This window comes from Eleutherodactylus coqui, chromosome 6 (assembly GCF_035609145.1).
Source record: "Eleutherodactylus coqui strain aEleCoq1 chromosome 6, aEleCoq1.hap1, whole genome shotgun sequence".
NCBI lineage: Eukaryota > Metazoa > Chordata > Amphibia > Anura > Eleutherodactylidae > Eleutherodactylus > Eleutherodactylus coqui.
Genome location: NC_089842.1, coordinates 230,083,385 through 230,227,563, shown reverse-complemented (window position 1 = coordinate 230,227,563; position 144,179 = coordinate 230,083,385). Strand labels below are relative to the sequence as shown.

At 47.2% G+C, this 144,179-nt stretch overlaps 3 protein-coding genes across 3 annotated transcripts in view; all 3 read right to left on the bottom strand.

The window, feature by feature from the left end:
* The window catches only part of LOC136633382 (cytochrome P450 2H2-like), a 61,510-nt gene extending 45,462 nt beyond the window's left edge, over positions 1-16,048 (bottom strand). Inside the window, exon 1 of the mRNA XM_066609081.1 lies at positions 15,862-16,048. The gene's annotated coding sequence lies outside the window, so the exon portion shown is untranslated. The remainder of the gene's footprint in view (positions 1-15,861) is intronic.
* Positions 16,049-48,375: 32,327 nt separating this feature from the next.
* LOC136633383 (cytochrome P450 2H2-like) lies at positions 48,376-113,385 on the bottom strand. The gene is made up of 9 exons (XM_066609082.1): positions 113,206-113,385; positions 100,671-100,833; positions 90,163-90,312; positions 85,364-85,524; positions 81,391-81,567; positions 81,039-81,180; positions 76,600-76,787; positions 63,592-63,733; positions 48,376-48,686 (listed from the first exon to the last, which is right to left on the bottom strand). Exons 1-9 carry the CDS (start codon positions 113,383-113,385, stop codon positions 48,502-48,504), a joined length of 1,488 nt encoding a protein of 495 aa, XP_066465179.1. The 3' UTR covers positions 48,376-48,501.
* A 21,987-nt stretch (positions 113,386-135,372) lies between these two features.
* Positions 135,373-144,179, bottom strand: part of LOC136571858 (speedy protein 1-B-like) — a 13,712-nt gene continuing 4,905 nt past the window's right edge. The window contains exons 2-7 of the mRNA XM_066572479.1: positions 144,111-144,131; positions 143,652-143,818; positions 136,336-136,394; positions 136,075-136,157; positions 135,678-135,846; positions 135,373-135,594 (exon numbers count right to left, since the gene is read on the bottom strand). Coding sequence (XP_066428576.1) covers positions 135,373-135,594; positions 135,678-135,846; positions 136,075-136,157; positions 136,336-136,394; positions 143,652-143,818; positions 144,111-144,131 — 721 coding nt within the window. The remainder of the gene's footprint in view (positions 135,595-135,677; positions 135,847-136,074; positions 136,158-136,335; positions 136,395-143,651; positions 143,819-144,110; positions 144,132-144,179) is intronic.

Here is a 144,179-nt window from a genome sequence, read left to right as displayed (position 1 = left end):
ATTATGGAATTATTGGCGTACACTTTCGCGCTGACAGCGGTTATGTAACACTAACTCCAGGCAGAAACAAAGAATACAGAAGGCTGCAAACAGGCCTAGCTGTGCAATAGTGATTCACTACAACTCCCAGCAGCCAGGCAGTAAAATGCACACAGTCACAGGTAGCCCAATGAAGGAGCTTTTATTTAAATTTTTTTGAAAAAAGAATACAGGCTATATAGCATCTATATGACTTTCCCTCTATCAGGGGCTGTTGCCGTACACTGTGCGTGAAGTTGACGGCAGACACAGAGCGGTGTGAATAATTATGTAATTATTGGCGTACAGTTGAAGGCTGACAGCGGTTATGTAACGCTAACTCCAGGCAGAAACAAAGAATACAGAAGGCTGCAAACAGGCCTAGCTGCGTAATAGTGATTCACTACAACTCCCAGCATACACCCAGTAAATTTCAGACGGTCAAGGGTAGCCCAATGAAGGAGCTTTTATTTAAATTTTTTTGAAAAGCAATACAGCCTATATAGCGTGTATATGACTTTCCCTCTATCAGTGGCTGTCACCGTACGCTGTGCATGAAGTTGACGGCAGACACAGAGCGGTGTTAAAAATTATGCAATTATTGGCGTACAGTTGGAGGCTGACAGCGGTTATGTAACGCAAACTGCAGCCAGAAAAAAATTATACGCAAGGCTGCAAAAAGGTCTGGCTCTGCAATAGTGATGGACTACAACTCCCAGCAGCCAGGCAGTAAAATGCACACGGTCACAGGTAACCCTAAGAAGGACCGTTGGGATTCTTTTAGACAGGATTCTACACTACACTGTCCCTATCTCAGGAGCACTTTCCCTATACTCTGTATAATAGACTGCTGACTGAGAACGCTATAGCCTGCACAGCCAGAGATGAAAAAAAAAAATTGTGCAAAACTGCTCCCAGCAGCCACAACAGTAATGCACACAGTCAGATATGGCCCTAAGAAGAACCATTGGGGTTCTTGTACACAGGATCCTACACTACCACTTTCCCTATAGCAGGAACAGCACTCTTCCTGATCTCTCCCAGTGCGTGTCTGAGGCGAGCCCGCTTTAAGTACTCGTTGGTCATCAGTACTTGATCTCATCAGCCACTCACTGCAGGGGGTGGGATAGGGCTGGAACGTCACTGGAGGAAGTTGTAATGCCTTCCCTGCCTGTCTATTGGCCAGAAAATGTCGCTAAACATGCAGGGAAGGTACCGAGCATCTCGAACACCCTAATGCTCGAACGAGTGTGCTCTTTTATCAAACTATTTATCAGAATACTATACCACAAGTATGCCAGAGCCAGTGAATAATATAGCTTAGAGTAAGGCCTCATGTCCACAGGCAGCTCAGATTCCACATGGAGGGATTGAACTTGCAACCTTCAGGTCATGAGCAAGAGCTTAGGACTGTATTTCTGCTGCCTTAACACTCTGTGCCACACAAGGAATTTGGCATGTTGTCTGTTTTCCTAGGCAGAGCAAAGCGCCGACACTTAGCTCCGCCCAGTCTCGCCCCCTCCTATTGCAAATAGTGGTGAGGGGCGGAGAGGGGGTGGGAGCTCAATTCCTGCTCCTGGCTCTTCCATCCTCCTCCCCCTGCAGACAAGGACACCGTATATCTGCTCAGCGTGAAAACCGAGCCGATATATGGTCGTCTGAAATAGCCCTAAGAGAAATGATCTCATAATGCAAATGATTACAGCTGCAAAACTACTTATTCCAATTCACTGGAGAGGCTCAGAACTACCTACATTACAGACCTTGTTTGATAAGCTTGATAACATTCATAGGATGGAGGAATTAGCTGTCTACGAAAACAGACAACATGCCAAATTCCTTGTGTGGCACAGAGTGTTAAGGCAGCAGAAATGCAGTCCTAAGCTCTTGCTCATGACCTGAAGGTTGCAAGTTCAATCTTTCCATGTGGAATCTGAGCTGCCCGTGGACATGCCTGAAAACCGAGCCGATATACGGTTGTCTGAAATGGCCCTTAGGATAGAAAGATTTTTGGGAGTCCATAGGAGAATCAGTAATGAAGCTAAAAGAATCTTTCTGCTCATGATTTCATTGATATGGTCAGAGATTTTCCCCCAAAAGCCCAAAGTTTTGGGACATTCCACCAAAAGTGCAATATCGTACCAGGGTAAACATTGTAACACCAACATTTATCACAAGGGGCGAGATTGAGTTTATGAAGATAGACTGGTATGCGGTACCACCTGGTTAGGGTTTTGTAAGAGTTCTCCTGGATTTTAACACATCTGGAGACACCATGAGAGCGAGAGAGAATAGTAGAAGTGGTCTCTTTTGTGAAAGGAGTTACAAGTTCTTTCTCCCAAGCTAAAACAAAGTCTAGTTGAAGGGAGGAAGAGTAGTATAGCAGGCCCTCATATAGTCTGGAAATCAGATCGGAGAGCAGTGCAGGCCGTAAAATGTATGTTTCTAATTAGAGATGAGCGAATATACTCGCTTCGAGTAATTACTCGATCGAGCACCGGGATTTTTGAGTACTTCCGTACTCGGGTGAAAAGATTCGGGGGGCGCCGGGGGGCGGGGGGAGGCGTGGCGGAGCGGGGGGTAGCAGCGGGGAACAGGGGGGGAGCTCTCTCTCTCCCTCCCCCCCCCCCCACTCCCCGCTGCAACCCCCCACTCACCCACAGCGCCTCCCGAATCTTTTCACCCAAGTATGGAAGTAATCGAAAATCGCGGCGCTCGGGCGAAAAAGGGGCGTGTCCAAGTAGGTTCGCTCATCTCTATTTCTAATCAAAAAGGTACGTGTCACGTCTGTCTTCTGAGATCTGTGGTACTACAGGTTCTCTGGAGTTCTCCTGCTCAGGTGTGGGGGATTGTGCTCGCTGATTGGTCCAGTCAGCCAATCACTCTAGGTCAGTTCACATAAAGCTGTCTTCCCAGGTGTGTGTGTGGTCAGCTGTCTCTGTTCTCATTTCTCTCTCTGTGGTTTGTGAGCAGGTTCTGTGTGTGGTGGCTGCAAGAAAGGTTTGTGGTTTTGTCTGGTTATGTCGCTGGACTCATGGTTAGTGTAGGGACTAGTGGTATTGCCGGGAGCCATGATGTGGCTTGCTAGCTTTCATATTTTGGCCAAAATGTCAACAAATGCTTGCCATTTATAGCATTAACATCTTCTACTAGTGTTTGTGTGTTTGCTGCTGTATGATGTGATTATGGCTCTGCGTGTCTCCTTATTCTATCCAGTTGTCACATGTGTCTGCTTGCTAGCCTGGGTGTGTGGGTTCCTAGGGGCAGCAAGGGCCCAGATCCGAAAATTGCTGGGCCGCCCCTTATTGGGGTGATGTCCCCGCTCAGGTAGGTCCTTGCTCATCTTCCTTTGTAGAAGATAGGGAGAGGTGTTAATCAGTGGTAGTTTCTCCTGGTGTTCCCTATCCCCAGTAACGTTTGTGTGGGCCCGGTGCTCACTAGCCCACACGAACGTAACATAATGCCCCTCTTTTAAAACTGGGGGGCATATTAGTGATACGTCTGTTACAAGTGGTCCGGCGTGTCTGTTTGTCTCATGACTGTTGCGTTTGTTTCTGGTGTTTGCTCAGAATGTATTTTTTTTTTGCATGCGTGTGTTGAAGCTTATTCCCCTGTCTTCCCTGAAGATGGTCTGGACACCTGGAGTGCATGCATTAAGTAGTGTGTGGTATGGTGACCACACAGGTGCATACATCTGCAGGTTTCTTCTTATCCCTTTGCAGGTACAGCTTCCAAACATCTGATGTTGTTGTGCATGGTGCAGGCTGGGGATGGTGATGGTGGGGCAGCCACAGTGTTCCTTGAATGCCAGGTAGGTGATGCACGGCACCTGTTCCCCTTGTACGGGTGTGGTGGCTCCATACAGCTTTGGTTGTATTGGTGGCATGCATGACTTCTGAGTGGTTTCATATGTTATGCGCTATGTTGTCTTTATGTTGCTGACTTTCTCCTGAGTATGACACTATCTGTATTAGTATTTCCTTTTCCTGCTGACTGCCTGGCATCCGCACTAGGCCCATATAGATAAGTTCTGTGCACGCTATGTTAGCAGGAAGGATTTTCATATCTTTGGATTTGTGCACTCTTCTTGCAGACTTCTGTGACTGAGGCCGGTTGTGTAAGGTGCAGTGGTCCTGTTCAGAGGTGCACAATTTGTTACTCCTTCCTATTTGTTTCCAATGCATCAGATCAAACCGCATATCGGCCGGCCGATATGCACTCATGGGAAAGAGCCGTTACTGAGAGCAATGACATTTCCTTGTCCAGTAATGACTGGAATTCGGGCCCCATTTTTGTGAGCAGGATTGTTTGACTTTCCAAAAAGAATCAGTGCTTTTGGTCCTAACAGCTCTTAAAGCACTAATACAAGGTAGTCATAGCCTTAATAATTCCCATTTAGAAATATTTAAATTGTGTAAACATTTCTGTGACCATAAATGACAAAGTAAAACAGTTCTTTGTATTTCTTTTTAAGACCTAATTTTCCATCTATGTAATTCATTTTCTTGAACTCCCTTGAATCTGAATTCGCACTCTGGTAGCCTGGAAACAACGTCGTCCAGCGAAAAAGAGAGGTTATGACCCACTAGTTAATCTTCAATATAGTGCTAAACCTTCATAGAATGTTGCAAAGATGGCTGTTCCTAACAGAACTGAGCATGCTCCCTAGGAACTTTCTGGTAAGATGATGTTAGCACTATAAAATAAATTTCTGCTGCCCCACAGAGTGCAGGGATTGTGCTGGTGAGTCTAGGTGCTGCTGTAGAGGATCAACAGCTCATAGAGAAGAAAAGGTAGTGGAAACCTCAGCCAATGGATGTCACAGGGGCTGTTCAAATTGGTCCTGCAAAGTCTGAGTGAACGCCGGGATCAAGGGAGAAGAGCCATCTGGAGAATAGGGACAGTGCTGGATCATGCAGCAGAGCAACACCCAAAGTCCAAAGAGGGTATCAAAGTTTGTTTTCAATGAGTCATAAGTGAGGCCAACCTTAGTAAAACCAATAGATGTGAACACTGTTGGAATTTAGCAACCAACAGGCCTGTTGCATAGTAGCGTGCAACACCCTAAAGGACTTGAACTGTTAAACTTTTATTGCTTGCAGATATGGACTGAGATAGAGATACAAGAGTGCAAGCCTAGTTAGCAACACTGGTTTATGAACCCACGTCAGTAGTAGAATGTTAAACCCTTTTAAAGCTGAACTGAATGAGACGTTCCATAAATTATATTTGATCTATGGGACTCGTCTGCTTACAGCCTTAGTGATACTGTTTTGCCAGCATTATTATTCTGTACAAAGTATTATTATTTCTAATTGTGCATTAAAGGGGTTGTCCCGCGCCAAAACTGTTTTGTTTTTTTTGCATAGGCCCCCCCGTTCAGCGCAAGACAAACCCAAGGGATGTGTTGAAATTTAAAAAAAAAATTTTACTTACCCGAATCCCCTCTCTGCAACTTCTTCCTTCTTGTCCTCCAAGATGGCCACCGGGATCTTCACCCAAGATGCACCGCGGGTCTCCTCCCATGGTGCACTGTGGACTCTGTGCGTTCCATTGCCGATTCCAGCCTCCTGATTGGCTGGAATCGGCACACGTGTCGGGGCGGAGCTACGCGATGACACGTAGAAGGGGCGGAGCCAGAACGCCGCTCGTGCCCGGACCGACCAGAAGGGAAAAGACCCTTCTGCGCAAGCGCGTCTAATCGGGCGATTAGACGCTGAAATTAGACGGCACCATGGAGACGGGCACGCCAGCAACGGAGCAGGTAAGTGAATAACTTCTGTATGGCTCATATTTCATGCACGATGTATATTACAAAGTGCATTAATATGGCCATACAGAAGTGTTTAACCCCACTTGCTGCCGCGGGACAACCCCTTTAAGGGTTTAGTTAGCCAAAGCTAGTGATGGGTGACTCTATAGTAAAAGATAAACTATTTGCTTGTTATAACAGTACTTGTTTTCATTGATTTGTTCATAAATAAGTTCTACATTTTTGTAACACCTTCTGCTTCATCTTATCCTGTATCTGTATTACCACACCACCCACCTGCAACACCTTTGACAGCATATTAGCTCCCCGCTTGAGGTAGCGGACAAGGTACAACCTGATTCTTCATAGACTCTCTGGAGCAAAGCCAGAAGGTCAGACAAGGATCACACTACTGGATCTCCTTGGACTACCATGGACTACCATGGACATTCTCACTGGTTGATTATCAAGGTAATGTTCATCAGCTGCTGATCATCAGCCTGTTTATTGTTTCACAGCTATGTTCAGGATTTGACTGTCATGGGCATATGTTTATTGGTTGATTATCATGGGCATGTTCAGCAATTGACAACATGAACATGTTCATTAAATCTCATCATGTTCATTTTTGACTTTCATTGCCCGTGGCAGTCCACACAGTTGCTATGTGGCCCGTGGGACAGGGAAGCCCAGGACCTAATGTTTTCACCCCCATTTCATCTGATTACTCACTTGTGAGCAAAGCAGCGGTGAAGCAATAGTGGTTACATTGGCTGCAATTTCAACCTAGTCTCTGAGTTTTGTTATGGGGCCCCAGGGGTTCTTTGTAGCCCTGCTCATAATACCACCAGATACCGGCGATCGCGTTAAAGTCAGTGAAAAGTTAAAAACAATTAAAGTTTCAGCTCCCCTTACAGATCGGATCCGTAAGGGGAGCTGAGAATACTCACCCCCCCCCCCCCCATCCTCCGTGCTGCCCGGCATATTGAACACAACAGGGCCTAGTAATGAATGCTGTGGCACCCCACTAGCAATAGTGACCCAACCCAGCTACATATGTATTCGCCCAGACTGAGCTGTCTCATTTTATATATCAAGCTATTATGTGTCAAATGCTTTAGAGAAATACAGATATACAAGATCAATAGACTCTCCCTATCTTTTTCGTTAGTGTCTGCAGCCACCGACATCGCCACTTTTGTGGATGCCTGCGTAGGGGGAGTATATCTTGGTGCAGCTGTTTGTGGGTGTTAGGGAGTCTGCTAACATTGCTTCTTCTGCAGGCGCATGCTTAAGGAAGTTTCTCAGCACGGCTCTATGTAGGAAGAGTATTGGACTGCTCCTCCAGGTGATCGGGCTTGGGGTTTCCAGTTGTGCATAATCGCAGTAGGGCATTGCTGGCACAGGGGTGGGCCGAGGAGATAAGTCCCCTGTTAGTAGATGAGGCAGCCATGTCCCCCTTTGGAGGTGGTATCAAGTGATCTATTTAACCGGATCTCGGTTCAGACATACCCTTGGTTCCTATCCATGCTAGCAGTCTCCCAACAAGGCAGGCCATTATTTTGTTTATTACTATTTTCTTTATCCCATATTTATTTTCCTTTGCTACATTTTCTTTTCAGATAAAATCAGCTAGACAACCATTTCTGCCTTTTTACTCTATCTGTAGGGCAGGTCTAGAGATAGTCTGCGATAGTGATTGTACTAAAGAACCTTTACATAGAACGATTATCATTCAGAATCGTCCAGATTTCCACGCTCCCACGGGAATCTGGGCTATAAGCATCCCGTGTAAATGCATGAATCAGCAGAATAACTGAATGAGAGTTGTTTAGTCATTCAGTTTCTGCAGAAGTGTTCAGTGTAGGCCTTAGTCAGACGGGCGTTTTTAGCCACGATTTGCGCATGCGCATGCGTCCGGCGATTTTATAAAACCATTGCTTTGCAATGGTATCGGACACATGAGCGCTTTTTATGCGCTCGTCCGATAAATTATAGAACAAAAAATCGCAGATCGCACCTATCTGCGATACTTGTTCTCTTCTGTATATGCGCTCAATGGGGCCGGCGGCAGCAGCGCCGACCCCATTGAGAACATATAGAAGACAAATCATTCTTCTCTGCCACAGCTGTAACAGCTGTGGCAGAGAAGAACGATGTTTGCCCATTGAATTCAATGGAGCGGCAATACAGCCGCTCCATTGAAAGCAATGGGCTGCCGGCGTGCGCGGGGTGAATTGTCGGGAAGGGGTTAAATATATAAGCCCTTCCCTGCAATTCATCCTAAAATGTGTTAAAATAAAAAAAAAATTGTATACTCACCTTTCCGCTGCAGCCGGAGTCCAGCCGCGGCCGCTGTCAGTTCTCCTGAACTGCTTCTCGGCACTATTCAGCTGGCGGGGCTTTAAAATCCCCGCCTGCTGAATGATCTGCCTCTGATTGGTCACAGCCCTGACCAATCAGCGGCCGGTTTCACTCACACACCCATTCATGAATTCATGAATGGGTGAGCGACTGCTGCCTCTCAGCGCTGAGCCAATCAGGGGCAGGTCTGACTCACATCCATTCATGAATTCATGAATGGGTGTGAGTGAGGCATGCCTCTGATTGGCTCAGTGCTGAGCCAATCTGGCAGGTCTGACTCACACCCCCTTCACACCCACTGCAGGACGGCCGCGCGGAGCTCCGGCTGCCGGGAGAAGGTGAGTATACAATTTTTTTTTATTTTAACACATTTTAGGATGAATTGCAGGGAAGGGCTTATATATTTAAGCCCTTCCCGACAATTCATCCCGGGCTCGCCCGCAGCGCATTGCTTTAAATGGAGGCGGCTCTATTGCCGTCTTAATTGAATGCAATGTGCTGGACAGCTCCGGCCCGTTTCTAATGAAACGCGGCTAGGAGCAGATTTTCGGGCGATTTGCGGGCGACTTGCGCGCAGTGGTCACGCGATTTGCGGATGCGCATCCGTCATGCGATCCGCAAATCGCGCGAAAAAACGCCCGTCTGACTAAGGCCTAAACAACAGTCCTTCACTTTTGAATGACTGTCTACTTACTGTGAATGGAGGCGGGTGGGTGGAGAAGTCTTTCCAGTTTACTCCACCTCCATTCTAATAGTGCTGTGAGCGATGCCAGTAATACTCGCTCCTGTAAAACAGCACAAGTGCGATCATCACTGGGATGAGCTGTCACGCATTGTTTGCCCGACAGCTCATCCCGTGTAAAAGGACCATTATCTTGGAAGGTGATGATACCTATCTTGGAGGTGCTCCTGATGATCCAGCTGGTCTTGCTGGAGAAACACGTTGAGTAAATTTAAGCTTATATTATGAACAGGGACCAGGCTTTTGAGAATATAGCTAGCCTTTGTGTATTATGATTAGCTATTATATGAACGTGAAACAGAGTATATAGTGAACTATGAAAATAAGACCTACCCCAAAGATAAGCCCTAGCATGATTTTTTCAGAATTGTTGGGGACGCTAGAAATATAAATTCTACTCCCAAAATAAGTCAATTTAAATAGTATCCAGGCAGCTATACATGTAAAATCTTTTGGAGCAAAAATTAATATAAGACCCTGCCTTTTTTTTCAGGAAAACAGGGTATTAATGAGGGCATATAGAGCATTTGTTTATAGTAAACATTCTAATGAGTGCATTTACTAAGGGATAGAATTTATGTTAATGGCCATGTGTATCCACTGTGAATAACCAGCATGCTAATGAGCTTATTGTTCAGAGGCTTCCCTTTTGCATTCCTCTCCTGTTAATGGCTCTTATGCTAATTCATGCCCTCTCTTTTTTTTAACCATTAAACTATTTAGTAGTTTTTTGGTATAGAAGGTGGGTAGTGATGAATATTGCTCTATGTACTAAGATTTATTGTGGCATTAATATAATTGCCATTGCCTCCATAATATTGATACCACGTATCTATTGTGGATCCAGATATTATGTTCATTGTCACTAATGCTTTCATGATAATATTTATATGGGTAAGGATTTGGGTTTTTCAACCTTTAGCAGTTGGCCTTTATTATTCTTTCTCCAATATTTGACTCCTACGTGTTGCATGTGTCTGGTTTCTTTAAGTTGCTTTTCATCTTCAGCTATTTTACCCGGACTGTTGCTGCTGCTTTTGAGTTCTCTTTTTCTCCACAAGGGTTCTGGGATTGAAAGTATTGGCAACTTAGTTCCCTTTGTAAAGATCCATATATTATTGTCATTTGTTGTCCTTTGTATTACTGGTCCAGTTTTTATATGTATTTTCCTTCAATAAAAGTTATATTTTAGGGGTTTCCCTAGTGATTTGTTTTGGATTTGGGTATTCCCCCTTTTCGGCCATACAGGTCCCAGGACTGGAAACACAAAGCTTCCTTGTAAGTAAATGTCCAAAATATGTAGCTCTTGTAAACCAGAAGAGTTAAAATCTGTACTATTTATTAGTTGATAGGAAGAATCAAATGAACAGATTGGGAAAATCAGCAGACCTTCCTCAGCACTGAATGTACTGTCTCTGTGGGATCTTACTAAAGTCCCATTTATATGTAACAATTGTTTATCAAAATGCGCTCAGATTAACGAAAGTGCGCAATAATCGTTACATCTAAATGCGAACCATCGTGCATTTTTCCTTTTTTTGTTTGTCGCTCAGTTTCAGATTGCATAAAAATCATCTCCGTCTTGCTCACTTCCCGTTATGTCTAAACACTAGAGATGAGCGAACGTACTCGTCCGAGCTTGATACTCGTTCGGGAATTAGCGTGTTCGAGATGCTCGTTACTCGTGACGAGTACCACGCGATGTTCGAGTTACTTTCACTTTCATCTCTGAGACGTTAGCGCACTTTTCTGGCCAATAGAAAGACAGGGAAGGCATTACAACTTCCCCCTGTGACGTTCAAGCCCTATACCACCCCCTGCAGTAAGTGGCTGGCGAGATCAGGTGTCACCCGAGTATATAAATCGGCCCCTCCCGCGGCTCGCCACAGATGCATTCTGACAGAGATCAGGGAAAGTGCTGTCTTGCTGGAGTTGCTATAGGGAGAGTGTTAGGAGTGATTTTAGGCTTCAAGAACCCCAACGGTCCTTCTTAGGGCCACATCTAACCGTGTGCAGTACTGTGGAGGCTGCTTTTTGCAGTGTTGCACTTTTTTTTTTTTTTTGTATATCGGTCGTACAGAGCATTGCGCCCTGCAGTAATTATACATAGTCCAGGGCCAGTAGTGGTGAGGCAGGGACAGAAGACATATATTGTGAGGCAGGGACAGAAGACATATATTTATTGAATATAGGCAGTGGGCCTTTGCAAAAACATTTGGGGAAAAAAATCTATTTGGGCTGCCTGTCACTGTCCTCAGTGTTCTGGGTCTCTGCTGGGTGTAGTTGTCCTCCTAATTCATACGCAGCCAGCTAAGTGTTACAGCAGGCTTGTGCAAAATTATTTCCTGGCGTTCTGTAAGCGAAGTCAGCCTCCAACCACAGGCCAATAAGCGGCACATTTAATGACAGCGTTCTGTTTCTGCACTACTGGTAATACACCATGCTGAGGGGTAGGGGTAGGCCTAGAGGACGTGGGCGCGGCCGAGGACGCGGAGGCCCAAGTCAGGGTGTGGGCACAGGCCGAGCCAGTGCGGTGGCCAGGGGTAGAGGCAGGGCCAGACCGAATAATCCACCAACTGTTTCCCAAAGCGCCCCCTTGCGCCATGCCACCCTGCAGAGGTCAAGGTGCTCTACGGTGTGGCAGTTTTTCACAGAGACGCCTGACGACCGACGAACAGTGGTGTGCAACCTTTGTCGCACCAAGATCAGCTGGGGAGCCACCACCACCAGCATGCGCAGGCATATGATGGCCAAGCACCCCACAAGGTGGGACGAAGGCCGTTCACCGCCTCCGGTTTGCACCACTGCCTCTCCCCCTGTGCCCCAACCTGCCACTGAGATCCAACCCCCCTCTGAGGACACAGGCACTACCGTCTCCTGGCCTGCACCCACACCCTCACCTCCGCTGTCCTCGACCCCATCCACCAATGTCTCTCAGCGCAGCGTCAAGACGTCGCTAGCGCCACTGTTTGAGCGCAAGTACGCCGCCACGCACACGTACGCTCAAGCGTTAAACGTGCACATAGCCAAATTGATCAGCCTGGAGATGCTGCTGTATAGGCTTGTGGAAACGGAGGCTTTCAAAAGCATGATGGCGGCGGCGGCCCCGCGCTACTCGGCTCCCAGTTGCCACTACTTTTCCCGATGTGCCGTCCCAGCCCTGCACGACCACATCTCCCGCAACATTGTACGCGCCCTCACCAACGCGGTTACTGGCAAGGTCCACTTAACAACAGACACGTGGACAAGCACAGGCAGGCAGGGCCACTATATCTCCCTGACGGCACATTGGGTGAATTTAGTGGAGGCTGGGACAGAGTCAGAGCCTGGGACCGCTCACGTCCTACCCACCCCCAGAATTGCGGGCCCCAGCTCGGTGGTGGTATCTGCGGCGGTGTATGCTTCCTCCACTAAACCACCCTCCTCCTCCTCCTACGCAACCTCTGTCTCGCAATCAAGATGTTTCAGCAGCAGCACGTCACCAGCAGTCGGTGTCGCGCGGCGTGGCAGCACAGTGGTGGGCAAGCGTCAGCAGGCCATGCTGAAACTACTCAGCTTAGGAGAGAAGAGGCACACGGCCCACGAACTGCTGCAGGGTCTGACAGAGCAGACCGACCGCTGGCTTGCGCCGCTGAGCCTCCAACCGGGCATGTTCGTGTGTGACAACGGCCGTAACCTGGTGGCGGCTCTGCAGCTCGGCAGCCTCACGCACGTGCCATGCCTGGCCCATGTCTTTAATTTGGTGGTTCAGCGCTTTCTGAAAAGCTACCCACACTTGTCAGACCTGCTCGGAAAGGTGCGCCGGCTCAGCGCACATTTCCGCAAGTCCAAGACGGATGCTGCCACCCTGCGGACCCTGCAACATCGGTTTAATCTGCCAGTGCACCGACTGCTGTGCGACGTGCCCACACAGTGGAACTCTACGCTCTACATGTTGGGCAGGCTCTATGAGCAGCGTAGAGCTATAGTGGAATACCAACTCCAACATGGGCGGCGCAGTGGGAGTCAGCCTCCTCAATTCTTTACAGAAGAGTGGGCCTGGTTGGCAGACATCTGCCAGGTCCTTAGAAACTTTGAGGAGTCTACCCAGATGGTGAGCGGCGATGCTGCAATCATTAGCGTCACCATTCCTCTGCTATGCCTCTTGAGAAGTTCCCTGCAATGCATAAAGGCAGACGCTTTGCGCTCGGAAACAGAGCCGGAAGACAGTATGTCGCTGGGTAGTCAGAGCACCCTCCTGTCTATATCTCAGCGCGTTGAGGAGGAGGAGGAGGAGGAGCATGAGGAGGATGAGGAGGAGGGGGAAGAGACAGCTTGGCCCACTGCTGAGGGTACACATGCTGCTTGCCTGTCATCCTTTCAGCGTGTATGGCCTGAGGAGGATCCTGAAAGTGATCTTCCCAGTGAGGACAGCCATGTGTTGTGTACAGGTACCCTGGCACACATGGCTGACTTCATGTTAGGATGCCTTTCTCGTGACCCTCGCGTTACACGCATTCTGGCCACTACGGATTACTGGGTGTACACACTGCTTGACCCACGGTATAAGGAGAACCTTTCCACTCTCATACCCGAAGAGGAAAGGGGTTCGAGAGTGATGCTATAACACAGGACCATGGCGGACAAACTGATGGTAAAATTCCCATCCGACAGCGCTAGTGGCCAAAGGCGCAGTTCCGAGGGCCAGGTGGCAGGGGAGGCACAGAGATCAGGCAGCATGTACAGCACAGGCAGGGGAACACTCTCCAAGGCCCTTGATAGCTTTATGGCTCCCCAGCAAGACTGTGTCACCGCTCCCCAGTCAAGGCTGAGTCGGCGGGAGCACTGTAAAAGGATGGTGAGGGAGTACGTAGCCGATCGCACAACCGTCCTCCGTGATGCCTCTGCCCCCTACAACTACTGGGTGTCGAAGCTGGACACGTGGCCTGAACTCGCACTGTATGCCCTGGAGGTGCTTGCTTGTCCTGCAGCTAGCGTCTTGTCAGAGAGGGTGTTTAGTGCGGCTGGGGGAATCATCACAGATAAGCGTACCCGCCTGTCAACCGACAGTGCCGACAGGCTAACACTCATCAAGATGAACAAAGCCTGGATTTCCCCAGACTTCTCTTCTCCACCAGCAGACAGCAGCAATACCTAAACAATACGTAGGCTGCACCCGCGGATGGAAGCATCGTTCTGTATCCCCATCAAAAACGGGGACCTTTTTGCTTCATCAATCTGTGTATAATATTCCTCCTCCTCCTCCTGCTCCTCCTCCTGAAACCTCACATAATCACGCCGAACGGGCAATTTTTCTTAGGCCCACAAGGCTCAGTCATATAATTTTTGTAAACAATTTTTATACGTTTCAATGCTCATTAAAGCGTTGAAACTTTCACCTGAACCAATTATTATTCTTACTGGGCTGCCTCCAGGCCTAGTTACCAATTAAGCCACATTAACCAAAGCGATTAATGGGTTTCACCTGCCCTCTTGGTTGGGCATGGGCAATTTTTCTCAGGAACATTAGTACTGTTGGTACACCAATTTTTGGGGGCCCTCGCCTACAGTGTAATCCAATTAATTTTTAGCCCACCTGCATTACAGCTGACGTTACATCAGCTGTGTTGGGCACTGCAATGGGATATATTTATGTACCGCCGGTGGCTTCCTGGCACCCACCCATGCTGTTGGTCCACACGGAGTTGTAACTGCAAGTGTCCACTTCTAAAGAACCCCAGTCTGACTGGGGCATGCAGTGTGGGCCAAAGCCCACTTGCATTAAACATGACATTACCTCAGCTGTGATGGGCACTGCAATGGGATACATTAATGTACAGCCGGTGGGTTCCAGGGAGCCACCCATGCTGTGGGTGCACACGGAATTCCCATTGCGGAGTTGTACCTGCCTGTGACTATTTATAAAAAACCGCAGTCTGACTGGGGCATGCAGACACCTTGACAGAATGAATAGTGTGTGGCACATAGGTTCCCCATTGCTATGCCCACGTGTGCAGCTCCTGATGGCGGTGGCACAGGATTATATTTCTCATTGCTTCTGTACAGCATTGTGGGCTATCGCCCCGCCCCTTTTAAAGAGGGTCGCTGCCTAGCCGTGCCAACCCTCTGCAGTGTGTGCCTGCGGTTCCTCGTCATGGCAGACGCACTTATAAATAGACATGAGGGTGGTGTGGCATGAGGGCAGCTGAAGGCTGCGCAGGGACACTTTGGTGTGCGCTGTGGGGGGGGGGGGTTGGTCAGCATGTAACCCAGGAGAAGTGGCAGCGGAGTGTCATGCAGGCAGTGATTGTGCTTTGTTGGAGGTAGTGTGGTGCTTAGCTAAGGTATGCATTGCTAATGAGGGCTTTTCAGAAGTAAAAATTGTTGGGAGGGGGGGGGCACTCTTGCCGCTATTGTGGCTTAATAGTGGGACCTGTGAACTTGAGATGCAGCCCAACATGTAGCCCCTCGCCTGCCCTATCCGTTGCTGTGTCGTTCCCATCACTTTCTTGAATTGCCCCGATTTTCACAAATGGAAACCTTAGTGAGCATCGGCGATATACAAAAATGCTCGAGTCGCCCATTGACTTCAATGGGGTTCGTTACTCGAAACGAACCCTCAAGCATCGCGAAAATTTCGTCCCGAGTAACGAGCACCCGAGCATTTTGGTGCTCGCTCATCTCTAATTTCTATACATTAGGACTGCAGATGTATAGTCTAATTTGAACTGAAAGCTCACTATAGCTGGTTGTACATAGATAAACGTTAATTTTGCCTGTTGATTTTAGGGGATTAGCCATTGGTCTAATGTGTATGGGGGCAAACTGCAGATATGGAGGAAAAGAAGGGATCGGACATATTGGATTTGAACATGTTCTTTCATTTGTTTCCATAGGTTAAACAAGCATGTTCATGGGGGAGTCCAGATAGATGTTTAGAAATAAATATCTATTATGTACAGCTCGTCTGATAGTATGAGACAAATATTTTTGAAACTCCACCCACCTTTGTCTTTCATAAATTGCTCAGCCAGACATCGGGCTTCCTCTTGGATTCTTTCTTCAATGCTCCTCTTTCCCATTCCAAAATTCCTCAAAGTTGTCAGAGAAAATCAACGAAGGATTTTCCACCTTTCTCCATTGCTTGACACAATCCCTGTGGGTTCAAGTACGCAAGTTGAGGGCTAGAAAAATAGGAGTACTACACCAATCCATAGATTATGCATGTCCTGCCCCCTTCAATTCGATTGAGTCAAACTGCCATACTAGACACAACCTATACACAGGTATTGTGTTTTTTTCTGAAAGAAATCAGACCTGTTTTTCTAGTCCTGGACAACCCCAATTGAGTGGCTTCTAATTTAAGAATTTTCCATTTTACCTACATATTTATATCTTTGTTGTTCATCGTGGGCACTATTACATTAGCTAGTGCTACTTGGATTAAATGGGTTTGTTTGGTTGGGTTTGCCATTTTCAAATACACTTTGTGTTTTCAATGATTTGCAAGATCTTTGCTTGTTGTGCTCAAATAATATAGATGAAAAGCAAACACTAAAAAAAAAACATAAAAGGGTTGTTCAAGTTATGTAAAGGGCATCTCAAAGGGTTCACCATGCTGTAAGATAACGAAGCAGCTCATTCTCATCTCTCCCTGCTCATGCTCTACTCATATCTTTGGGTCCCCACTGTGCCGTTTGTTTACAGGCTGCAAGGCGCCTGTGACGTTCATAAAACTGCCGCTGCAGCCGATGACAGTGCTCAGTGATTATTGCTTCACGTTGTCACTGGCTGCAGCAGCTTGTTTGGGGACAGCTCAGGCTGACTGCAACCTGTTAAGAGGATGTCAGCAGGGAAACCCAGAGCCACCAGCAGGGAACAAGCAGGGATCAGGATGAGGTGAGTATGAGAGTTGCTTTGCTATTTTACACCTTGGGGGATCCATTGAGATGCTCTTTACATAACTCAGACAACCACTTTGAAAGGCCTAAACACTAGAGATGAGCGAGCACACTCGTCCGAGCTTGGTGCTCGTTCAAGTATTAGGCTACTCTAGATTCTCATTACTCGCGTCAATTTCATTTTTCCTCCCTGCATGTTTAGCGCCATTTTTTAGCCAATAAACATGCAGGGAAGGCATTACCACTTTCTGCGGTCACGTGCCAGCCGTCTGCATGTCTATAGCAGTGAGTGGTTGGCGGGATCAGGTGACCGCCGAGTACTTAAACTGGGGCCGCCCGCGGCTCGCCTCAGACGCATGCTGGCAGAGGTTAGGGAAAGTGTTGCTGCTGATATAGGGAAAGTGTTAGAGTAGGTCCTCTCTTCAAGAACCCCAATGGTCTTTCTCAGGGCTACTCCTCATTGTGTGCATTACTGTTTAGGCTGGCTGGGAAACGTAGTGCACCAATTTTTTTTAAAGCATCTTGGCCTGTGCAGAGCATTTTAGCTATAATGTTCTCTGTGTGCGGTGCATTAGGCAGAATTTTCATTGCTAAACAGTGTGCTAATATTTCCTGGGCCACTGCAGAGCATTTCAGCTATACCGTTCTCTGTGTGCAGTGCATTTGGCAGAGTTCTCATTGCTAAACAGTATGTTAATTTTTCCTGGGCCACTGCAGAGCATTTCAGCTATATAGTTATCTGCAGAGTTCTCATCAATAAATAGAACACTAATTTTTCCCGGGGCACTGCAGAGCATTTTAGCGGTGCCGCTCTCTGTGTGCAGTGCATTAGGCAAAGTTCTCATTGCTAAACAGTACGTTGACATTTCCTGGGCCACTGCAGAGCATTTCTGCTATACCGTTCTCTGTGTGCAGTGCATTAGGCAGAGTTCTCATAGCTAAACAGTACTCTGGCCCATACACTGGCTTTATAGTTTTTTGCCCCTGTGCAGAGCATCTCACAATACCCTTTCCTTGGGTGCGGTGAAGTAGCCTCAGTTATTGGCACTATCCACTGGGTTTATAGCTTTCTACCCCTGTGCAGAGCGTCTCACAATACCCTTTCCTTGGGTGCGGTGAAGTAGCTGCACTTATTAGCACTATCCACTGGCTTTATAGCTGTCTGCCCCTGTGCAGAGCGTCTCCCAATACCCTTTCCTTGGGTGCGGTGAGGTAGCCGCAATTATTAGCACTATCTACTGGCTTCATAGTTTTCTGCCCCTGTGCAGAGTGTCTAACAATACCCTTTCCTTGTGTGCGGTGAAATAGCCGCAGTTATCAACACTATCCACTGGCTTTATAGCTTTTTGCCCCTGTGTATCTGTCAGGTAAACACCTGTCAAGATTCATATTCAGCCTCAAGATGTACAAAAGAAAGTTTCCATCAGTTAACTATATGCACAACATTTGAAAATGGTGAGAACTGGAAACATACTGTATGTCAGAAAGTTGTAGAACTTTTATTATTAATAATAATAATAATAATAATAAAAAACTTTATTTGTATAGCGCCAACATATTCCGCAGCGCTTACATAGACAGGGGGGAATACAGAAAGACAAAATACAAACATTACAGAACCACGGTTACATATAGTAATCAGTTGATGGAAACAATAGGGGTGCGGGTCCTGCTCCAACGAGCTTACATACTACGAATAGTGGGGTGATACAGAAGGTAAAGGGGCTGGAGATGTGCGCAGTATGGCGAAGAGGAAGAGTGAGGGATGTTATACACAGACAATGGTCAGACATTTAGCCGTGTGACGGCAGAAACTGTATGACTGCAGGAGCGGTTTATGATGGCTAGCAGGGATTGCAGTCAGTAGGTCAGGGAGCATGTTATCAGGGGGAGTACAGAGGGGTTTATTTAGGGAATTCAGTATGCCTCCCTGAAGAGGTGCGTTTTTAGAGCACGCCTGAAGTTCTGCGAGTCCTGGATTACTCGGGTAGCCTTTGGTAGTGCGTTCCAGAGGACCGGTGCTGCTCTGGAGAAGTCTTGGAGGTGGGAATGATAAGTTCGAATTAAAGGGGCGCTCAATCTGGTTTCATTAGCAGAGCGCAAAGCCCGGGCTGGGTGATGGATTGAGATGAGGGAAGCAATATAGGGGGCGCTGCACTGTGGAGGGCTTTGTGGATGAAGGTAACGAGTTTAAACTGAATTCTGAATTTAACGGGCAGCCAGTGCAGTGACCGGCACAGGGTAGAGGCGTCCGAGTAGCGGCTGGACAGAAAGATGAGCCTGGCTGCCGCATTCAGGATGGATTGGAGTGGGTAGAGTCTGGTGCAGGGGAGGCCGATCAGCAACGTGTTGCAATAATCGAGCCGGGAGTGGATGAGGGCAACAGTAAGCGTTTTTAGCGTGTTCACAGTGAGAAAAGAGCAGATTCTTGCGATGCTCTTGAGGTCCAGCTGACATGTTCGGGCCAGAGATTGGATGTAGGGGGTAAAAGAGAGATCAGAGTCAAATATGACCCCAAGGCAGCGGGCATGTGGTCTAGGAGTTATGGTGGCGCCACACACTGAGATGGAGATGTCAGGATGAGGTCGGTTAGTGGAGTGTGGAAATACCAGTAAGTAATTTTTAGAGAGGTTTAGTTTTAGGTAGAGAGAGGGCATGGTGTTAGAGATGTCACAGGTCGAGGTGTATAGCTGGGTGTCATCAGCATACAGGTGGTATTGGAGGCCAAATCTCCTGATGGTTTGTCCAATAGGGGCTGTGTGGATAGAGAAAAGAAGAGGGCCGAGGACTGAGCCCTGGGGGACCCCAACAGCAAGAGGAAGAGGAGAGGAGGTAGAGCCAGCAAAGGAGACGCTGAAAGAGCAGTCAGATAGGTAGGAGGAGAACCAGGAGAGAGCAATGTCCTTTAGGCCGATGGAGCGAAGCATACTGAGGAGGAGTTCGTGGTCAACAGTATCAAATGCTGCAGAAAGGTCGAGGAGAATCAGTAGGGAGTAATCGCCCCTGGATTTGGCTTGCTGTAGGTCATTGGATACCCTAGTAAGGGCAGTTTCTGTCGAGTGTTGAGGTTGGAAACCAGACTGTAGGGGGTCCAGGAGAGAGTGCTCTGAAAGATGGCTTACAAGGCGGGAGTAAACCAGGCGTTCTAGTAGTTTGGAGATGAAGGGGAGGTTTGAGATGGGTCGGTAGTTGGCAGCATCAGTCACGTCCAGAGTCGGCTTCTTTAGCAGTGGGGATATGATGGCATGTTTGAAAGAGGGAAAGATGTCAGAGGTCAGAGAGAGGTTTAATATAGTGGTGAAATGGGGAATAACCATCGGGGAGAGAGATCGGAGGAGGTGGGAGGAAAGAGGGTCGCTAGCGCAGGTGGTGGGGCGAGCAGAGAAGAGCAATTTGGAGACTTCTTCCTCTCTCGCTGGAGTACAGATAGTGAGCAGGAGCTAGATACAGTGCTGACAAGACTAGGGTCAGGGCTAGTCTGGGATTGGGAAGTAATTTCCTGACAGATGTCATCTATTCTCTTTTTGAAGTAAGCAGTCAACTCTTCAGCACTGAGATCCGTCACTGGGGGCTGCGGTTTAGGGCTGAGAAGGGAGTGAAAAGTATCAAAGAGCCGTTTAGGGTTGTGGGATAGTGAGGAGACTAGAGAGGTGAAATAGACTTGTTTGGCATGATGGAGGGCGAGGTTGTAGGTTCTGAGCATGAATTTGTAGTGGAGGAAGTCTGCGGACGTTTGCAATTTCCTCCACAGCCGTTCAGCACTTCTAGAGCACTGCCGGATGAAGTGCGTTTGAGGCGTGAGCCAGGGTTGCCGCATTCTACATTGAATGGCTCGGGTCCTGGGGGGCGTCGCTTCATCCAGGGCATGTTTGAGAGCGGTGTTGTAGTGAGCGGCAGCCAGGTTGGGGCAGGCGAGGAGAGAGATAGGGGACAGAGAGGACTGTAGGGATTCAGCAAAGTCCTGGGTGTGAATGGCCTTAAGGTTCCTGCAGGTACGGTAGGTAGGTGGGTCTGGAGAGATGTTAGTGAGCGTGACAGAGAAAGAGAGGAGGTTATGATCTGAGAGCGGGAGAGGGGAGTTAGTGAAGTTGGAAACAGAGCAGAGATGGAAGAAGACCAGATCAAGAGTGTTGCCATCCCTGTGAGTGGGAGTGAGTTGAGAGAGACCAAGGGAGAAGGTAGGCGAAAGAAGCTGAGAGGCAGATGGGGAGTTGGGGTCATTAGTGGGGATGTTAAAATCACCTAAGATGAGGGTTGGAATTTCACAGGATAGGAAGTGGGGGAGCCAGGCAGCAAAGTGGTCCAAAAACAGGCGAGGAGCACCTGGGGGGCGGTAGATAACTGCTACTCGCATGGGAGTAATAGCTAGGAGCAATGGAGGGCGGGCCAGGATTGGGAGAGATATCCCCAGCAGCTAGTAACAGCAGAACAGTGAGGGTTAGCAGATGATTAGGAGATTTATGAGGATGACTGTTATCTTTGTTAGTGGCATGAGGGGGTTTGAGGCTTAGCAGGAAGGTAAAGAGTGCATGCGAGCTGTGCATAGGTGAGGACAGGAGAGAGGGGCTAATGTGAATAGCGTGCCCCAGAGGTTGGTACTTGAAAGAAGTTCCGAAACTGAGAGCAAGGATGAGAACAGAAGTGACAGCATTAGCGATAGCTTTGAAGTGTAAAGTATTTAGGCAGAGTTTGTGGCCTACCTGTCTCCTACCATGTCGAACTGCCATGGTCAAACTGTATCATACTTTCTCCAGCATACTTCATACAGCATTATATTCGCGTGGCATTTATTATACAATTGATAAGTTTCTTTAGTATTTGCATGTGGATAAGGAAATGAGCTATACGTCTTCATGCAGCAGGTGGAGAGAGGAAGCATGGCCTACTCCTGTGACTCGGTGTCAGCTGTGAGCCAAACCTCAAAGTGCATTTATTCTGAAACACTGCAACATTTTAAAATAAAGTACTCATGAAAGTCATAGGCATCTGTATCTCAGCTTTATGCTGCCTGTGATTCGTTCAGCATAAATCTTATGACAGAATCCTTTAAAAAAAAACACAGCAGGCGTCAATGTGTCAGGTAGAGGTATCCTAATTTTGGGTCTTTCTAGCTGTTGGGAATCCACAACTCCCAGCCTAAGAGCCTACGGCTACCCAATCATGCAGGGAATTCTAATTGAACTCTAATCTTTTTACCAGGTGCCTGTCAATGGTATGCAATAATAGTATGGTGGGAAGACAACACCGAGTAGCACAGAACAGCATTTGGTACATGGGGAACAATCTTGCTTTCTTGTCAGTGGTATGCAAAATAAAGCAGTAAATAACCAAAACTCAACAGTGTAAAAAGGGCTATATAAGTATATGAAAAAGGAAAGTCTGTTGTCGTTTTTTGCTTTCTAAACACTGTCACTCCTGTCCTTGTGACATATGTACTATTGCAGCTCAGCCCTATTCAGATAATTGAAGACATGCTGCAATTCCAGACCCATGGACAAAAGTGGCATTTTTTTCGGGAAAAAAAAGCTGATTTTGTTTTGAGGCAACCCCTTTAAAAGTAACTAGGTTGAGAGAAACTGAGATGGTACAATCTGAAAAACAGATTACATAAGGATTAGCCTGATTATTCTGCAATAACTATAAATCCTCTAAACTGATATTTTCATTTTATTCATTTATTTAAGCGACTTACCAAAATCTTTATTAAGAATCTCTTCTAATCCTAACTCTCCTCTATCACTAAATGCGTCACTGCAGTCCACCAATGCTTCCTTCACAGCATCATATCCAATCAGTACTATTGTCCGATAGTTTGATAACTAGATGGTATAGACGGGTCCATATGTCTTACCCAGCTACAGAAACAGAGAAAACATGATAAAGACATGAAACACTAAGCATAGTTTTACATGCAGGGTTTTTTAAATTATTATTAAGATGCAGTTTTTTGCTCCAAAGTTTTAATTAACCAAAGAAAAGGACAGTTTCAAAAGGCATCTTTCTGCAGGTCTAAACATGTCTTAACTTCAAAGAACACCATTTAATACTTTACATCCCGTGTATGGTGCTGCAGCACATTGCTCCTGTATTTTCCCATATAGCCGGAAACTCAAATCCGGGACCTTTAAACAATCATGCTCTAGCTATGGGGGAACTGTCCAAATGGTTAGAGCAAGCTGAACAGATGAACGGAATCTTGGAAGAAGATAAACGGACTTTGGAAAGTGACTGCGCTGAGCTGACCCATGAGGTGAAGGTTCTACTGGAAGACAAGCATGAATCAGCATGCAAGAGAAATGCAGTAGAGATGCAGCTTCAAGAACTACAAGTAAAAAGCACTGAAAGTGACAGAGTTCAGGCAGAGCTGTCTGAGAAGATTAACAGAGCACAGGTAGAGTTGGAAGCTCAGAGTGAAGAGTCTCAGAAGCTGGTGCAAGAAGAGATGCACCAGAGACTTGGCCTTAGTGTACACCTAAAGAGAATAGAAGATGAGAGAAATTAGTTCCTCAAGGAGTTAGAGGAAGATGCAGAAACAAAGAGAGACCTGTCTTAGCAGATTTCAACATTTTAGGCTCAGGTGTCAGATATAGAAAAGATAATTGCGAAGAATACTGCATGCTTGGATTCTGTTGAAGAACAAAAGAGAGAAATTCAAAGCTAATTAGAATTGACGATATGAAGAAAAAGCGTCTTCTTATGATAAACTTGAAAAGTTTAAAACAAGTCTTCAGTAGGCTTGGTCACCAATGTCAGATTGTGTCCAAACTGGAGAATAAACAGAAGATCTGTGAATAGGGGCTTGCTGAAGAGAAAATTAGGTCTGCAGATATGCCACTGAATGTAAGTGTGCTGAAGAAAGGGCTCATGAGAAAGAGAGCAATGTGCTATCCTTGACACGCACTCTGATAGGGGTGTCAGAGAAAAAGGCAGTGTTTCAAACTTTGCTAAGTAGTTAAGCACAACGATGAAACTCTGAGAATCAAATAGTCGTTTTGCTGGAAGGAAGGTTCAGAGACAAGAGAGGTCTAGGACCCAGTTCAAATAGCGAGTAAAAGGAAAAAACATCTTGTTGAAAAATTGTGAAAGAGAGATACAAGCAGCGAAGTATGCCAAATTATGCTTAGAAGGTGAAGGGGTGCTACAGGTGAACAGTTTGTAAAAACTGGAAAAGCCTTGAGGGAAGAAATTGCCTCTGTAAACAAGAGCAAAATCATTGAGAAAGTGAGTTAATGAAAGATGAGAGGAAAAAAGTGGGAGTGGAGCATGTGCTTGAGAGTTCCAAAGTCTATAAACCAATGTTTTGGCTTGGGAATTTTATTTTATTTTCTCCTCCCTTAATTCTGTATATGGGAGTGAGATTGATCAATTTTTGACGAGTTTGAGAAGGGTGCAGCCAGTCTACAAAACATCACACCTTCGCAGGAGAATGTGCAATTACATGGAATAAATGTAGGGGAAAAAATGGTTGCAGTGCAATTCCTTATTTTTTTTTTAAAGAGGCACAAGACGTATTTTTAAGCTTGACTCCTATGTTTTTATCCAGCATACAATAGACATGTTTCAGGGCTGTTGTGCCCCTTCCTAAGTATTTTAGCTGGGACACAGCCAGCATTGGTGTGTTGTCTTTACATAGGAGTGGAGTGCTTCAAGAGCAAAAAGTTAAAATCGCAGAAGGCAATTTGTTACAGACAAAGGTGTCTGAGAAAGCAAGTAGACTGCAGGTGGGAATGAAATTGCAGAACCAAGCGTCTCAGAAATAGTTGCAAGAAGAAAAATGTGCTCCTCAAGCAGTTAGAGATAGATGCAGAAACAAAGAAAAACCTGTTAAGGCAGATTTCAATACTTCAGAATATGGCTACAGAAAGGACTAAAAAATAGAGGAGAATACTGTATGCATGGTCTCCGTTGAAGAGCAAGAGAGCAAAATCCTAGAAGAATTTGAAGCCATAAATCAACAGTATAAAGAAAAGGCAGCTGCCTATGTCTTCAGCAGGAATTAGAAGATATTAGTGTGTAGTTTGGCCACCAACGTCAAATAGTATCCAACTGGGAGAAGAAACAGAAGATGTGTGAACAGTGGTTTACTGAGGAGAAAATGAGGTCTGCGAGATATGCCATTGATCATGAGCAGGCTCAAGAAAGGGCTCGGGAGGGAGATGTCAAAGTGCTCTCCTTGGTATGCACCCTGGAAGAGGACCCTGAAATAAAAACTGAGGCAGAATGGTTTAACAAGGTGCGAACAAAAAATATAAGACTGGATTAGCATCAAGATGGATATTGAGAAGAGAACTCTGGTACAAGAAAAGTTCAAGAGCATGTTCCAACAACTTATAAAAGAATGAAGACCCTGTTGGAGAATCTTAAAAATGAGATACAAGCAGTAAAGCATACTAAATTATACTTAGAAGGTGATCTGAGCACTACAGATGAACAGTTTGTGAAAACTGGAAAAGTCTTGAAATCACTTCTGTAAATAATAGTAAAGACATTCAGAAGGTGAGGGCTGAGCAACAGATGGAGGATGAGCAATCCTCTGAAGTACAAGAGACCAAAGAGAAGGCAGAATGTAGGCTACTTAAGCTGAGAAATCTACTAAAGATTCAGAGAGGCCTTAGAAGTTGCAGGTAAAGAAAACCATATGAAAGAAGTTGCGGAGAATAATAAAAGAGAATCAGTAGAGGCAAACTCTATACAAGGGCCTGAAGAGAAGCACTGAAGAACCAATGGCAGTTCAGGAATAAGAAAGATGAGTTGCAGCAAGAAATGCAAGGTTGAGAGTAGAGATGAGCGAACACGTTCGGCCCCGCCCCTTTTTCGCCCGAACACCGAACTTTGCGAACACCTCGGTGTTCGGGCGAAAAAGTTCGGGGGCCGCCGTGGCAGCGCGGGGGGGGGGTGCGGCGGGGAGTGGGGGGGAGAGGGAGAGAGAGAGGGCTCCCCCCTGTTCCCCGCTACTGCCGCCCGCGCCGCCGCGCATCTCCCCGCCCCCCGGCGGCACCCGGACACTTACGCGCGAACACTCCAGTGTTCGCTAAAGCCGGTGTCCGGGTGCGGATGTGTCCGTTACGGACACGTTCGCTCATCTCTAGTTGAGAGGAGTCAGCTAGGAAAGTGCCAGTTAAAAATTAGACTGAAGAAGATGCTGAGAATGTAGTTGAGAATGTGAAAAAAGTGCAAAGGTTCTTAGTTTTATAGAACATGAAGACAATTGTATTGATAGCCTGACACATAGCGATCCCTGAGTCGGGAGTTTTGACCCTGGATGGGCAAAAGCTATGATTAGGCCTATGGACTTTTTCAGGGAACAGATGCGTGGCAAGGCAGTGCAGAGAATGGCTTGCAGGGGTCTGTAAACAGGCCTTTTGTGTTCTCGAAGGTGTACTAATCAGCGGGGACAACTGTACAGGTATGTCTGGAGGAGTTAAATCCTCCAGATACATTCAGTTCCCTGTTGAAAGCCTGAGAGAGAAGCTGCAGAGGCAGCGTCAGGAACTGTAAACCTGAGGTGCGCCACAGACCAGACTGGCCCCATCATGTGTCTGATAAGGGAGGATGACCCCTAGACACACTGGGTGGGGGAATAGTGACAGGGACCAGAGGCGTAACTTGAAGCTCCTGGGCCCCAATGCAAAACCTGTAACAGGGCCCCATAGTTCTGGGCTCCCTATATGAAGAACAGAGGCCTTATGGGCCCCCTAAGGCTCCTGGGCCTGGGTGCAACCGCATCCCCTGCATCCTCTATAGTTACGCCCCTGACAGGGACCCTGTAGATTGTGTACCCTGAAATAGTGTGATGTTTGAGCGTGTTGATTCTGAAAAAAACTGTTGCTGCGTGAAATAAAGTTGGCAGAAGCCACCTGTAATGACTATGAGAGACAACCACACATCAAGGTAATGTCTGTTTTTTTCTGTACTAATCTTCCAAGGATTCTTCATCGTAGTCCGCTACTGTTATTAGTGGCAGTGATGGCACCAAGCAGTGCAGGTATGTTCCCAGCAGTAAATGAGGTGGTGAAACTACCGTCCATAAACATCTCATCTGTAGGCAACTCATTCATTAAACCTGCTGTTTAAATATTGAATGGTCTCCTACCATACAAAATACACCACACTGCCAGCTTTCCAAATCCTGACTGCTTCTGAAGGAAATGGCTAAGTAGCGCAGCATCCTCACTCAACCACATTAATACAGGAATATAAATCATTTTCTTGTACCTTGGCTTTCTCAGTTCGGTACCTGTGGCTCTCTCTGCACAACTTTACCAGGCAAGCATTTGATTGTTTACTAACCAGCTCACATATTCTGAACTACTAAACCTGTGAGTGGCGCATTTGTCTCTTTTTTTTCCTTATCATATTGCTATTTCATAAGCTAAAGAATTATATACACTGTACACATATCTATATATTTATAAAGACAAAAGCCCTCACTGACTCTCTGACTGACTCACTCACTCAATCACTCACTGACTGACTCACCACTAATTCTCCAACTTCCCGATGTCGTAGAAACATAAAATTTGGCACACGCATAGATTATGTCCAAAATAGGAAAAAGAAAGAGGTCCCAACTCGATTATTCAATTCTAAGCGCAAAACAATTATCGTCCAAATTTTACGTACGTAATCTAATTCTCTCACTTCCTGATGTCATAGAAACTTGAAATTTGGCACGAGCATTGATTATGTCATTCATAGGAAAAGTTAATGGATCCCAACTCGATTATTCAATTCTAAGCACAAAAGAGTTAGCGTCCAAATTTTATGTACGGAATCTAATTCTCTTACTTCCCGATGTCATAGAAAGTTGAAATTTGGCACGAGTATTGATTATGTCATAAATAGGAAAAGCTAATGGGTCAAAACTCGATGATTCAATTCAAAGTGCAAAAGAATTAGCGTCCAAATTTTACGTATGTAATGTAATTCTCTCACTTCCCAATGTCATAGAAACTTGAAATTTGGCAAGAGCATTGATTATGTCATAAATAGGAAAAGTTAATGGGTCCCAACTCGATTATTTAATTCTAAGCACAAAAGAATTAGCGTCCAAATTTTACGTACGTAATCTAATTCTCTAACTTCCTGATGTCATTTTATATAAAAGAAACTTCGGATGGTTCCCTCCACGTGGTGTTTCCTGGGTAATGCAAAGAACCATGCAAAATGGTGAACATATTTTTTTCCTCAGTATCTATAAAGTAACCACGACTTCATAAGATTTTCCATGTGAACACCAGATAAACACCAGTACCAAATTAACTAGGGCGAAGCCGAGTATGTCAGCTAGTTTATTATATGCATCAGTTGCCGAACATATATCTATCATCAAGAAGTATTCTTTACTAGGCAGGAACAATCACATAACAGTACTGCAGGGAGGCAACAATTTCCTATCTTTTACCCTGTGGATTTGTCAGCAGAATACAGGCTGCTGTTTGTGGTAGTCTGTTTTTATTCAATTGAGTAACAGACACAGACTATCATAAAATACCGATAATAAAGGATTTGGGGGTATGTCAAAAGCAAAAGAAACAGCAAAGATGCTATTGGATATTTACAAAATTAAAATGGTGAATTGGTTAAGAATGATGTTGAGAAGGCTGAATTTTTTAATTCCTATATTGTATCTGTTTTCTTTCACAAAGTAGATGTAACATCAACTGAACCTCCCTGTGCTATTGGTGGAATAAAAGAATGCAGGCTATCTATAAGCAGAGAGTTGGTGAGGAAACACATAGCTAACTAAAAGGAATTCAAATCCCAAGGTCCAGATGAATTACATCCTAGGATGCCAAAGGAAGCAGCAGAGGTAATTGCTGGACCACTCGCCATAATCTTTGAAAATTCCTGGAGGACAGGAGAAGTCCCAGAAGATTGGAAAAGGGCAGTTGTTGTCCCTATCTTCAAAAAAGGGAAGAAGGTGGATCCAAGTGCAAGTACTTGGATAAAAATTGAGTAATTGACCAGAAGCAGCACGGGTTTGTAACAAGCAAGTCATGCCAGACTAATCAAATTCAATTCTATGACAGAATCACAGACTGTGTACATCAGAAAAATGTGGTGGATATAGCATATATTGACTTTAGTATAGCATTTGTCAAAGTATCACATACCATACTTATTGAAAAAGTGACCAAATATGGGATTAAAAATGGGAAATGTTAGGTGGATTCACAACTGGCTGAGTGATTGTACTCAGAGTGGTCATAAATGGCTGCACATCCAAGTGGAAGAATGTATCAAGTGAGGTACCACAAGGCTCTGTCCTAGGCCCAGTGTTGTTCAACATTTTTATGAATGATCTGGAGGAGGGAATTGATGGGAAACTGATCAAATTTGCGACAACACAAAGCTAGGAGGCATAGCTAACACTAGGGAAGAGAGAGTATTCCAAAAGATCTAGAAAAGCTTGAACAGTGGGTGGCAACTAACAGAATGGTATTTAAGAAGGAGATATGCAAAGTCCTACATCTGGGCAAGAAAGATGAAAAAAGCACATACAGAATGGGAGGAATTGGGTTATGCAGCAGCACATATGCAAAAGGGTATAGCAATATATCATAGACTGAACATGAGTCAACAATGTGATGCAGCAGCCAAAAAGGCAAACACAATTCTGGGATGTATTAAGAGAAGCATAGAGTCTAGATCATGTGAGCTAATTATCCTCCTCTACTCTTCCTTAGTCAGACCTCATCTGGAATACTGTGTTCAGTTCTGCGCTCCTCACTTTAAAAAATACATAGGCAAACTGGAGCAAGTTCAGAGAACAGTTACCAAGATAGTGAGCGGTCTGCAAATCATCTGGGAATGTTTAGCTTGCAAAAAAGAAGGCTGAGAGAAAATTTAATGTTGTTGTTTATTCAATCAGTCACTTCCGACTCTTTGTGAGCTCGTGGGCCAGTCCACACCAGAGCTCCTTGTTGGCTGTAACCACCCCGAACTCCACCAAGGTCCAGTCCATCACCTTAAGGAAAACATCCATCCATCTTGCCCTTGGCCGACCCCTCTTCTTTTTGCCTTCAACTTTCCACAGCATCAGCATCTTCTCCAAGGTATCCTGTCTTCTCATTATGTGTCTAAAGTACTTTAGTTTTGCTTTTAATATCATTCCCTCCAGTGAACAGTCTTTATTTCCTGGAGTATGGACTGGTTTGATCTTCTTGCTGTCCAAGGCACTCTCAGCATTTTCCTCCAACACAACAGTTCAAAAGCGTCTTTTTTCCTTCGCTCAGCCTTCCTTATGGTCCAGCTCTCACATCCATAGGTTACTATAGGAAATACCATTGCTTTAACTGCGCGGACCTTCGTTGTCAGTTTGATGTCTCTGCTCTTAACAATTTTAATGAGATTGGTCATTGCTCTCCTCCCAAGAAGTAAAACGTCTTCTGATTATCTGGCTCCAGTCCACCTCTGCAGTAATCTTTGCGCCTAGAAATATAAAGTCTGTTATTGCCTCCACGTTTTCTCCCTCTACTTGCCAGTTGTCAATCAATCTGGTTACCATAATCTTGTTTTTTTTGCACTTTTTTCTTTCACTTTGGTAATTAGGCTCCTCAGCTCCCCCTCACTTTCAGCCATCAAAAATGTATCCTCTAAATATCTAAGAGTGTTAATGATTCTTCCAGCGATTTTAACTCCAGCCTTGGATTAATCAAGCCCCGCTCATCGCATGATGTGTTCTGCATACAAGTTGAATTGGTTGGGTGAGAGTATACACCCTTGGCAGACTCCTTTCCCAATCTTAAACCAATCTGTTGTTCCATGGTCTGTGCTTACTGTTGCTACTTGGTCATTATGCAGATTCCTCAGGAGGCATACAAGGTGACTTGGTATCCCCATGCCACCAAGAACTTGCCACAATTTATTATGCTCCACACAGTCAATGGCTTTAAAATAATCAATAAAAAAGAAATAGATGATTTTCTGAAATTCCCTGCCTGCCTCCATTATCCAGCGGATATTGGCAATTTGGTCTCTAGTACCTCTGCCTTTTCTGAACCCATCTGGCTTGTACAGCTTGACTCTCGCTCCATGAATTGCTGGAGTCTACCTTGCAGGATCTTGAGCATTACTTTACTAGCATGTGAGATAAGGGCTACTGTGTGATAGTTGGAGCATTCTTTAGTTTTTCCCTTTTTTGGTATGGGGATGTAAGTTGATTTTTTCCAATTTGATGGCCATTCTTGTGTTCTCCATATTTACTGGCATATGGCATGCATTGGCTTGACATCATCTTTCCAGATTTTAAACGGTTCAGCTGGGATACCGTCATCACCTGCTGCCTTGTTATTAGTAATGCTTCTTAAAGGGGTTGTCCCGCGGCAGCAAGTGGGTCTATACACTTCTGTATGGCCATATTAATGCACTTTGTAATGTACATCGTGCATTAATTATGAGCCATACAGAAGTTATAAAAAGTTTTTTACTTACCTGCTCCGTTGCTGGCGTCCTCGTTCCCATGGAGCCGACTAATTTTCGCCCTCCGATGGCCAAATTAGCCACGCTTGCGCAGTCCGGGTCTTCTGCAGTCTTCTATGGGGCCGCTCGTGTAGAATGCCGGCTCCGTGTAGCTCCGCCCCGTCACGTGCCGATTCCAGCCAATCAGGAGGCTGGAATCGGCAATGGACCGCACAGAAGCCCTGCGGTCCACGGAGACAGAGGATCCCGGCGGCCATCTTCAGCAGGTAAGTATGAAGACGCCGGACCGCCGGGATTCAGGTAAGCGCTGTGCGGGTTGTTTTTTTAACCCCTGCATCGGGGTTGTCTCGCGCCGAACGGGGGGGGGGGGGGTTAAAAAAAAACAAAAACCCGTTTCGGCGCGGGACAACCCCTTTAAGGCCCATTCAACCTCACTCCTCAAAATGTCTGGTTCTAATTCACTCACCACACCGTCAAAGCTATCCTCGATATTATTATCCTTCCTGTACAGATCTTCCGTATATTCTCGCCACCTTCCCTTGATCTCTTCCACTTCTGTTAGATCCTTGCCATCTTTATTTTTGATCATGTCCATTTTTACCTGAAATTCACCTCCTATATTTCAAATTTTCTGGAAGAGGTCTTTTGTCCTTCCTATTTTATTGTCTTCTTCCACTTCCATGCGTTGCTTGTTTAGAAATCCTTATCCCTTCTGGCTAATCCCTCTGGAATTATGCATGTAATTGGGCATATCTCCACCTATCACTGTTTCCTTTTGCTTTCCTTCTTTCTTGGGCTACTTCCAGTATCTCAGCAGAGAACCATCTTGCCTTCTTGGTTTTCTTTTTCTTTGGGACGTTCTTTGCTGCTGCCTCCTAAATAATGTTGCAAACTTCTGTCCAAAGTCCTTCTGGGACCCTATCTGTTAAATCTAGTCCCCTAAATCTATTCCTCACCTCTACTGAATATTCATAAGAAATATTAGTGAGATCATATTTAACTGATCTGTGTATCTTCCTTATGCTCTTTAGTCTGATTCTAAATTGTGCAACAAGGAGTTTGTGGTCTGAACTACAGTCAGCTCCATGTCTTGTTTCCACCGAGTGAATGGGTGTCCACCACCTAGGGCTGCAAAATCTCCTGTAATGAAAATAATGCAGATACTCATAGAACTGATCTACTTCTGCATATTCAGCAGCTGTGGTCTGGGCATATATTTGTATTACTGTGATGTTAAATGTTAAATGGAGACTTAAAGGGGTTCTGACACAAATAATTTTTTTATGCTTTAGCAGCCATTGTTCCCTGGTCTGCCTAATGGACCCAGGGAACCCATGGGTTAATGGCTGCTAAAGCATAAAAATCTTATACTTACCTGTTCTCCTGTTGTTGTTGACATCGGGGGGTCATCTCCCGGCAGCATATTAGCACTTTCTGCTTAGGTTAAGCAGCCTGACTAGAGCCACCTGATTGGTGCACGCTGTGCAGTCACGTGGTGCCGAAGAGCCAATCAGGTGGCTCTAATCAGCAGCGCTGCTTAACCCAAGCAGAAAGTGCTAGTATGCCTCCCGGCAGGCAGTCTTCTTCCTCCAGCAGCCGCGCCGCTCCGGGATCGCGCGCATGCGCAGTGGAGAGGTGCCCTCTGACAGGAGTCAGGACGGGCCGCGTCTCCACTGCGCATGCTCAGCACTCCGGAGTTCAGCCAGGACGGACGGGCCGCCCACAGCAAGCACTGCTTGTGACGTGCTTGCTGTGGCGGTCCGTCCGTTGACCTCGGAAGTGCCTGACGGACGGACCAGAGCAGGAAGCGGTCTTTTTGACCGCTCCTGCTCTGCTTTAAAGGCACAGAAGAAGATGCCGGCTGGAGGGGACATGCCTGGCGATCGGGCCAGGCCAGGCAAGGTGAGTACAATTTTTTTTTTTTCATGTCAGAACCCCTTTAATAGCTGTCTACAAATATCTGAAGGGTTGTCACAGTGCAGGGGGATCAGCCCTATTCTCATTTGCACAAGGAAAGACTAGAAACAATAGGATGAAACTGAAAGGGAAGAGACACAAATTAGATATTAGGAAAACCTTTCTGACAGTGAGGGTGATCAATGAGTGGAACAGGTTACCACAGGAGGTGGTGAGTTCTCCTTCAATGGAAGTGTTCAAACAAAGGCTGGACAAATATCTGTCTGGGATGATTACATTAATCCTACACTGAGCAGGGGGTTGGACCAGATGACCCTGGAGGCCTTTTCCAACTCTACCATTCTATGATAAAGTAACCTGTATGTAATGATGAGCTTGTAGAGTGGCAGCTGAATTCCCTGACGCTTCCCTTGTTTATTACCCTGTCACTCACACTTGTGAGCTTTTTTAACAACAGATTTTATCAGGAATTGCTATATACCTAGTGTCCTGATAAGAATGAGTTTACAAGTAAGTGTATATACATACCTTAACTAAAGACTGTGGTATTTCCGAGGGGCTGACCTGAAAGATATTCCCCAAGCCGGGCAGAGGTATAGGTCCTGGGGGTAGATTCTTCTGTTTGACCCTACCCCACCATTTAATGAGATAAATTAGGAGACTGACTCCAGTAGTCAGGAGAAGCATTGATGCAATATTCAGAGCCATTCTGTGTCCCTGTGATTACGGCTTTGTCTGTACTATGTCCCTTTATATTTCTATATGATCTGGTGCTGGGCAGCAATCCAACCTGGGCTCAGTGAAAACAGGATGGGTGTGTTCAGAGTACAGAGTTATCATGTAATACAGTATATTGGAAATGCTTTAATCAGTCATTTAAGATCATGCTGGGAAGACTCTTGGAATGGAAGAGGTTATCCGGGGACAAAAAAGCTTCTCTCAATGCTGTAAAAAAATAAAAGAAGCTTTATTAGAAATGAGGTGAGAACTATTTTAAATTCCAAACACATAATACAACATTATCTTCATCTGATTAGTAGGTAATATTTACCCTGGTTTGGCTTGAAGGTTTTCAAGTGCTCAGGCTGACCGTGAATAACAAGAACAAAAGGAGAAAAGCCGGCTCCTTAAAAACACTTCTTTTATTCTTCTTTAATTACAAAAAATCCATAAAATTATAAATGATAGACACTGTGTGATACCATGTCAACGCACAGACGCATTTCGTTTTTTAATTGTTCTTAACCCCTTAACGACCAGCCCATAGTGTTTTTACGTCCTCCCGAAGTGGGCTTTATTCTCTGAGGACGTAAAAAAAAACACGTCTCCTGCAGAGAGCCTGTAGGTAGCCGGGAGGCAGGAGATGTCAGCGGGGACAGCAGTGAGCGGTCCCCGGTACCGCGATTGCCGTTATCCAATGGATAACGGCGATCGCGGAAAAGTGCAAAAAAGTTTTAAAAAAGTAAAGTTTCACCTCCCCTCATGGATCGGATCCATGAGGGGAGGTGAAAATACTCACCTCAGGTCCGCCGATGTCCCCGGTATTCCGGGACCCGAAGTCCCCCTCTGCGCATGCGCGCCCGATGATTGACATCGGACGCGTGCACAGAGGGGCTCCAGCCCCGGGAAATTCAAAATCCCTGTGCTCCTGGCTGCCATGTGTAGCCAGGAGCAGAGAGATAATACCAGGGACATGATCACTGTCATCCAATGGATAGCAGTGATCATGTAAAGTAAAAAAAAAAAGTAAAAAGTAAAAAAAAAAAGTAAAAAAAAGTTTTTAAAAGTTTTTAAAAAGTTTGAAAAAGCGTACGTTTCATCTCCCCTCACGGATCATATCTGTGAGGGAGGATGAAAGTACGTACATAAGGCCCCCGGAATTATCCGCGGACCTTACCCCAGCTTCTGCGCACGCGCCCGTCGCCAAAATGGCGGACGCATGCGCAAAAGCTGTGGATTGCCAGGATAATTTAAATTCTCCCTGCTCCTGGCTACAAAACGTAGCAAAGAGCCTGGAGATTTCACGGGGGGGCCGCGGTGAGCGGTTCCTGATCACGTGTTTGCTGTTATCCAATGGATAATGGCGATCACGTAAAAGTTTAAAAAAAAAATTGAAGTTTCATCTCCCCTCATCGATGCGATCGGTGAGAGGAGATGAAACTTTTTACCGGAGGCCTGCGTATTTGAACCCCAAAGCGATCTTCTTCCGTGAACTTTCCTGAATTCTGCACATGCGATTGCCGGAAAAATGCTGGACACATGCGCAGGAGTCGGGGAGCCCAGGAAATTTAAAATCTCCTTGATCCCAGCGACCAACGGTCACCGAGAGCCTGGAGCAGTGACAGGTGGCCTCGTTGAGCGGTCCCCGGTCACGTAATAAAAAAGTAGCGCTCTAACATAGGTCGGTCTCACATGACCGGATAGGAATTACGGATTCCGCATGCGTCTGATCCGCGGTAATAGGCAGATCAATCGCATTGGATTACACAATTCCGCTCACATTAGCGGGTTGGAATTGTGTAATCCACTCGCAGGAAAAGAGAACGCAGCAGGTTCTATTTTACCGCGGCTATCCGCAGCATAGAGCCCATTGTGCTCCATGGTCGTGGATATACCCGCTGCCCATACGCAACTACGTTGTATACAGGCTGCGGGTACCCGTGTCATCGCTAAGCGAGGGTTCGGGAAATGCAAACAACAAAAAAGGTGTACTGCGCATGACCGCCTGTGTGAGTACGCAGTTATGCGCAGTACATTACGCGGCCGTACGCAGGGTCACAGCCGGGCTCACAGATGGGATCCGCTGCGGGCCTGCGCAAGCGATTTCCACCTATGGCTGCATGAGCCTGGCGTTATTCAGACTGCTACCTGTGATACGTATTTTACAAGAAGCCCCGGAAACGCTTGCCTTCATGTAGTTCCAGGAGCAGCTTGTTGAGCGCCTTCTGTGTGAGACCGCCGCACCTTCGCAAGCTTACGGAGACTCACAGTGCGCCACTTTTTACACCCCATACCCACCACTGAGGTCAAGAAATGACCCCCAAAAAGCATGAGAGGAGGGGGGGATACCCGGTTTTATTGCCCCATGGGCCCATTTCAACCAGCCTCCGTAATTACCCCTGTTTCGGAAATACTACACAGTTCACATTATTACTTTTATCTAAGATTTGCAAACGCCGAAAAGGGCGCAGAGTGTGTGTGTGTGGGGGGGGGAATTTTTCGGGAGTCAATTTTTATTCCGTACAAATAAGCAATGGGGCCTGGAATTTATTCAGTTGTGCCCTGAAATCCAACGGGTGTTCCCTCCTTTATAGGCCTTGCCATGCGTCTTGTAAGTAGATGAGGGCCACAATGGGTATGTTTCTGAACACGGGACAAACGGGGGTATCCATTTTGGGGTGAACGTCTTCATTCCTACGTACACTGTACAAAAAAACTGTTTTTAAATTTAAAAAATTGTCAAAAAAATTTAAAATCGTAACTTTTTCTTTCTGCTTTGCTTAGATTCATTAGTGAACTGGGCCATTACGGAAGTGACTCTGAAAAGATTACATTTTTCTGACCTTTTCATTCATGTCATCCTCTCAGTTTACTCTCAGCTGCATGCCAAGCTTAAAGGGGTTGTCCCGCGCCGAAACTGTTTTTTTTTTTTATTCAATAGGCCCCCCTTTCGGCGCGAGACAAACCCAATGCATGTGTTAAAAAAAAAAAACGTTTAGCACTTACCCGAATCCCCGCGCTGCGGCGACTTCTTCCTTACCTTACTAAGATGGCCGCCGGGATCTTCACCTGATTGGCTGGAATCGGCACACGTGACGGGGCGGAGCTACGAGGACCAGCTCTCCGGCACGAGCGGCCCCATTCACCAGGGAGAAGACCGGACTGCGCAAGCGCGTCTAATCGGGCTATTAGACGCTGAAATTAGACGGCACCATGGCGACGGGGACGCTAGCAACGGAGCAGGTAAGTGAATAACTTCTGTATGGCTCATAACTAATGCACAATGTACATTACAAAGTGCATTAATATGGCCATACAGAAGTGTATAGACCTACTTGCTTTTGCGGGACAACCCCTTTAAGATCATTAGAAGTAAATAGATGAATAGCACTCCAAATAATAGCAGATTAGTGGATTGGAAAAAGGATTCACCTGGTGCAGATTGCTTGTTGGGTTATAGGCATCCACACCGCTCATGCAAGTCCGCTTTATATGTATTTAAATAGTCAAAGAACAGAATCTCTGAGGATGTCTTTAACACCTAGGGAAAGTGTTGTGGGGGGAATCCCAGGGTATGAGAAACACTTTGGTAGTATGAAACAGAGCAGAAGAAAATACAATCTCTGTGCTCTAGGTGAATGGTTAATCAATGAAAGAATAAGGTTAACTTACTTTGTAGAGGAGTCCACTGTAGGATGGGACTCCTCTAAAATCCAGAATAGCCTGTAGTAAAGCTTCTGTATAATTTTTTTCCTGGCTGCAGTGTGCGTTACATAAGCGCTGTCTCACTGCAACTGCATGGCAATAATAATTAAAAAATGTTTTACACCGCTGTGTGTCTGCCGTCAACTGCACGCACGGTGACAGCCCCCCATAGAGGGAACCTCAGATAGACGCAATATAGCCTGCATTGCATTGCCCAAAAATTAACCAAAAAAAATCCTTACGGCTAGCTGTGACTCTCTGCATTTCACTGCGTGGCTGCTGTGAGGTCAGGTGGATCAGTATTGCATATTGCACAGCTAAGGGTGCTTGCAGGCTTTCCGAATATTTTTTTTCCTGGCTGCAGTTTGCGTTACATAAGCGCTGTCTCACTCCAACTGCACGCTAATAATAATTCAAAAATTTTTTACAGCGCTGTGCGTCTGCTCTATTCGTAATCCACCATGCTGAGGGGTAGGGGTAGGGCTAGAGGACGTGGACATGAACGCGGGCGAGGACTCGGATTTCAAGTGAGAGTGTGGGCATAGGCCCAGTTCCTGGTCTAGGTGAATCGCAGCCGGCTCCTGCGGGATTAGGAGAGAGGAAAGTTTCTGGGGTCCCCAGTTTTATATCACAATTTTTGGGTCCACGTCATAGACCTTTATTACAAAATGATCAGTGTGAGCAGGTCCTGTCGTGGATGGCAGAAAGTGCATCCAGCAATGTCTCCAGCAACCTGTCTTCTACGCCGTCCACTGCTGCAACTCTGAATCCTCTCGCTGCTACTCCTCCTTCCTCCCAGCCTCCTCACTCCATGACAATGACACAATCTGATGAGCAGGCCGACTCCCAGGAACTGTTTTCGGGCGCCTGCGCTGATTGGGAAAAAATGGTTCCTCTCCCACCTGAGGAGTTTGTCGTGACCGATGCCCAACCTTTGGAAAGTTCCTGGGGTCCGAGCGATGAGGCTGGGGACTTCCGGCAACTGTCTCAAGAGCTTTCGGTGGGTGAAGAGGTCGATGATTATGATGAGACACAGTTGTCTATCAGTGAGGCAGTAGTAAGGGCAGTAAGTCCAAGGGAGGAGCGCACAGAGGATTCGGAGGATGACCCGGTAGACGATAAGGTGACTGACCCTACCTGGTTTGCTAAGCCAACTGAGGACAGGTCTTCAGAGGGGGAGGCAAGTGCAGCAGCAGGACAGGTTGAAAGAGGCAGTGGGGTGGCCAGGGGTAGAGGCAGGGCTAGAGCGAATAATCCCCCAATGGATTCCCACAGCACCCCTCGCGCCAAGCCACCGTGCAAAGGCCAAGGTGCTCAAAGGTTTTGCAGTTTTTCACTAAGAGTGCAGACGACCGACGAACAGTAGTGTACAACCTTTGTCGCGCCAAGATCAGCCGGGGAGCCACCACTACCAGCTCCACCACCACCAGCATGCGCAGGCATATGATGGCCAAGCACCCCACAAGGTGGGACGAAGGCCATTCACCACCTCCGGGTCACACCACTGCCTCTCCCCCTGTGCCCCAACCTGTCACTCAGATCCAACCCCCCTCTCAGGACACAGGCACAAGCATCTCCCGGCCTGCACCCACACCCTCACCTCCTCTTTCCTCGTCCCCATTCAGCAATGTCTCTCAGCGCATCGTCCAGCTGTCGCTAGCACAAGCGTTGGAGCAAAAGCGTAAATACGCCGCCACGCACCCGCATGCTCAAGTTTTAAACGTGCACATCGCCAAATTGATCAGACTGGAAATTCTGCCGCACAGGCTTGTGGAAACAGAGGCCTTCAAAAACATGATGGCGGCGGCGGCCCCACTCTACTCGATCCCCAGTCGCCACTATTTTTCCCGGTGTGCCGTCCCAGCCATGCACAACCACGTCTCCCTCAACATTGTAAGCGCCCTCACCAACGCGGTTACTGGGAAGGTCCACTTAACAATAGACACGTGGACAAGCACAGGCGGGCAGGGCCACTATATCTCCCTGACGGCACATTGGGTGAATTTAGTGGAGGCTGGGACCAAGTCAGAGCCTGAGACCGCTCACGTCCTACCCACCCCCAGAATAGCAGGCCCCAGCTCGGTGCTGGTATCTGCGGCGGTGTATGCCACCTCCACTAAACCTTCCCCCTCCTCCTTCTCCTAAGCAACCTCTACCTCGCAATTAAGATGTGTCAGCAGCGCGTCGCCAGCAGTCGGTGTGGCACAGCACGGCAGCACAGCGGTGAGCAAGCGTCAGCAGGCCGTGCTGAAACTAATCAGCTTAGGAGAGAAGAGGCACACGGCCCACGAACTGTTGCATGGTCTGACAGAGCAGACCAACCGCTGGCTTTCACCACTGAGCCTCCAACCGGTGTGTGTTTGTGTGTGACAACGGCCGTAACCTTGTGGCGGCTCTGCAGCTCGGCAGCCTCACGCACGTGCCATGCCTGGCCCATGTCTTTAATTTGGTGGTTCAGCGGTTTCTGAAAAACTACCCACACTTGTCAGACCTCCTCGGCAAGGTGCGCCGGGTCAGCGCACATTTCCGCAAGTCCAACACGGATGCTGCCACCCTGCGGACCCTGCAACATCGGTTTAATCTGCCAGTGCACCGACTGCTGTGTGACGTGCCCACACGGTGGAACTCTACGCCACACATGTTGGCCAGGTTGCATGAGCAGCGTAGAGCTATAGTGGAATACCAACTCCAACATGGGCGGCGTAGTGGGAGTCAGCCTCCTCAATTATTTACAGAAGAGTGGGCCTGGTTGGCAGCCATCTGCCAGGTCCTTGGAAACTTTGAGGAGTCTACCCAGATGGTAAGCGGCGATGCTGCAATCATTAGCATCACCATTCCTCTGCTATGCCTGCTGAGAAATGCCCTGCAAAGCATCAAGGCCGACGCTTTGCGGTCAGAACAGGAGATGGGGGAAGACAATATGTCGCTGGATAGTCAGAGCACCCTCATGTCTATATCTCAGCACGTTTTGGAGGAGGAGGAGGAGGAGGGGGAAGAGACAGCTGGGCCCACTGCAGAGGGTACCCATCCTGCTTGCCTCTCCTCTGTTCAGCGTGTATGGCCTGTGGAGGAGGATCCAGAAAGTGATCTTCCTAGTGAGGACAGTGATGTGTTGCGTACAGGTACCCTGGTACACATGGCTGACTTCATGTTAGGATGCCTTTCTCGTGACCCTCACGTTAGACGCATTCTGGCCACTACGGATTACTGGGTGTACACACTGCTTGACCTACGGTATAAGGAGAACCTTTCCACTCTCATTCTGGAAGAGGAAAGTGGCTCGAGAGTGATGCTATACCACAGGACCCTGGTGGACAAACTGATGGTAAACTTCCCATCTGACAGCGCTAGTGGCAGAAGGCGCAGTTCAGAGGGCCAAGTAGCAGGGGAGGCGCGGATATCAGGCAGCATGTTCAGCGCAGGCAGGGGAACACTCTCCAATGCCTTTGCCAGCTTTATGGCTCCCCAGCAAGACTGCATCACCACTCCCCTGTCAAGGCTGAGTCGGAGGGAGCACTGTAAAAAGATGGTGAGGGAGTGCGTAGCCGATCGTACCACTGTCCTCCATGATGCCTCTGCTCCATACAACTATTGGGTGACAAAGCTGGACACGTGGCACGAACTCGCGCTGTATGCCCTGGAGGTGCTGGCTTGCCCTGCCGCCAGCGTCTTGTCAGAGAGGGTGTTTAGTGCAGCTGGTGGAATCATCACGGATAAGCGTACCCGCCTGTCAACTGCCAGTGCCGACATGCTTACACTCATAAAGATGAACAACGCCTGGATTTCCCCAGACTTCTCTTCTCCACCGGCGGAGAGCAGCAGAACCTAAAGATTCTTTTCGCTGCAACCGCAGATAAAAGCTCTCTTCTCTATCACCGGAAAAACGGGGCACTTAGCTTTGTCAATCTGTCTGTCTCTGATGTTAGTCTTCATCCTGCTACTCCTCCTCCAGAAACAATATGTCATCACGCTGAACTGCCAATTTTTCTGCGGCCCAAAAGGCTCATCTAACAATTGTTTTACAATTTTTTAAAAGTTTCGAAAGTATTGATACCTTAACATGAACCAATTTTTTTCACAGGGCAGCCTACTGGCTCTGTTACATATTAAGCAACAGTGAGCTATATCTTTCAAAAAATATTTATGGGTTTCACCTGCCCTCTCGGTTGACAAAGGTACAGAGGTACACTTGTATTCTTGGTACACAAATTTTTCGGGCCCACGCCTACACTCTTATCCAACTACTTTTTCCGGACTTCGCCTACGCTCATGGTACCCCAATGTTTCAGAGGTTGGCCTATACTATTACTAAAGACATTTTACTGAGGGTCTGCCTGCCTATACTTCTACTACAAGATTGTTACTGGGGTCTGCCTATACTTCTGCCACGTATATTTTACAGGGGTCTGCCTATACTGCTGCTACAAAAAATGTTACAGGGGTCTGCCTATACTTCTGCCACATAAATGTTACAGGGGTCTGCCAATACTGCTGCCACTTAAATGTTACAGGGGTCTGCCTATACGTCTACAAAATAAATGGTACTGGGGTCAGCCTATACTCCTGCTACCGAAATGTTACAGGGGTCTGCCTATACTTCTGCCACGTAAATGTTACAGGGGTCTGCCTATACTGCTGCTACAAAAGTTACAGGGGTCTGCCTATACTTCTGCCACGTAAATGTTACAGGGGTCTGCCTATTCTGCTGCTACATAAATGTTACAGGGGTCTGCCTATACTGCTGCCACGTAAATGTTACCGGGGTCTGCCTTACTGCTACTTCAAAAATGTTACAGGGGTCTGCCGATACTTCTGCCACATAAATGTTACAGGGGTCTACCTATACTTCTGCTACAGAAATGTTACTGGGGTCTGTCTATAACACTACTACAGAAATGTTACATGGGTCTGCCTATACTTCTGCCACATAATTGTTACAGGGGTCTGCCTATACTTCTGCCACGTAAATATTACAGGGGTCTGCCTGTACTGCTGCTACAAAAATGTTACAGGGGTCTGCCTATACTTCTACCACGTAAATGTTACAGGGGTCTGCCTATACTTCTGCTGCAAGAATGTTACTGGGGTCTGCCTATACTTCTGCCACGTAAATATTACAGGGGTCTGCCTATACTGCTGCTCCATAAATGTTACAGAGGTCTGCCTATACTGCTGCCACGTAAATGTTACAGGGGTCTGTGTATACTGCTGCTACAGAAATGTTACAGGGGTCTGCCTATACTTCTGCTACAAGAATGTTACTGGGGTCTGCCTATACTTCTGCCTCGTAAATGTTACAGGGGTCTGCCTATACTGCTGCTACAGAAATGTTACAGGGGTCTGCCTATACTGCTGCTCCATAAGTGTTACAGGGGTCTGCCTATACTTCTGCCTCGTAAATGTTACAGGGGTCTGCCTATACTGCTGCTACAGAAATGTTACAGGGGTCTGCCTATACTGCTGCCATGTAAATGTTACAGGGGTCTGCCTATACTGCTGCCACATAAATGTTACAGGGGTCTGCCTATATTGCTGCCACAGAAATGTAACAGGGGTCTGCCTATACTTCTGCCACGTAAATGTTACAGGGGTCTGCCTATACTTCTGCTACAAAAATGTTACTGCCGTCTGCCTATACTGCTGCCACGTAAATGTTACAAAGGGTCGGCCTATACTTCTACTACAGAAATTATACTGGGGTCTGCCTATACTGCTGCTTCATAAATGTTACTGGGGTCTGCCGATACTGCTGCTACATAAATGTTACAGGGGTCTGCCTATACTGCTGCCACTTATATGTTTTAGGGTTCTGCCTATACTTCTCCAACAGGAATGGTACTAGGGTCTGCTTATACCTTTTCTACTGGAATGTTACAAGGGTCTGTTTATACTATGGGTGCACACAGACTTTCCACTGCAGTATTTTACCTATCTGGCCCAAAAACACTCACTGACTAGGGCATGAATTGTGGGCCGAGGCCAATATATATTTTCTCTCGTGTTACCACAGTTATCTGAGAAACTCGTTTGGGCCACAGAAGAGGAGCGTTACTGCCTTAGGGCGCCCACCCACTGGCGTTTGCGATTTTCGTGCGTGAAAAATCGCCGCGTTTTTGCCGCGTTTTCCGTGCGGTTTTCGCGGCGTTTTTTGCGGCGTTTTCGCGGCTTTTTCGCGCCTTTTCCATTAATTTCCATTGACATTCATGGGTGCATTAGGAGAAAAATAAGGACACATATGCAACTGACAGTTCCTATGTTAAAAATCGCAACGCACCGCAAAAAAAAACGCCAGTGGACAGGAGTACATTCAATTCTAATTGCTCTTGAGAAAAAACGCAAAACGCAAAGAAAAAAAAAACGCCAGTGGGTGGGCGCCCTTAATGAGACGTTCACAGCTGAACTAGCATCAAAGTCTGCTTCATGCCCGCTATTGATGAGGGTTTGTGCAGAGGCCTATGTCCTCGGCGCAGTGAAAGTCTGCCATGTTTGGGCACTCTGATTTCTTCATGGTTCTTGTCTTGGATCGCCTAGGACCCACCTATGCTATGGGTGCACACAAACTTCCCATAGCGGTGTTTTACCTGTCTCGCACAAAGTCACTGACCGACTTGGGTAGGGTGCAGAGTGCAGATGGCTTTCCTCTTGCGGTGTCGATTGAGCTATCCGACACCAACACAGAATGAATAGTGTGAGGGGACCCGGATTGCCCATTGCTATGTAACTCGCGGCACCTTGGGTACCACAGTGTGTTTGCTGGGACCGAGCCGGACCAAGGGCCTGCTCACATACTTCCCATACAGGCTACAGTGGGTCCTGGTCATGGTTTCTTGGCCTTGTAAGGCCACCTCCTCCTCCTGCTTGGGGTCAGGGTATCAGCACTGGGCATCATGTATTTGCTCTCGTGTTACCACAGTTATCTGATATACTGGTTTGGGCCAAAGAAGAGGAGCTTTACTGCATTAATGAGACGTTCACAGCTGTACTAGCATTGAAGTCCGCTTCATGCCCGCAATTGCAGAGGGTGTGGGCTGAGGCCTATGTCCCAGGGGAACTGCAACTGCGCAAGGTTGGGCCTGTGGAACTTTTCCCTGGCTAATCCAGTCATTGGAGCCGTGAAAGAAAACGTAACTGATATACTGAGACCTGTGCAGCTGAACTAGCATCGAAGTCCGCTTCATGCCCGCGATTGCTGAGGGTGTGGACTGAGGCCTCTGTCCCGGGGGAACTGCAACTGCGCTAGGTTGGGCCTGTAGAACTTTTTCCTGGCTAATCCAGTCATTGGAGCGGTGAAAGAAAACGTAACTGATTTACTAAGACCTTTGCAGCTAAACTAGCATCGAAGTCTGCTTCATGCCCACGATTGCTGAGGGTTTGTGCAGAGGCCTATGTCCTTGGCGCAGTGAAAGTCTGCCTTGTTTGGGCACTCTGATTTCTTCATGGTTCATGTCTTGGGTCGCCTAGGACCCACCTATGCTGTGGGTGCACACAGACTTCCCATTGCAGTGATTTACCTGTCTGGCACAAAGACACTGACTGACTTGGGTAGGGGACAGAGTGCAGATGGCTTTCCCCTTGCGGTGTCGATTGAGCTTTCCGACACCAACACAGAATGAATCGTGTGTGGGCACATGAATTCCCCATTGCTATGTAACTCGCAGTGTTACGTGTGCTGCTGGGATCTGTTGTACTATGTACTCCTAGCAGCACAGTCAGGTGGTTGAGGGTTAATTGAGCTGGCTGGGTGTGGTACTTCCTGCTAGCCAATCTCCTGGGTCTGTGCTCACATATAAACCCAGCTCCTGGTCAGTCTCTGGCTGGACCCCAGGGTGAGCACTCATGTTACTTCTGTGTCCTGTAACTTGTTATCAGTCATGTTCAGCTTGTTCCCACTCTGATCTGTGTTTGTAAGTAGGTCTGTTGTCTCTCTGCTTTCCCAAGATTGTTTGGACACCTGTAGTCCTAGTCTGCAGTACATGCAGCGCCCTTTTCCTTCCCCCTGTAAAGGTGCAGCCTCCAAAGGTCTTATGTCTTATTCTGTGTGTCAGTTGGTGTAACTTGACACGGTTCGCTATGTGAGCTTGTGTAGTTCACTGTCTATTCCCCCTGGTATGAGGACACATAGACTTGCTGTGAGTTTCATCTGTGTGCATGTGATCTCTGAGTGGAGTCTGTCTGGCTCTGTGCCCTGTACTCTGTCCTGTTCCTGATGCAGCTGGCTGTGTGTCCAGTGCTCTGCTCTGTCCTGTTGCAAGCTTTGCTGAGTAATCTGTCTTGCTGGTTCATGTCCGCTTGTACGTTTAAATTCTGTCAGTTTTGTGTCAGTTTGCTGCGTGACCTGCTATCTGTGTCCTGTCCTGTTTCAGCTTTCTTTGTGAACGTTGTCCGATTCTGCTGGACTCCTGGTTAGTGTAGGGACTAGCGGTATAACCAGGAGCCGTGAAGTGGCCCGCTAGCTTCCATGTTTTGTACAAAATGTCAACCAATACCTGGTATTTATATTCAGCTTATCATCTGTTCTAGCGGTTGCATTGTGACTTCTGTATGCTGTGTCTCCTGTGGTTCTGTCATGTAGCCTGTGTATGTCTCCCATTCTGTGGCATGCTTCCTAGGATCAGCTAGGGCCCAGATCCGAAGACCGCTGGGCTGCCCTTATTGGGGCAATGTTCCCCGCTTAGGTAGGGCCATGCCATCCTCCCGTGTAGAACAGGGTCAGTTGCCTGAAACCTGTGTGAATCCCGTATGACCCTGGCGCTACCTGTGTGCATCCATCCCATCCACTCTATCCCTTTTTGGGTGCGATCATGTGGGCTCCCATGCTTAGGTGGCCCACACGATCGTAACACGCGGCACCTTGGGTCACACAAGATGGAGGCTGGGACCGAGCTTGACCCTGGGTCCGCTCATGTGAAGATCGAATGTCAATTTCTCAGCCCACAATGCTGTTGAGAATTGATATCGCCCACCCCTTTCGAAGAGGGTCGCTGCCTGGCCCTGCCAACCCTCTGCAGTGTGTGCCTCCACTTCCTCCTCATCGCAGATGCAGTTGGAAATAGACATGAGGGTGGTGCAGCTATGAAGCGAGCGTGTGGCATGAGGGCAGCTGAAGGCTGGGCAGGGAAACTTTTGTGTGCGCTGTGGATGCAGGGTCGTGCAGGAGAAGAGGCAGCGGTGTGACCCCCAGGCAGTGATTGTGCTTGGTTGCAGGTAGCGTGGTGCTTTGCTAAGTTGTGCCTTGCTAATGAGAAATAAATGGAATTTTTTTTTTTCTTTTTTCTCCCTCTGGGTTCAGACCCCTCTATGTGGGCTATACTGCAAGTCAGACTAATACCATGTACATAGAAACAACATATATGCTCATGTTTTACTCTTACTTATCTTTTCATAAAGACAAATAAGGAAAAGTTTCTTTTGTGTGTTTTTTTTTGGTTTTGTTTTGTTTTTCCTGAACATGCAGGCTAACTATAAAGGGGAGCTAAGTATAATGCCATTGCATAGCAAGGGAAATTTTTATGGTCCTCTATATATACATTTTTTATTAACTCAATTGTGAGGTTCAACTGCAACAGATATAAACATAGTGCAACTAGGGGTTAATCTTGCAACAATTGAAATATATGAAGCCTTGGCAGAGTGCCCGTTGGTATCCTTTTTGTGTTATATTGCTATGTGTGGGATATGTGTTTATTACAAGTTTCATTCACAAGCATTATCTTACCAGTAATAGTTTGATGTTTTTTGTACATTTTCCCTTTTGCCCTATAGCCTGTACAGCTGACAGTCATTGTAATTATTTGTTCTGTTCCACCTATTTAAGCCGGTCCCACACTCTATTCAGATCATACCACTGACGAAGGCTCTGTGCAGCCGATACGCGTCTGGTTCAGAGATGTGTACACCTGGCCACTGACGAAGGCTCTGTGCAGCCGATACGCGTCTGGTCCAGAGATGTGTATACCTGGCCACTGACGAAGGCTCTGAGCAGCCGATACGCGTCTGGTCCAGAGATGTGTATACCTGGCCACTGACGAAGGCTCTGTGCAGCCGATACGCGTCTGGTCCAGAGATGTGTATACCTGGCCACTGACGAAGGCTCTGAGCAGCCGATACGCGTCTGGTCCAGAGATGTGTATACCTGGCCACTGACGAAGGCTCTGAGCAGCCGATACGCCTCTGGTTTAGAGATGTGTACACCTGGCAATTTTATATATGACTAAATAAAGGAAGATTACAAATTTTACTCTGCAAGCAAGCGTGGATGACACTTTTTCCTGCATGGAATTCTCTGCTGTTTAAGCCCAGGACTGGGGGCAGGTGAACCCGCTTGGGCAAGCAGTGGATCGTGAGATATATGAAGTGAGCAAGCTGACAGCACAGCACACCATTTTCAAGTGTCTGTTTCTTGCTAATGAGGGTTTGTCCAAAGTAAAAATTGTTAGGGGGGGGGCAGACTCTTGCCCCTATTGTGGCTTAATAGTGGGGACCTGGGAGCCTGAGATGCAGCCCTTCATGCTGCCCCTTCCCTATCCGTTTCTGTGGTGTTTCCATGGATTTCGGATGTTTTCTGGTTTTTCACAAGTGAAGACCTATCCGGAGCATCGGTCATATACAAAAATGCTCGAGTCGCCCATTGACTTCAATGGGGTTCGTTACTCGAAACGAGCTCTCGAGCATCGCGGAAAGTTCGACTCGAGCAACGAACACCCGAGCATTTTGGTGCTCGCTCATCTCTACTCCTAAACTATAAACATCCATGTAGCCCATGCCTGGTAATGAAGAGATGTAAACCTTCTAGTCAGGTTGTGGTTAATTGCACATTGGGTTGCTTGCAGGAGCACTACTAAAAATAAAATATATGAATTTGTATAGAAACAAGTCAGTATATTATTTGCATTATTATCCTTCAGATATTAGAGCATCCTTCTTATTTTATAAGTTCTAGAACTTTTAGGATTCCTTTATGCAAGAAGTTCATCTTCAACTCAGAAACGAGGGATAACTTTCATCTCATATGAATGCGGTCTTGAAGCATTGGTGTTGGGCTCTGGTCTTATGCTCAAGGTCTTTCTATCTACGGTGGGCTCCAAGGCAAACGTTTGCAGTGTAGTGGTTAGAAAGAGGAAGAGCTCCATGCGAGCCAGGCCTTCTCCCATACACACACGTTTACCTGAGAAGACAGAATAAGCATACACAATAAGAATAAGTCAGACTTAAACTAACCCCTAAACGCTACAGGATATCCAGTTAGCCCTGTAGATTTGTGTCATGTATGGTGGGGGATCGCGAGTTAATCCGGCTCCATACAATGTGGATGCCGGCTGTTTCTTACAGCTGGCATCCACCCACAACAGCTCCAATAAAACCGCGCTGCTCATTGGAGCTGTTAAGCTTTTAAATACTACCGTCAATTCTGACAGCGGCAAATCTTATGCCCTGACAGATAGGGACTGCCTTCTGCGATAAGATTGTGGGTTGCCATGTGGTTGATATGGTAACTGGGGGCCTTCATGGCAGCCCGTGTGATGACTTGATAGATTGCCAATCAGATTGCGGGATAATGTAATGCTATGGCATTACATGATACTGCAAGTGCAATACACATTTTCGTACCCACTGGTGACTTAAAAAAAATTATAAAAACTTACATTTTTCTAATTGATTATTATAAAAAATATAAGGTAATAAAAGTAAAAAAAACAACAACATTTTGTCATGTTTATAATAAATTTTAAATAGCAAAAATAAAATACATATTTGGTATCTCTGCATCCTTAAAAGTCTGTCCTATCAAAGTAACACATTATTCCCCCCTCCACCCGTAAGGTAAGTATGGTCTGAAAACAGCGTTTTATTTGGTCACCCCATTTCCAAAGAAAAAGCCGTAAGAAAATGAAATAGGTAACAATAGCAAATACAGGACGTCCTAGAAAAAAGCCCTCGCACAACTATGTCGACAGAAAATAAATGAAAAAAAATTAAATATTTTTGGAAATAAAAGTAGCAAAGCAAAAAAAAAAACAAGGAAAAAAAAATAAAAAAAATAAATTTTATATATATATATATATATATATATATATATATATATATATATATATATATATAAAAGACAAAAGCCCTCACTGACTCGCCAATAACTTCCCAATGTCGTAGGAACATGAAATTTGGCACAAGCGTGGATTATGTCAAAAATAGGAAAAGCTAATGGGTCCCAACTCAGTTATTCAATTCTAGTGCAAAATAATTGATGGCCAAATTTTATATACGGAATCTAATTCTCGCACTTCCCAATGTCATAGAAAAATGAAATTTGGTACGAGCATTGATTATGTCCGAAATAGGAAAACCTAATGGGTCCCAACTTGATTATTCAATTCTAGCGCAAAAGAATTTGCGTCAAAATTTTATGTACATAATCTAATTCTCTCACTTCCCGGTGTCGCAGAAACATGAAATTTGGCACAAGCGTAGATTATGTCATAAACAGGAAAAGTTACTGGGTCCCAACTCGATTATTCAATTCTAAGTGCCAAAGAATTAGCATTCAAATTTTATGTACGTAATCTAATTCTCTCACTTCCCGATGTCATAAAAACTTGAAATTTGGCATGAGCATAGATTATGTCCAATATAGGAAAAGCTAATGGGTCACAACTCAAATATTCGATTCTAAGCATAAAAGAATTAGCGTCCAAATTTTATGTAAGTATTCTAATTCTCTCACTTCCTGATGTCATAGAAACTTGAAATTTGGCACGGGCATTTATTATGTCATAAATAGGAAAACCTAATGGGTCCCAACTCAATTTTTCAATTCTAGCGCAAAAGAATTAGCATCCAAATTTTACGTACGAAATCTAATTCTCACTTGAAATTTGGCAGGGACATTGGTTATGTCATAAAAGGAAAAGATAATGGGTCCCAACTCGATTATTCAAATCTAAGCGCAAAAGAATTGGCGTCCAAATTTTATGTACGTAATCTAATTCTCTCACTTCCTGATGTCATTTTATATGAAGGACTAGAGAAGAGCGAGCACCAAAATGCTTGGGTGCTCGTTGCTCGAGTCGAGCTTTCCATGATGCTCGACAGTTTGTTTCGAGTGACGAACCCCATTGAAGTCAATGGGCGACGCGAGCATTTTTGTGCATGACCAATGCTCCACTAAGAAACTTGAAATTTGGCACCGGCATTTATTATGTCATAAATAGGAAAAGTTAATGAGTTCTAACTCGATTATTCAATTGTAAGCGCAAAAGAATTAGTGTCAAAATTTTACATACATAATCTAATTCTCTCACTTCCCGATGTCATAAAAACTTGAAATTTTGGCATGAGCATCGGTTATGTCATAAATAGGAAAACCTAATGGGTTCCAACTCGATTATTCAATTCTAAGCGCAAAAGAATTAGCGTCCAAATTTTACATACGGAATCTAATTCTCTCACTTGAAATTTGGGAGGGGCATTGGTTATGTCATAAAAAGGAAAAGATAATGGGTCCCTACTCGATTATTCAAATTTAAGCGCAAAAGAATTAGCGTTCAAATTTTACATACGTAATCTAATTCTCTCACTTCCTGATGTCATAGAAACTTGAAATTTGGCACGAGCATTGATTATGTCGAATATAGTAAAGGGAATGGGTCTCACAACTTAAATATTCGATTCTAGCGCAAAAGAATTAGCGTCCAAATTTTATGCATGGAATTTGATTCTCCAACATCCCAATGTCATAGAAACTTGAAATTTGGCACAAGCATTGATTACATCATAAATAGGAAAAGCTAATGGGTCCTAACTAGAGATGAGCGAACGTACTCGTTTTGAGTAATTACTCGATCGAGCACTGTGATTTTCGAGTACTTCCGTACTCGGGTGAAAAGATTCGGGGGGCGGGGGGAGGCGTGGCGGAGCGGGGGGCAGCAGCGGGAAACAGGGGGGAGCCCTCTCTCTCTCCCTCTCTCCCCCACCCCCCGCTGCAACCCCCCACTCACCCACGGCACCCCCCGAATCTTTTCGCCCGAGTATGGAAGTAGTCGAAAATCGCGGCGCTCGGGCGAAAAAGTGGCGTGGCCGAGTATGCTTGCTCATCTCTAGTCCTAACTCGATTATTCAATTGTAAGCGCAAAAGAATTAGCGTCCACATTTGACATATACGGAATCTAATTCTCTCACTTCCCGATGTCATAAAAACTTGAAATTTGGCATGGGCATTGTTTATGTCATAAATAGGAAAAGCTAATGGGTCCCAACACGATTATTCAATTCTAAGCGCAATAGAATTAGCGTCCGAATTTGATGTACGCAATCTAATTCTCTCACTTCCCGATGTCATAAAAACATGAAATTTGGCACAAACATTGATTATGTCATAAATAAGAAAAGTTAATCGGTCCTAACTGAATTATTCAAATCTAAGCGCAAAAGAATTAGCGTCCAAATTTTATGTACGGAATCTAATTCTCTCACTTCCTGATGTCATTTTATATGAAGGACTAGAGAAGAGCGAGCACCAAAATGCTTGGGTGCTCGTTGCTCGAGTCGAGCTTTCCATGATGCTCGACAGTTTGTTTCGAGTGACGAACCCCATTGAAGTCAATGGGCGACGCGAGCATTTTTGTGCATGACCAATGCTCCACTAAGGTTTTCATTTGTGAAAATCTATAAAACCTACGAAAGTGATGGAAACGACACAGAAACGGATAGGGCAGGTGAGGAACAACATGCATGGCTGCATCTCAGGTTCCCAGGTCTCACTATTAAGCCACAATAGCGGCAAGAGTGTGCCCCCCCCAACAATTTTTACTTCGGACAATCCCTCATTAGCAAGGCACACCTTAGCCAAGCACCACACTACCTCCAACCAAGCACAATCACTGCCTGCGGGACACACCGCTGCCTCTTCTCCTGGGTTACATGGTGCCCAACCCCCCCCTCCCCCCCCCCCCCGCACGACCCTGCATCCGCAGCGCACACAAAGGTGTCCCTGCGCTGCCTTCAGCTGCCCTCATGCCACACGCTGGCCTCATAGCCACACCACCCTCATGTCTATTTATAAGTGCGTCTGCCATGAGGAGGAACCGGAGGCACATACTGCAGAGGGTTGGCAGGGCCAGGCAGCGACCCTCTTCGGAAAGGGGGGGGGGGGCGATAGCCCACAATGCTGTTGAGAATTGATAATAGATTGACGTTCGATCTTCATTCCAGTCCTGTGCCACCTCCGTCAGGAGCTGCAAACGTGGGCATAAAGGGGACTCCGCTGCCAGCCCAGCACTTCTACACATCTCCTCAATGCAGCAATACTCAGTGTAGGACGTATGTGAGTGAGCCCTGGGTCAGCCTCTGTCCCAGCAAACACCTTGTGTAGCCCAAGATGCTGCGAGTGACATAGCAATGGGGACTACATGTGTCCAGACAATACTAATTCTGCTTGGTTGCCGGATACCTCATCGACAACGCAAGGGGTAAACCATCTGCACTCTGCACCCTACCCAAGTCTGTCAGTGTTTTTGGGGCAGACAGGTACAACTCCGCTATGGGATGTCTGTGTGCACCCACAGTATGGGTGGCTAGCAGGAACCTACATACAGAAATCCCATTGCAGTGCCCCGGATAGCTGTGGTAACGTGAGAGAAAATACATGTTGGCTTCGGCCTACACTCCATGCCCTAGTCAGTCTGTTTTTTTTTTTTAAAGTGCCAGGCAGGTACAACTCCGCTATGGCAAGTCTGTGTACACCCACAGCATGGGTGGCCAGCAGGAACCCCCAGACGGTACATAGAGAAATCCCATTGCAGTGCCCCCAATAGCTGTGGTAGCGTGAGAGAAAATACATGTTGGCCTCGGCCCACAATCCATGCCCTAGTCAGTCTGGGTTTTTTTTTGTGCCAGGCAGGTAGAACACCGCGATGTTAAGACTTAGTGCACCCATAGTATACACAGACCCCTGTAATATTCCTGTAGCAAAGGTATAAGCTGACCCCAGTAACAGTTATGTTGCAGAAGTCTAGGGAGACCCGAGTAACATTTATGTAGTAACAGTATAGACAGACCCCAGTAATATTTCATTACCAGAATTATAGGCAGACCCCTGTAACATTTCTGTAGCAGAAGTATAGGCAGACCTCTATAACATTTACTTGCCAGAAGTATAGGCAGACCCCAGTAACATTTTAGTAGCAGAAGTATACGCAGACAACCCTAGTAACATTTATGTAGCAGCAGTATCGCCAGACCCCTTTAAAATTCTATAGTAGCAGTATAGGCAGACCCCTGTAACATTTGTGTAGCAGCAGTATATGCAGACCACTGTAACATTTCAGTAGCAGCAGTACAGGCAGAGCCTAGTATTTGTAAGATTTCAGTAAAAACAGTATAGACAGACCCCAGTAACATTTCTGTAGTAACATTATAGACAAAGCCAAGTAACATTTCTGTAGTAACAGTATAGGCAGGCCCCTGTAACATTTCTGTAGCAGCATAGCAGCAGCATAAGCAGACCCCTGTAACATTTATGTAGCAAAAGCATAGGCAGACCCCTGTAACATGTCTGTAGCAGCAGTATAAGCATACCCCAGAAACATTTATGTAGCAGAAGCATAGGCAGACCCCAGTAACATTTCTGTAGCAGCAGTATAAGCAGACCCCTGAAACATTTATGTAGCAGAAGCATAGGCAGACCCCAGTACCATTTTTGCAGCAGCAGTATAGGCAGACCCTAGTACCATTTCTGTAGAAGTAAAGGAAGACCCCAGTGACATGTCTGTCACCGCAGTATAAGCAGACGCTGTTACAGTTATGTAGCAGAAGCATAGGCAGACCCCTGTAACATGTCTGTAGTAGAAGTATAGGCAGACCCCAGCAACATTTCTGTAGCAGCAGTATAAGCAGACCCCTGAAACATTTATGTAGCAGAAGCATAGGCAGACCCCAGTACCATTTTTGTAACAGCAGTATAGGCAGACTCCAGTACCATTTCTGTAGACGTAAAGGCAGACCCTAGTAACATGTCTGTTGCCGCAGTATAAGCAGACCCCTGTAACATTTATGTAGCAGAAGCATAGGCAGACCCCAGTACCATTTTTGCAGCAGAAGTATACGCAGACCCCTGTAACATTTCTGTAATAACAGTATAGACAGATCCCAGTAACATTTCTGTAGCAGCAGTATAAGCAGACCCCTGTAACAGTTACGTGGCAGAAGCATAGGCAGACCCCTGTAACATTCAAGTGGCAGCAGTATAGGCAGAACCCTGTAACTTTCTTGTAGCAGAAGTATAGGCAGGCATACCCCAGCAAAATGTCTGTAGTAATAGTATAGGCCAACCTGTGAAACATTGGGATACCATGAGCGTAGGCGAAGGCCGGAAAAATTAGTTGGATAAGAGTGTAGGCGTGGGCCCCAAAAATAAGTGTACCAAGAGTACAAGTGTACCTCTGAAAAATTAATCAACCAAGAGGGCAGGTGAAACCCATAAACATTTTTTTAAATATATAGCTCACTGTTGCTTAATTTGTAACAGAGCCTGGAGGCAGCCCTGTTGAAAAAATTGGTTCATGTTACAGTCCCAATACTTTTGAAACTTTGAAAAATTGTAAAACATTGGTAGATATAGATGAGCCTTTTGGGCCGCAGAAAAATTGGCTGTTCAGCGAAATGACATGTTGTTTCTGGAGGAGGAGTAGCAGGAGGAGGACTAATGTCAGAGACAGATTGACAAAGCTAAATGCCCCATTTTCCCAGTGATAGAGAGAAGTGCTTTTATCAGCGGTTGCAGCGAAAAGAATCTTTAGGTTCCGCTGCTCTCCGCCGGTGGAGAAGAGAAGTCTGGGGAAATCCAGGCGTTGTTCATCTTTATGAGTGTAACCATGTCGGCACTGGCAGTTGACAGGCGGGTACGCTTATCCGTGATGTTTCCCCAGGCGCACTAAACACCCTCTCTGACCAGACGCTAGCAGCAGGGCAAGCCAGCACCTCCAGGGCATACAGCGCAAGTTCGTGCCACGTGTCCAGCTTAGACATCCAATAGTTGTATGAAGCAGAGGCATCACGGAGGACGGTGGTACGTTCGCCTACGTACTTCCTCGCCATCTTTTTACAGTGCTCCCTTTGACTCAGCCTTGACTGGGGGTGGTGACGCAGACTTGCTTGGGAGCCATAAAGCTGGCAAAGGCCTTGGAGAGTGTTCCCCTACCTGCGCTGAACATGTTGCCAAATCTCCACGCCTCCCCTGCTACTTGGCCCTCGGAACTGCGCCTTCTGCCGCTAGCGCTGTCAGATGGGAAGTTTACCATCAGTTTGTCCACCAGGGCCCTGTGGTATTGCATCACTCTCGAACCCCTTTCCTCTTCGGGAATGAGAGTGGAAAGGTTCCCCTGCAACAGTTCGGGGGTCGTGTGCCTCTTTTCACCTAGGCTGAGTAGTTTCAGCACGGCCTGCTGACACTTGCCCACCGCTGTGCTGCCGCGCCACACCGACTGCTGGCGACGTGCTGCTCAAATTTCTTAATTGATAGGTGGAGGTTGCGTTGGAGGAGGAAAGGGAGGGTTTAGAGGAGGTGGCATAGACCGCTGCAGATACCAGAACCGAGAAAGGACCCGCAATTTTGGGTGTGGGTAGGATGTGTGCTGTCCCAGGCTCTGACTCAGTCCTAGCCTCCACCAAATTCACCCAATGTGCCGGCAGGGAGATATAGTGACCCTGCCCGCCAGTACTTGTCCACGTGTCCGTGGTTAAGTGGACCTTCCCAGTAACTGTGTTGGTGAGGGCACGATTGATGTTGTGGGAGACGTGCTGGTGTAGAGCTGGGACGGCAGACCGGGAAAAATAATGGCGACTGGGGACTGAGTAGCATGGGACCGCCGCCGCCATCATGAGCGTGCGGGTGCATGGCGGCGTATTTACACTTGCGCGAGAGACAGCTGGACGCTGCGCTGTGAGACATTGCTGGATGGGGCCGAGGACAGCGGAGGTGAGGGTGTGGGTGCAGGCCGGGAGGCGCTCGTGCCTGTGTCTTGAGAGGGGGGTTGGATCTGAGTGGCAGGTTGGGGTACATGGGGAGAGGCAGTGGTGCGACCCGGAGGCAGTAAACGGCCTTCGTCCCACCTTGTGGGGTGCTTGGCCATCATATGCCTGTGCATGCTGGTGGTGGTGAGGCTGGTACCAGTGGCTCCCCGGCTGATCTTGGCGCGACACAGCTTGCACACCACTGTTCGTCGGTCGTCCGCGCTCTCAGTGAAAAACATCCACACCTTTGAACACCTAGGCCTCTGCAGGTTGGCTTGGCGTGAGGGGGTGCTTTGGGAAACAGTTGGGGGAGTCTTCGCTCTGGCCCTGCCTCTATCACTGGCCACCCCACTGCCTCTTCCAACCTGTCCTGCGGCTACACTTGCCTCCCCCTCTGAAGAACTGTCCTCAGTTGGCTTAGCGAACCAGGTGGGGTCAGTCACCTTATTGTCCAGCGGGTCTTCCTCCGAATCCTCTGTGCGCTCCTCCCTCGGACTTATTGCCCTTACTACTACCTCACAGATAGACAACTGTGTCTCATCATCATCATCCTTCTCACCCACTGAAAGCTGTTGAGACAGTTGCCATACGTCCCCAGCCTCATTACCCGGACCCCGGGAACTTTCCAAAGGTTGGGCATCGGTCATGACAAACTCCTCAGGTGAGAGAGGAACCATTTTTTCCCCAATCAAGGCAGGGGCCCGAGAACAGTTCCTGGGAGTCTGTCTGCTCATCAGAATGTGTAATTTTCATGGAGTGAGGAGGCTGGGAGGAAGGAGGAGCAGCAGCGAGAGGATTCAGAGTTGCAGCAGTGAACGGCGTAGAAGACTGGGTGGTCGATACATTGCTGGATGCATTTTCTGCCATCCACGACAGGACCTGCTCACACTGCTCTGTTTGTAATAAAGGTCTACCACGTGGACCCAAAAATTGTGATATAATGCTGGGGACCCCAGAAACTTGCCTCTCTCCTGATCCTGCAGCAGGCGGCTACGATTCACCTGGACCAGGAACTCGGCCTGTGCCCACACCCTCACTTGGACCTCCGCGTCCACATCCTCTAGCCCTACCCCTACCCCTCAGCATGGTGTATTACGAATAGAGCAGACACAGAGCTGTCTGAACAATTATGGAATTATTGGCGTACACTATCACGCTGACAGCGGTTATGTAACGCTAACTCCGGGCAGAAACAAAGAATAAGGAAGGCTGCAAACTGGCCTAGCCGTGCAATAGTGATTCACTACAACTCCCAGCAGCCAGGCAGTAAAATGCACACAGTCACAGGTAGCCCTAAGTAGGAGCTTTTATTTAAATTTTTTGAAAAAGAATATAGCCTATATAGCGTGTATATGTCTTTCCTTCTATCAGAGGCTGTCACCGCACGCTGTGCGTGAAGTTGACGGCACACAAAAAGCGGTGTAAAAAATTATGCAATTATTGGCGTCCAGTTGGAGGCTGACAGCGGTTACGTAACACAAACTGCAGTCCGAAAAAAAATTATACGGAAGGCTGCAAAAAGGCCTAGCTGGGTAATAGTGAGGCACTACAACTCCCAGCAGCCAGGCAGTAAAATGCACACAGTCACAGGTAGCCCTAAGAAGGACCGTTGGGGTTCTTGTAGACAGGATTCTACACTACCACTGTCCCTGCCTTACCAGTACTGCCCCTATACTCTATATAATTGACTGTAGACTAAGAACGTTATAGCCTGCACAGCCCGAGATGAAAAAAAAAATTGTGCAAAACTGCTCCCAGCAGCCACAACAGTAATGCACACGGTCAGATGTGGCCCTAAGAAGGACCGTTGGGGTTCTTGCAGACACCAACTCTCTCACTATAGCACCAGCAGCACCCTCCCTAATCTCTGCCAGCGTGTGTCTGAGGTGAGCCGCGGGCGGGACCGCTTTAAATACTCGGTGGTCACTTGATCTCGCCAGCCACTCACTGCAGGGGGGTGGGATAGGGCTGGCACGTCACAGGAGGAAGTTGTAATGCCTTCCCTGCATGTCTATTGGCCAGAAAATGGTGCTAAACATGCAGGGAAGGAAATGGTATTGACTCGAGTACCACGTGGTGCTCGTCTCCATCTCGAACACCCTAATGCAAGAACCAGCATCAAGCTCGGATGAGTGTGCTCGCTCATCTCTATGAAGGACACATCGTATGGTTACTTCCACGTTATGTTTCCTGGGTAACGCAAATAACCATGCAAAATGGTGAACATATGTTTTTCCTCAGTATCTCTAAAGTAACCATGACTTCATAAGATTTACCGTGTGAACACCAGATAAACACCAGTACCAAATCAACTCGGGCGAAGCCGGGTATATCAGCTCGTATATATATATGTATATATATATATATATATATATATATATATATATGTATATATGTATATGTATATAAATTTGGTATCGTAATAGTTGTACTGCCCCATAGACTAAAGTTATTATGTCATTTTTGTTGCAGTGTGTGCTCCGTAGAAACAAGATGCACCGAAAGTTGGTGGAATTTTGCTTTATTTCCATTTCACTCTATGTAGAATTTTTCAAAGGTTCTTCAGTACATTATATACAAACTTTGAAAAAACAAGTGCTCAGATATAGACCTAGAAGGTTGAATAAAAGAGTTATGATTTTTATGATTTTTTTTAACCTCTTAAGGACTTGGCCTATTTTAGGCATAAGAACGCAACAATTTTTGGCGTATTTTCATCTCCATTTTTCAAAAGTTACAACCTTTTTCTAAAATATGTAAGCATTTTGCTTCAGTTTTTTAGGGGTTTTTTTTACCCGTTTTGCCATGCAGAATAAATAGCGTGTGCAATTTATTGTGCGCATTGTTCTAGATACGGAGATACCAAATATATGGGATTTTAATTTTTTTTTTAAATGTTCTACTATGGGAAAAAGCACAAAAAAGTTGTTTTTTTTACATTTTTATTTTTATTACATTATTTTTATATTCTTTTTACACTTTTTATGTGCCTGTGGGGACTTGCACCATAGCACCTATGATTGCTATGATAAAGCATTGCAGGACTTCTGTTTTGCATTGCCTTATCGCTTGTATTAGCAATCATAGGCTATGGCAAAGCAGGATGCCTGCAGCTAGCATCTTGTTGCCACGGCAGCACACCAGGTTCTCTGCCATTTCATCGCAAGAGTCCTGTGATGTCACAGAGGGAGTGCGCTCCCTCTGTGAGCCCTTTACATGCCGCAATCTACATAGATCGCTGCAGTGAAGGGGTTAACAGTGGGGGTTGCTGATTCGCTGCACCCCTGCTGTTGTATCGGGAGGCCGGCTATCGGTGACAGCCGACTTTCACTGCCGGATAGCTCAGGAGCTCTTATGATCTTGCGGTATCCCCAGGACGTAAATTTACATCTTGTTTCTTTAAGTACCCCTCTGCCTGGATGTACATTTACGGGGTTAAAAGAGAGAAGGAAGGACTGAAAATGGAAAAACAGGGTCCTTAAGGGGTTGTCTTAGTTAGAAAACTCATTTTAAGCAATTCTGACTTAATAGATCAGCAGGTCTTTAGTGCCCCTAATTATAAGCAAGAGTGAAGAACGATTTAAATGATTAGTATGCACAGGTTCTGTTTCTTGTGATGACTCCATGAGAAAACTGTGGGTCATATAGTAAGTGATTTATGTGATGGCTGTAACTTATTTTGATGATATGCGTATTTATAGAGCAATACCATCGATTCATAGATCCTATTAAAGAGGTTTCCAACCTTTAATTTATTAATCAAATATGCTTGGGAGAGGCAATCAAAAGTATGTTAGCGGAAGTTAACTGTGTGGAACCCCTTTAGATCAGCTGTTTTTTGAGCTGGTGTGCTCGTGTACGGAGCAGATAGCGCTGTTCCCACTACAGCAGGTCCAGCCTGGAATTTCTGGCAAAGTTCCCATTGAAATGAATGGAAGCTGCCTATCATACCAAGTTGATCCATTGCAGTAGGCACGAAGCTGTCTGCTTTCTGCAGAAATCAGCTGCATACTTTAGCACACTAACCTAGTAGATAGCTGATTGGCAGATGTCATAGGCCGCAACTCCACATAATCTATTACTGATGGCCTATCCTGAGGATAAGCCATTAGTCGTGTAAAGCTGGACAACCCCTTTAACCCCTTCATGACATGGCCTATTTTGGGCTTAAGGACGCAACAATTTTTGGCGGATTTTCTTCTCCGTTTATCAAAAGCCATAACTTTTTTATTTTTCCGTCGACGCGGCCGTATGAGGGCTTGTTTTTTGTGTAGCGAACTGTAGTTTTTATCGGCATCATTTTTGGGTACATTAACTATATTGTAAAACTTTTATTTTTTTTTTTTATGATAGCAGGGAGAGAAATCGCATCAATTCTGCCATAGATTTTTATTTATTTTTTTTACAGCGTTTATCATGCAGCATAAATGAGACATTCCATTTTTTCTGCGGACCGGTACGGTTACAACGATACCAAAATTCTTACATTTTTTTTAGGTTTTCCCACTTTTCTGCAATAAAAACCCTTTTTTTTGGAAATCTTTTTTCTTTTCTAAATCGCTGCATTCAAAGTCCTGTAACCTTTTTACTTTTTGATGTACGGAGCTCTATGAGGGCTTATGTTTTGCGAGACGAGCTGTAGTCTTTACTGGTATCATTTTGGGGTACATACGGCTTTTTTGATCACTTTTATTGCGTTTTTAGTGAGGCAAAATGCTAAAAATTAGCATTGTGCCTCAGTTTTTTCGTTTTTGTTTTTTTTTTTTGCGTTTTTTTCCGTGCACAGTCAAAACCATGTGCAACTTATTGTAAGCGTCGTTACGGACGCGACAATACCAAATATGTGGGGTTTTTTTAGCTTTTTTTATGCTAATCTGAGAAAAAGCATAAAAAAATGGTTTTCCTCCTTTTTTTACATTTTTTTAAATTTATTTTTTTAATCTTTGTTTTTTTTACAACATTTGTGTCCCCCTGGGGAACTTTGACCACTGCCCTGATGATCGCTGTCATAAGGCATGGCAGAGCTTATACAGCGATCTCAGGCACTGGTAACACACCATGGTGACAACATCGCGAGAGCCGGCCGGAGACACAGAGGGAGTCCGCTCCCTCTGTGAACTCTTTCCCTGCCGCGATCTACTTAGATCGCGGCAGGGAAGGGGTTAACAGCGGGGGGCGCATCTCCGATGCCCCCCCACTACTGCAGCGGGACGCCGGCTGTGACTCACAGCCTGCTCCCGCTGCGGGATAGCACGGGATCATATGTGATCCCGCACTATCCCCAGGGCGTAAGTTAACGCCCTGTTGGGGGAAGTACCCTGCTGCCAGCGGGAATGGGTTAAGGCCGCCCTCACACTTTTTTACAGTGCTTAGTACAGCACCCTAAACGCCGTGCTAACCACAGTACAATTCCGCTATTTATTTCAATGGGGCCTTGCAGAACAGTACTCGAACTGTCTGCTTTATTTTAGAACTTTTATTGCACCTCATCACCTATCACAGTGATTGTGTGTGTAAAATAATGCTGTCAAATGCTGCAACATTCGTTTTAAAATGCCGGTGAAATCATAGTAAAATATGTTGCTTTGCGCAACTTTTTCTGAATGCATGTGTGAGAGCAGCCAAAGTCATGTTTTGGACTTCCTAAATTCAGTCTGAATCACCATTGGTATCAAAATAATAATAATCTTTATTTGTATAGCGCCAACATATTCCGCAGCGCTTACATAGACAGGGGGATACAGAAAGACAAAATACAAAAATTACAGAACCGCGGTTACATAGTAATCAGTTGATGGAAACAATAGGGGTGCGGGTCCTGCTCCAACGAGCTTACATACTACAAGTAATGGGGTGATACAGAAGGTAAGGGAGGTGGAGATGTGAACGGTGTGGCGAGGTGGAGAGGGAGGGATGTTATACACATAAACAATGCTCAGACCTTTAGCCATGTGACGGCTGAATCCATATGACTGCAGGAGCGGTTTATGATGGCTAGCAGGGATTGCAGTCAGTAGGTCAGGGAGCATGTTATCAGGCGGAGTACAGAGGGGTTTGTTTAAGGTATGCAGTATGCCTCCCTGAAGAGGTGCGTTTTTAGAGCACGCCTGAAGTTTTTCGAGTCATGGATTGCCCAGGTAGCCTTTGGTAGTGCGTTCCAGAAGACCGATGCTGCTCTGGAGAAGTCTTGGAGGCAGGAATGATAAGTTCGAGTTATAGGGGCACACAGTCTAGTTTCGTTAGCAGAGCGGAGATCCCGGGCTGGGTGATGGATTGAGATGAGGGAGGCAATATAGGGGGCGCTGCGCTGTGGAGGGCTTTGTGGATGAAGGTAGTGAGTTTAAATTGTATTCTGTATTTGACGTGAGGATGAGCCTGGCTGCTGCATTCAGGATGGATTGGAGAGGGTAGAGTCTGGTGCAGGGGAGGCCGATCAGCAACGAGTTGCAATAATCGAGCAGAAAGTGGATGAGGGCAACAATAAGCATTTATAGCATGTCCACGGTGAGAAAAGAGCAGATTCTTGCGATGTTCTTGAGGTGCAGCTGACATGTTCGGGCAAGTGATTGGATGTAGGGGCTAAATGAGAGATCGGAGTTGAATATGATCCCAAGGCAGCGGGCACGTTGTCTAGGAGTTATGGTGGCACCACACACTGAGATGGAGATGTCAGGATGAGGTCGGTTAGTGGAGGGTGGAAATACCAGTAAGTCAGTTTTAGAGAGGTTTAGTTTTAGGTAGAGAGAGGACATGGTGTTAGAGACAGCGGACAGACAGTCGGTGATGTTTTGGAGGAAAGGTGCAGAGATGTCACGGGCAGAGGTGTATAGTTGGGTGTCATCAGCATACAGGTGGTATTGGAGGCCAAATCTCCGGATGGCTTGTCCAATAGCGGCTGTGTAGATAGAGAAAAGGGGTACTCCAACGGCAAGGGGAAGAGGAGGGGAGGTAGAGCCAGCAAAGGAGACGCTGAAAGAGCGGTCAGCGGTATCGCATCAGTAATACTGTAGTTTTCAGATAATTTCTGTTTGTTAACTATTAACTATAATCAAGTAATAATGTCTTACCTGTAGAGAAAGGCATAAATGCATCACTTTTCTTAAAGCCACCTTTCTCATTAAGAAAGTGACCAGGATCAAACTCATCTGGGTTCCTGAAGTGTTTGGGGTCTTTCAGGACAGAGGTCAATATTGGTAGCACCATGCTTCCCTGTAAATGTATAGCAATACGTAAGTCAAGAAAACCAGTTAAAGTCTGTACTAGATACCCTGTTTCGTTAAAAATAAAACCTACCCAGAAAATAAGCCTTAGCATGATTTTTCAGGATTTTTGAGGATGCAGAATTATTTTTCGGGATTTCTGAGGATGCTTGAAGTATAAGCCCTGCTCCAAAATTGAGCCCTAGTTTCAGTTAATAAAAAAATAAAGCGTCCAGGTAACTATACATGTAAAAAAGTAAAATCTTTTGGAGCAAAAATTAATATAAGACACTGTCTTATATTCGTGAAAACAGGGTAGAAGTTGATAGGAAGGATTAAACCAATACATTGAGAAGATCGGCACAGATTTTTAGCAGGGGCTTAGCTAAAGGCTCTCTATTGATCTATCTATAGTCTCAGAGGCCTCATTTATACAAGACAACTTTTATAACAGAAAGGGTTTAGTTAGAAACAGCTCTAGGTTCTAGGATGCCTCAAAATAATACTGTCACCATATAATAGTCAGCTACCAGCGCTACACAGTGATTACATTGCATGAAGGATTACTTTACATAGGATGACTGTCCATGCAGCCTGCAGTCATCTGCACCTGTTACTATATCCAAACTATACAGGCTGCAGTCCTCTCTCCTGTTCCCTTACGTAAACTATACAGCCAAGAGTTATCTGTATGTGTACCCATAGCTAAACCATACAGCCTGCAGTTATCTGTACCTGAACCCATACCTAAACCATACAGCCTGCAGTTATCTGTACCTGAACCCATACCTAAACCATACAGCCTGCAGTTATCTGTACCTGAACCCATACCTAAACCATGCTGTGTACAGCTGCAAATCAAATTTACATATATGATCTAGCCCCTTTGCATAAGCTTTCCAAATTTGACGAATTTCCCAAAACCTCATAAAAATCTGTTTTTAATACCTTAGGTTGTGTCATGTCAATACAAGTGTATTTTGTTGCATATTTGACCAGCAATTAACTTTTAAAACCTGCATTTGGATTTAAACCTTTTTTTTTGATACACATGCAGGTTAAATCAACCGTCCGAATCCTCAAGACCTGTCCGGGGGAGAGGGTCTCGGGAGAAGGCAACACTGTAGGGTGAATAGGTGTTGTGACGGAGGTAATCTCAAAGTGTCTTCGTCAGGGTTGTTTATTTATGGGAGCATGAATGCAGTAGCTCTATCTCAGGAGGGTCACCTCTGTAGGTCACGCTTATGGAGATTTAACTGGTTGACGGGATCATGTACGAGACTTCAGGTGGCGGTGTTTGCTAAGCCACGTCACAACATCTTAACAACATTGTATGTGAGTAAGGATGAGAGAACAGAACATGAAAGGATAGAATTGGGTCATCGAGAGGGCCATCCAAATAAGAATGCTGTCTTTGGATCATTTTAAGCATCATCACTGATATAGGTTTTCTATTGTCTATTCCTTTAAATACATTCTCCATGGCGACCAGAGGTCGAGAAATGTTTCCCTCGAGTCCCATGCAGCTAATTCCTCAAACCTGTGGATTTGTGATACCTTCTCTTTCCATTGTAATACCAATGGTATTTGATTAGACTTCCACAGGGGCAGAATGAGAAGTTTTGCTGCAGAGATTAAAATTGTGGGGAGACAATTTTTTGAGGGTGTAAATTGTTTTGAGGGCTTCCAAAGCAGCACTTCCTCAGGGGAGAGTGTATAAGAGGAACCACAGACTTTATTTATTTGCTTCGTGATTGATTGCCAGTAGGGTTTAATCTTTGGGCAATGCCACCATATATGCAGCAAATTTCCTTCAGCAGAGTCACATCTCCAGCATTTATTTGTCTGTGTGGCATTAAATATATAGAGTGAGGTCCGGGTCTTGTACCATCGGGTTAGTAATTTGAATGAGTTTTCTTGTATACAAACTAGAGATGAGCGAGCATACTCGTCCGAGCTTGATGCTCGTTCGAGTATTAGGATGCTCGAGATGCTCGTTACTCGAGACGAGCATCACGCGGTACTCGTCTCGATTAAATGAGCACTGACCATTGAATTCAATGGAGCCGGCAATACAGCCAGCTCCATTGAAAGCAATGGCCTGCCGGCGAGCGCGGGATGAATTGTCGGGAAGGGCTTAATTATATAAGCCCTTCCCTGCAATTCATGCAGAAATGTGTAAAAAAAAAAATACATATATATATATATATATATATATATATATATATACTCTGCTCAGCGGGACCAATCAGATGAGAGGCAGCAGTCACACACCCATTCATAAATTCATGAATGGGTGTGTGAGTGGAATCTGCCTCTGATTGGTCAGGCTGTGACCAATTAGAGGCAGCTCATTCAGCAGGCGGGGATTTTAAATCCCCGGCTGCTGAATACTACTCACAGCTGTTCAGAGCAGTTCAGGAGGACTGCCGCTGGCTGCGCTGAACTCCGTCTGCCGGGACCAGGTGAGTATATATATATTTTTTATTTTTACACATTTCTGGATGAATTGCAGGGAAGGGCTTATATATTTAACCCCTTCCTGACAATTCATCCTGCGATCGCCGGCAGCCCATTGGTTTCAAGGGAGCCAGCTGTATTGCCGGCTCCATTGAATTCAATGGGCTAACATCGTTCTTCTCTGCCACAGCTGTTACAGCTGTGGCAGAGGAGAACGATCTTTATGCTGACAGTGGGGGGGGGGGGGTCTCACTGTTGCCACTATTGTGGCTTAATAGTGGGACCTGGGAACTTGAGATGCAGCCCAACATGTAGCCCCTCGCCTGCCCTATCCGTTTCTGTGTCGTTCCCATCACTTTCTTGAATTTCCCAGGTTTTCTCAAATGAAAACCTTAGCGAGCATCGGCGATATACAAAAATGCTCGAGTCGCCCATTGACTTCAATGGGGTTCGTTACTCGAAACGAACTCTCGAGCATCACTGAAAGTTCGACTCGAGTAACGAGCACCCGAGCATTTTGGTGCTCGCTCATCTCTAATGCAAACACATTTAGAGAATCCATGGGAGTTCGTTAACACTTTTCTAGTTTTTTCCCTGTCAAAGATCACCCCTAGTTCTTTTTCCCACACCCTAAAGACCCATGGTTTGTCGGGCGAAGCGCCCAGCAGTAGGCCTCTGTAAAGATGGGTCATTAGCTTCTTTGGCCTCTCCGGGAGGGAGAGGTACGTTTCAAACCACAGAGGGTCTCGCAGTCCATTTGGGTACTTTTCTTGAAATTTTTTAAGTGAAGAATAGATGCTTGAGATTTCTAGAAAGTTTAAGGGGTGATTTGGCAGGAGCGATTCAATGTGTGAGGGGTTATTAATTTTAGCTCCGCTAATAATGTCATGGACTGTCAAGGGATTAAGTTTCAACCAGGTATTGGTTGTTTTCGTTAATTTGTTAGTCAGAATAGAGGGGACGAGAGATGCAGGTGTCATTGGCGCTAGCTTATGATGGTCTCTACTTTCTGCTCTAATGGAGCTTAGAACTTTGATTGTGCCTCTTAAAATTGGGCCAAGTGCTTGCTTTTTATATGGGAAGTGGCCACTGATCCAGAGAAGGAGTCATCTGTTTTGATCTAATAATGTTCTTTCTAAACTAAGTGAGGGGGAGTCTGATTCATGGTCAACTAAGTTAAAGGGGTTGTCCCACGGCCAAAACGAAAAAATTTTTACACCCCAGTCCCCCATGTTAAGCAAGCATTACAAACTACCCATGCAAATCGTTTTTTTAGAGCGTTTCTACTCACCATGAAGCTGTTTCATGAAGTTATAAAAATCTTCTTCCAAGATGGCCGCCGTCATTTCCCAAGGTGCACCGCTGGTCTTCTCCCATGGTGCACTGCGGGTCTTCTCCCATGGTGCACCGTGGATGTTCTTCTCCAGTCTGAGCTCCACTGCCAATTACAGCCACCTCATTGGCTGATCGGCACCACGTAACGGGGCGGAGCTACGCGATGACGCTGAGAAGGGGGAGGAGCCAGGACGCAGCTCGTGAGCCCGGAGCCTCCAGGAGATGATTTTTCTCTGCGCAAGTGCGACTGTTGCAGCGACCAGAGAAGAAGGCTTCAGTCGTCGCCATGGAGACGGGGACGCCAGCACCGGAGGGGGTAAGTATAACTTCTGTATGGCCAATATTTAATGCACGATGTATATTACAAAGTGCATTAATATGGCCATACAGAAGTGCATAACTGCACTTGCTTCTGCAGGACAACCCCTTTAATGCACCTGGCTATATAGATCGCTTTGTAATATGTGAGTATGTTTGGGAGACCGAAGCCACCTTGTGGCCTCTTTTGTGTCAAGTACGAAAATGCTAGTCGTGGCTTTCGTTTATTCCAGATAACTTTTCGGAGTACCCGGTGAATGCTAGAGAAAAAATTTCCAGGAATTTCTATTGGGACTGTTTGGAGAATGTATAAAATGTACGGGAGGATATAAGTTGATATCAAGTTTTTCCTTCCCAGCCACGACAAAAGAGGAGTGTTTAGGTTTTGTAGCTTGTTTTGTACTTTTTGGAGAAGAGGGGGAAAATTTGCTTTGTAGAGGGGGGAGGGGTTATATGTTTAATCGTTCTGTTTGGTGCTGAGATGTTTAAAGCCTTTGATTTCTCATAATTGACTTTAAAGTTTGAAATTTTACCAAATTGCTCAAAAATATCCAAAATTGTAGGGAAGGCCCTTTCAGGGTTGGTCATGAGTACGAGTAGGTCATCTGCAAAGGCAGCTGCTGTATGCGTGAGATTTCCAATTTTTAACCCCAAGATATTGGGGTGTTGTCTAATTCGCTGGAACAGAATCTCCATGACCAACACAAAGAGGGCGGGGGAAAGTGGACAACCCTGCCTGGTCCCGTTGGTGATGGCGAAAGGTCTCGACAGAGTTCCATTTATTTGAAGTCTAGCTGTGGGGGTAGAGTACATACTGAATATGGTTTGGGAAGCCGAACTTTGGTAGTGCGACCTTCATAAAGTCCCAGCTCACTCTGTCGAAAGCCTTTTCGGTATCTGCTCCCAAGAGGACCAATGGTACTTTGTTAAATTTGGCATGGTGAATAGTGTTAATGTTGCGGGTTGTGTTAAGTTTCCCCTCTCTTCCTGTTACAAATCCCACCTGATCGGGGTGTATTAATTTAGGGAGTAGAGATGAAATACGCTGGGCTAACAGTTTTGCCCAGATCTTAAGGTCTGTGTTTAGTAGTGAAATTGGTCTGCAATTGCCACATTGTTCTGGGTTCTTCCCCTCTTTTGGAATCAGGGTAATGAATACTTCCAAAGCTTGTTTGGGGAGGTTTCCTCCTGACAGGAGTGTGTTACACAAATTTGTGAAGATTGGGAGAAGTATTTTGGAGAAAGTTTTATAATATAAAATTGGTAGGCCATCAAGTCCTGGGATTTTCCCATTAGGGATAGATTTAAATATTTTCTCTACCTCGGAGGAGGTAACTGGGGACAACAAGTTGGTTTTATCATCCTCTGTCAGGCTGGGTAGTTTAAGCGTCTCTACGAAGGTTTATGTTATTTTGTCAGAATTGTGTTATGTGTTTTTATGCGTGTTAAGTTTGCAATCATATGCAGGAGGTGCCCAGGTTATATCTGTTGTTTGCACAGAAAATTTTATGAAGTCGTGGTTACTTCAGTGGAACCGAGGAATAAAATATGTATACACATACAGGAGTGTTAGATTCTCCTCAGGCTGCATGTACCAATGTCCCTCTGCAGAATGTGACACCCCATCCAGTTTTTACCCTTAAAGGTAATGCCCCCTTTAATTCAAATTAAGGGTGGCTTCACAGGAGCGTATTTTTGTGCCGTGAGGTACTAAGGGGCCTAGTGGTGGACGGTCGCTATGTCACCCCTAGGTGCCGTTACTATGCATGAGGGGACTGGAGGAAGGTCATGTCTCGCTCTCGGACATAAGAAACCAGGAGCGTAATGTGGTCTCCAGCAAGCAGTTGCTGGAGATCTGTGCTTTAAAAATATCCGGGCCTGGTTTTTTTGGAATGGATGGTAGGTTGGTAGTGGGGCTGTCCATTCCACCTCCTCCACTCCAGGGTGTGGGCGAGCTCAATCAGCACAGGTGCTGAGGCTGAGCCAGTGCTAGTGTGCACATAAAGAGCAGGTGCACGGACACAGGGGAGCAGAGATGGCTGCTGGACTTTGGCAGCCTGTGTGACCAGCTGGACATAGAAGCCCCGCTGTGCACCGCACCGGCTAGGTGCAACCTGATCAGGCCGGGACGGCCTGATAGCTGGATTCTGGACTATTATTCGTTTGCCTGATCGCTCTATTGTGGACTATTATTTGTTTGCCTGAAACTAAGGTTAGACTTTTTATGTTGCTATTATAAAAATAAACGCAGGGCACGCCTGCTTTGGGCTGCATCCACTGGTGTTCCGTCTATGAATATCGCCAAACCCGCATGCTACCGAGCTAATCTTCCACAGTGCATACATAGGTGCATACATGTGCACACCCATGTCCGTGCAAAAACACGCATGAATGCAGGTCTGTGCATTGTTTTCAATGGAGCCGCGGCTGCTGACAGCGGCTCCATTGAAAACAATGGTCTGCCGGCACCCCTGCATTCTTTTCCAGGGAAGGGCTTTACATATAAGCCCTTCCCTGAAAAAGAAAAATTTTAGTGTAAAAAAAAAAATATATATATATACTTACCTCTCTGCCGCTGCCGTGACCCCCGCGGGGATGAAGAACACATGATGTTTCCTTCATCCCCGCTAGTATAAAGAATTCCCTGCTGCTATGTCTGCCCCATCTGTGACAGATGCAGCAGAGGAATGCTTCACACATGACAGCTGAGGTAGAGGATTCTGCTAAATAAAAGCCCTTCCCTGAAAATCCAGTAAAAGTGGTTTAAAAAACAAACAAAAAAATACATACTTACCTCCCTTCAGCTGCCGGGGCACAGCCGCATCTTCTCCTGCTGTCCCCTGCTCTGTGGTGCTGATCTATCAGCAGGCGGGGATTTAAAATCCCTGCCTACTGAAAGAGCTGAATGTGATTGGCTGAGGTGCTCAGTCAATCACAGGCAGCTCTCCCCGAATGAATGATGGGCGAGAGCCGCTTGTGATTGGCTGAACACCTCAATGGCTTTATGGTTTCTGAGATGCAGATTTTCAAACAGTTTTTTATGCTTACTATTGAATATTCAAGTTGCAACCCCTTTACTTTTCCTATTTACGACCTAAAGTATGGTTATGCCAAATTTCATTTTTGGGAGGTACATATGTGTATTATTAGTTACTTTACATAGGGTTTCACTTACTTTTGTGCTTAGAATTGAATTATCAAGTTCCAACCCCTTTAATGTTCCTGTTTAGGACCTAAACAATTATAGTGCCAAATTTCAAGTTTGTAAAACACCAGTAAATTAGTGGATTAGGTTAGCTATATAACATAGGGTGACACTTACTTTTGCACTCAGAATTGAATAATCAAGTTGTGACTCCTTACTTTTCCTATTTAGGACCTAAAGAATGGTTGTGTCTAGAGATGAGCAAGCACCAAAATGCTCGGGTGCTCATTACTTGAGTCAAGTTTTTTGTAATGTTCGAGAGCTCGTTTCGAGTAATGAACCCCATTGAAGTCAATGGGAGACTCGAGCATTTTTCAAGGTGACCCATGCTCCGCATAGGGGAGGTTGTGTGAATCACCTGAAAACATCAGAAAGTGATGGAAACACCACAGAAACGGATAGGGAAGGGCAGGGGCAGCATGCATGGCTGCATCTTAGTTCCTATATAGTCGGTATACACCAGTAGCAGTATACTGTATAGAACCGGTAACAGTATGCAGTATATAGCCAAGTTGCTTGTGAATGCTTTGTGCCAACTACTGGTCCCAGGTAGCCAATCTGATGATGCACAAAGAGTAAGCCTGTCCGTGCTGTCAATTGACAGGCGGGTACTCTTATTCGTGATTATTCCCCCAGCAGCACTAAACACCCTCTCTAATAAGATGCTAGCGGCAGGGCAGACCAGCACCTCCAAGGCATACAGCGCAGGTTCGTGCCACGTGACCAGCTTTGACACCCAATATTTGTATGGAGCAGAAGGATCATGGAGGACGTTGGTACGGTCGGTTATGTACTCCCTGACCATCTTTTTACACTGTTCCCTCCTACTCAGCATAGACTGGGGAGTGGTGACACAGTCTGGCTCGGGAGCCATAAAACTGGCAAAGGCCTTGGAGAGTGTTCCCCTGCTTGCGTTGGACATGCTGCCTGTTCCACTCTTCTCCCCTGCTAGTTGTTCCACTGAACTACATCCTCTACTGCTTGCGCTTTCAGATGGGAACTTTAGTATCAGCTTTTCCACCTGTGGTACTGCATCACTCTCGTACGCCTTTCCTCTTCAGGAATGAGAGTGGAAAGGTTCTCCTTCTACTGTGGGTCGAGAAGGGTGAACACCCAGTAATCCGTGTTGGCCAGAATGTGTGTAATGCGAGGGTCATGGGAAAGGCAGCTTAAGATGAAGTCAGCCATGTATGCCAGAGACCCAGTACACAACACATCGCTTTTCTCACTAGGAGGATGACTCTTAGTCTCCTTCTCCTCTTCAGCCCATACACGCTGAACAGATGGGGAGGAAGTAGCATGGGTACCCTCTGCAGTGTGGGCAGCAGTCTCTTGCCCCCGTCCTCCTCCTCAACCAATACGTGCTGAGAAATAGATGTGAGGGTGGTCTGGCTATCAAGTGACATATTGTCATCCCTTATCTCCTGTTTTATCCGCAAAGCATCGGCCTTAATGCTTAGGAGCAACCTTCTCAGAAGGCAAAGCAGCGGGATGGTTATGCTGATAATGGCTGCATCGCCAGTCACCATTTGTGTTGACTCCTCAAAGTGTCCTAAGACCTGACAGATGTCAGGCATCCATACCACTCTTCTGTGGAGAACTGCGGAAGCTGACTACCACTCTGACGGCCATGTTGCAGCTGGTATTCAACAATGGCTCTACGCTGCTCGTAAACCCTGGCCAAAATGTGCAACGTTGAATTCCAGTGCATGGGCACATCACACAACAATCGGTGCACTGGCAGCTGGAAGTGATGTTGCAGTGTCCTGAGGGTGGCAGCAAGTTGGACTTTCTGAAATTTGCACACACGTGACGCACCTTGCTGAGCAGCTTAGACAAATTGGGGTAGTTTTTAAGCAAGAGCCGAACCACCAGATTGAACACGTTGGCCAGGCATGGCACGTGTGTTATTCTGCCAAGCTGCAGAGCCTTCACCAGGTTACGCGCATTGCCACACACGACCATGCCTGGTTGGAGGTTCAGCGGCTAAAGCCACAGATCTGTCTGCTCCATCAAAACCTGTAACAGCTCTTGGGTGGTGTGCCTCTTGTCATCTAAGCTCAGGAGTTTCAGCATCGCCTTCTCACGCTTCCCCACAGCAGTGCTGCAGCGCTTCGAGCTACCGACTGAAGGCAATGTGCTTTCACATGGTAATTGAGAGGTGGAGGAGGTTGGAGGAGGTTGCATAATAAGCCGGAGAAACCATGACCGAGGTAGGACCCGCAATCCTCTGTGTGGGTAGCACGTGAGCGGACCCAGGGTCAGACTCGGTCCCAGCCTCCACCAGGTTAACCCAATGTGCCGTCAGGGAAATGTAGTGTCCCTGCCCGCCAGCACTTGTCCACGTGTCGGTGGACCTTCCCAGTAACTGGGTTGGTGAGGGCACGGTTTATATTTCGTGACACTTGCTGGTGTAGGGCAGGAACGGTGGAGCGGGAAAAATAGTGGCGACTGAGGACCGAGTAGCGAGGGACGGCCGCCGCCATGAGGTTGTGGAAAGCCACTGTGTCTACCAGCCTATATGGCAGCTTCTCCAGGCTCAGCAGTTTGGAGATATGCACGTTTAGCGATTGTGCATGTGGGTGGGTGGCTGCATATTTCTGCTTGCTTCCAATGCTTGGGTTATGGACAGCTGAATGCTGCACTGGGACACATTGGTGGAGGCAGTGAAGAACCGTAGAGGTGAGGGTGTGGGTGCAGGCCAGAAGACACTCATGCCTGCGTCCTGGGAGAGGGATTCCATCTCAGTGCCAGGATGTGATACGGGAAGAGGCAGTGGTGTGACCCGCAGGCGGTGAATGGCCCTTCGTTCCACCTTGTTGGGTGCTTAGCCATCATATGCCTGCGCTTGCTGGTGGTGGTAAGGCTGATAGCGGTGGCTCCCCTGCTGATCTTGGTGCAGCACACACTGCACACCACTGTTCGTCAGTCGTCCGAGCTTTAATTGAAAAACCTCCAGACCTTCAAACACCTAGCCCTCTGTATGAGAGCTTGCTGCAAGGAGGTGCTGTGGGGAACAGTTGGGGGATTACTTGCTCTGGCCCTGCTTTTCCCTCTGGCCACCCTACTGCCTCTTCCAACCTGTTCTGCTGCTGCACTTGCCTCCCCCTCTGAAGCCCTGTCTTCAGTAGGCTTACCAACCCAGGTCGGGTCAGTAACCTCATCATCCACCAGCTCTTCCTCTGAATCCTCAGTCTGCTGCTCCCTCAGACTTACTGCCCTAACAACAACCTCACTGACAGATAACTGTGTCTCATCACCATCATCATCATCCACAAAAAGCTCTTGAGACACTACTTGGAAGTCCCCACCCTCATCATCCTGAGTCTGTGAAAGGTCCAAGTTTTGGGCATGGGTCACGACAAACTCCTCAGGTGGCTGATGAACCATTTTTTCCAACTCAGGGCAGGGACCCAAGGACAGTGCCTGTGAGTATGCCTGTTCTGAATCTCTCCTTTTTCTGGAGCAACCAGGCTTGGAGGAAGGAGGAGCAGCCTGAGGACTCACAGGTCAAGTCCCTTGGCTAGCCTGAGTGGACTGCGTGGAATACTGGGTGTTGGATAAATTACTGGATGCATTATCCGCTATCTAATTCCTCACCTGATCGCACTGTTGTGCTTTTAATAATGGTCTACCACGCAGACCTGCAAAATGCGAGATTAAGCTACGGAGCGTAGAGATGCGGCGCTCTACTAATCCCTCAGCAGCAGGCACAGTTTCACCCCGCCCAGGACCTCGGCCTCTGCCCACACCCTCATTCGGACACCCACGTCCACATCCTTGGCCCTTAGCCCTAGTCTTCATCATGCTGTAGAATGCACTTGGTCAAAATGCAACTCAAACTGCGAGGTATTTTGCGTACGCTTTTAGCCCAAAAAAGACATTGTAATCTGTGTATAGTGTTGTTAGATTGACAGGACCCACACACGGGTATATAGCGTATGCTTTGAGCAGGCAAAAAAAAATGTAAACAGTGTATACTGTTGTTAGTTAGCGTAGATTGACAGCACCCAAACACGGGTATATAGCATACGCTTTGAGCGGGTAAAAAAAAATGTAAACAGTGTATACTGTTGTTAGATAGTGTGGATTGAGAGGACGCACACAGGGGTATATAGCGTATGCTTAAAGTCCCCAAAAAATAAAAAAAATGAAAAATGATAGGAGTTTTGTTACTTCCTATCTAGTTTCTGTACACCACTAGCAGTATACTGCATAAAACCGATAACAGTATGCAGTATACAGCTGGGATGCTTGAGAAAACATTGTGTACACTACCACTCCCAGCCAGCCAAACTGCTGATGCACACAATGAGAGGAGTTGTAGTCATAGAAAGGACTGTTGCGTTCTTGGAACAAGGATCCCTGCCTAACTGCAACCTCTACCCTACACTATCGCTTTCCCTGAATAGCAGCAGGTCTGTACCTCAGATAATGCAGCATGCGTGTGAGGCGAGCCTCAGGTGACCAGAGTATACCAGCCATGGCGTATACAGACCATGCAAGTAACGGTGGACACCCACTGGCGATTTTTTTCTCCACAGCGATGCGAGACTAAAGTTAACTAAAGTTAAAGTCTCGCATCACAGTGCGAGAAAAAAATCGCCATCACGCCGACATATCGCCAGTCTTTTCAATGGGGCCAGCGGCAGCAGCGCTAGCCCCATTGAAAAGAGATGGAGAATGCCGGGGACTTCTGCCACAGCTGTCACAGGTGTGGTCCCCGCGGGGATGAAGGAAACTCCTGCCACAGCTGTCACAGCTGTGGCAGAAGTCCCTGGCATTCTATTCCATGCTGCCGATCCCATTGAAAGCAATGGTTTAAGCCAAGCCCCGCAGAATGATTATCAGGGAAGGGCTTGAAATATAAGCCCTTCCCCGATAATCATCAATAAGTGTGTAAAAAAATTTAAAAAATTATTACTCACCTCTCCTGCGCTCAGCTGCGTCCTCCTGCTGGCTCCCCGGCACTGCTATTAAGCTCTTTCAGCAGTAGGGGATTTAAAAATCCCCGCCTCCTGGAAGGGCTGTGCAGATTGGCTGAGGGCTCAGCCAATCACACATAGCCCTTAGCTATTCATTCTGCGGGGCTTGGCTGAAACCATCGCTTTCAATGGGATCGGCAGCAGTGCCGATCCCATTGAAAGCAATGGAATAGAATGCCGGGGACTTCTGCCACAGCTGTCACAGCTGTGGCAGAGGATTCCATCATCCCCGCGGTCCCCTCGGGGATGAAGGAAACTCCTGTCACAGCTGTGGCAGAAGTCCGCGGCATTCTCCCTATGCTTTCAATGAGGCTAGCGCTGCTGTCGCTGGCCCCATTGAAAGCATTTGTGATATGCTGGTTCTATATCGGCGTCTTTCTTGCGCTGCGAGGCGATAGTTTTCTCGTGCTCTCGCAGCGCAAGAGAGAAAATATCACAAGTGAGCGTCCACCCTAAGAGTATTATGCGATTTAAAAGACATAGTGTGCAATGTCAACCTTTATTCCTAAGCATAAAAGAAATGGGCAAGTGAAGAGCAAAGAGAAACAAGAAATTGAAGCTATCATACTGTACCTTTGGAATGTGATATCCTCTGAAGGTTGTGTCCTTGCTGGCAGCATGGGGTATTCCTCCAGGAATAATATCAGCAAATCTCTGGATCTCATGGATCACAGCTTCTGTATACGGCATTTTGCTCTTGTCTTCCATTGATGGACAGCGATCTCTACCTATTACATTGTCAATCTCTTTGTGGATCTTCTCTGAAATTAACAAGAACAGGCCAAACAACAAATTTTTCTGTCATGTATTATAATATAATTGTATGCATAGATCACAAGACCGGTCAAAATTGTTAATCCTACGAGCAAGAGATTCTTCCACAAAATTGAGAGTCATCATGAATAGAGATGAGCAAGTATACTCGCTAAGGCTAACTACTAGAGCAAGTAGTGCCTTAGCCGAGTATCTTCCCCCTTATCTGTAAAGATTCGGCTGCCGGCGCGGGTGACAGGTGAGTTGCGGCGGTGAGCAGTGGGGAGAGATCTCCCCTCCGTTCCTCCCCGCTCGCCCCCGCCGCTCCCCGCCCACAGCCGGCCCCGAATCTTTACAGACGAGCGGGAGGATACTCGGCTAAGGCACTACTCACTCGAGTAGTTAGCCTTAGCGAGTATAATCGCTCATCTCCAATCATGAAGTTCGCAATATCCTCAATGATTATTAGGATATCCTGGAGAATGACAGGGACATCAAGAATGTAATCTCGGATACCCCCAGGATCACCTACAGAAGAGGACACAACATAAGAGATCATGTTGTTAAGAGCCACCTCAGAGTCCAACCAACTGATTGGCTTTCCTCTTCAAAACCTACAGGCACATTCACATGCTCTGGTTGCGCCGCGTGTCCGTTTGTGGATAGAAGCAAGACTTTCTCTTCCACAATGACAGGCAAAGTCTACACCATGCGAGATTTTGTCAACTGTAGGATGACAAATGTTGTGTACCTGGCCACTTGTACGTGCTCAAAGCAGTATATTGGCAAGACCCGCCAACAGTTCCGCCTTCGCATTTTAGTGCATATAGGAAATATCCGTAGAGCAGGAAGTACACCATTAGCAAATCATATAAGTGACCATCAGGCTGGTGATGCATCATGCCTCAAATTTAAGGGTATTGAAGTGGTTAAAGGGGTTGTCCCGCGAAACAAAGTGGGGTTATACACTTCTGTATGGCCATATTAATGCACTTTGTAATGTACATCGTGCATTAATTATGAGCCATACAGAAGCTATTCACTTACCTGCTCCGTCGCTGGCGTCCCCGTCGCCATGGTGCCGTCTAATTTCAGCGTCTAATCGCCTGATTAGACGCGCTTGCGCAGTCCGGTCTTCTCCCTGGTGAATGGGGCCGCTCGTGCCGGAGAGCTGGTCCTCGTAGCTCCGCCCCGTCACGTGTGCCGATTCCAGCCAATCAGGAGGCTGGAATTTGTCTGTGACGCCCCTAGCTCTCTTCTTCGGGCTCTGGGGGAATGGGGTGGGGTGTTCTTGTGAGGTTGCTCTTTTGAGCATGCTTACTGCGTCACAGTAGGGGGCGTGTCATTATGATGCTGACCCCATGTGACTCCCGCCCCCCTGTGCTATGTCATTGGATGCAGGAAGTGATTGGTGGGCACCATGACAATGCTTTGTACTCCTCCACACTCACACTGTAAGAGTAAGATGAGTTGAAGTTCTCTATTTATAGCTACTGGCCATGTGGGTCTATTCACCCCTGCGCTAATAATAGCAGTCGCTGTGTTCTGATAGGGGTCTGATTGCTTAGATTTATGTATATGCAGTGTTTACAAATCCATATTCTCACTGATTGGCTGAGAGTGTCTTGCACTAGCTAGGGGGAGGTACCTTCCGTGTGCTATATATACTAGGGCTAGCCACAGACAACATTCATGCCCTGGCCTACCATCTAGACCAGAGGCGCTGCTGTTTTTTTATTTTTGTTCTCCAGCGGGGCTGGGGGTTCTCTCTATATCTTAAACAAAGAGGTAGAACTGACTCTTGCTAGTGGCAGTCCATTAGGGATCATCCTGAAACTTTTTGTTAAAGCTACTTATACCCCCTTAGCCTATCGGGGAACCCATTTGTGCAATCTAGCATGCTACGGGATGGATACTATAGAAGAGGGTGAAGTCATTTATTCGTCACCAGTTCTGTATTCTCTTACACGTGACTTTCCCTCTCAATATACAATACATAAGAGTATTAATATTTAATTCAGTCTGTCAGCCTCATCTAGGCTCCCGTATCTTCTGAAGATCCGCCATATTGGCAGTGAAACGCGTAGAGCTAGAGGAGCAACACGATTAGTCGGCAGAGTTAGCAATCAAAACTATGAGCTAGAGGAGCTGCAACAATTTGGCATCGTTAGTAATTGAAATTATCCGAACCATTGAGTGGACAGTACTCTATTCTCGGTGTCTCCATAGTAGACACCTTGAGTCTAACAGGGTCCTCACCTCTCTATCGGAGCTGAGAGCTGTAGCTCTACCCTCTATGTGTGTCTGAGTTCTTTTGTTTTTTGTCTGTCTTGTCGCTGGAGCGTAGCATATTTCCTTTATCCAGATACCCCACCGCGGCTGTCTAGCCCTAGTGTGTATGTTTTTAGTAGGTTCTAATAAAGAGTATCAATAGTGATCTTTTAACAAGCCTAATCTGTGAAGGGCTATTAATTACTATTTAGACTTTATGCACCCTGTGAATTCCTATGCATAGTGCAATTAGAACCAAATTAATGATTAAAGATCATTTAAGAATGTTAGGGTCCATTTACACGGGACGAATGTCGGGCAAACAATGTATTGCTGGCTTGTTCACAGAGCGGCCAGCAGGGGGCGGGGCAGTGCAGGAGATTTCTCTCACTCCCCCCCCCCCCCCCCCCCCCCCCCCCCCCGCTACTCTCCATTTACTTAACCCCTTAGTGACGGAGCTTTTTTGCTTTTTTCCATTTTTGTTTTTTCCTACTCCCTTTTAAAAAATCGTAGCTCCTTAATTTATCCATCGGCGTCGCTGTATGAGGGCTTTTTTTTGCGGGATGAGTTGTATTTTTCAATGGCATTATTTATTGTACCATATAATGTACTGAAAAAGTTTTAAAAAATTCTTAGCGGAGAGAAATAGAAAAAAAACGACATTCCACCATCTTTCGGTCGTCCTGTTTCTACAGTACACAAATTGCAACAAAAACGACCTGATATTTTTGTTCTATGGATCAGTACGATTGCTACGATACCAAACTTGTATAGTATTTTTTTTGCTGTAGTACTTTTAATTTTTTTTCAATTATTTTCTGCGGTCATTTTGTGCGCGCAATACCTTTTTTATTTTTCCGTCGACGTAGTTGAGCGAGGGCTCATTTTTTGCGGGATGTCCTGTAGTTTCCGATAGTATCAATTTGGAATACTTACGACTTTTTGATCGCTTTTCATTGCATTTTTTCTGGGAGACAGGGTAACTAAAAAAGTGTATTTCTGGCGTTCTTTATTTTTTTTTTTCAGACGTTTACCATGCGGGAAAAATAATGCACTACTTTGATAGATCGGACTTTTACGGACGGGGCGATATCAAATACATATTTTTATTTTATGATTTTGAATTTTTAATAATGGATATGGAAAAAGGGGGGTGATTTAAACTTTTATAACTTTTTTTTTTAACAATTAAAAAAAACTTTATTGATTATTTTTTTTACATTACTTTGAAGTCCCCCTGGGGGACTTTAACATGTGATGCTTTGATTGCTCCTGCAGTATGACGTAATGCTATAGCATTCATTAGGCCCCCGGCTGCCATGACACCTGCACGGCTGCCCCGATCTCACCGCGGGGGGGGGCCGAGCGGGACCCCCGAACAGCGTTCGGGAGATTTAAATGCCGCTGTCAGAATTGACAGCGGCATTTAAAGGGTTAATAGCCGCGAACGGCCGAGCGCAGCTATTGCCCGTGGGTGTCAGCAGTAATAAACAGCTGATGCCCGCGCTGTATGGAGGGAGATGGCGCCGCTACCTCCCTCCATACACGTCCTGCAACAGCAGGACGTAGTTTTACGATAGGGCTGTCACTAAGGGGTTAATACTGTGGCCGTTCAATACTGAACAGCCACTATTTACGCTGAACGATGAGCTCATTGTCCATCGTTTATGCTGCAGTACTGAACGACCACCGTATTAAGTGAATGGAGAGGGGCGGGGGAGCGAGATTAGAGAAATCTTCTGCACTGCCCCGCCCCCCCTGCTGGCTGCCCAGTGAGCAAGCCAGCTCTGCTAGCTCCCTTGCAACAGAATGGGAGCAAGAAAACACAAGGATGAGTGTCGGGCATCGTTTGCATGACATTCGTCCTGTGTCAATGGGCCTTTACTTAGGCTTCATGCACATCCCATACAAGCATTCAACATGGATCTGTAGTACGGCAGCCATACAAATCTATGAACCCAGATAAAAGCATGCATTTAAATGGGTACCTTGTACTTCTGGATATTTCAAAAGTATTAGCAAACTGTATCTCAATGTCAAACTTGTAGTCTCTGTTCCACCAAGGAATAAGTCCATTATTGTGGCCTCTAGGTTTGACTCATGAAATTCTGTGTCTGGATTCTTTTTTTCCTGGAAAATTAAAATTTATCATTTTTATTAATTTACAAAAATTGCCAAAAACTGGGCGCACCCTTTGTAGATGAAATATCAGTGAAAACAAATGCAACCAATAGAAAGATTGCTTTCAACCACTTAGACAGTTGAGTTTTGGTTATTATGGACCCTCTCAACATGTGTGAATCTGGAATGTCTGAAATTGTAAGATTATAACAAACCCACCTCTTCCATCCTCATGAGGAAGTAATCGATGAAGTCACGAGGGCAGTTCTCATCCAGGGTGGCTCGGTGGGTGTTTACCATTTCCTTAATAAACTGTTTAAAGTTGTCAGATAGTTTGAAGAGCTTCTGGTGAGGACCAGGAATGTAGGGCATTATGTTTGGGAATATACTAAGCAGCTAATTAAAGAAAATAGTAAAAGTCAAACATCAGAGTTCTTTTATAAGTTGTCATTTTTTTATACATTTCATAGTTTTATACTTGTATAACTTTAAAGCATATATCTTCCTTTACCGAGAATTAGCACCGCCCCCGCCCCGCCTCTCCCCATTGCAAATAGTGCAGAGGGGCGGAGAGGAGGCGGAGAGGGGGCCGGGAGCTCAGTTCCTGCACTTGGCTCTTCCATCCTCCCCCCCCCCCCCCCCCCCCCCTGCACACGAGGACAACGTATATCGGCTCGGTGTGAAAACCAAGCCGATATACGTTCGTGTGACTTCACCCTTACAGAGATATGTCTCCATGGTTATAGACTTCAAACATACCCTGTGCAGTCTGATCCTGCGGTCCTGCTCCCTTCTATATGTACCCCACTGGGACTGCACAGCAAAATTTCAATATTTGCAGATGACACAAAACTATACAATATAATTAATACAATGGAGGACAATGTGCGGCTACAAACGGACCGAGATAAGCCGGGGGCTTGGGCAGAAAAATGGCAAATGAAGTTCAATGTTGATAAATGTAAGGTTCTGCACATGGGCAGCAAGAATGGATGTTACCAATATTCACTTAATGGGGTACCGCTGGGGAAAAGTGATATGGAAAAAGACCTGGGGGTACTAGTGGATTGTAGACTAAACTGGAGTAACCAAAGCCAGTCAGCTGCTGCAAAGGCAAATAAAGTTTTGGGATGCATTAAAAGAGGTATAGGGGCGAAGGACGAGAACATTATCCTCCCACTATATAAGGCACTTGTCAGGCCTCACATGGAATACTGCGTACAATTCTGGTCACCAGTGCTCAGGGAAGATGTTACAGTACTGGAAGGGGTTCAAAGAAGAGCAACTAAACTAATACATGGAATGACGGGACTGGAATACCCAGAGAGGCTATCCAAATTGGGACTATTTACTCTAGAAAAAAGAAGGTTAAGAGGCGACCAAATAACTATGTATAAGTACATGAGGGGACAACACATGGATCTCTCCCAGGATCTGTTTATACCCAGGACTGTGACGGTAACGAGACGGCATCTGCTACGTCTAGAAGAAAGCAGGTTTCATCACCAACATAGAAAGGGGTTCTTTACTGTAAGAGCAGCTAGACTGTGGAACTCTCTGCCTGAGGAAGTGGTGATGGCAAAATCCTTAGAGGAGTTTAAAAGGGGACTTGATGTCTTTCTGGAGAGGAAGGATATTATAAGCTATAAATCTAAGATTATTTGTTAATCCGGGTATACAGGCAGGTAGGAACTATTAGGGGTTGATCCAGGGAACAGTCTGATTGCCATTAGGGAGTCGGGAAGGAATTTTTTCCCCAAAAGGGCTATTGGCTTCTGCTTTTGGGGTTTTTTGCCTTCCTCTGGATCAACAACATAGTTGGATAAACAGGCTGGACTAGATGGACATTGTCTTCATTTGGCCTTACATACTATGTTACTATGTTACTTCTCATTAGCATTTGTTTACTAGCTGGCAGGAACTAAGGGAAAATAACAATGAGAATGACTGCAGATCAGACTACATAGGGTGTGTTTGTAGTCTGCAACCATGGATACATATAGGTCTGCATGCAGAAGTGTAACTTGAAGCCCCTGATCTCAGTTCAAAACATATAACAGGGCCCCTGTTATGTTTTGCGTCATATCATGCGTCATTTAAAATACTTATGTCTTCTTATGTAAAAGTGGGGTTTATAAACACACTAGACCTCAGGTGTGAATACCACGTCCTAAAGGTAGACCAGAGCCCCAGGGAGCAGAGTGGAAATAGCCACTGATTCATTCGAATAGCATGACAATAATGCAGGTGGAGACAGAGGAAGTTCAATGCGACACTTAACTTTATTTGTTTAAGGCAGCTAGCTTGTCAGTATACAGTTCATTTAATGATATGACTTCACAACAGTCGTTCGCAAAGAGGGCACAAGCTTGGTGGTTGCTAACTCAAGATGGTAGCTGGTGACAGCAACTTGACTGATATAGTACTCAACAGTCTCTACTCTTAATTATGCCCATCTGGGGTCACACTAGTTCACCACCTCTCACTTGGACTTTGGCTACCACAACCTGGTCACCTTTTGTTCTACCTCATCAGGCCTTTCCTCTAGACAGGGGCTGCAATGAGCTTGCAGTGAGGAGGAAAGTAGGACGTAAGTTCTTGAAATTGGTGGATGTCTCAGTAGTGAGACTCCCACCAATCGCCATAGGATAGGTGATAAACGTCTATTCTGATACAATCTCTTTAAGCAGAGTCTATTTAGGCATTTTGCCAATTTTTTAAATACTTTTTAGATGATTTTAATGTTTTAATCATTCGCCAACCCATCAGTCACTTAGTATTGAGTGTATTAATTATGATTCATACTATTTATCAATGCAGTTTATGGCCTTCTGCTGTGTGGTTTCCGGACACTGGGTTGTACATGGATTGTGGGCACTTGTGGGCTCCCATTGAAGTAAATGGGAGAGAGCTACAATACCAAACTAGGTGACTATGGACAGCGTTTTGACAGTTATTTACATCTGTAACAGCTTCTTATTGGCAACGGACCCCAACTAATGCTATTATGAAAATAGGCCATCCATAGTTTTAATCCTGGAAATCCCATTTAATTAGTAATAATAATAATCCTTATTTGTATAGCGCCAACGTATTCCGCAGCGCTTTCAGGCATGGATAAATGCAAAACAATACAACAATTGCAATGTGAGATACATTGGGTTAGACACAAATGGGTTGAGGGTGGTACGGGAGGTGAAGGGGTTGGGGAACACAGGCAATAGGAAATTTTATGTACAGATCATTTATCAGAAGGCAAACAGGGTGGAGCACCATAGGGAGGGGCGAGGGACTAGGTCAGAGGATTTGGTATGCTACCCTGAAGAGGTGCGTTCTTAAGGCACGTCTGAAATTTCGTGCATCGGGAATTGTCCGGATGCCTTGGGGTAGAGCGTTCCAGAGGATGGGTGCTGCTCTGGTGAAGTCCTGTAGGCGAGCATGAGAGGTTCGTATTACAGGGGTGTTTAGTCTGAGGGTGTTAGCCGATCGGAGTGAGCCGGCTGGGTGGTGTACTGACAGTAGGGAGGTGATGTATGGTGGTGTACTGACAGTAGGGAGGTGATGTATGGTGGTGCAGCGCCATGCAGAGCTTTGAGAGTGAGGTAGAGGAGTTTAAATTTAGTTCTGCAGTGGATGGGCAGCCAATGCAGCGACTGGCATAATGCAGAGGTGTCTGAGTAACGACTGGATAGAAAAATGAGTCTAGCTGCTGCATTTAGTATGGATTGGAGCGGAGCGAGTCTGATGCGGGGTAGGCCGATGAGTAGCGAGTTGCAGTAGTCAAGCCGGGAGTGGATGAGGGCAGCCACGAGCGTCTTTAGCGTGTCCGTGGTTAGGAACGGATGTATTTTAGCAATATTTCTGAGGTGCATGTGGCATGTTTGGGCCAGAGATTGGATATGGGGGGCTAAAGGAGAGTTCACTGTCCAGTGTGACCCCAAGGCATCGGGAGTGCTGTCTGGGGGTTATGATGGTGCCAGACACTGGAATGGAGATGTTGAGGGGAGGTCGGTTAGAAGGTGGAAAGACAAGGAGGTCAGTTTTAGAGAGGTTTAGTTTGAGAAAAGGGAGGACATAGTGTTAGAGACAGCAGACAGACAGTCGGTGATATTTTGTAGTGAAACCCTTGAATTTTGTACGTTTATGTTAATTACATTAGTCATATAATTGTTAGACATTCTGTAACATTTACCTGCGCCGAAGCGGTGTTGAGCAGCTGAATAAAATCATTCATATATGACAAGAGGCTTAAGAATTTTCGGTCTTCATAGTCAAATCGTTCACCAAACACAACGGAGCAAATAACATTGGAAACAGCAAGACGTAAAGAACGTGATGGGTCTGTTGGAGTGTCTGTTAGTAAATATAAACAAGTGGTCACAAAATGCTTTAACCTCTTGAGAACACAGAATTTTTCAAATTTTTTTGTTTTCATTTTGCTTTCAAGAGCATTACTTTTTTTAGTCTGCTGTCAAAGCCGTATGAGGACTGCTTTGCATGAGAAATTGTAGATTTTAATGGTATTCTTTATTGTTTCATATAATGTACTGAAAAACTTTTCAGTTGGGTGTAGAGATGAGCGAGCGTACTCGTCCGAGCTTGATGCTCGTTCGAGTATTAGGGTGCTTGAGATGCTCGTTACTCGAGACGAGCACCACGCGGTACTCGTCTCGATTAAACGAGCACTGACCATTGAATTCAATGGAGCCGGCAATACAGCCGGCTCCATTGAAAGCAATGGCCTGCCGGCGATCGCGGGATGAATTGTCGGGAAGGGCTTAAATATATAAGCCCTTCCCTGCAATTCATTCAGAAATGTGTAAAAATAAAAAAAATATATATATATATATATATATATATATATATATATATATATACTCACCTGGTCCCGGCAGCCGGAGTTCAGCGTGGCCAGCGGCAGTCCTCCTGAACTGCTCTGAACAGCTGTGAGTAGTATTCAGCAGCCGGGGATTTAAAATCCCCCCCTGCTGAATGAGCTGCCTCTAATTGGTCACAGCCTGACCAATCAGAGGCAGATTCCACTCACACCCATTCATGAATTTATGAATGGGTGTGTGACTGCTGCCTCTGATTGGCTCAGCGGGACCAATCAAATGAGAGGCAGCAGTCACACACCCATTCATAAATTCATGAATGGGTGTGTGAGTGGAATCTGCCTCTGATTGGTCAGGCTGTGACCAATTAGAGGCAGCTCATTCAGCAGGGGGGGATTTTAAATCCCCGGCTGCTGAATACTACTCACAGCTGTTCAGAGCAGTTCAGGAGGACTGCCGCTGGCCACGCTGAACTCCGGCTGCCGGGACCAGGTGAGTATATATATATATATATATATGTATATATATATATATATATATATATATATATATATATATATATATATATATATATATATATATATATGTATGTATATATATATATATATATATATATATATATATATAATTTTTTATTTTTACACATTTCTGGATGAATTGCAGGGAAGGGCTTATATATTTAACCCCTTCCCGACAATTCATCCCGCGATCGCCGGGAGCCCATTGCTTTTAATGGAGCCGGCTGTATTGCCAGCTCCATTGAATTCAATGGGCTAACATCGTTCTTCCGGGACCAGGTGAGTATATATATATATATTTTTTATTTTTACACATTTCTGGATGAATTGCAGGGAAGGGCTTATATATTTAAGCCCTTCCCGACAATTCATCCCGCGATCGCCGGCAGCCCATTGCTTTCAATGGAGCCAGCTGTATTGCCGGCTCCATTAAATTCAATGGGCTAACATCGTTCTTCTCTGCCACAGCTGTTACAGCTGTGGCAGAGGAGAACGATCTTTATGCTGACAGTGGGGGGGGGTCTCACTCTTGCCACTATTGTGGCTTAATAGTGGGACCTGGGAACTTGAGATGCAGCCCAACATGTAGCCCCTCGCCTGCCCTATCCGTTGCTGTGTCGTTCCCATCACTTTCTTGAATTTCCCAGGTTTTCTCAAATGAAAACCTTAGCGAGCATCGGCGAAATACAAAAATGCTCGAGTCGCCTATTGACTTCAATGGGGTTCGTTACTCGAAACGAACTCTCGAGCATCACTGAAAGTTCGACTCAAGTAACGAGCACCCGAGCATTTTGGTGCTCGCTCATCTCTAGTTGGGTGTAAAATGGGGAAAAAATACATTTGTGAAATGTTTTTGGAAAGAATTTGTTTTACAGAATAGTATGAAAACAAATTAGCAGCACCCCACAATCATATTGCAAAGAATGAGATTGGGAATCCAATGGTATGAAAGTGAATCAATACCCGGGAATCACATTGCAAAGAAAACAATTGGAAATCAGAGACAACCCATTTTCTCATTCTAACCACTTAGATGGAGCAGTCAGCATTTAAGGAGTTAAATGGCCAGGATTGGAGAAAGCTTTAGCACTGATAAATATAAGGTTATGCACATGGTCAGAGGAAATAGATGTCACCATTACACACTGAATCGGAAAGCATTGGGTAACACGGACATGGAAAAGGACTTGGGGATTTTAGTTAAAGGGGTTGTCTCGCGAAATCAAGTGGGGTTGTACACTTCTGTATGGCCATATTAATGCACTTTGTAATGTACATTGTGCATTAAATATGAGCCATACAGAAGTTATTCACTTACCTGCTCCGTTGCTAGCGTCCTCGTCTCCATGGATCCGTCTAAATTCGCTGGCAGCTTGCTTTTTTAGACGCGCTTGCGCAGTCCGGTCTTCTCCTTTCAGCACGAGCCGCTTCAGTGTGCTCCCCGCTACAGCTCTTCTGCGCATGCGCAGACGAGCTGTCACTGCTCGGGAGCGCGCTGGAGCGGCCATTCTGTACCATCCTCTGTTAGAGGAAGGTGCAGAGCCGCTCAGCTGTCCCGAGAAGCCGCCCAGCTGTCCCGCCGTCCTGCCGTCCTGCCGCCCAGGTAAGTGATGGGCCGGGGGGGCTGCCGCTGTGCCGGGGGGGGGGCTGCCGCTGTGATGGGGGGGGCTGTCGCTGTGCCGGGGAGGGGGGGCTGCCGCTGTGATGGGGGGGCTGTCGCTGTGCCGGGGGGGCTGCCGCTGTGATGGGGGGGCTGTCGCTGTGCCGGGGGGGGCTGTCGCTGTGATGGGGGGGCTGTCGCTGTGATGGGGGGGCTGTCGCTGTGCCGGGGGGGGCTGTCGCTGTGATGGGGGGGGCTGTCGCTGTGATGGGGGGGCTGTCGCTGTGCCGGGGGGGGCTGCCGCTGTGCCGGGGGGGGGGGGCTGCGCCGGTTACCTGCTGCCTGGCGGTGGGTGACTGTGTGCCGTAGTCAGCCGCGTTCAATCCAGGGGTCCGGTCGGCGGCTGCGGGGCGTCTGGTTGTCAGGGAGACACAGCTGGTAGCGTCTCGGGAGCGCGCACGTCGGGCTACAGCAAGCGATGGGAAAAGAGACGGCGGCCATCTTGGGAAAATTTTTATAAGTTGCTGAAACGCTGGAACTGTAAGTACAAACCAGCTAGAAAAGACATTTACAGGGGGGCTTAGTAATGTATGCTTAATTAGGGGGACTGGGCAAAAAAAAAAAATTCACTGCTTCCTCGAGACAACCCCTTTAATATATAATCTTAACTGGAGCAACCAGTGTCAGGCAGCTGCTACCAAGGCAAATAGGATCATGGGGTGCATGATACTGGAACTCAAAAAGGAAATAGCAGAGCTTGAATGGGTTCAAAAGTGGGCAACTAAAGTAATAAATGGAATGAGTAGACTACAAAACCCAGAGAGGTTATCAAAATTGGGATTACTTATTTTAGAACAAGATGGCTGAGGGCTGCCCTAATGACTATGTATAAATATATCAGGACAATACACAGATCTCTCCCATGAACTGTTTTTACCTAGGACTGTGATTGTAACAAGGGGACATGCTCTACGTTTAGAGGACAGAAGGTTTCTACACCTACACAGAAGAGGGTTTGCTACTGTAAGAGCCGTGGGACTCTCTGCCTGAGGATGTGGTGATGGGGAATTCACTAAAAGAGTTCAAGAAGGGCCTGGATGCTCTTCTTGAGTGATACTATATTATATGTTATAATCACTAATAACTTCAGAAAGGTTGCTGATCCAGAGATTATTCCTGATTGCCAAATTGGAGTCAGGAAATATTTTTTTTCCTTAAATGGGGAAAATTGGCTTCTACTGCATTGTTTCTTTCCCCTTCCTCTGTATCATCAATGGAGGAGATGGGAAGTGAGTAATGTGATGAACTGGATGGAGATATGTCCTTTTTTAGCCTTACATTCTATGTTACTTTGTTAGATGTATAGTCAAGTTTCAATTGAAAGTTCATTATAACTGCTTGTACATATTAGATTAATTGGGAACTTACCTGCTGATTTCAGGGCTTCAGCCATTGGTAGCTTTACCATTGTAACTTTAGCCATTGTAACATTACCTGCTGATTTCAGGGGTTCAGCCATTGGTAGCTTTACCATTGTAACTTTAGCCATTGTAACATTACCTGCTGATTTCAGGGGTTCAGCCATTGGTAGCTTTACCATTGTAACTTTAGCCATTGTAACATTACCTGCTGATTTCAGGGGTTCAGCCATTGGTAGCTTTACCATTGTAACTTTAGCCATTGTAACATTACCTGCTGATTTCAGGGGTTCAGCCATTGGTAGCTTTACCATTGTAACTTTAGCTATTGTAGCTTTACCTGCTGATTTAAGGGGTTCAGCCATTGGTAGCTTTACCATTGTAACTTTACCTGCTGATTTCAGGGGTTCAGCCATTGGTCTAAAGTGTATGGGGGCAGACTGCAGACATTATGGCAAAGAATGATCGGACATATTGGATTTGAACATGTTCTTTCTTTAGTTTCTCCAGGCTGAGCAAGCATGTTCATGGGGGAGTCCAGATAGATGTTTAGAAATAAATATCTATTATGTACAGCTAGTCTGATAGTATGAGACAAATATTTTTGAAACTCCACCCACCTTTGTCTTTCATAAATTGCTCAGCCAGACATTGGGCTTCTTCTTGGATTCTTTCTTCAATGCTCCTCTTTCCCATTCCAAAATTTCTCAAAGTTGTCAGAGAAAATCGACGAAGGATTTTCCACCTTTCTCCATTGCTTGACACAATCCCTGTAGGTTCAAGTATGTAAGTTGAGGGCTAGAAAAATAGGAGTACTTTTCTACCAAAAAAAAAGCACCACACCAATCCATAGATTATGCATGCTCAGCCTCATTCAATTTGATTGATTCAAACTGCCATACTAGACACAACCTATACACAGGTATTGTGTTTTTTTCTGGAAGAAGCAGACATGTTTTTCTAGTCCTGCACAGACCATTGAGTGGCCTCTAATGTAAGTATGGCCAACATTTTAACTACATAATCATATCTTTGTTGTTCATAGTAGGAACTATTATAGTAACTAGAGCTAAAGTGCAAACTGCATATCAGAAAGTTGTAGAACGTTTATTGTACAATGGATAAGTTTCTTTCTTATTTGCATAAAAAATTAAACACATCCTAGAATCATGGAATGGTTGAGTTGGAAGGGACCTCCAGGGTCATCGGGTCCAACCCCCTGCTCAGTGCAGGATCACTAAATCATCCCAGACAGATGTCTGTCCAGCATCTGTTTGAACACTTCAATTGAAGGAGAACTCACCACCTCCCGTGGTAACCTGTTCCACTCATTGATCACCCTTACTGTCAGAAAGTTGTTCTAATATCTAATTTGCATTTCCTCCTTTTCAGTTTCATCCCATTGCTTCTAGTCTTTCATTGTGCAAATGAGAAAAGCGACAACCCTTCAGATATTTGTAAACCGCTATTATGTCTCCTCTCAGCCTTTTTTTGCAAGCTAAACATTCCCAGATCCTTTAACCGTTCTTCATAGGACATGATTTGCAGACCTCTCACCATCTTGGTAACTCTTCTCTTAACTTGCGCCAGTTTGTGTATGTCTTTTTTTAAAATGGGGTGCCCAGAACTGGACACAGTATTCCAGATGAGGTCTAACTAAGGAAGAGTAGAGGAGGATAATTACCTCACGTGATCTAGACTCTATGCTTCTTTTAATACATCCAAGAATTGTGTTTGCCTTGCTTCAGAGGCAAGTGCAGCACAATAACAGATTGGAAGAGGCAGGAGGGTGGCCAGAGGGACAAGCAGGGCCAGAGCAAGTAATCCCCCAACTGTTCCCCACAGCATTTCCTCGCGGCAAGCTCCTGTGCAGAGGGCTAGGTGTTTGAAGGTCTGGAGTAGAGATGAGCGAACGTACTCGTCCAAGCTTGATACTCGTTCGAGTATTAGCGTGTTCGAGATGCTCGTTACTTGTGACGAGTACCACGCGATGTTCGGGTTACTTTTACTTTCATCTCTGAGACGTTAGCGCGCTTTTCTGGCCAATAGAAAGACAGGGAAGGCATTACAACTTCCCCCTGCGACGTTCAAGACCTATACCACCCCCCTGCTGTGAGTGGCTGGCGAGATCAGGTGTCACCCGAATATATAAATCGGCCCCTCCCGCGGCTCGCCTCAGATGCATTCTGACAGAGATCAGGGAAAGTGCTGCTGATGGTGGAGCTGCTATAGGAAGAGTATTAGGAGTTATTGTAGGCTTCAAGAACCCCAACGGTCCTTCTTAGGGCCACATCTAACCGTGTGCAGTACTGTGGAGGCTGCTTTTTGCAGTGTTGCACTTTTTTTTTTTTTGCTATATCAGCCGTGCAGAGCATTGCGCCCTGCAATAATACTCCAGGGACAGAATTGTGTAGGCAGGGACAGAAGACATATTGATTGAATATAGGCAGAGGGCCTTTGCAAAAACATTTGGGGAAAAAAATCTATTTGGGCTGCCTGTGACTGTCCTCAGTGTTCTGTGTCTCTACTGGGTATAGTAGTTCTCCAAATTCATACGCAGCCAGCTAAGTGTTACAGCAGGCTTGTGCAAAATTATTTCCTGGCTCTGTCTGTGCTGTGAAATCACCGCTGTATTGCAGTCCACAGTGCAACACTCTGCAGTTCTTAGACATACTCCAGGGTCAGAAGCGGTTAGGCAGGGACAGAAGACATATTGATTGAATATAGGCAGTGGGCCTTTGCTAAAACATTTGGGGAAAAAAATCTATTTGGGCTGCCTGTGACTGTCCTCAGTGTTCTGGGTCTCTGCTGGATGTAGTAGTCCTCCAAATTCATACGCAGCCAGCTAAGTGTTACAGCAGGCTTGCGAAAAATTATTTCCTGGTGTTCCGTAAGCGAAGTCAGCCTCCAACCACAGGCCAATAAGCGGCACATTTAATTACAGCGTTCTGTTTCTGCACTACTGGTAATACACCATGCTGAGGGGTAGGGGTAGGGCTAGAGGACGTGGACGCGGGCGAGGACGCGGAGGCCCAAGTCAGGGTGTGGGCACAGGCCGAGCCAGTGCGGTGGCCAGGGGTAGAGGCAGGGCCAGACCGAATAATCCACCAACTGTTTCCCAAAGCGCCCCCTCGCACCATGCCACCCTGCAGAGGTCAAGGTGCTCTACGGTGTGGCAGTTTTTCACAGAGACGCCAGACGACCGACGAACAGTGGTGTGCAACCTTTGTCGCGCCAAGATCAGCTGGGGAGGCACCACCACCAGCATGCGCAGGCATATGATGGCCAAGCACCCCACAAGGTGGGACGAAGGCCGTTCACCGCCTCCGGTTTGCACCACTGCCTCTCCCCCTGTGCCCCAACCTGCCACTGAGATCCAACCCCCCTCTGAGGACACAGGCACTACCGTCTCATGGCCTGCACCCACACCCTCACCTCCGCTGTCCTCGGCCCCATCCAGCAATGTCTCTCAGCGCAGCGTCCAGACGTCGCTAGCGCCACTGTTTGAGCGCGAGCGCAAGTACGCCGCCACGCACCCGCACGCTCAAGCGTTAAACGTGCACATTGCAAAATTGATCAGCCTGGAGATGCTGCCGTATAGGCTTGTGGAAACGGAGGCTTTCAAAAGCATGATGGCGGCGGCCCCGCGCTACTCGGTTCCCAGTCGCCACTACTTTTCCCGATGTGCCGTCCCAGCCCTGCACGACCACGTCTCCCGCAACATTGTACGCGCCCTCACCAACGCGGTTACTGCCAAGGTCCACTTAACAACAGACACGTGGACAAGCACAGGCGGGCAGGGCCACTATATCTCCCTGACGGCACATTGGGTGAATTTAGTGGAGGCTGGCACAGAGTCAGAGCCTGGGACCGCTCACGTCCTACCTACCCCCCGAATTGCGTGCCCCAGCTCGGTGGTGGTATCTGCGGCGGTGTATGCTTCCTCCACTAAACCACCCTCCTCCTACGCAACCTCTGTCTCGCAATCAGCAGTCGGTGTCGCGCGGCATGGCAGCACAGCGGTGGGCAAGCGTCAGCAGGCCGTGCTGAAACTACTCAGCTTAGGAGAGAAGAGGTAGACGGCCCACGAACTGCTGCAGGGTCTGACAGAGCAGAACGACCGTTGGCTTACGCCGCTGAGCCTCCAACCGGACATGGTTGTGTGTGACAACGGCCGTAACCTGGTGGCGGCTCTGCAGCTCGGCAGCCTCACGCACGTGCCATGCCTGGCCCATGTCTTTAATTTGGTGATTCAGCGCTTTCTGAAAAGCTACCCACACTTGTCATACCTGCTCAGAAAGCTGCGCTGGGTCAGCGCACATTTCCGCAACTCCAAGACGGACGCTGCCACCCTGCGCACCCTGCAACATCGGTTTCATCTGCCAGTGCACCGATTGCTGTGCGACGTGCCCACACAGTGGAACTCTACGCTCCACATGTTGGCCAGGCTCTATGAGCAGCGTAGAGCTATAGTGGAATACCAACTCCAACATGGGTGGCGTAGTGGGAGTCAGCCTCCTCAATTATTTACAGAAGAGTGGGCCTGGTTGGCAGCCATCTGCCAGGTCCTTGGAAACTTTGAGGAGTCTACCCAGATGCTGAGCGGGGATGCTGCAATCATTAGCGTCACCATTCCTCTGCTATGCCTCTTGAGAAGTTCCCTGCAAAGCATAAAGGCAGACGCTTTGCACTCGGAAACGGAGGCGGGGGAAGACAGTATGTCGCTGGATAGTCAGAGCACCCTCATGTCTATATCTCAGCGCGTTGAGGAGGAGGAGGAGGGGGAGGAGCATGAGGAGGAGGGGGAAGAGACAGCTTGGCCCACTGCTGAGGGTACACATGCTGCTTGCCTGTCATCCTTTCAGCGTGTATGGCCAGAGGAGGAGGAGGAGGGGGAGGAGCATGAGGAGGAGGGGGGAGAGACAGCTTGGCCCACTGCTGAGGGTACACATGCTGCTTGCCTGTCATCCTTTCAGCATGTATGGCCAGAGGAGGAGGATCCTGAAAGTGATCTTCCTAGTGAGGACAGCCATGTGTTGCGTACAGGTACCCTGGCACACATGGCTGACTTCATGTTAGGATGCCTTTCTCGTGACCCTCGCGTTACACGCATTCTGGCCACTACGGATTACTGGGTGTACACACTGCTCGACCCACGGTATAAGGAGAACCTTTCCACTCTCATTCCCGAAGAGGAAAGGGGTTCGAGAATGATGCTATACCACAGGGCGCTGGTGGACAAACTGATGGTAAACTTCCAATCCGACAGCGCTAGTGGCCAAAGGCGCAGTTCTGAGGGCCAGGTAGCAGGGAGGCGCAGAGATCAGGCAGCATGTACAGCACAGGCAGGGGAACACTCTCTAAGGCCTTTGCCAGCTTTCTGGCTCCCCAGCAAGACTGTGTCACCGCTCCCCAGTCAAGGCTGAGTCGGCGGGAGCACTGTAAAAGGATGGTGAGGGAGTACGTAGCCGATCGCACGACCGTCCTCGGTGACGCCTCTGCCCCCTACAACTACTGGGTGTCGAAGCTGGACACGTGGCCTGAACTCGCGCTGTATGCCCTGGAGGTGCTTGCTTGTCCTGCGGCTAGCGTCTTGTCAGAGAGGGTGTTTAGTGCGGCTGGGGGAATCATCACAGATAAGCGTAGCCGCCTGTCCACTGACAGTGCCGACAGGCTAACGCTCATCAAGATGAACAAAGCCTGGATTTCCCCAGACTTCTCTTCTCCACCAGCGGACAGCAGCGATACCTAAACAATACGTAGGCTGCACCCGCGGATGGAAGCATCGTTCTCTATCACCATCAAAAACGGGGACCTTTTTGCTTCATCAATCTGTGTATAATATTCCTCCTCCTCCTCCTGAAACCTCACATAATCACGCCGAACGGGCAATTTTTCTTAGGCCCACAAGGCTCAGTCATATAATTTTTCTAAACACTTTTTAGACGTTTCAATGCTCATTAAAGCGTTGAAACTTTCACCTCAACCAATTTTTATTTTAACTGGGCTGCCTCCAGGCCTAGTTACCAATTAAGCCACATTAACCAAAGCGATTAATGGATTTCACCTGCCCTCTTGGTTGGCCATGGGCAATTTTTCTCAGGTACATTAGTACTGTTGGTACACCAATTTTTGGGGGCCCTCGCCTACAGTGTAATCAAATGAATTTTTAGCCCACCTGCATTACAGCTGACGTTACATCAGCTGTGTTGGGCACTGCAATGGGATATATTTATGTACCGCCGGTGGGTTCCAGGGAGCCACCCATGCTGTGGGTGCACAGGGAGTTGTAACTGCATGTGTCTACTTCTAAAGAACCCCAGTCTGACTGGGGCATGCAGTGTGGGCCGAAGCCCACCTGCATTAAGCACGACATTATTACCTCAGCTGTGATGGGCACTGCAATGGGATATATTTATGTACCGCCGGTGGGTTCCAGGGAGCCACCCATGCTGTGGGTCCACAGGGAGTTGCAACTGCATCTGTCCACTTCTGAAGAACCCCAGTCTGACTGGGGCATGCAGGGTGGGCCGAAGCCCACCTGCATTAAACATGACATTACCTCAGCTGTGATGGGAAATGCAATGGGATATATTTATGTACCTCCGGTGGCTTCCTGGCACCCACCCATGCTGTCGGTCCACAGGGACTTCACAATAGGGAGTTGTACCTGCCTGTGTCTATGAATTAAAAACCCCGGTCAGGTTGGGGCATGCAGTGTGGGCCGAAGCCCACCTGCATTTAATCTGACGTTAGCTCTGCTGTCCAGGGCACTGCAATGGGATACATTTATGTACAGCCGGTGGGTTCCAGGGAGCCACCCATGCTGTGGGTGCACACGGAATTCCCATTGCGGAGTTGTACCTGCCTGTGACTATTTATAAAAAACCGCGGTCTGACTGGGGCATGCAGACACCTTGACAGAATGAATAGTGTGTGGCACATAGGCTCCCCAGTGCTATGCCCACGTGTGCAGCTCCTGATGGCGGTGGCACAGGATTATATTTCGCATTGCTTCTGTACAGCATTGTGGGCTATCGCCCCTCCCCTTTTAAAGAGGGTCGCTGCCTAGCCGTGCCAACCCTCTGCAGTGTGTGCCTGCGGTTCCTCTGGCAGACGCACTTATAAATAGACATGAGGGTGGTGTGGCATGAGTGCAGCTGAAGGCTGCGCAGGGACACTTTGGTGTGCGCTGCGGACACTGCGTCGTGCGGGGGAGGGGGGGGTTGGGCAGCATGTAACCCAGGAGAAGTGGCAGCAGAGTGTCATGCAGGCAGTGATTGTGCTTTGTTGGAGGTAGTGTGGTGCTTAGCTAAGGTATGCATTGCTAATGAGGGCTTTTCAGAAGTAAAAGTTGTTGGGGGGGGCCACTCTTGCCGCTATTGTGGCTTAATAGTGGGACCTGTGAACTTGAGATGCAGCCCAACATGTAGCCCCTCGCCTGCCTTATCCGTTTCTGTGTCGTTCCCATCACTTTCTTGAATTGCCCCGATTTTCACAAATGAAAACCTTAGCGAGCATCGGCGATATACAAAAATGCTCGAGTCGCCCATTGACTTCAATGGGGTTCGTTACTCGAAACGAACCCTCGAGCATCGCGAAAAATTAGTCTCGAGTAACGAGCACCCGAGCATTTTGGTGCTCGCTCATCTCTAGTTAGCATACATCTCCACAGAGATTCAAGCTTCATAGAATAGTAGTTCTGTAGAAACTTTTTGGGTAAGAATATAAGGATAGAACAGAAAGGACATCATTATTGGCATTTACTATAGGCCACCTGGAAAATCAGATGATATGGATGAGCTCTTTCTACATCAGAGGGCCAAGTTCTCAAAAAAGTATGTCATAGTGATCATGGGAGATTTTAATTATCCAGACATTTGTTGAGAATCTCTCTAAGGAAAAAGTATGGGGTCGAACAAATTCTTATCCGCTCTCGCTGACAACTTTATCTTCCAAAAGGTAGAAGAGAAAACAAGGGGATCTGCGATCTTGGACCTAATTCTTATCAACAGGGAGGAAATAGTTGAGTAAGTAAGGGTGGCTGGGACTTTAGAAAGCAGCGATCATGCTATCATTGAATTTTGGATAACAAGGAGAGGAAGACTTGAGAAGACTCAAACATCAGTGTTCGATTTCAGAAAGGCAGATTTTAATGAACTCAAGAAGAGGGTGGGAAGGATCCAATGGCTGGATGTTCATTAGGGACAGAAATGTCCAAGGAGGATGGGAAATAATGTAAAATGTGATTCTCAAAGCACAATCATTTGCAATCCCTAAAAGAAGGAAGAATGGGAAGCATTTAAAGAGACCATGATGGATAATCACAGAACTTGAATACATGCTAAAAAGAAGGGAAAATGTGTTTATCAAGTTGAAAGAGGGGGGCATATCTAAAGAACAATATATAATGTAGTCTGCAAAAAATGTAAGGCGAGTGTCAGAAAAAGTAAAGCTAATAATAAATTGAGGCTTGTAACATAGACCAAAAACAATTAAAAAGGATTTGGGGAGTATATCAAAAGCAAAAGAAATGTCAAAGATGTTATATAATTGTTACAGGATGGAAATGGTGGATTAGTTATAAATGATGTTGAGAGGGCCGAACTTTTAAAATCCTATTTTGTGTCTGTTTTCTCTCAGAAAGTAAATGTAACCTCAGCTGACCTTCCCTGTGCTATTTAAGGAATAAAGGAATGCAGGCTATCTATGAGCATAGAGATGGTGAGGTGACACTTCAGTAACTAAAATGAATTCAAGTCTACAGGCCCAGAGGAAGTACATCCTAGGGTACATAAGGAAGCAGCAAAGGTAATTGCTGAACCACTAACCATAATCTTTGAAAATTCCTGGAGAACAGGAGGAGCTCCAGAAGATGGGACAAGGGCAAATGTTGTCCCTATCTTCAAAAAGGGAAGAAAGTGGGCCCAGGAAACTACAGACCTGTGAGCCTGACTTCTATACCGGGAAAGATATTCAAACTAATTATTAAACAGCATGTATGCAAGTGCTTGGATGAGAATGGAGTAATAAACCAGAGCCAGCAGAGGTTTGTAAGAAACAGTAATGCCAGACAAATCTATTTTCCTTTTAAGGCAGAATCATGGACTGGGTTGATCAGGGAAATACAGTAGATATAGTATATCTTGACTTTAGTAAATCACTAGACAAAGTAACTTATACCATCCTTATTGAAAAAATGACCAAATATGGGATTGACAAGGTAACTGTTAGGTGGATTCACAACTGGCTAAGTGATCATAAATGGCTGCACATACAAGAGGAATAATCTCTCAAGTGCGGTACCACAAGGCTCTGTCCTGGGCCCAGTGTTCAACAGTTTTGTAAATGATCTAGATGAGGGAATTGGAGAGAAACTAATCAAGTTTGCTGTCGATGCTAAGCTAGGAGGGATTGCTAACACTGGAGAATAAAGAGAAATTAAAAAGATCTGGACAAACTTGAGTACTGGGAAGTGACTAATAGGATGGTATTTAACAAGGAGAACTGCAAAGTGCTACATATTGTCAAGAAAAAAGCAGATACAGAATTGTAGGTATTGAGCTCAGCAGCAGCAGCGCATGTGAAAAATACTTGGGTATACTAATAGAGCATACACCGAACATAAATCAAAAGTGTGATGCAGTCGCATAAAAGGCAAACAGAATTCTGGGATGTATTAAGAGAAGCGTACAGTTCTGGACTCCGCTACTCAGAAAAGATGTTGCAGTGCTTGAGGGGGTTCAAAGAAGGGCAACTAAATTAATACATGGAATGACTGGACTGGAATACCCAGAAAGGCACCAAAACTGGGATTATTTACCCTGGAAAAAAGACAGCTAAGGGGTGATCAAATAACTATGTATTAATACTTGAGGGGACAATACAAGGATCTCTCCCATGATGTGTTTATACCCACTACTGCGTCGGTAATAAGAGGGCATCCTCTATGTCTAGAAGAAAGCAGGATTCATCACCAACACAGAAAAGGGTTCTTTACTGTAAGAGCAGTGAGACTATGGAACTCTCTGCCTGAGGACATAGTGATGGCAAAATCCATACAGGAGCTTTAGAGGGGACTAGATGTCTTTCTAGAGTGGAAGGATATTACAGGATATAAATTTTAGGTGACCAGCGGGTTGTTGATCCGGGTCTTACAGACAGGTAGGAACTATTAGATGTTGATACAGAGATTAGTCTGACTGCCATTAGGGAGTCGGGAAGGAATTTTTTCCCAAAAGGGCTTCTACTTCTTGGGGTTTTTTGCTTTCTTCTCGATCAAGAAGGAGGTTGAAACAGGCTGAACTAAATGGACATTGTCTTCATTCAGCCTAACATGCAATTATTCCCCTCTACTCTTCCTTAGTCAGACATCATCTGGAATACTGGGTCCAGTTCTGGGCACCCCAATTTAAATAAGTCATAGACAAACTGGAGCAAGTTCAGAGAAGAGTTACCAAGATGGTGAGCGGTCTGCAAATCATATTATATGAGAAACGGTTAAAATATCTGGAAATGTTTAGCTTACAAAAAGAATGATAAGACAAGACTTTATAGCTGTCTACAAATATCAGAAGGGCCGTCACAGTGCAGAGGGATCAGCCCTATTTTCATCTGCACAAGGAAAGACTAGAAGCAATGGGATGAAACTGAAAGGGAAGAGATACAGATTAGATATTAGAAAAAACTTCCTAACCGTGAAGGTGATCCATGAGTGGAACAGGTTACCATGGGAGGTGGTGAGTTCTCCTTCAATTGAAATCTTCAAACAGAGGCTGGGCAGACATCTGTCTGGGATGATTTAGTGAATCCTGCATAGAGCAGGGGTTAGACCAGATTACACTGGAGCTCACTTCCAACTCTACGATTCTATCTAGTATTGCAGCTCAGCCCAATTTACATTATTGAAGATAAACTGTAATTCTAGGCCCATGGACAAAGTGGTGCTTTTTCTGGAAAAAAAAGCTGATTTTTTTTAGGTAACCCCTTTAAAAGTAACTAGATTGAGTGAAACTGAGATGGTACAACCTGAAAAACAGATTACATAAGGATTAGTCTTATTATTATTGAATAGCTATGAGTCCTCTAAACTGACACTGTCATTTTATTCATTTATTAAGTGACTTACCAAAATCTTTATTAAGAATCTCTTCTAATCCTAACTCTCCCCTATCACTAAATGCGTCACTGCAGTCCACCAATGCTTCCTTCACAGCATCATACCCAATCAGTACTATCGCTCGATGGTTTGATAAGTAGATGGTATAGACGGGTCCATATGTTTCACCCAGCTGCAGAAACAGAGAAAACATGATAAAGACATTAAAGGGGTTGTCCCGCGGCGGCAAGTGGGGTTATACACTTCTGTATGGCCATATTAATGCACTTTGTAATATACATCGTGCATTAAATATGAGCCATACAGAAGTTATTCACTTACCTGCTCCGGTGCTGGCGTCCCCGTCTCCATGGTGCCGTCTAATTTCAGCATCTAATCTCCCGATTAGACGCGCTTGCGCAGAAGGGTCTTCTCCCTTCTCTTGGGTCTCGGCACGAGCGGCGTTCTGGCTCCGCCCCCTTCTACACGTCATCGCGTAGCTCCGCCCCGTCACGTGTGCCGATTCCAGCCAATCAGGAGGCTGGAATCGGCAATGGACCGCACAGAGCCCACGGTGCACCATGGGAGAAGACCCGCGGTGCATCGTGAGTGAAGATCCCGGCGGCCATCTTGGTAAGGTAAGTAAGAAGTCGCCGCAGAGCGGGGATTCGGGTAAGTACTAAACTTTTTTTTTTTTTTTTAACCCATCCCTTGTGTTTGTCTCGCGCCAACGGTGGGCCTAATGAAAAAAAAAAAAGCTGTTTCGGCGCGGGACAACCCCTTTAAGCATAGTTTCACACACAGGTTTTTTTTCTTCTTTTTAAGATGCATTTTTTTTTATCCAAAGTTTTTATTAACCAGAGAAAAGAACAATTGCAAAAAGCATCTTTCTGGAGGACCAAAAATGTCTTAATTTCAAAGAACACCATGTAATACTTCATATGCCCTGTAGTGGTGCTGCACACACATTGCTCCTCTATTTTACCACATATTACAGCTGGACACTCTCATTCCAGTAGGACTCCCTGTAATCAGTTTATAGTCTCGGGATCAATATAAAAGAATTCTTTTATCTTAAAAAAAATGACCACTTTCCTTTTTTACAGTGAAAATACATCATACTTGCATTATCTCTCCTGGAAGGTCTGGTAGACCAAAGACAATGACAAATTTCCCATATGCTCCACATAGTGTCAAACTTGGTTTGTAGATCCATCTTACCGTTACAGCAGTCTGATCAGACCTAATTACCTGAACGCTGTCACTCCGACACTGGCCACTCAGAAACAGGCTTATGCTTGTTGCTAGTAATGGGCCATTAAAGGGGTTGTCCCGCGCCGAAACGTTTTTTGGTTTTTTTCAACCCCCCCCCCCCCCCCCCCCCCGTTCGGCGCGAGACAACCCCGATGCAGGGACCTAAAGAAAAATCCGCACAGCGCTTACCTGAATCCCCGCGCTCCGGTGACTTCTTACTTACCGGCTGAAGATGGCCGCCGGCATCTTCTCCCTCGGTGGACCGCAGGGCTTCTGTGCGGTCCATTGCCGATTCCAGCCTCCTGATTGGCTGGAATCGGCACGTGACGGGGCGGAGCTACACGGAGCTACACGGAGCCCCATTGAGATAAGAAGAAGACCCGGACTGCGCAAGCGCGGCTAATTTGGCCATTAGACGGCAAAAATTAGTCGGCTCCATGGAAACGAGGATGCTAGCAACGGAGCAGGTAAGTGAAAAACTTCTTATAACTTCTGTATGGCTCATAATTAATGCACAATGTACATTACAAAGTGCATTAATATGGCCATACAGAAGTGTATAGACCCACTTGCTGCCGCGGGACAACCCCTTTAAGGTCAAAGTGCCAGTGACAAGCCACAGGCTGCAAACATGGCTCAATCCTCAAGATTAGTGTCAGTGATCCATGAGGGGGTTGTTAGGTTATTGAGCTCAAGGTTAGGTTTGCTTGAACGAGTGAAAAGTAGGACCACTCGACAACTACATCAGACTCAAACTGCCCAATGAGCCACATGTGATGTAGCTGCTGAGGGGTACTACTCTTCAGTCAGTAGAGTAAGTCCCTATCCCTTTCATGCTTCACGAAAGTACCCAACCCTTCACTGAAGTCACAACATCTGTCGATGAAGCGCCGCCCTTTCAATGAAGTCTCCATATTGTTTACATGATGTAGTGATCAAGTGAATGAACAATCTAACAAACTTTCATGTATGATCAATGATGCAAGTAAAAGGGCCTAATGTGTATACGTGAGACTGGATGAACAAGTATAAATATGTATGTTGAGTAAGTATGCTGAATAGAGATGAGCGAGTATAGTCGCTAAGACTAAATACTCGAGCGAGTAGTGCCTTAGTCGTGTATCTGCCCGCTCGTCCCTAAAGGTTCAGCTGCCGGTGGGCGGGGAGTGGCGGGGGAGAGTGGGGAGGAATGGAGGGGAGATCTCTCTCTCTCTCCCTCCCGCTCCCCCTGCTCACCGCCGCAACTCACCTGTCACCCGTTTTGCTTCAACGGCACACAAACTGCAACACAAATGACATGATAACCTTATTCTATGGGTCGGTACGATTACTACGATACCAAACGAGTTTTTTTTTTTTGCTGTACTACTTTTCTTCAAAGACAATTATTTTCTGCTGCATCTTCTGTGCACAATAACTTTTTTTTCTCGTCGACGTAATTGAGCAAGGGCTCATTTTTTGCAAGATGTCCTGTAGTTTACGACAGTACTAATTCGGAATACATACAACTTTTTATTGCATTTTTTCTGGGAGACAGGGTGACTGAAAAAGTGGATTTGTGGCGTTCTTTATTTTTTTTTTTTAGACTATGCTCACCCCGTGGGGTAAATAATGCACTACTTTGATAGATCAGACTTTTACGGACGCGGCAATACCAAATATGTATTTTTCTTTTTTGATTTAGATTTTTTTATATAGATATGGCAAAAGGAGGGTGAAAAAACTATTTCAATTTGGTATTGGTATAATCGTACCGGCCTGTAGAATTACTTTAAGGGCTCAGTCAGACGGGCGTTTTTAGCTGCGATTTGCGCATGCGTCCGGCGATTTTCTAAAACCATTGCTTTGCAATGGTATCGGACACATGAGCGCTTTTTATGCGCTCGTCCGATAAATTATAGAACAGAAATCGCAGATCGCACCTATCTGCGATCTGCGATTCCTGTTCTCTTCTCTATATGCGCTCAATGGGGCCGGCGGCAGCAGCGCCGACCCCATTGAGAACATATAGTAGACAAATCATTCTTCTCTGCCACAGCTGTAACAGAGAAGAACGATGTTTGCCCATTGAATTCAATGGAGCCGGCAATACAGCCGCTCCATTGAAAGCAATGGGCTGCCGTCGTGCGCGTGGTGAATTGTCGGGAAGGGCTTAAATATATAAGCCCTTCCCTGCAATTCATCCTAAAATGTGTTAAAATAAAAAAAAAATTGTATACTCACCTTTCCGCTGCAGCTGGAGTCCAGCCGCGGCCGCTGTCAGTTCTCCTGAAGTGCTTCTCGGCACTATTCAGCCGGCGGGGCTTTAAAATCCCCGCCTGCTGAATGATCTGCCTCTGATTGGTCCCAGCCCTGACCAATCAGAGGCAGGTTTCACTCACACACCCATTCATGAATTCATGAATGGGTGAGTGACTGCTGCCTCTCAGCGCTGAGCCAATCAGGGGCAGGTCTGACTCACATCCATTCATGAATTCATGAATGGGTGTGAGTGAGACATGCCTCTGATTGGCTCAGCGCTGAGCCAATCAGGGGGCAGGTCTGACTCACACCCCCTTCACACCCACTGCAGGACGGCCGCGCGGAGCTCCGGCTGCCGGGAGAAGGTGAGTATATATATATTTTTTATTTTTACACATTTTAGGATGAATTGCAGGGAAGGGCTTATATATTTAAGCCCTTCCCGACAATTCATCCCGGGCTCGCCCGCAGCGCATTGCTTTAAATGGAGCCGGCTCTATTGCCGTCTCCATTGAATGCAATGCGCTGGACAGCTCCGGCCCGTTTCTAATGAAACGCGGCTAGGAGCAGATTTTCGGGCGATTTGCGGGCGACTTGCGCGCACCAGTCACGCGATTTGCGGATGCGCATCCGTCATGCGATCCGCAAATCGCGTGAAAAAACGCCCGTGTGACTAAGGCCTAATACATTGTTTATACTGCTAAGAGAATGCAGTTAAAAATAAAAATAAAAAACCTGCCAGAATTACAGATTTTGTTAATCTTGTCACTAGAAAAAATGGAATAAAAAGCGATTAAAATTTTACATGTTCCAAAAAATTAGATAAATAAAGACTAAAGTTCATCCTGCAACAAACAAGGCCTTTTAGGGCTCTGGCAATGGAAAACAAAATTAATACGGCTCTTGGAATGTGGCGACACGAAAGCAAACCTTTAAGAAAAAAAAAAGTTTTAAATATATAAAAATAGCAAAACATAAAAAAACTATATAAACTTGGTATCGCCGGAATCGTGCTGACTCACATTATTTATTTCTGTGAAATCTTTCATTCTTGTCATATTCTGTGCGCAATGGTATGTCCCATTGCTTTATATAAACTGACTTGACTCTATTTGTTACCATATATATTCTACTCATCACCTCCCTAAATAGCTTTCTCCCTGTCTCATCTTAGTGTTGCTGAACACAGTTTGTTTATGTAAGAGGGTTATAAGCACCCCCCCCCCCCCCCATCTTGTTCATTAGCCATCTAAAGGTGGGTCATCTGGTTGACTAGTGAAATATAACAAGCCACTCCCAGCTGAAGTCCTGTAGCCAGAACTTTAAAGCCAGTTCTATCCTCCATGCCTCTCCTGACGTGTCCAGAAACAAGTGTCTTATGCTGTCAAATGATGCAGTTATACAGCGCAGTTTGACAGAGCAGGAGCCAGGTAACATCCATTTACTGTCCAAAGCCTGGAAGAAAATACTCTCCTCTTTGCACTGATCTCCATCACTATCCTCTTTTCAAGCCTTAACACTTTCTTCCAATGCCCAGGCCCAACACACTCCATCCACATCATCCCGTCCCTCCTCTCCTCACCCATGTATGGCTCCCATGCACTCTTCAATTTTCTAAGACGCCTCCAACCCCCCCATACCGCAAAGAAACACCTCAGCCACCCACACAAATCCCCTAACCATGCGCTTACCCTTGCTACCCTGCTACTCCTAGCCACAGGGGACATATCCCCCAACCCAGGCCCACCCCATACTGCTTTCTACCAAAATGCCCCCCCTGCCCCATTCAAATGCGCCCTATGGAAATCTCAATCTGCATGTAACAAACTCCCAACTATCCATTACCTCTTCACCAGTAAACACTTAAACCTGCTCGCCCTCACGGAAACCTCGATACAGCAGTCCAATTCTACCTCCTCCACTGCATTGTCCTATGATGGCCTGCCATTCTTCCACACCCCCAGATCGGATGACAGACATGGCGGAGGAATAGGCATTATCCTCTCGCCAAACTGTACCTTCCAGGTCATTCCCTCAGCTCCCTCGCTTACCTTCCACTCCTTCGAAGTCCACACCCTGCGACTCTTCCGCCCACTGCCCCTGCGTGTTGCAGTTATTTACCGCCCCCCAGGTCCCACACGCTTGTTCCTAGACCACTTTGCTGCCTGGCTCCCCCACTTCCTATCCTGTGAAATCCCAACCCCCATCCTTGGTGATTTCAACATCCCTACTAACGACCCAAGCTCCTCATCTGCCTCCCGGCTTTTAACTCTTACCTCTTCCCTTGGCTTATCGCTAATCTCTGACTCCCCCACTCACAAAGATGGCAACACTCTCGATTTAGTTTTCCTCCATCTCTGCTCTGCCTCTCACTTTATTAACTCCCCCCTTCCACTCTCAGATCACAGCCTTCTCTCTTTCTCTATCAGGCAACCTAGCATCTCCCATGACCCTCCTAATTGTCGCACCTCTAGGAACCTCTAGTCCGTCCGCACTAAACAGTTTGCCGAAAATATTCAGTCCTCCCTATCCTCTATCTCTCTCCTCCCCTGCCCTAACCTCGCAGCCGAATACTACCATACTACCCTCAGCCGTGCCCTGGATGAAGCAGCACCACCCGTGACTCGAGCTGTCAAATGCAGACCACGGCAACCTTGGCTCATGAATGTCCCAAACGCGCTTCATTCGGCGGTGCTCTAGGTGCGCTGAGCAGCTGTGGAGAAAGTCAAAGCTGCCAGCAGACTGCCTCCACTTAAAATTCATGCTTAAAACTTATAACCTAACCTTTTATCATGCCAAACAAGTTTATTTCACCTCCCTTGTCTCCTCACTATCCCACAATCCCAAACAACTCTTTGGAGCCTTTCACTCCCTCCTCAGCCCCAAAGAACAGGCTCCTGCAACAGACCTGACTGCTGGAGAACTAGCTGCCTAATTCAAAGAAAAAAATCAACAACATTCAAAAAGAAATCTCTGAAAACAGCATGGTTAGCCTCAATCCCAGTTTCATCAGCACTGCATTCAGCACCTACTCGCTATCTACGTTAGAACCAACGACAGAGGAAGAAGTCTCCAGGCTCCTTTCCGCTGCCGCCCCACCACCTGCGCTAGCAACCCTCTCCCCTCTCACTTCCTCCTGTCCCTCTCCCCAGCTCTCATTACTCACCTCACCACAATCTGGAAACTCTCCCTAACCTCTGCTTAAAAAACCAACCCTGGACCCAACTGATGCTACCAACTACCGACCCGTCTCAAACCTCCCCTTCATCTCCAAATTACCAGACCGCCTGGTCTACTCCCACCTTACATGCTTTCTCTCTGACAACTCGCTCCTCAACCCCCTCCAGTCTGGTTTCCACTCTCTACACTCGACCGAAACTGCCCTTCAAAAGAAACAAATGACCTGATAACTGCAAAGTCGAGAGGTGACTACTTCCTACTAATCCTCCTTGACCTGTCTGCTGCATTTGACACTGTCGACCATAACCTCCTTCTCACTATGCTCAGCTCTATTGGTCTAAAGGACACTGCTCTCTCCTGGTTCTCTTCCTATCTCTCTGACCTCTTTTTCAGTGTTTCCTTTGCTGGTTCTATCTCCGCTCTATTGCCTCTTGCTGTTGGGGTACCCCAGGGCTCAGTCCTTGGTCCACTTCTCTTCTCTATCTATACTGCCCCAATTGAACAAACCATCCACAAATTTGGCCTCCAATACCATCTCTACGCTGACGACAGCCAACTATACACCTCCTCTCGTGAGATCTCTGGACCATTCCTCCAAAATATCACCGACTGTCTGTCCGCTGTCTTTAACACTATGTCCTCCCTTTTTCTCAAATTAAACCTCTCTAAAACGGACCTCCTTGTCTTTCCACCTTCTAACCAACCTCCCCTCAACATCTCCATTCCAGTGTCTGGCACCATCATAACCCCCAGACGGCATGCCCGATGCCTTGGGGTCACACTGGACTCTGACCTCTCCTTTACCCCCCATATCCAATCTCTGGCCCAAACAAGCCACATGCACTTCAGAAATATTGCTAAATACATCCGTTCCTAACCACGGACACGCTAAAGACACTCGTGGTTGCCCTCATCCACTCCCGGCTTGACTACTGCAACTTGCTACTCATCGGCCTCCCCCACATCAGACTCGCTCCACTCCAATCCATACTAAATGCAGCAGCTAGACTCATTTTTCTATCCAGTCGTTATTCAGACGCCTCTGCATTATGCCAGTCGCTGCATTGGCTGCCCATCCATTGCAGAACTAAATTTAAACTCCTCTACCTCACTCTCAAAGCTCTGCATAGCGTTGCGCCAGCATACATCGCCTCCCTCCTGTCAGTACACGACCCAGCCCGCTCACTCCGATCAGCTAACACACTCAGACTAAACACCCCTCTAATACGAACCTCACACACTCGCCTACGGGACTTCACCAGAGCAGCACCCAGACCCAGCTCTGTCAGACCCTGCAACAGCTCGGGGGCCGTGTGCCTCTGGTCACCTAGGCTGAATAGTTTCAGCGCAGCCTGCTGATGTTTGCCCACGCAGCACCACACCGACTGCTGGCGACGTGCTGCTCACATTTCTTAATTGCGAGGTAGAGGTTGCATAGGGGGAGGAGGGGGAGGGTTTAGAGGAGGTGGCATAGACCGCCGCAGATACCAGAACCGAGGAAGGACCCGCTATTCTGGGGGTGGGTAGGACGTGTGCGGTCCCAGGCTCTGACTCGGTCCCAGCCTCCAATAATTCACCCAATGTGCCGTCAGGGAGATATAGTGGCCCTGCCCGCCATTACTTCTCCACGTGTCCGTGGTTAAGTGGACCTTGCCAGTAACCGCGTTGGTGAGGGCACAATTGATGTTGCGGGAATCGTGCTGGTGTAGGGCTGGGACGGCACACCGGGAAAAATAGTGGCGACTGGGGACCGAGTAGCGCGGGACCGCCGCCGCCATCATGTTTTTGAAAGCCTCTGTTTCCACAAGCCTGTACGGCAGCATTTCCAGGCTGATTAATTTGGTAACATGCATGTTTAAAGCTTGAGTGCATGGGTGCGTGGTGGCGTATTTGCACTTGCGCTCCAACGATTCTCTTAGCGACAGCTGGACGCTGCGCTGAGAGACATTGCTGGATGGTGCCAAGGACAGCGGAGGTGAGGGTGTGGGTCCAGGCCAGGAGACGCTCGTGCCTGTGTCCTGAGAGGTGGGTTGGATCTAAGTGGCAGGTTGGGGCCCAGGGGGAGAGGCAGTGGCGCAACCCGGAGGCGGTGAATGGCCTTCGTCCCACCTTGTGGGGTGCTTGGCCATCATATGCCTGCGCATGCTGGTGGTGGTGAGGCTGGTGGTGGTGGCTCCCCGGCTGATCTTGGCGCGATAATGGTTGCACACCACTGTTCGTCGGTCATCCGCGGTCTTACTGAAAAACTCCCACACCTTAGAGCACCTTGGCCTCTGCACGGTGGCTTGGCGCGAGGGGGTGCTTTGTGAAACAGCTGGTGGATTATTCGCTCTGGCCCTGCCTCTACCCCTGGCCACCCCACTGCCTCTTCCAACCTGTCCTGCAGCTGCAATTGCCTCTCCCTCTGAACACCTGTCCTCAGTTGGCTTATCACACCAGGTGGGGTCAGTCACCTCATCGTCCAGCGGCTCTTCCTCCGAATCCTCTGTGCGCTCCTCCCTCGGACTGACTGCCCTTACTACTGCCTCACTGATAGACAACTGTGTCTCATCGTCATCGTCCTCCTCACCCACTGAAAGCTCTTGAGACAGTTGCTGGAAGTCCCCAGCCTTATCCTCCGGACCCCGGGAACTTTCCAAAGGTTGGGCATCGGTCACGACAAACTCCTCCGGTGGGAGAGGAACCATTGTTGCCCAATCTGGGCAGGGGCCCGAGAACAGTTCCTGGGAGTCTGCCTGCTCCTCAGAATGTGTCATTTTCATGGAGTGAGGAGGCTGGGAGGAAGGAGGAGGAGTAGCCAGAGGATTCAGAGTTGCAGCAGTGGACGGCGTAGAAGACTGGGTGATCGATAGATTGCTGGATGCACTTTCTGCCATCCACGACAGGACCTGCTCACACTGCTCATTTTTTAATAAAGGTCTACGACATGGACCCAAAAATTGTGATATGAAGCTGGGGACCCCAGAAACTTTCCTCTCTCCTACTCCCGCAGCAGCCAGCTGTGATTCACCTGGACCAGGAACTCGGCCTATACCCACACCCTCACTTGTAACTCCGCGTCCTCACCTGTGTCCATGTCCTCTAGCCCTACCCCTACCCCTCAGCATGGTGGATTACGAATAGAGCAGACACACAGCAGTGTAAAAAATATTTGAATTCTTATTGGCGTGCAGTTGGAGTGAGACAGCGCTTATGTAACGCAAACTGTAGCCAGGAAAAAAATAATTCAGAAGACTGCAAGCTCGCCGAGCTGTGCAATATGTAATACTGATACTCCTAAGCTGACACCAGCCACGCAATGAAATGCAGAGAGTCACAGCTAGCCGCAAGGATTTTCCTTTTTTTTGGTAATTTTTGTGCAATGCAATGCAGGCTATATTGTGCCAATGTGAGTTTACAGCAGACACACAGCGGTGTAAAAAAATTTTGAATTCTTATTGGCCTGCAGTTGGAGTGAGACAGCGCAAACTGCAGCCAGGAAAAAAATTATTCGGATGACTGCAAGCACGCCTAGCAGTGCAATAATGAGTTACTACAACTACCAGCAGCCACGGAGTTAAATGCAGACGGTCACAGATAGCCCTAAACAGGTGCTTTTTAGGGGTACTTGTTGACAGGATTCTACAGTAGCACTGTCCCTGCCTCACCAATACTGCCCCTATACTCTGTAGAATTGGCTGCAGACTGAGAGCGCAATAGTCTGCAGAGACCAAGATGAAAGAAAAAATTTGGTGCAAAGCTGCTCCTAGCAGCAACAACTGTAATTCACACGGTAAGATGTGGCCCTAAGAAGCACCGTTGGGGTTCTTGTACACTACCCACTGTCCCTGCCTGACCAATACTGCCCCTATACTGAAGTACAGACTGCAGCCTGAGAACGCTATAGCCTGCACGTCCGATGTAACAAAAAAAAAATTATTGTGCAAAACGGCTCTCAGCACCCACAACAGTAGTGCACTAGGTGAGCTGTGGCCCTAAGAAGGACCGTTGGGGTTCTTGCAGACGCCAACACTCTCCCTATAGCAGCAGCAGCACTGTCCCTAATCTCTGCCAGCGTGTGTCTGAGGCGAGCAGCGGGCAGCGCCACTTTATATACTCGGCGGTCACTTGTTCTCGCCAGCCACTCACTGCAGGGGGGTGGGATAGGGCTAGAACATCACAGGAGGAGGTTGTAATGCCTTCCCTGCATGTCTATTGGCCAGAAAATGGCGCTAACATTTCAGGGAAGTAAATGTTATTGACTCGAGTACCGCGTAGTTCTCGTCACGAGTAACGAGCATCTCGAACACCCTAATACTCGAATGAGCATCAAGCTGGGACAAGTGTACTCGCTCATCTCTAGTCTTAATCTTGAATTAGGGGGGTCTGATTTGTGATCTGTTTTCATTTTCAAGAATAGAAGGGGGATCATATATATTCAAATGCTGCGTTTTGGGGATGTCTCCTAACACAGCACTGTAAAGTTTTAGTCAGGTGTGATAAAAATGCTGCAAAGTAAGTATTTTTCCAAAAAATAAAAAGCGTCTGATTGGCTGCAAATTTATTCTGAAGCATTACAACAACCCCAAATATGCCACCAATGTCATTAAAAGCTGTGATGATATGGCCCCACAGCACTGTTCTCAACATCATCAAGTCAGTCTGAGATTACATGAAGAGACAGAAGGATTTGAGCAAGTCTACATCTGCAGCACATCTGAACAGGGGACTTAATGGATAGAAGCAAGATTTATTTCACTCAGGGTGCATTCCCACGAATGTATATCGGCTCGGTTTTCACGCCGAGCGGATATACGGCGTATCTCTCTGCAGGGGGGGGGGAGGATGGAATAGCCAGAAGCAGGAACTGAGCTCCCGCCCCCTCTCTGCCTCCTCTCCGCCCCTCTGCACTATTTGCAATGAGAGGAGGCGGGACGGGGGCGGGGTTAAGGTCCGAGAATTAGCCCCGCCCCACCTCTCCCCATTGCAAATAGTGCAGAGGGGCGGAGAGGAGGCAGAGAGGGGGCAGGAGCTCAGTTCCTGCTTCTGGCTCTTCCATCCTCCCCCCCTGCAGAGAGAGACAACGTATATCGGCTCGGCGTGAAAACCGAGCCGATATACGTTCGTGGGAATGCACCCTTAGGCATATGCAACGTATAACTGGGCTCCAGGGCCCCTTTCTCAAGCACCACTACTCAGTGTGGGACGTGCAGCCCAGAAATGCATTGTGAAGCATATTCCTGAGATAATAAACTTTTATTCTACCCATTGAGTTCTCTGTTTAGACACTCCGCAAATGTCCTTTTTATTCTGGCGGGCTCTGTACATCTTCGTTTTTCTTTCCCTGCTGGCATCGGTCGTGGGAACTGGAGACATCAGATGATTGAGGCAATAATCTCCTCTCTTTTGCCCTGTGGGTTTGTCAGCGGAATACAGGCTGCTATTTGTGGTAGCTACCGTGTTTCCCCGAAATTAAGACAGTGTCTTATATTAATTTTTGTTCAAAAAGGTTTAACTTTTTTACATGTATAGCTGCCTGGACACTATTTAAATTGACTCTTTTAATTAACTGTTAGCAGGGCTTAATTTTGAAGTAGGGCTTATATTTCAAGCATCCTCAAAAAGCCTGAAAAATCATTTTGCATCCTCAAAAATTCTGGAAAATCATGCTATGTCTTATTTTCAGGGTATGTCTTATTTTCGGGGGAAACAGGGTATTTGAGTAATAGACAGACTATCATAAAATAACATCTGTATAATGATGAGCTTGTAGAGTAGCAGTTGAACTTCCTATAGCTTCCCTTGTCTATTCTCACGATTGTGGGCTATTTTACCAACAGATTATAGCAGTAATTGCTATATACCCAGTGTCCTGATAAGAATGAGATTACAGGTAAGTGTATATACATACCTTAACCAAAGACTGTGGGAGTTCTGAGGTGTTGAGCTGAAAGACATTCCCCAAGCCGGGTAGCGGGGTAGGTCCCGGGGGTAGATTCTTCTGTTTGACCCTACCCCACCATTTAATAAGATATATTAGGAACATAATTGCAGTAGCCAGGAGAAGCGTTGCGGCAATATTCAGAGCCATTCTGTGTCCCTGTGATTACAGCTCTGACTGCACTATGTTCCTCAGTATTTATATGCTTGTACTGGGCAGCAATCCAACTTTGTATAATTGAAAACAGGCTGCATGTGTTCAGAGTACATAGTTATCAGATGTGTCATGTAAAGCAGTCTATTGTAAATGCTATAAAGGTCATGCTGGGAAGACCTTTGGAGTTGAATGGGTTATATGGGGACAAAAAAAAGTGCTCTCAATGCTGGAAAAAAATAGAAGAAGCTTGATTAGAAATGAAAAAGGGGAGAAGTGTAGCACTATGCTTTTAAGGGTGCATTCACACGAACGTATATCGGCTCGGCTTTCATCTGCAGGGGGGGGAGGATGGAAGAGCCAGGAGCAGGAGCTGAGCTCCCGCCCCTTCTCTGCCTCCTCTCCGATCCTCTGCACTATTTCTCCGCACTATGCAAATGGTGGGCCAATATATGCTTGTGTGAAAGGGACACTGCCGCAAATTAGCCCCGCCCTCTCCCTGCCCCTCCCCATTGCAAATAGTGCAGAGGGGAGGAGAGGAGGCAGAGAGGAGGCGGAAGCTCAGTTCCTGCTCCTGGCTCTTCCATCCTCCCCCCCCCCCCTGCAGAGAGAGACAACGTATATCGGCTCGGCGTGAAAACCGAGCCAATATACGTTCGTGGGAATGCACCCTTAGGCTTCTTTCACATGATCGCATATTGACCGGCCATTTCACGGCCAGCCGATATGCGCTGTGATCTGATACATTGGATTCCAATGCGTCAGATCCCATGGGCGTATTTGTGAGATGTAAAAACGCCCGGCTGGTCAATATAGCGCTGGTTGTTTTTACGTCGAGCCCAAAACATAGTCCTGGAACTATGTTTTGGCCGGAATACGTCAGCCGCTGCATGGGATCCTATGGGAGCCAATGGCAGCAGCCTTAGGTGGGAGGGAGTTTAGCAGCGTGGCCAATGCAGGCTCACCTCTCGTTCCTCCCCACTCGATCTGTGCAATGGGAGGGGACAGGGAGGAGCACAGCACCAGCCTGCCCCGCCTCCTCCCTTTGATGGCTATGAACAAGGGGTGTGGCTTGGGTGGAGATAAGCCCTGCTCTCTCCATGGTCCTTGTCCATAGCCATCAATGAGAGGAGGCTGGGCGGATCTGCACTTAGCTCCACCCCGTCCCGCGCCCTCCCATTGCATAGAACGAGCAGGGAGGAAGAGAGGTGAGCCTGCGATGGGGAGCGAGGGGAAAGTGGGCGATGGCCTGGTGAGCTCGGCGCATTTGCGCCGGCCACACCAATCCATATGAATGGGTGCACAAACGATTGATTTGTGCGCCCGTTCACCAAATTTTTCACTAACAACGTAGCATATATCGTATGGCTGTGAAAACGGCGGCCGATATGCGCTTATGTGAAAGAAGCCATAGATAAACAAAGAAGAAACTTTAACCCCTTAGTGACCACGCCTGTTTGCGCCTTAATGACCAGGCCAAATTTTGGAGACCTGACATGTGTCACTTTCACATAGAATAACTCCGTAAAGCTTTTGCATATCCAAGTGATTCTGACATTGTTTTTTCGCCACATATTGTACTTCATTTCGGTGGTAAATATAGAGCAGTAGAATTTGTGTATATTTATTAAAAGTGCCAAAATTGGGAACATTTTGAAAAAAATTGTCATTTTTTTCATATTTTTAATTGCAATTTCTCAAATATGTGCAAACATACCGTACACATTTTTGATAAGATATATACTTCCATCTGTTTACTTTATTCTGAAAGCACAACTGAAAAACGTTAGTGTTTTTAACCCTTTAGGAGACATACAAATTTGACACTAATTATTAACATTTTGAGGAACACTTTGTTTTCCTACACCAAGTCAACATTGCAAAGGCTCATAGGAGTCAAAATGATTGATACCCCCACAAATGACCCTATTAAAAAAAAAAATTGTGTCATATTAAAAACATTTTTTTTTTGTACAGCACACATATCAATGAAGACTTGCAACCCAAAATGGATACCCCATTTGCCCTGTGTTCAGAAACATACCCATTGTGTCCCTAAAATTAGGTCTACATGCACAATGGGGCCCAAAAAAGATTGGAGCAGCTGGTCGCTTCCAAAACAGAAATTTTGCTTGAAGGTGATTTAGGCCCCAAGGCACACTTGTAGAGTCCTTGGGCGGCCAAAACAATGGAGAACCCTCACAAATGACCCGATTTTGAAAACAAGACTACTTAGCAAAGTCATCTATTGGTGTAATTCATATTTTAACCCTACGGTTTTTGAATGAATCTAAGCAAAGAAGAAGGAAAAAATTATGAATTTCATTTTTTTGGCAATTGTGTCATTTTAAAAATAGGTTTTTTTGTACAGCACACATAGGAATGAAGACTTGCACCCCAAAATGGATACCGCTGTTTGTCCTGTGTTCAGAAACATACCCACTGTGGTCCTTATCCTATGTCCATGTGTACAAAGGGGCACAAACCGAAAGGAGCATCAAACTTCAACTGTCTTTAAACTTTTACATGATTGCCATTATCTGTTGGGTAATGGTGATCCCATGACCGGGGACCACTCCCCACGGCCCTCAGTCACTGCTCCAGGCTTTCAGCTACCTTTAGTAGTCAGAAGTAAGGAGATCTTAAATTTCCCAGAAACGTGCCCAAAATGGTAGACGCAGGCCTCTGCATTCATCTCCCGTCACTGATCGGATCCATGACAGGAGGTGAGACGTTAACTTTTTTTTTACTTTTACGTGATTGCCATCATTGATCATGTGTAACCGTCAGCATGAAGCTGTCACATCCACAGCCTGTGGGGCTTTTTTCCCATAGGATGCATTTTTTTACCACCCTATGGTGTAAAAACACTATATGGGGTGGTCAAGGGGTTTTCAAAGTTCCAAAACTTTTAAGATTTCTTTATGCAAGAAGTTCGTCTTCAACTCAGAAACGAGGGATAACTTTCATCTCATATGAATGCGGTCTTGAAGCATTGGTGTTGGGCTCTGGTCTTATGCTCAAAGTCTTTCTATCTACGGTGGGCTCCAAGGCAAACATTTGCAGTGTAGTGGTTAGAAAGAGGAAGAGCTCCATGCGAGCCAGGCCTTCTCCCACACATATGCGCTTACCTGAGAATATAGAATGAGCATACGCAGTAAGAATAAATCAGACTTAAGCCACCTATCCATGGGTGTTGTGTTTTCCTGCCGCGGATTTCCTAGTTATCCTATGGAAAGCGTTCATTGTGTTGCCAGCGTGCCGATTATCGCCGCGGATAACGCAATGATATATTGCGCATCGACAGCTCTGCTGCCATAGCAAAGGAATTAGCGCTTTAGTGGCGTCCAGAAGGAAGGCAATCAGCTTATTTTTAAGCGGATGGAAGACCGCCGATGGTTTCCAAAGAAAAATCATCTCCGGGGAGAGAGTTAGATTAGGCGAACTCCTCCTCAGCACCCCTTCCACACCCCTCCAGAAGGGTGCCAAAATGGGACATTTCCACCATATATGAAGATAGGAGCCCTCTTCTCTATTGCATCTCCAACATCTCTCATGAGGGGCTAGTTTGTATGCGAAGAGCCATTTTGGTGTTTTGTACCATCTAATCAGGAGTTTGTAATGGGACTCCTGTGATAGGATGCACGGAGAGAGACCAAAGGACGTACGAAGAATTAATTTTGTGTCACTATGTGAGAGAGATATACCCAATTCCTTCTCCCAGGAGGAGACAAAAGTAGGTTTGAATGGTACAATCAGGGAGATAAATTGCTTACGTAGAAAGGATATCTTCCTACTTTTGGGGTTGATTTCCCGCAAGGATTTTTCAAACTGCGTCTGAGGTCGGGTTAATTTATAAGTCCCGAGAAAGTCCCTGAACACCCTACACACACGAGCACCATGTAGGAAAGAGAGGTCCTGGTCAGGAAGCATTGAGTTCAGTATTTCCGGTGGAGACAAGTGCGCTAACTCTTGTAAATTACCAAGATTAAAATTCCGGAATTTCCTCCATACCGAGGCAGATCCCTGGTCAGGAGGAGCTCCAAGCAACCGATATAAGCTACCTAACTGTAGCAGCGGCGAGAGCAAAGGAACCAAATCTCCCCTCAAGCCATCCCACACCTCACAGGGTCCTCTCAGGAGCGGATTAAAGCCTCTTGACGTATATTGGGACCTATTTGGGAACCAGAGATCTTCAGTAAGGGTATAACCACTATACACCGCAATCAGAGAGGCAAGTAGCTTTTTCTTAATTGGGTGGACTAGGTCCATCCAATAGCCTAACTGGGAAGCGCGATAAAAATCAGAGATCAATGCCCCCCCTCCAATCCCCTTCTAATCATCAGGCTATAGGCCAATCTCAGTCTCCTCTGCCTCCACACAAAGCCCATAAAAGCAGAGCGAAGGTTGTTAAAGAAAGCCACCGGCAGATGAATAGGGAGCAACCTAATCTTGTAGGTTACAATCGGAAGGATATATGTTTTCAAGATATTTTTTCTGCCAAACCATGAAATAAATGGTAAATCATATGCTCTCAGTAGGTTATTAACTTGACCAAGCAGGGGTGTAAAATTAGTTGCGTAAAGATCCTCCGCTCTCTTAGTTAGCTGAACTCCCAGATGGTCCAATGAAGTCTCCGACCACAAAAAGGGAGTAGTTTTAAGGGTGATGCATCTCTTAATAGGGATGGAGATATTTAGGACTGTGGACTTTGAATGATTGATTTTGAAATTGGAAATCGAGCCAAAGCTCTCCAACAACTCAGTGAGTCTGGGAAGCCCCCTCTCAGGATCAGTTACAAGGAACACAATATCATCAGCAAAAGCTGCTGTGGACAACGAGCCATTAGGGAGATTCGATCCCCCATAGCTGGATCCTGCCACGATAAAGAGAGATGGGGAGAGAGGGCAGCCCTGACGCATGCCATTTCTGATAACAAATGGTAGGGACAAGATATCATTAATTTTTAGTCTCGCATAGGGACTTGCATAAAGGGAGAAGATGGCAGAGACAAAACCGACAGGGAAGTTGACAGAGACAAAACCCGCCTGTTCTCCATTGATCAATGATGGAATAAAGTCCTCCAGTCTCTTGGTGAGAAGTTTTGCCCAAAGTTTAGTATCGAAATTAATTAGGGAAATAGGTCTATAGCTCTCACAAAGTTCAGGGTCCTCATTTTCTTTGTGAATAAGGGTAATGTGAGCTTCCTGCGCCTGTTTGGGCAAGGGAGCACCCGATAAAAGAGCATTAAAGAGCTCAGTTAATTTAGGGGCTAAAATTAAGTTAAAGGATTTTCAGTAAGATAGAGACAGGCCATCTGGGCCAGGGCTTTTGTTGGGGGGGGGCATGAAGCTAGCAGTTTCTCAACTTCACACATTGAGACTGGTGACACTAAGGAGGACGCCTCACTGGCACTCAACTTGGGCAGAATAATCTGATGCAGGAAGGAGGCTATTTGATGGTTCATTTTTGCAGTGTCACCCGGCGATGTTTGGCCCCTAAGATTATATAAGTTAGAATAGAATTGTTGAAATTCATAGACTTTATCTTTGGAAGTGGTGACCTTTGCACCCGAATGGGTTTTTATAGAACTAATCATGTTCCTAGCCTGAGCTTTCTTAATAAGTGCGGACATGTATTTACTCCCCTTGTTGCCCTGCACATAAACTACATGTTTCATATAAAGATGTCTCTTATTAAACCTAGACTCAAGGCAGTGCCCTAAGTCTTTCCTCATTTCTGTCAACTTATCCCTATTCGATTTTATTTGAGAGAGCTTAACCGCTTGTTTTATTTTTGGCTATCCGACAGAGTTTCTCGTCGATCCCTTTTTGTAAGCGTTTTTTGACCCTAGAGCCGAGAGCAATTAATAACCCTCTAATGACGGCTTTATGGGCCTCCCCTATGACCGGAATAACAGTGTCTCCCCCAGAATTAAGCTGAAAGTATTCCTCAATGGATTTGGACAGGGAGATCTGGGTGTGGCCCACAGAAGAATCGAGGTTAAGGGCAACGTTTAGATCACCTCCCAGAATGATCTGTCCCACGGCAAAATGTTTCAAAACCTCCAGGGGACCAGGTCAATATTTGGGGCGTAAAGGTTTGCTATGGTCATTTTCATGTTATTGAGTGTCCCTTTAAGAAAAAGTACCCTTCCCTCCTCATCTTTATTATTGGGACTTGCATATGAAGTTGACAGACTTATGGAAGAGGATTGAAACCCCCTTGGAGGCCGATGTGGAGTGTGCATTGTGAAAACCCAATGGAAACCATTTGCCTGGCAGCGAAAAGCACTTGTCCCTCTTGAAATGAGTTTCCTGCAGGAGAAAAATTTTTGTTTCATACCTTTTCAGAAGCAAAGAAATATTATGTCGTTTTACTGGTGAGTTGAGGCCTCTGGCGTTGAACGAGGTGAGATTCAGGAACCCATACCACTCTATACATAAACTACGAAAAGAAAAAGGCAATATGTTAAATGAGGAGATATGCGTTTATATGATACGGAAAACAGTTTCCCACAACTCACGCCTAGAACAGAGGGGAGGAACAGGAAAGAAAGGGAGGGTAGTAGAAAATAGGGAATGAAAGAAAATCAAAAGATAAAATAAGCTGTATTAATCGCTGGGAAGGACCAACGAGTTTTAGTAACACTCAGAGAAAGGGGTCAAGGTCCACCTGCACCGGGACCCTATCTGAGAAAGGTGGGCGAGCCACAACAAGACACTACTTTAGCAGTATCCAGAAAAAACAATAACAGTAAGGTTTAACTCAGCCTGCCCTGGCAGGCACGATCTAGGATCTTTTAGGGAAGAAGCATAAAAACAAATTGTTCAATTACGGGAGAACACTTCTATACTGAAAGGACTTTAACTGACAGGAAAGAGAACAGCAAAAACAGCAAGGTCAGTCAGATGGTAGGAGGGAAAGCCCACATGGACAATGGGCAACCACCTAGGACCAGGAGTGGAGCCCCATCCAACACGCCGAGCCTGTCTCAAAGGGGGAAGGGGCCCGAGGCAGCAGACTGGAGCATCCCTCCCCACCCCACGCCCCACCAAGGACACCAGAACTATAATAAGACATCATATGAGAGGGTCACCGCCTCCGGAAGATGTCCAGAATCAGGTGGCAGTTCCCTCAGATTCCTCCCTGGCATTCTTTTTCTTGCTTTTTGGAGACTTGAGGGAGCTTATCTGCTGCCATTCCTCCTGAGTTTCAAGCCTGGTGAATCTTGGTAGGTCCGAGAGAGGGCGCCAGCATGGTAACTTGATAGGATCAATGTCCAGTAACTGCCAGCATTTTTGGAGATCCTTGGGAGAACGAATGTTGAGCTTCCGACCTTTATGGTTGATTCAGAGGCCAAACAGAAACAACCAAGCATATGTCCTTGTTCTTTAAGACATCTAAGAGAGGCCTCAGCATGCAACGTTTTGCCAATGTAGACAGGCTAAGTCCTGAAATATTTGTATTGGGGGCATCTGCATAACAAAGATCTTTATAATTTTTTGCTGCTCTTAGAACAGCAGCTGCATCCAGAAAAAGCAGTAATTTGCATACTACATCTCTGGGGGGTTCCGACGCCGCTGGTGGGGGTCTGAGGGCTCTAGGTATGCATTCGATGACAATGGAGGAGGCCCTATCGGAACCCAAGAGTAGTGCAAACATTTCTTTGGCAACTTTGGCTAGACAGTCCCGTTCCCCTGACTCCGCCATCCCTTTTATGAGCACATTGCTGTGCCTCTTCCTATTTTCTAAGTCCTCCTGCATAACGAGGGTTTTATTGATCTGAGCATGTTGCCCTTTGAGAGCCAGTTCAAGCTCAATGGGGTGGGTAGTGATGTTAGAGGAAGTAGCCTCTAGGTCTAGAGGTGTTTAATCTCCTCCTTGATTTCAGCCAAATCTGACCTTACAAGGTGCAGGGCTTGAGAGATCAGGTCCCTCATTAACCCTCTGGATACCTGGCCTCCCTCCTCTCCGTCAGTAGAGTCCTCTCCCTCCTTGCTGTTTGGAGCAGCCACCTCACGAGCCGGCGCCATCTTGGAAGGAGCGTGGGGACCGGGCGCTCCGGTCTTTTAAGTACCGCTGCATGTCTGTCTGCCCCCTGGTCAGTTGAGGGGTGCCCTGAAGGTCTCCCCCTCTCTCCTTGTTTTCCCCATGTTTTTCTTCAGCTTGCCACTGTAAAGGGTCCCAGGAGGTGCCGCTGAGAAGGAGCTCTGCACTCAGACCACCATCTTGCTCAGCGGTCAGGCCATGCCCCCCGTCTAATCTCTTACCTGTAGAGAAATGCACAAACACATCACTTTTCTTAAAGCAACCTTTCTCATTAAGAAAGTGACCAGGGTCAAACTCATCTGGGTTCCTGAAGTGTTTGGGGTCTTTCAGGACAGAAGTCAAGACTGGTAGCACCTGTAAGGGCTGCCCTTAAAGATGGACTACAAAGAGTCCATGCTGTCTCTTTTTGCATTTGCTTGTCTGCTATAATACAGATATATGTATATATATATTTGTATGGTTTTTAACTTTCACCTAGCAATACGTTAGATTTCAGTTTGAATAATAATGTCCGCGGGAAAGGAGGGACCCGCTGCAGGATTCTGAATGAAGAATCCGCGGCGGGCCTGATTTTTCCCATGGACATGAGGCCTAATAGTGCAGGGTGTCCTTCCAGTGGATGACCACCAGGTGGCAGCAGATTGTAGCTGAAATGCAGGGTGTACCAACAGTAAATGACCACCTGGTGGCGGCAGAGTGCAGCAGAAATGTAAAGCGCCCCTCCAGCAGGAGAGTGCGGCAGAGGTTCTATTCCGGCAGGTTAGCGGTGTGGCTCCCCTGCTCTCTTCCCCGTGGGCCCCCTGCTCTCTGCACTCCACAGGCTTCAGCAGATCATGCAGGTAAGGAGGGGAGGAGTGGGGCACGCTGCAGCTAGGGGGACTCCACGGGGCTTGCTCTTCCTCTGCCCTCCCCCTCCTCTCCGTAGAGCCCCACAGCCGCGGAGCACAGCAGGAGGGATGTAATGCTCTGCCCCCGGCTCTAATATGGTGCCCGCCCGGGCAGAGTCCAGCAGCAGTGTGTCCTGGGGCTTAGTTGTGTCCCCAGTGCCTAGACCTCTATGGAGCGCCGCTGTGCAGGGAGCCTGGAGCAGGGGCTCCTATGTCACAGGCCGGGTGTCTGCAGCGCCCCCTAGCAGCAGTGTGGGGAGCAGGCAGCAGCTGTGTGTCTAGGGGGGCCTCCACTCCGATCTGCTGGGCAGGAGGGCGTCAGCTGGGCTCCCCCGAGCACCAGCACCCGGTAATGGAGCCCGGGGGTCTGTCAGTCCCGCTCTGCTAAGCTCTGGAAGATGTCAACCTCCTGCTGCTCCCCACCCTGCTGCCATCATTCCCGCTGGCGGTCAGTGTGAGTGTCACGGCCGGTGGCTCCTGTGTGAGGCTGTCCGTGCCGGCTCTGCCACGGGCAAGTAAGCTCAGAGGCTGCGATCCCTTCCCCAACGCTGGCGCTGTGACCCTCCAATGCTGCGGGTCCGATCCACGTCCGCAGCACACGGCTACAGGTGCTGCTACTGCAGCATCCGGGTCACTCTGTCCCCGTGTGGCCTCTGATGCTGCTACTTGGCCACCTACTAGCACCACATGTACTTCTTGACCCCTAACCCTAACCCTCCAGCCAGCACAAACCTCAACCACTGCTACTCCTTTAACCGTAGCAGTAACCCTAACCCTCCTGCCATGGCATACCTCAGCCCCCCACCCCCCGCTACCGCTATCAGCGTGACCCTACCCCTAAGCCTAACCCTTCTGCCACCCAAACAGGAGCTTGAGGGCATAAACTGGGCGGATACAGTCAATCACTGTCTCCACCCATACTTATGGTGGAGACAAGATACACCAGTACGGGCCATATCCCTGCTGGTCTCTAGATCCAGCCGATAATGTTTTGTAAAGGTATGGGTGCTGGACCAAGTGGCGCCCTGCAGATTTGATCCATTGTTCCTGGGCAGAGAGAGCTCAGGCAATAATCAACCGCCCTGGTGGAATGAGCTTTTAGCCCCCCCCCCCCCCCCCCCTGGAGAGGAGGCCCCCTGGGACTGGTATGCCTTCTGGATAGCCCATCTGACCCATCTTTCTATGGAGTCCTTAGTAGCCCCTCCTTTGGCCGGTCCCAGAAATTGAACGAAAAGATAGTCCTCCTGAAGGATTTGGTACTAGAGATGAGCGAACGTGCTCGGCCACGCCCCTTTTTCGCCCGAATACCGCGAATTCCGAGTACTTCCGTACTCGGGCGAAAAAATTTGGGGGCCGCTGTGGCGGCACGGGGGGTAGCAGTGGGGAGTGGGGGGGAGAGGGGGAGAGAGAGGGCTCCCCCCTGTTCCCCGCTGCTACCCCCCGCACCGCCACGCCTCTCCCCGCCCCCCGGCGCCCCCCGAATATTTGCGCGCGAGTACTGAAGTACTCGAAAATGGCGGTACTCGGGTGCGTAAGTACTCGTAACGAGTACGTTCGCTCATCTCTATTTGGTACCCTCCGTCTAAATTGTGAAATCTCTGCTCTTTAATATTGCGAGGATCCTGACAAAAGGAGGGGAGGACTGTAGACTGTTCCCTATGGAAATCAGTAAGGACCTTGGGGTGAAAAACGGGGCCAGGCTAGAACACTATTTTATCGGGAAAAATGAACATGTATTAATAGAAAGAGACGGAATCTCCCCATCTTGTCTGGCAGACATAGCGGTTACTGGGGTGTTAATGGGAAGCTCCTCTAGAGGTTCGAAGGGGGCCTCGCAGAGAGACTATAACACTAAGCTAAGATCCCATGGGGGGCCGTTTCTCTAACAAAGGGGTGAAGCCTGACTGCCCTTTTAGGTACTTTTTAATCAGCAAATCTCTACAACGCAATCTTTAGGGACTCGGTGGTCCCTACACCGGAGCCGGCACTACTATCCATACTTCCTTGGCTCCATAGCCCAAAACAAAAAAAGCCCATTTAAATTCTTCCTAATAGCTATGAGACAAATAATTCCAAGGCTCTGGAAGTCTTCCTCTCCCCCCCACGAGAATCCAGTGGCTGGAAACTGTGCACCATTAGCCCAAATGGAGGAAATAACGGCGCACGATGAGAACAAAAGAGAGAAGTATTACCTGATCAGCATGGATACTCTTCCGCAACTCTAAGGATCTGAAGACCTGGCTCCAATCAGGCCTTGTCCCAGCTTAAAGGGGTTGTCCCGCGCCGAAAAGGGTTTTTTTTTTTTTCAATAGCCCCCCCGTTCGGCGCGAGACAAACCCGATGCAGGGGTAAAAAAAACAAACCGTCCAGTACTTACCCGAATCCCGGCGCTGCTGCGACTTCGTACTTGCCTTGCTAAGATGCCCGCCGGGATCTTCACCCACGGTGGACCGCAGGTCTTCTCCCATGGTGCACCGTGGGCTCTGTGCGGTCCATTACCGATTCCAGCCTCCTGATTGGCTGGAATCGGCACACGTGACGGGGCGGAGCTACGAGGAGCCGCTCTCCGGCACGAGCGGCCCCATTCAGAAAAGAAGAAGACCGGACTGCGCAAGCGTGTCTAATCCGGCGATTAGACGCTGAAAATTAGACGGCACCATGGAGACGGGGACGCTAGCAACGGAACAGGTAAGTGAATAACTTCTGTATGGCTCATAATTAATGCACAATGTACATTACAAAGTGCATTAATATGGCCATACAGAAGTGTATAACCCCACTTTGTTTCGCAGGACAACCCATTTAAGTTAATATACCTGGAAAACCTAATAAACATATTTTGAACAATAAAAGTGCGATATTGGTTTGATATCACACTTGCCTTTGTAAATACCACCTAAGGCCGTGGTGGCAAACCTATGGCACTTGTGCTGTGGAGGACACTCAGAGCCCTCTCTGCTGGCAGGCGTGCCGACGGCTGCTCACCTCGATAGTGATTACCAGCCAGGATGCTGCAGCTCCCCAGGCAGTCAGCGGTGCTGATCGCTGTGAATCCTCCTACCCTGCTCTCTCTTCCTTAGTCCCACAGGAGAGGACAAGGGAGGAAACGTTGCGGGCACATGTGCACCCGGGATCAGCACCGAGAAGCAGAGGAACGGTGCTGAAATACTAGGAGGAGTGAAGTGTATTGGTTGGGAGGCTATTACTACTGGGGCTGCTGTGGGGTTAATATTACTACTGGGGCTACTGTGGGGTTAATATTACTACTGGGGCTACTGTGGGGTTAATATTACTACTGGGGCTACTGTGGGGTTAATATTACTACTTGGGCAAATGAGGGGGTCAATATTGCTGCTGGGGTTACCGAGGGGGTCAATATTGCTGCTGGGGCTACCGAGGGGGTCATGGAATCTTATGCTCTAATGTACTTTAACTTACCTAAAATAACTGACACAGAAACGGGTTGAATTTTCATGACCATGGCATTTATTTCTTTAAACGGGGTTTAAACCAAACCTTAAAATATAAATATCCCGAAATATATCAATAAACTGAGTAGACTTTGCCCTAGATTCTCCAGTCTACTAATAACTATCAAGTTAAATCCATTTTCATGCCCACCCGCAGAAGGCAGGTGGCAATCAACCATTTAAAGAAAATGCCCGCAACAGAAATAAAGTGAAAGTCTATTAGAAGAAATTAGAAACAAAAAAGAGGAGGGCAGGCGGGACAACTTGAGGTGCTTGGAAAAAACCGATGCTCCAGTCCTGTCAGCACCTCCCTATATCAACATCAGCTGTCTCGGCCAATCGTGCGCTGCTGTCAGGACAGTGCCAGCATCTTCCTAGGCTTGTTACCGCCATTTCTCCTGACTAATCCCTGCTCTTCAGGACTCTTTCTCCCTAGAAACTCAGGCTCCTCTCATACTGCCTCTGCTGAACCTGTAAATACTCAATAAATAGCCATTACACTTACCCCCCTCCTAAGCAACCATATTGACCATTCTTTTGCCTTAAACCTCGCTCAGATTACATGAGGCTTCTTGACCTAAACGTCCCTCAGCCATGCAATATTACTGCTGGGGCTACTGAGGGGGTCAATATTACTGCTAGGGCTACTGAGGCCCTTCCTTTGCCTTAAAGGGGTTGTCTCGCGGCAGCAAGTGGGTCTATACACTTCTGTATGGCCATATTAATGCACTTTGTAATGTACATCGTGCATTAATTATGAGCCATACAGAAGTTATTCACTTACCTGCTCCGTTGCTGGCGTCCTCGTCTCCATGGTTCCGTCTAAATTCGCTGGCAGCTTGCTTTTTTAGACGCGCTTGCGCAGTCCGGTCTTCTCCTTTCAGCACGAGCCGCTTCAGTGTGCTCCCCGCTACAGCTCTTCTGCGCATGCGCAGACGGGCTGTCACTGCTCGGGAGCGCGCTGGAGCGGCCATTCTGTACCATCCTCTGTTAGAGGAAGGTGCAGAGCCGCCCAGCTGTCCCGAGAAGCCGCCCAGCTGTCCCGCCGTCCTGCCGCCCAGGTAAGTGATGGGCCGGGGGGGGCTGCCGCTGCGCCGGGGGCGGGCTGCGCCGGGTGGGGCTGCCGCTGTGATGGGGGGGCTGTCGCTGTGATGGGGGGGCTGTCGCTGTGATGGGGGGGCTGTCGCTGTGATGGGGGGGCTGTCGCTGCGATGGGGGGACTGTCGCTGTGATGGGGGGGCTGTCGCTGTGCCGGGGGGGGCTGTCGCTGTGATGGGGGGGGGGCTGTCGCTGTGCCGGGGAGGCCTGCCGCTGTGATGGGGGGGCTGCCGCTGTGCCGGGGGGGGGGCTGCGGCGGTTACCTGCTGCCTGGCGGTGGGTGACTGGTCGGCCGTGTTCAATCCAGGGGACCGGTCAGCGGCTGCGGGGCGTCTGGTTGTCAGGGAGACACAGCTGGTAGCGTCTCGGGAGCGCGCACGTCGGGCTACAGCAAGCGATGGGAAAAGAGCCGGCGGCCATCTTGGGAAAGTTTTTATAAGTTGCTGAAACGCTGGAACTGTAAGTACAAACCAGCTAGAAAAGTCATTTACAGGGGGCTTAGTAATGTATGCTTAATTAGGGGGACTGGGCAAAAAAAAAAATTCACTGCTTCCTCGAGACAACCCCTTTAAGCCTCACTCAGGTTCCATGAGGCTTCCTGACCTAAACGTCCCTCAGCCATGCAATATTATTGCTGTGGCTACTGAGGGGGTCAATATTACTACTGAGGGGGTTAATACTACTACTGAGGCTACTATGGGGGTAATATTGCTACTGAGGGGGTTAATACTATTACTGAGGCTACTATGGGGGTAATATTGCTACTGAGGGGGTTAATATTACTACTGGGGCTACTAGGGGGGTAATAATACTGAGGTGGTTAATACTACTGCTCGGGCTACTGAGGGAGTCAATATTACTACTGAGGGGTTTGATATTACTGCTGGGGCTACTAAGGGGGTCAATATTAGTACTGAGGGAGTTAATATTACTGCTGGGGCTACTGACAGGGGTAATACTACTGAGGCTACTATGGGGGTCATATTGCTACTGAGGGGGTTAAAATTACTACTGGGGCTACTGAGGGGGATAATATTACTACTGAGGGGGTTAATATTATTGTTAGGCAGCCGAATGGATTAATTTGGATGCCTAGGGACTGTGGGGGCCGGTATTAGCATAGGATTGGGCGACCAGAATTAGAATAATTTGGGGAGGAGTAAAGTAATATAATCTAGAAGAGGGAAGCAGGAGAAAGTTGCAGAGAAAATAGGAGAGTGAAGACGCAGGTTAGTGAGGGTAGTGAGGAACATGGAGGACCCACTAGGGCAAATGAGGGCAGTTGTAGCAGCAGATGGGCCTTCCTGGTTGGAGTGGTTCCTGGATGAAGGCAGGTCCTCAGCGCCAGTGAGCGGGGAAGAGGATCGTGGTCGGACGCTGAGGAGAAGAAACCCCCCCTGCAAGATTGAGACTGAGTCCAGCGGCGAAGAAAAGGAGCGGGAGAAGCAACCCTCAAGCTGGTGAGGAGGCCTGCGGCAGGGGCGTGGAGGCAGGCAGAGAGCAACGGGAACACGGGAGCCGTGTTCCAGGCAAGGGAGATGAGGAGAGAGGGGGAGGGGGCTGGTGCAGGACAGAAGGGTCAGAGTAGTAGAGGAGGAGAGCACGAGGAGGTAGAGGGAGAGGGGTTTACAGCAGCAGTGGGCATCTGGCGCAAGAGGAAGCGGCCAGTCGCGAAGAAGGAGGGGGTCATAGCAGTGGTGGGCTACAGGCAGCAGGGGGGAGGGGGAAGGGGGGCGGTTGGGCATTCTAGCAGCAGCAGGCAGCCATCCGAGTGCTCGCTGGGTAGTGGGGAGATAAGCAGCGATTCCATGGCAAGTATGCGAGTAGGCAGGGGGAGGGGGAACAGTTATGGGGGTGGCAAAGGTAGCAGGGCTAGTTTGTGGCAGAGGGGATTACAAGGATATGGCAGAAGGGGTAGTGCAGGTGTGAGCGGGGATAGAGGGGCAGCGACAGGTGAGCAGAGACGCAGGCGGGTGTCTGGGATAAGTCAGGAGCAAGGTGCAAGGAGTCACAGGATTAGCGAGAGCCCATTAGCAGGTCAGAGTGAATATGGCAGTTATAGAGTGGGGCAAGGGGCAGAAAAGGGATCAGGCGGTAGGGTCGGAGGCAGAAGGGGTAGGGGTAGTGAAAGCCCGGATAGGTATAGGGGCAGCTACAAGCTAGTGGGGGACAGAGGAGTTAGCTTAGGTGCAGGAAGTAAGGGGGTAAAGGGGTCTGTTAGAGGAAGCGCAGGGGAGTCCATAGGGTATGTGAGCAGATTTGCTAGCTCCACAGATGAGGGCTATCGCCAGCATGACAGGAGAAAACAAGAAGGAATGATCCCCCTGAGACACGTGAATGTGACAGTCCCCACAGGCAGAAGAGGAGGATGCATTTCACTGGGTGTCACGAAGAGCCGTCAGGTCGGCTTTCGGATTCTTCAGGAGGCAGGAGGAGTTACAGGCCGAGTGATCGGAGTGCCGTGGAGCATTTTTCTCGCAGGTCTGGGATGTCCAAACAGCCTGGTCGGGATGCTTCTGGCGCAGCTGGATCGAGTCAGCGTCCGATGTACCGGAATAGCTGAGGTGGAGCCGAGACAGCGGGTGGTCCACCCTCGGCCAGGCCAGAGGACGGAGCTGGTGAGTGGTCATACCGTAAGGCCTGGGAAACGGTGGGGGCTAATAAGCCAGGTGATGATGATTTTGAGGGTGCGCTGAGGGCGCTGGTGTCTCACTATGACAAAAAACAAGGGTTGGTAATATGCTCAGAGGGCAGTGGTATGCCAGAGCATGGTGGTACGGTGCATATTCCAATGGTTGTGGGCAAGGAACCCACAGTGGAGAGTTTCCATCTGTTGGATTCAATGTTCTGTGCTGTAGCTCCTTTTGTGAGCGGGGGGTGCGTGTCGAGCTGGTGGAGAAAATATGGAATGGAAGCTACATCGATCTATGTTAACTGCGGGCGGTCAAACACGTGGCAGTGGATATGGAGCATTTTTCCGAATGGGGCAATGAAAGAAAACCAAAATAAGCAAAAACGTTCGGTAATTGGTTGCAAGCATTTTTAATGCTTGCATACATAACGGGTCATCATCAGCCTCAGAAGGGTCAGGAGATGTTGTTTTACATAAATACAATTTTCAGCACCTACAAGCTGCACGGAGGTGCAGCTTGGTGGCACTATGATGATTTTCGACGTCGGGTTGCGGGTTCCAGTGCAATTAACTGGGCTAGCAAGGCGATGGACGTGTGGCTGCAGTTGATTTTGGCACAGCGGTCTCAGAAGAATATTTCTGCAGACGTTCAATGAGCAGGTGATATGCCCAAAGAAGGAGAGATCGAGCGTGGAGTTGAGCCTTTTTTTGGATGCGGTGGGATCAATCGGTTTTGGTGTTCTTTTCAAGAGTCAGTGGTGCAGGGCGCCATGGCCCGGAGGTTGGGTGGAGTCGCGATTGGTAAATAATGTGGTGCTGTTGGAACTGGTCCCCATTGTAGTGGCGTTGGAGCTATGGGGTGGGAAGATGCAGGACCAAGGTATATGCTTCTGGTCGGATAACGAGCTGGTGGTTCGGGCGATCAACAAGCAATCGGCTTTATCACCACCAGTACTGGCTTTCTTACGGCATTTAGTGCTGCTGTGTTTTCAGCACAACATACGGTTTAGAGCAAAGTATGTTCCCGGAAGATAAAATTGCGTGGCTGATGCCCTTTCTTGCTTACAGATGGAGAAATTAAGGGAACTGCAACCGGCAACAGATATCTCGTAGGGTATGTTGCCCTCCTTTCTTGTGGAGCATAGCAGAAGGAATTTGCTAGCGTTGGTGCAGGTTTCAGTGGCAGCTATAACGTGCAGAAATTACAATAGTATTTGGGCCTGATGGCTGGAGAATGCCGGTAATGTTTTCCTGGACTCGGAGCAGTCCAGAACTCAGACTTTTAATACAATGCTGGCACTTAGGAGGAAAGAAGTCGCCACGGGGGTAGCCAAGCGCCATTTGGCAGGAATTGCATTTTTGCTGAGCTTGCATGGCAAACCTGACGCCACTTATTTCCCGGTGGAAAGCAGCAGATCCTAAAGATTCTTTTCGCTGCAACCGGAGAAAAATGCATCCTCTATCACCCCAAAAAAGGGGAGAATTAGCTTTGTCTATCCCTCTCGGATATTACTCCTCCTCCTCCAGGGTTCCGCCTATACTCTTGCTACAGAAATGTTTCAGGGGTCGCCTATAAACTTACTACAAGAAGTTTTAAGGGGTCCGCCTATACTCTTGCTGTAGAAATGTTACAGGGGTCTGCCTATACACTTGCTACAGAAAGTTTTGAGGGGTTCGCCTATACTCTTGCATCAGAAATGTTTCAGAGGTCCGCTTATACACTTACTACAGCAAGGTTTGAGGGGTTCACCTATACTCTTGCATCAGAAATGTTACCGGGGTCCGCCTATACACTTGCTACTGAAAGGTTTTAGGGCTTCGCCTATACTCGTGCTACATAAATGTTTTGGGGGTCTTCCTAAACACTTAGTACAGGAAGGTTTGAGGGGTCCACCTATACAATTCTTACAGAAATGTTAAAGGGTCCCCCTTTACATTTGATACTGAAATGTTTCAGGGTTTGGCCTATATTCTTGCTACAGAAATCCTACAGGGCAATGCCTATAAATTTGCTGCTGAAAGGTTTCAGGTGTCCGCCTATACTCTTGCAACAGAAATGTTTCAGGGGTTCGCCAATACACTTACTACAGGAAGGTTTCAGGGGTTCGCCTGTACTCTTGCTACAAGAATGTAACAGGGATCCTCCTACACTTTTGCTACAGAAATGTTACAGAGGTCCGCCTATACTCTTGCTACAGAAATGTTACGGGGGTCCGCCTATACTCTTGCTACAGAAATGTTACAGGGGTCCGCCTATACACTTGCTACAGGAAGGTTTGGGGGGTTTGCCTTTACTCTTGCTGCAGAAATTTTACAGGGGTCCACCTATACACTTGCTACTGAAAGGTTTGAGGGGTTCGCATGCACTCTTGTTACAGAAATGTTTCAGGGGTTCACCTATACTCTTGCTACAGAAATTTTTCAGGGGTCCTCCTATACTCTTGCTACAGAAATGTTACAGGGGTCCGCCTATAGTCTTGCTACAGGCATGTTACAGGGGTCCGCATATACACTTGTTACTGAATTGCTTGAGGGGTTTGCCTATACTTTTGCAACAGAAATGTTTCAGGGGTCCGCCTATACTATTGCTACAGAAATGTTTCAGAGGTCCGCCCATACTCTTGCTACAGAAATGTTTTAGGGGTCCGCCTATACACTTGCTGCTGAAAAGTTTTGAGGGGTTTGCCTATACTTTTGATACAGAAATGATTCAGGGCTCTGCCTATACTTCTGCTACAGAAATGTTACTGGGGTCTGCCTATACTTTTACAACAGAAATGTTACTGGGGTCTGTCTATACTTCTGCTACAGAAATGTTACAGGGGTCAGCCTATACACTTACTACAGGAATGTTACAGGGGTCTGCCTATACACGTGCTACTGAAATGCTTGAGTGGTTCGCCTATACTCTTGCTACAGAAATGTTACAGGGGTCCACCGATACACTTACTGCAGGAAAGTTTGACTGGTTCGCCTATACTCTTGCTACAGAAATGTTTCAGGGGTTCACCTATACTCTTGCTACTGAAAGGTTTGAGGGGTTCGCCTATACACTTGCTACAGAAATGTTACAGGGGTCTGCCTATACTTTTGCTACAGAAATGTTACTGGGGTCTGCCTATGCTATGGGTGCGCAAAGACTTCCCATCGCGGTGTTTTACCTATCTGGCACAAATACACTGACTGACTTGGGCCATGTTTGGGCGCTTTGATTTCTTCCTGTGTAATACCATCTTTGTGCACCCACAGCATAGGCGAGCCCAAGAAACTCAAAGACTTCCCATTGCGGTGTTGAGCTATCTGACACCTATACAGAATGAAGTGTGTGGGGACCCATGGATTTCCCATAGCTATTTAACTCATGGCACCTTGGGTCACACAAGGTGCAGGCTGGGACCGAGCCTGACCCATGGCCTGCTCATGTGCTTCCCAGACAGAGCATTGCAGGTCCTACCTCAGTCATGGTTTCTCAGCCTTATTATGCCACCTCCTCCTCCTGCTTGGGGTCAGGGGATCAGCACTGGGCAACATGTATTTTCTCTCGTGTTACCACAGTTATCTGAGACACTGGTTTGGACCAAACAAAAGGAGCGTTACTGCATTAATGGAACGTTTACAGCTGCACAAGCATCCGAATCCGCTTTATACCCATGATTAATGAGGGTGTAAGTCGAGGCCAAGATCCTTGGCAGGGTGAAACTGCCATGTTTGGGCACTCTGATTTCTTTATGTGTAATACCATCTTTAAGTTCCTTATGCTCGCCTACGCTGTGGGTGCACAAAGACTTCCCATAGCGGTGTTTTACCTGTCTGGCACAAATACACTGACTGACTAGGGTAGAAATGTGGGCCGAGGTCCTTGGCGGGGTGAAACTCTGCCATAGGCGAGCCCAAGGAACTCAAAGACTTCCCATTGCGGTGTTGAGCTATCTGACACCTACACAGAATGAATTGTGTGGGGACACATGGATTTCCCATTGCAATGTAACTTGTGGCACCTTGGGTCACACAAGATGGAGTCTGGGACCGAGCCTGACCCTGGGCCCGCTCATGTGCTTCCCACACAGAGTATTGCTGCATTGTGGAGATGTGTAGAAGTGCTGGCACCTGAGTCCCCTTTATACCCACGTTTGCGGCTCCTGACAATTTTGTGACGGAGGTGGCACGGGATTGGAATGATGATCGTACATGAATTTATCATCAATTCTCAACAGCATTATGGGCTATCGCCCACACTTTCAAAGAGGGTCGCTGCCTGGCCCTGCCAACCCTCTGCAGTGTGTGCCTCCGGTTCCTCCTCCTCATCCAGTACGCACTTATAAATTGACATGAGGGTGGTGTGGCTATGAAGCGAGTGTGTGGCCTGAGGGCAGCTGAACGCTGCACAGGGCAACTTTTGTGTGCGCTGTGGATGCAGGGTCGTGCAGGGGGTTGGACAGCAATGCAAGCATGTAACCCAGGAGAAGAGGCAGCAGTGTCACCCGCAGGCCGTGATTGTCCTTGGTTGCAGGTAGTGTGGTGCTTAGCTTAGGTGTGGCAGCGCGTGTCCTTGCTAATGAGGGTTTGTCCCAAGTAAATTGTTAGGGGGGTGACGCCAGACTCTTGCCACCATTTTGGCCTAATAGTGGGACCTCTGAGCCTCAGATGCAGCCATGCATGCTGCCCCTGCCCTTCCCTATCCGTTTCTGTGGTGCTTCCATGACTTTCTGATGCTCAAGTCGCCCATTAACTTCAATGGGGTTCGTTACTTGAAACAAACTCTTGAGCATTACGAAAAGCTCGACTCGAGCAACGAGCACCCGAGCATTTTGGTGCTCGCTCATCTCTAACAATTATACATCTAACGTGTTTTTTCCTGGATGACTTTGTGCATGTTCATTGTGATACCAAATGCTTGAAAGATTGACAGTTTTAGCAATCGTTTTGCCTAAAGTGCTAATGGTCACCAATGCCCATTAGTACTTTATCATCTTCATTAGCATGTTATTGCAGAGCACAGCAGGTGGTCTTAGTTCTGAAATCAGCGCCATTGTCCTTGCAGGGGCTGCTGGAAAAATACAATGTAATCTCCAGCTCCTGTGATGAACACAGCGTTTGGTCTGAAGGATGGATTTTAAGCTCATCTAAACATCAACATTCAGATGAAAAGTGCATGATGGTAGCATTTACATGCAACGATTATCGCTCATATGCCATTGTTTGAACTAATTTAGAGCAATAATCGTTGCATGCAAGTAGGGCTTTACTCTCATATTCACTTTTTGGTGACAATGAGAGGACCGTTGTGACCTGCCAAATACAGCAGCCCCTTCATACTCATGATCAGTGAGCATCCCAGGTCTTACAGCACTGATCACATACTGACGGCACATCCAGGCTATATGTGGGTATTATTACACTGGACGCCTGTAAATTAAATTTTACTATCACAAAGAAATATAAAAAAATGACTCAGACCAAGGGTAGTAAGATAAATAATGTAACATTTATTTTTATTCTATGTGGTTTGGTTGTTACCTCCCATCACTCACAAAGAGGGTACAGCAACACGCAGGGCAGGAAAAAACCCCAGTGGGGGAAACCTGCAGGGAAACCAGGGCTGCTGTACTGCCCTTCCTCCGGGCAACCTAAGGGAGGTAACACTATAACAGGTGTGCAAGGTGAAGTGTGTGACTATCTACGGTGAGTGCATGTGACTATCTACGGTGAGTGCATGTGACTATCTACAGTGTGTAATGATGTTTATTGAATGTGTTTATGGCTATACAGTATGTGTACATGTATGAGTATGAGCCATAAATGTATAAACAGTGTATGTGTGTGACTATAATAAGGATACTGGTCTTCATCCGTCAAGGTTGTTGTCGGGATCCTCCTCTGCTTGGCAGAATTTTCTCATCGATGGATACCGGCGGAGGGTCTTACAGAGGATGCAGTCTGGATGTTGGAACCATTTGTGGCTGATGATGAAATCTTCCTCGTCCATCCTGAATATTGGAATAGCCAAGCTGTGATCCGGCTGCCGCTCTCTTGTCCATGCCCAATGGGAAGGGGCTTCTGCCATGACCTAGAATTAAACAGTGTATGAATATCCTTAACACCAGTGACTCTTCATCAAAGACCGGAGTATTTTATATGATTTCTACTAACCAGATCACAGGTGGTTCGGTCCACCCAAGCTCTAAATCCCATCCGGCGGAGCAGCTGGTCCCGGTGCTGGAAGAGTACTTCTGTATTCTCCATCCAGGTGTTTCCTAGGGCCCAGGGGTAGATCTGCCACCGAAACGGGAGTTCCTCTTCCATCTGATTGGCTAAGAACCTTGCGGGAAAAAAATTAAACAATATGATAGAACGGGTCAGAACTGTGTAGAGCGGATTACTTATATAAGAAGGAGAGACCTGGAGAAAAGAGGAAGACTAATGAACACTAGTGTTAGTAATGTTACCGGATCCTGGAATCTTCCCCGGATTTCACTCGGACTCTCCTGTTACTTGTTTTAGTATTCTATTTTATATTTACAGATCTGGTATAATAAAAGCAACTTACAGAGCTGGGAAGAAGTTCTTTCTATATTCCTCGGTATGCAGTCCGGCTCTCCTGAAGTACACGAGGACCATCGCCAGGAGGTACTGGTGGGAGGAGGAGGACAGTTAGAGGCTGCGACTACTAACAAGTAAAGGATATAATAACTACTCTGGATGGGTAAATCTCATTGTTACATCTGATAAGGACTATTATGTCACCAGGTTATACAGTGCGGTGTATAAGTCCCTATATGTATATATGGTGGATATTCTGTAATATTACCTTGTCGGATATCTTCATGCAGCCATCACAGGCGAGAAACATACAGAAATATTTTTCCTCTAGAAAAAAAAAGAAAAATCAATATTTCATCAATAAATGTATCAATTTAGCTACAGTAAAGTTACATAATTCTCTTGGCACACAACACTGAAATAAGCAGCAGCGGTGAAAGTATTGCATTGCAGTGAATGAATTCTGGGATGAAATCTGCAGTATTTGAGCAATAAATAGAGCAGCGTTGGATTGGAAAATCTGTAGTATGACTTTCCTCCACTGCTGATTTCCTCTGCACCGAGTGAATGGGGTTTGTTAAAGCCTCATTCACTTGCATTGTACTGTACATTGCTGCGAAACAGCAGCTTGCATCCCCAGCCGAAAGTCTGCAGCAAACCTACTGGGGGTTAACTCAACCTAAAAAAAACTCAAAAATGGTTGTGATTAGAGATGATTAGAGATGAGCGAGCACCAAAATGCTCGGGTGCTCGTTACTCGGGACGAAATTTTCGCAATGCTCGAGGGTTCGTTTCGAGTAACGAACCCCATTGAAGTCAATGGGCGACCCGAGCATTTTTGTATATCGCCGATGCTCACTAAGGTTTTCATGTGTGAAAATCTGGGCAATTCAAGAAAGTGATGGGAACGACACAGCAATGGATAGGGCAGGCGAGGGGCTACATGTTGGGCTGCATCTCAAGTTCCCAGGTCCCACTATTAAGCCACAATAGCGGCAAGAGTGGCCCCCGCCCCCGCACTGTCAGCGTAAAGATTGTTCTCCTCTGCCATAGCTGTAACAGCTGTGGCAGAGAAGAACGATGTTTGCCCATTGAGTTCAATGGAGCCAGCAATACAGCAGGTTCCACTGAAAGCAATGGGCTGCCGGCGATCGCATGATGAATTGTCGGGAAGGGCTTAAATATATAAGCCCTTCCCTGCAATTCATCCAGAAATGTGTTACAATAAAAATATATACCGGCGTATAAGGCGACGGGGCGTATAAGACGACCTCCCAACTGTCACCTTATACGCCGGCAATACAGTGGAGCAAAGAATAAAAATCATTACTTACTACTTCTGACGTTCTGCGCCGCTCCTGCAGGCTGTCGCTCCCTCCTGGTTCCCGGCAGAGCATTGCTTTCTGGACGCAGGGCTTGAAATCCCCGCCTCCAGAAACATAGCCAATCACAGCCATTCAATGACATCATTGTCATTGGCTGTGATTGGCTGAAGGCACGTGTGTTTCTGGAGGCGGGGATTTAAAGCCCTTCGTAGAGAAAGCAATGCTCTGCCGGGAACCAGGAGGGAGCGACAGCCTGCAGGAGCACCGCAGAACATTTGTGAAAATCTGGGCAATTCAAGAAAGTGATGGGAACGACACAGCAACGGATAGGGCAGGCGAGGGGCTACATGTTGGGCTGCATCTCAAGTTCCCAGGTCCCACTATTAAGCCACAATAGCGGCAAGAGTGGGCCCCCCCCTCCCAACAACTTTTACTTCTGAAAAGCCCTCATTAGCAATGCATACCTTAGCTAAGCACCACACTACCTCCAACAAAGCACAATCACTGCCTGCATGACACTCCGCTGCCACTTCTCCTGGGTTACATGCTGCCAAACCCCCTCACACCCCCCCCCCCCCTGCACAACGCAGTGTCCACAGCGCACACCAAAGTGTCCCTGCCCAGCCTTCAGCTGCCCTCATGCCACACCACCCTCATGTCTATTTATAAGTGCGTCTGCCATGAGGAGGAACCGCAGGCACACACTGCAGAGGGTTGGCACGGCTAGGCAGCGACCCTCTTTAAAAGGGGCGGGGCGATAGCCCACAATGCTGTACAGAAGCAATGAGAAATATAATCCTGTGCCACCGCCATCAGGAGCTGCACACGTGGGCACAGCAATGGGGAACCTATGTGCCACACACTATTCATTCTGTCAAGGTGTCTGCATGCCCCAGGCAGACGGCTTCTTTTTTATAAATAGTCACAGGCAGGTACAACTCCGCAATGGGAATTCCGTGTGCACCCAAAGCATGGGTGGCTCCCTGGAACCCACCCGCTGTACATAAATGTATCCCATTGCAGTGCCCTGGACAGCAGAGCTAACGTCAGATTAAATGCAGGTGGGCTTCCGCCCACACTGCATGCCCCAGTCAGACTGGGGTTCTTTAGAAGTGGACACATGTAGTTACAACTCCGTGTGGACCCACGGCATGGGTGGCTCCCTGGAACCCACCGGTGGTACATAAAAATATCCCATTGCAGTGCCCAACACAGCTGATGTAACGTCAGCTGTAATGCAGGTGGGCTAAAAATTAATTTGATTACACTGTAGGCGAGGGCCCCAAAAAATTGGTGTACCAACAGTACTAATGTACCTCAGAAAAATTGCCCATGCCCAACCAAGAGGGCAGGTGAAACCCATTAATCGCTTTGGTTAATGTGGCTTAATTGGTAACTAGGCCAGGAGGCAGCCCAGTTAAAATAAAAATTGGTTCAGGTGAAAGTTTCAACGCTTTAATGAGCATTGAAACGTATAAAAATTGTTTACAAAAATTATATGAGTGAGCCTTGTGGGCCTAAGAAAAATTGCCTGTTCGGCGTGATTATGTGAGGTTTCAGGAGGAGGAGCAGGAGGAGGAGGAGAAATATTATACACAGATTGATGAAGCTAAAAGGTCCACGTTTTTGATGGTGATAGAGAACAATGCTTCCATCCGCGGGTGCAGCCTACGTATTGTTTAGGTATCGCTGCTGACCGCTGGTGGAGAAGAGAAGTCTGGGGAAATCCAGGCTTTGTTCATCTTGATGAGTGTAAGCCTGTCGGCACTGTCGGTTGACAGGCGGGTACGCTTATCCGTGATGATTCCCCCAGCCGCACTAAACACCCTCTCTGACAAGACGCTAGCCACAGGACAAGCAAGCACCTCCAGGGCATACAGCGCGAGTTCAGGCTACGTGTCCAGCTTCGACACCCAGTAGTTGTAGGGGGCAGAGGCGTCACGGAGGACGGTCGTGCGATCGGCTACGTACTCCCTCACCATCCTTTTACAGTGCTCCCGCCGACTCAGCCTTGACTGGGGAGCGGTGACACAGTCTTGCTGGGGAGCCAGAAAGCTGTCAAAGGCCTTAGAGAGTGTTCCCCTGCCTGTGCTGTACATGCTGCCTGATCTCCGCACCTCCCCTGCTACCTGGCCCTCGGAACTGCGCCTTCGGCCACTAGTGCTGTCGGATGGGAATTTTACCATCAGTTTGTCCGCCAGGGTCCTGTGGTATAGCATCACTCTCGAACCCCTTTCCTCTTCGGGTATGAGAGTGGAAAGGTTCTCCTTATACCGTGGGTCGAGCAGTGTGTACACCCAGTAATCCGTAGTGGCCAGAATGCGTGAAACACGAGGGTCACGAGAAAGGCATCCTAACATGAAGTCAGCCATGTGTGCCAGGGGGCCTGTACCCAACACATGGCTGTCCTCACTAGGAAGATCACTTTCAGGATCCTCCTCCTCCTCCTCAGGCCATACACGCTGAAAGGATGACAGGCAAGTAGCATGGGTACCCTCAGCAGTGGGCCAAGCTGTCTCTTCCCCCTCCTCCTCATCCTCCTCCTCCTCAACGCGCTGAGATATAGACAGGAGGGTGCTCTGACTATCCAGCGACATACTGTCTTCCCCCGCCTCTGTTTCCGAGCGCAAAGCGTCTGCCTTTATGCTTTGCAGGGAACTTCTCAAGAGGCATAGCAGAGGAATGGTGATGCTAATGATTGCAGCTTCGCCGCTCACCATCTGGGTAGACTCCTCAAAGTTTCCAAGGACCTGGCAGATGTCTGCCAACCAGGCCCACTCTTATGTAAAGAATTGAGGAGGCTGACTCCCACTGCGCCGCCCATGTTGGCGTTGGTATTCCACTATAGCTCTATGCTGCTCATAGAGCCTGGCCAACATGTGGAGCGTAGAGTTCTACCGTGTGGGCACGTCGCACAGCAGTCGGTGCACTGGCAGATGAAACCAATGTTGCAGGGTGCGCGGAGTGGCAGCGTCCGTGTGGGACTTGCGGAAATGTGCGCAGAGCCGGCGCACCTTTCCGAGCAGGTCTGACAAGCGTGGGTAGCTTTTCAGAAAGCGCTGAACCACCAAATTAAAGACGTGGGCCAGGCATGGCACGTGCGTGAGGCTGCCGAGCTGCAGAGCCGCCACCAGGTTACGGCCGTTGTCACACACGACCATGCCCGGTTGGAGGCTCAGCGGCGCAAGCCAGCGGTCGGTCTGCTCTGTCAGACCCTGCAGCAGTTCGTGGGCCGTGTGCCTCTTATCTCCTAAGCTGAGTAGTTTCAGCACGGCCTGCTGACGCTTGCCCACCGCTGTGCTGCCGTGCCGCGCGACACCGACTGCTGGCGACGTGCTGCTGCTGACACATCTTGATTGCGAGACAGAGGTTGCGTAGGAGGAGGAGGAGGGTGGTTTAGTGGAGGAAGCATACACCGCCGCAGATACCACCACCGAGCTGGGGCCCACAATTCTGGGGGTGGGTAGGACGTGAGCAGTCCCAGGCTCTGACTCTGTCCCAGCCTCCACTAAATTCACCCAATGGGCCGTCAGGGAGATATAGTGGCCCTGCCCGCCTGTGCTTGTCCACGTGTCTGTTGTTAAGTGGACCTTGGCAGTAACCGCGTTGGTGAGGGCGCGTACAATGTTGCGGGAGACGTGGTCGTGCAGGGCTGGGACGGCACGTTGGTAAAAATAGTAGTGGCGACTGGGAACTGAGTAGCGCGGGGCCGCCGCCGCCATCATACTTTTGAAAGCCTCCGTTTCCAAAACCCTATATGGCAGTATCTCCAGGCTGATAAATTTGGCTATGTGGACGGTTAACGCTTGAGCGTGCGGGTGCGTGGCGTCGTACTTGCGCTTGCGCTCCAACACTTGCGCTAGCGACGGCTGGACGGTGCGCTGACAGACATTGGTGGATGGGGCCGAGGACAGCGGAGGTGAGGGTGTGGGTGTAGGCCAGGAGACGATAGTGCCTGTGCACTGAGAGGGGGGTTGGGTCTCAGTGGCAGGTTGGGGCACAGGGGGAGAGGCAGCGGTGCAAACCGGAGGCGGTGAACGGCCTTCGTCCCACCTTGTGGGGTGCTTGGCCATCATATGTCTGCGCATGCTGGTGGTGGTGAGGCTGGTGGTGGTGGCTCCCCGGCTGATCTTGGGGCGACACAGGTTGCACACCACTGTTCGTCGGTCGTCTGCACTCTCAGTGAAAAACTGCCAGACCTTTGAGCACCTCGGCCTCTGCAGGGTGGCATGGCGCGAGGGGGCGCTTTGGGAAACAGTTGGTGGATTATTCGGTCTGGCCCTGCCTCTACCCCTGGACACCGCACTGCCTCTTGCAACCTTCCCTGCTGTTGCCCTTGCCTCCCCCTCTGAAGACCTGTCCTCAGTAGGCGTAGCAAACCAGGTGGGTTCAGTCACCTCATCGTCCTGCTGCTCTTCCTCCGAATCCTCTGTGCGCTCCTCCCTCGGACTTACTGCCCTTACTACTACCTCACTGATAGACAACCGTGTCTCATCGTCATCGTCCTCCTCACCCACTGAAAGGTCTTGAGACAGTTGCCGGAAGTCCCCAGCCTCATCCCCCGGACCCCGGGAACTTTCAAAAGGTTGGGCATCGGTCACGACAAACTCCTCCAGTGGGAGAGGATTCGGAACCCTTGCTGCCCATTCTGGGCAGGGGCCCGGGAACAGTTCCTGGGAGTCTGCCTGCTCCTCAGAATGTGTCATTGTAATGGAGTGAGGAGGCTGGGGGGAAGGAGGAGCAGCAGCCAGAGGATTCAGAGTTGCAGCAGTGGACGGCGCAGAAGTCTGGGTGTTCGATAGATTGCTGGATGCACTTTCTGCCATCCACGACAGGACCTGCTCATACTGCTCATTTTCTAATAAAGGTCTATCACGTGGACCCATTAATTGTGAGATGAATGTGAGGACGCCAGAAACGTGCCTCTCTCCTAATCCCACAGCAGTCGGCTGCGATAAACCTGGATCAGGAGCTCGGCCTGTGCCCACACCCTGACTTGGGCCTCCGCGTCCTCGCCCGCGTCCACGTTCTCTAGGCCTACCCCTACCCCTCAGCATGGTGTATTACCAGTAGTGCATAAACAGAACGCTGTAATTAAATGTGCCGCTTATTGGCCTGTGGTTGGAGGCTGACTTCGCTTACGTAACGCACAGCAGAGCCAGGAAATAATTTTGCGCAAGCCTGCTGTAACACTTAGCTGGCTGCGTATGAATTAGGAGGACAACTACCCCCAGCACAGACCCAGTACACTGAGGACAGTCACAGGCAGCCCAAATAGATTTTTTTTCCCAAATGTTTTTGGAAAGGCCCACTGCCTATATTCAATAAATATGTCTTCTGTCCCTGCCTCACCACTACTGGCCCTGGAGTATGTGAAATAACTGCAGACTGTTGCACTGTGGACTGGAATACAGCGGTGATGTAACAGCCAACACAGAGCCAGGAAATAATTTTGCGCAAGCCTGCTGTAACACTTAGCTGGCTGCATATGAATTAGGACAACTACCCCCAGCACAGACCCAGAACACTGAGGACAGTCACAGGCAGCCCAAATAGATTTTTTTTCCCAAATGTTTTTGGAAAGGCCCACTGCCTATATTCAATAAATATGTCTTCTGTCCCTGCCTCACCACCACTACTGGCCCTGGACTATGTATAATTACTGCAGGGCGCAATGCTCTGCACGGCCGATATACAAAAAAAAAAAAATGTGCAACACTGCAAAAAGCAGCCTCCACACTACTGCACACGGTTAGTTGTGGCCCTAAGAAAGACCGTTGGGGTTCTTGAAGCCTACACTAACTCCTAACACTCTCCCTATAGCAGCTCCGGCATCAGCAGCACTGTCCCTGATCTCTGTCAGAACGCATCTGTGGCGAGCCGCGGGAGGGGCCGATTTATATACTCGGGTGACACCTGATCTCGCCAGCCACTCACTGCAGGGGGGTGGTATAGGGCTTGAACGTCGCAGGGGGAAGTTGTAATGCCTTCCCTGTCTTTCTATTGGCCAGAAAAGCGCGCTAACGTCTCAGAGATGAAAGTGAAAGTAACTCGAACATCGCGTGGTACTCGTCACGAGTAACGAGCATCTCGAACACGCTAATACTCGAACGAGTATCAAGCTCGGACGAGTACGTTCGCTCATCTCTAGTTGTGATGTATCAAATATCAATGACATAATGCAGACTAACAGCTTCATCTTGGAGAATGTTTGCCTGGGTCAATACTACAAGCATTGGAAAGGCCCAATGTGTCTTACCGAGGACACGGAAGAACGCTGCCATCTCCTCCTGCGGTTGGGCCCGGTCATCCCTCCTCCTCTTCTGAGGAGCTTCTTTACACGGGCTGGGATCCCTTTTCCTCTTCTGTCCTCTGTCGCCTCTTCTAAACAGGGTACGTAGAATCCCAACTACGGCGTCCATGATCCTTAACGGGAAATAAAAAGGAATTAATATTAGGACAAACACTTCCTATTTTCTATGTCCAGTGTAACTACATTAAACATATAGATCCCAGTATAGTCCCTATAGACCTGTCATTAGATTATATATATATGCCCCTATAGACCTGTCATTAGATTATATATATATGCCCCTATAGACCTGTCATTAGATTATATATATATATTTGTCCCTATAGACCTGTCATTACATTATGTATTTGTGTTCCGTCCCTCCCTGTACAGTAACTGAGCCCTAGAAGGAACTTCATAGCTTACCTGGAGGTCATATCATCTCTTCTACACAGAAAAGAAAAAATAATGAAAATGTCAATAAAGATTTATGTA

What these genes read in the sequence shown, in the direction of transcription:
- LOC136633383 (XM_066609082.1), bottom strand. Translation starts at nt 113,385, where the DNA reads ATGGCTCTGAATATTGCCGCAACGCTTCTCCTGGCTACTGCAATTATG. An exon ending in GCAATTTATGAAAGACAAAG is followed by an intron (nt 85,525 to 90,162) that starts GTGGGTGGAGTT and finishes ATTTACTAACAG; the next exon opens with ACACTCCAACAGACCCATCA. An exon ending in ATTTATGCCTTTCTCTACAG is followed by an intron (nt 48,687 to 63,591) that starts GTAAGACATTAT and finishes CTGTCTTCTCAG; the next exon opens with GTAAACGTGTGTGTATGGGA.